Source organism: Ambystoma mexicanum, chromosome 1q, assembly GCF_040938575.1.
Source record: "Ambystoma mexicanum isolate Mex_15411 chromosome 1q, UKY_AmexF1_1, whole genome shotgun sequence".
Lineage (NCBI taxonomy): Eukaryota > Metazoa > Chordata > Amphibia > Caudata > Ambystomatidae > Ambystoma > Ambystoma mexicanum.
Window position 1 is genome coordinate 1537468774 of NC_090922.1, and position 129084 is coordinate 1537597857.

Consider the following 129084-nt stretch of genomic DNA (forward strand, 5'->3'; position numbering starts at 1 on the left):
ACTTTATACCCTATACAGGGTTTGAGACATCATTTTACGTAATCCTGATTATGCGTTTTATATTTCACTCTACTCCCATTGGAGTTTGAGATGTCTCCTACCTCCCTTGAGTCAGGGCTTCTAGGCGCTACCTCTTCTCTTTGCAATATTTCCTGTTGCTCAAAATTCATCACAATCCCGTCCCATTATTTGTTCATTTGTTCATTTCCTCCTCCAATCCGATCACTTTGCCTTCTGTCCGCGGAAACCGGGCAGGGATTTTGACCTGCCCACCATCTCGATTCTTCTTGCAAGTTTATTTCTATCGGCCAATCTCCACAGGGAACCCTGCGAGCTAATGGCAGAGAATGCCTGATCATCCGAAACAATGAAGACAAACTAGTTTGGATCTTTTTGAAGCTGCTGCACCGCTACCACGTGAGCGTATGGCCCTTTAGGAACGTGCATGCAATGGATGGGTTCACAAAATAACTGAACCAACTCAGGAAGATGGAAAAGTACTGTTTTATTGACAATTATCTAAAAAAGGGAGTTCCAGCGAATATCAACGGACCAACTCTCGATTTCTCTCAACAATTTTTTTCATAAAAAACAGATTATATACTAAAAATATGTCAGAGGTGGCATCATACTATGTGGCAAATAATGAAAAACCTAGGGGATCGGGATAGGTTTAAGGGGAACATCTAAGTATACATTGTATAGGAACTAGGATTGTGATTGGCTGCCGACTGTCAGGTGGAAATACATGCCTACCTCTAAAACATGTCATCTTCAAAACCATTAAGTACACGATTTCCGATTGGCTTGTCAAACTATAAGGTCCTTCATTATATTGACCACTACAATTGGCTGACACGCTTGTGCCATGTCTGCAACATTCGGTTCACTTAGAAGCACGTATGCCCAGACCCAGATACATGGAGGTGGGCCTGACTCTACCTCACCACTCAGTTAGCCCAACATCTCTCATTGCCCAAGCCTTCTGCCATGAAGATTGTCTTTGAACTTGGCCTTGCAAAGTATCCTTGTCTCTGGGAATATATGGGAGTGCGAGCTCTCAATATTGTTGTTCTAGGACTCCAAGTTCGACTCTATTTTCATCCTTGGTTCACGTGACAGGAGACCACGATTTGGTCCATTTTGCAGCTTTTAAATGTCTTAAATGAATTAAACGTGGCACTCTTGGTGTCTTTCTTTGCACCTTAAGAAGGGATGATTCATCCTTTGTACGCTCACTCCTTTCCAGAATAGGTAGACAACCTTGGCTGCTTCAATCTTGACTTCAGACCAGACAACCTCGCCATGCAGCTCCATGATTTCAGATTATTCTTGCTGCGACACAATTCTCCCTTTCCTCTTCATGGGTCCTGGCTTACTAAAATTCTTGATACCGATGGAGATTTGGAAGCTTATCGGCTTCACTGTTAAGCATTGTTAAGAGGCAGTCGGGGTCGCGGTGGTGACACCACGCTGTGAAGCGTTTCTTTGCGTTATTTCTTCAGTTCCGGGTGGTCCTAAGGGCCGCCCGGACACTCAGATAAGTACAACCGAGGTTTATGAGTTGTGCTCATGTATGTTTTTGTGCCAAACTGATCCGGATAAGGGCTGTAGTGTCTAGGTTTACTAGAGTCCTGGTTCCCCTCATTAGTCAGGGTTAAAGTTTGTTTTTGGTTTCAATGACTTATCACGGCCAAAACATCCAATCTATATGATTCTGGAACAATTTAAAAGGACTATATTATTGGGGCTACATTCTTCAGGGTTTTCAGCTTTCATGTGAACAGTATCTTGCTTTGCTTGCCCAAAGTGCCATGAGTATGTCATGTTCATGCAGGGTGACACCCTTGTTTGTTCCATTCTTGCTATGCTCTATGTTTGTCAGTGCAGTTATGTCTCGCTATGGTTTGTTTTGCTTTCATGACACACTGTCATATATGAAAAGGTTACATTAAGAGCAACTAGGTTACAGGTGCAGACAGATTTGGAATCTATCAGGTCAGGAGGCAGGTTTGAAGGCAGGGGAGTTGCTAGGTCTGGAAAAGACCCGGGGCTAAGCTGATGTCGGAACTGTTGGGACTGGGGGCTAGCTAGCCTTTTGGCTGTAGCTCCCGAGATTCTATCCGGGGCTACAACCAAAAGATCAGGGGCTACAGCCCCCTTAGCCCCCCCCTAGCAACGCCCCAGTTTGAAGGTCTATGCATATGTATGTTTTGTTCCCATTTACCCCCATTCCTATCCAACTATGTTCACCCTAATGCTTTTTCCGGTGATCTTTATCTCCCCCTTCCTATCTAGAATATTTTAATCAACGATTTCAGTTTTGTAGTGGTTGGTCCGAAAGTAGTGACAAGCATCATTAGTTGTTCATTTTCCATGTTTTGTGTTCTCGGTGTGAACAAAGACTCTCGTGGAGTATATTGGGCTCTCTTTTTGTGTTTCTGACCAGTTTCCTAGAGTACCCTCTGCTTTGTAATTTGGTTAGAAGCTTTTTGGCATGTGTTTTATATTGGTCTAGCTCTGTTCAATTCTTTCTTAGCCGCAGGAACTGTCCGTAGGGCAGGTTATCTGTTAGATTTCTTGGATGGTTGCTCCTGTAATGTAGGAGTGTGAAAACAAAGAGGTGATGGCTGGAAGGTTTAGAATGAATCTTAACCTCTGGCATTGCTCTGGGCAACCCTCCAGACCATCGTTCTTCGCCTGCCAAGCCATTACCGAAGGGAAAAGATCATATGCAAATCAAGCTTGGTCCCACCCCAAGAGGGGCAGTCCAGCCCGAACTGCTAGGTCACATCCCTTCTGCACAAGGCCACAAGCATCCCCAAACGTGTTTTGGCCTTGTTGGGCCTCATCAGTGAGAAGTAGCTATGGTCTCTAGGCCCGGCAGGCACAGGACCCACGTCTGGGCATACCCGTCCCACTTGGGGTGACAAAGCAAAAACAAAGAGGTGATGGCTGGAAGGTTTAGAATGAATCTTAACCACTGGCATTGCTCTGGGCAACCCTCCAGACCATCGTTCTTCGCCTGCCAAGCCATAACAGAAAGGGAAAAGACCATATGCAAATCAGGCTTGGTCCCACCCCAAGAGGGGCTGTCCAGCCCAAACTGCTAGGTCACATCCCTTCTGACGAGACCACAAGCATCCTCAAACATGTTTCGGCCTTGTTGGGCCTCATCAGTGAGCAGTAGCTTGGGTCTCTACTCCCAGTAGGCACGGGACCCACATCTGTGCATACCCGTCCCACTCAGGGTGACAAAGCAAAAACAAAGAGGTGATGGCTGGAAGGTTTATAATGAATCTTAACCACTGGCATTGCTCTGGGCAACCCTCCAGACCATTGTTCTTCGCCTGCCATGCCATTTCAGAAGGTAAAGGACCATATCCAAATCAGGCTTGGTCCCACCCCAAGGGGGCAGTCCAGCCGAACTGCTAGGTCACATCCCTTCTGCACGAGACTACAAGCATCCCCAAACATGTTTCAGCCTTTTTGGTCCTCATCAGTGAGGAGTAGCTTGGGTCTCTAGACCCAGCAGGCACGGGAACCACGTCTGGGCATCCCCGTCCCATTCGGGGTGACAAAGCAAAAACAAAGAGGTGATGGCTGGAAGCTTTAGAATTAATCTTAAAGTGTGTTCCTATCTGTTTCTTTTTTATACGGTGACCATGTTAGTTTGTTATCCCTTGTACCCATCAGAAGGTCTAAGAAGTTGATCTCTTGATTTCTCTTACTCAGTGAGAATTTTATTTTCAAGAGTTTGTTCGTTAATCTAGTCTAAAAAATTGGCCGAGGCGGCATCGTTATCTTGTCAGATGAAGATAATATCATATATATAGCGATTCCAATGGGAGATCTTGTCTCTGAAGGGATTGTTGGTATTCAAGATGTATTGCTGCTCATACTCAGACATAAAGATTACAGCTATGCTTGGGGCGAATGCTGCCCCCATTGTGGTGCTGCTGATTTGCAGGTAGAAAATTCATCAAAAGAAAATAAATTATTAGTTAGGGCCAAACAAAGAGCTCCACAATGAAGTTGATTGGGGCTCTTTTTTGCATCATATGATGGGTAAGATGATGGCGGATACACTCAATAGCTGAGTCCTGAGGGATGCTTGTGTATAAGCTTGTGATATCCATTGTGACCAATAGTTCTTCTGATCATCCCTTCTCTTTTTCTTTCTCTTTTTGTCCCCTGTTCCACAGCACCCCAGGAACAGTGTGCCTGCCAAGTGCTCCCTTAGTACGCAAGACTGAGGACGGTTCCGCTTCCTCACCTCAGGAAGTCATATTTAGAATAATACAGATCAGGTCAGTTCCCAGTTGGCGAGCCCCTGCTTAATAGGAAATATTCTGTTTCCATTTTTATCCAGCACACAGTCTTTTAATTTAGTAATAATATTTTCATGTGTTTATTTGAGCCTTTGGCCCCAGCAGAGAAGAGTTCTACTTTAATTGAGTTCCCCCCTTTGTATATGTTACCCTTTCTAGGGAGACCTGGTCTAGCCCCATGATGAAGGCCTTTTGACCAACTCGCCGAAACGTCACGGGACAGAACACCTTTTGTGTTGGAACAGCCTCCTGTCACAATCAATTACAGTTGATCTCCATCTAGACATAGACCGTTGACTAGGTCACCCCCTCTGCCTGCCTATCCCGATCATTTGATTTTCTCTATGCCACAAAAAGAAAAAAGAAAAAATACACTGACACAAAAAATGTTTTTTTAGTTTATATGTTTCTGTGTTCAGTACTATAGCGCCTTCTAGTCTATTGATTGAATGCATAGGAAAATAAGGTACACTGAAAATGTCTACAGTGTTTAATTATCCATTGTATTTATGTACATTAGTGCATTTGTTTGTTTCACCATGATATGTATTTTACAACCGCCTACATTAGCTAAAATAATAAAAAACTATGTGAACTTGATAATTGTTTTTGCTCTTCTATCCCCTAATTGGTTTAAAGCATGAAAAAATAGATACTCTTTACAGAAAATATATGTAAAGGGAGAAAAATAGCATGTGGCAGGACGCCACCCTTTTGTTTTCAAAGTATATTGGATGCAGGCCATGTGTCGCTCTTAGATGGAATCTAGGGGGTAGACAATGTGTTGCACTGAGATGTATTTTGGGGGCAGGCAATGTGTCACTCTTAGATGGATTTTGGGGGGTAGACAATGGGCTTCATTACAAGGAAGGCGCTAGCCATGGCACTATTAGTGCCATGGCTACCCCCTTACTGCCGTCGGAGGCCGGGTTCCCGGAATAGGGACTTACCGGCCTACTCCGACCTTTGCGGGACCGGAAAGTCCCCATTCCGGGTACCATTCCCCATTCCCATTTGAGCCCCCATAGGGCTCAATGGGAATGGGGAAGGAGCAAATAACGCTACCGCAATTTGCGGTACCGTTATTTGCACTGAAGTCCCTCAGCGGGTCCTGTCCTTAACATGTGGTCTGAGCACACGTTAAGGACAGGACCCGCTGAGGGACCTAGTAGTAGGGCGGTGGGGATTACCGGCACCGGTGCCCTTACCGGTGCCGGTAATCTCCTACCGCCTTCTGTGTAATGAGGCCCAATGTGTTGCACATTGATGTATTTTGGGAGCAGGCAATGTGTCGTTCTTTGATGGAATATGGGGGGTAGACAATGTGTTGCACTTAGATGTATTTTGGCGGCAGGCAATTTGCCGCTATTAGTTGGAATATTGGGGGTAGGCAATGTGTTGCACTTAGATTTATTTTGGGGGCAGGCAATGTGTCGCTTTAGAGGATCTGTTGGATAGACAATGTGTTGCGCTTAGATGTATATGGGGGACAGTCCATGTGTCGCTCTTAGATGCACCTTGGGGGGTAGACAATGTGTTGCACTTAGATGTATTTTGGCGGCAGGCAATGTGCCGCTATTAGTTGGAATATTGGGGGTAGGCAATGTGTTGCACTTAGATTTATTTTGGGGGCAGGCAATGTGTCGCTTTAGAGGATCTGTTGGATAGACAATGTGTTGCACTTGGATGTATATTGGGGGCAGGCAATGTGTCAGTCTTAGATGGATTTCTGGGGGTAGACAAAGTGTTGCACTTAGATATATTTTGGGGCAGGCAATGTGTCCCTCTTAGACAGATTTTGTGAGTAGACAATGGGCCTCATTACGGGTCGGGCGGTCCGGAATTAACAGTGGCGGTAAAGCCGCCGCCACTGTTAATTCCGGACCGCCCGATCCTGACCCCTGCAGGCGGAAGGTGATCTGGCGGGTTGAACACCTCCCGCCTGCAGGCAGACATGGAACACCAGCACCATCACAAGATGGTGGCGGTGTTTCCACTTCCCCATTCCCATTGAGTCCTATGGGACTCAATGGGAATGGGGATTAACACTATTCCGCCTCCGTGACTCCCGGGACACCGGGGCTCTAATGCCCTGGTAATTCCGGGAGTCACGGAGGCGGAATGGTAATATGAGTCTGGCGGTAAACAGGCAGTTTTACCGCCACGGTTACCGCCGGACTCGTAATGAGGCCCAATGTGTTGCACTTAGATGGATCTAGTGGATAGACAATGTGTTATGCTTAGATGTATATTGGGGGCAGGCAATGTGTTGGTCTTAGATGGATTCTTGGGGGTAGACAATGTGTTGCACTTAGATGTAAATTTTGGCCAGACAATGCATTGCACTTAGATATATTTTGGGGGCAGGCAATATGCCGCTCTTGGATGGATCTTGTGGATAGACAATGTGTTGCACTTAGATATATTTTTGGGGCAGGCCATGTGCTTCTCTTAGCTGGATCTTGTGGGTAGACAATGTGTTGCACTTAGATGTATATTTGGGGTAGTGAAGGTGTTGCACATAAAGGTATTTGAATCTAGGTGTATTTTTCAATGGGCGGCATATTCTGAATCTAGATATGCTTTCACCTAGCTTACATCAAGGGACAACTTCACAACACATAGGCTTTGAATCAAAACAACAAGCCAAATGCCTGCGGCTGTGCTCTGAAGTACCATTAGATCATGCCTGCCACATGCCAAACTATTTTTGAGAACCGTTAATGTGTTGCATTTAGATGTTTGCTGGGGGCGGCAATTGTGGAGAATTTAGATGAATGCGATGAGAAGAATTTTGGTGGTCGGACATGTGTTGCACTTGGAAGGATTTTGGGGATGGGAAATGTGGTGTGCTTGGGGGAGGTTTGAGGGTGGGCAGTCTGTCATGCTTGTAGGAATTTCGTTGGGGGGTCGGAAGTGTTTTGCACTTGCAGGATTTACAGGGTGGTCAATGTGTTGCACCTGGAGGCTTCTGGGGGGTGGTCAGGTAGTTGCACCTGGAGGATCCCGTGGGGGCAGTGCATTGTTGCGCTTGGAGGCAGGAGGGTAGCCCATGTATGGAAGTCACACAAATGTTGATGCAACTGCCCACTAACCCTACTAAAAATTCAATATTCTGCATACCCACTCTTACCTCAACGGCAGCAAAAACTAACACCACCACAAACGGCACACACTACACAACACCCAACAATAAACCAAACGCGCAGCACCCCATACACACTCATACCTCATCACCACATGACGTCTACCACCTGAAAATGGACTAATGCTCAATGACCGGTTTCTACGAAGCTGCAAACAGCACATCAAAGATCTCATGCTTTTCTCCCTCTCAATGTCTCTAACAAACCACCTCAACCTTCCTTCCATTGCAGATCCGCCAGGGCACCAAGAGACCAGGCAAGTGGCAGCAGTGCACGGTACAAGACCATACCAAGACCAAGAGACCAGACAAGTGTCAGCAGTGCACGGTACAAGACCAGACCAAGACCAAGAGACCACGCAAGTGGCAGCAGTGCGCAGTACAAGACCATACCAAGACCAAGAGACCACGCAAGTGGCAGCAGTGCGCTGTACAAGACCAGACCAAGACCAAGAGACCGGGCAAGTGGCAGCAGTGTGTGGTACAAGACCAGACAAAGACCAAGAGACCAGGCAAGTGGTGGCAGTGCGCGGTACAAGACCAGACCAAGACCAGAAGACCAGGCAAGTGGCAGCAGTGCGCGTTACAAGACCAGACCAAGAACAAGTGACTGGGCAAGTGGCAGCAGTGCATGGTACAAGACCAGACCAAGACAAAGAGACCAGGCAAGTGGCAGCAGTGCGCAGTACAAGACCAGACCAAGAGACCGGGCAAGTGGCAGCAGTGCGCGTTACAAGACCAGACCAAGACCAAGTGACCGGGCAAGTGGCAGCAGTGCGCGGTACAAGACCAGTTCACATAACTTAACATGTGATAAACCGAGTATGGCAATAAGCAAAATCAATACGCTCAGAAACTGGATTTTTGGCAAGAGGAACTATGATTGTATGTTCCCTTGTAACTTCCATTGCTTTATTTACCTGAGTCTCTCCTCCTCCCCCACTGTCAGGGCTTGTTTGCTTTGCAGGATTCTAGGAGGCCTGTGTGTTCCCAGGTTTATTGAATGTTCTAATTAGTGGCAGCTGATGCTTTATAGTGGTGTAGAGGCCCTGTCACGGCCTCCTGCCAATAAAGCTCTTTGACACGTCACACCTGCCTCTACAGACCTCTTGCTTCAACATTCAATTCGCTTTTAATCCATTTCCATTAACTTTCCCCTTTCCACCATAAAAAGAGACCATTTCTGTAAACCCTTATCGGTATTCCTTGACCCGCTGTGAAACCCTTCCATTGGGTCCCTCTGCAACTGTTTACAATGAAGGGGTGTGGGAGGGGCAGCAGGAGGAGGAGCACGAGGCAGAGGGAGGGGTGATGCAGGTGTGGAGCCATGAAGAGAGGGATGCTGGGGAGGCAGGAAAACACAAAGATGGGGGATAAGAAGCAGCCGGAGGTGGACAATGAGCCAGATGGCGGGCAAGAGGGTGGCATGGATATGAGCAGGGGGTGGCATGGATATGGGCAGGGTGGTGGCATGGATATGGGCAGGAGGGTGGCATGGATATGGGCTGGGTGTGGCATGGATATGGGCAGGAGGGTGGCATGGATATTGGCAGGGGTGGCATGGATATGGGCAGGAGGGTGGCATGATATGGGGCCGCAGGTGGCATGGATGTGGGCCAGGAGAGTGGTATAAATATGGGGCAGGAGGAAGGAATGGGTATGGGCAGGAGGGTTGCATGGATATGCAGCAGATGTGTGGCATGGATATGGGCAGGAGGGTGGCATGTTTATGGGGCAGGAGGGTGGCATTGTTATGAGCAGGAAGGTGGTATGATTATGGGGCAGGAGGGTGGCATGGATATGGGACAGGAGGGTGGCATGTTTATGGGGCAGGAGGGTGGAATGGATATGGAGCAGGAGCCAGGGTGGCATGGATATGGGTAGGAGGGTGGCATGTTTGTGGGGCAGGAGGGTAGTATGGATATGGGGCACGAGGGTGGCATGGATATGGGCAGGAGGGTGGAATGGATATGGGGCAGAAGGGTGGCATGGATATGGGACAGGAGGGTGGCATGTTTATGGGGCAGGAGAGTGGAATGGATATGGAGCAGGAGCCAGGGTGGCATGGATATGGGCAGGAGGGAGGCATGTTTGTGGGGCAGGAGGGTAGTATGGATATGGGGCACGAGGGTGGCATGGATATGGACAGGAGGGTGGAATGAATATGGGCAGGAAGGGTTCCATGTAATAATGTTGCCACAAACATATCGCCATACAAAAATATAGCCGAAAAATTGTTATTTTTATTTTTTTTAAACTTCTTTTTTTTTTGCCCCTATCGCCACATATATGGTCACCCAAATAATATCGCCACAACATTTTCGCAGCAATATTAGTTACGGCGACCATATATGTGGCAATATTAATACCTGATACCGCAGGAAGGTGGCATGGATATGGTGCCGGAGGGTGGAAAGGGTATGGGCAGGAGGGTGGCATGGACATGGGCAGGAGGGTGGCTTGGATAATGGCCAGGAGGGTGGAATCGATGTGGGCCTGGAGGGTGGGATGGATTTGGACAGGAGGGTGGAGTGGATATGGAAAGAAGACTGGCATGGATATGGGTTAAAAGGGTGGCATGGATATGGGACAGGAAGCTGGCATGGATATGGGGCAGGAGTGTGGCATGGATATGGGGCATGAGGGTGGAATGGAAATAACAGGAGGTGGCATGGATATGAGCATAAATATGGTATGTATATGGGGCAGGAGGGTGGCATGATATGGGGCAGGAGGGTGGCATGGATATGGGCCAGGAGGGTGGTATGGATTTGGGGCAGGAGGATGGAATGGATATGGGCAGGATGGTGGAATGGATATGGGCAGGAGGGTGGCATGATATGGGGCAGGAGGGTGGCATGGACATGCAGCAGGAGGGTGGAATGGATATGGGGCAGGAGGGTGGCATGGACATGGGTAGGAGGGTGGCATGAATATGGCCAGGAGGGTGGTATGGATTTGGGGCAGGAGGATGGAATGGATATGGGCAGTAGGGTGGCATGGACATGCAGCAGGAGGGTGGTATGGATGTGGGGCAGGAGGGTGGCATGGATATGAGCAGGAGAGTTGCATGGGCATGGGTAGGAGGGTGGCATGTTTATGGGGAAGGAGGGTGGCATGGATATGGCCAGGAGGGTGGCATGTTTATGGGGCAGGAGGGTGGCATGTTTATGGGGCAGGAGGGTGGCATGGATATGGGGTAGAAGGGTGGATGGATATGGGCAGGAGGGTGGCATGGATATGGACATGAGGGTGGCATGTTTATGGAGCAGGAGGGTGGCATGTTTATGGGGCAGGAGGGTGGTATGGATATGGGGCAGGAGGGTGGCATGTTTATGGAGCAGGAGGGTGGCATGTTTATGGGGCAGGAGAGTGGTATGGGTATGGGCAGGAGGGTGGAATGGATATGGGGCAGAAGGGTGGCATGGATATGGGACAGGAGGGTGGCATGTTTATGGGGCAGGAGAGTGGAATGGATATGGAGCAGGAGCCAGGGTGGCATGGATATGGGCAGGAGGGAGGCATGTTTGTGGGGCAGGAGGGTAGTATGGATATGGGGCACGAGGGTGGCATGGATATGGACAGGAGGGTGGAATGAATATGGGCAGGAAGGGTTCCATGTAATAATGTTGCCACAAACATATCGCCATACAAAAATATAGCCGAAAAATTGTTATTTTTATTTTTTTTAAACTTCTTTTTTTTTTGCCCCTATCGCCACATATATGGTCACCCAAATAATATCGCCACAACATTTTCGCAGCAATATTAGTTACGGCGTCCATATATGTGGCAATATTAATACCTGATACCGCAGGAAGGTGGCATGGATATGGTGCCGGAGGGTGGAAAGGGTATGGGCAGGAGGGTGGCATGGACATGGGCAGGAGGGTGGCTTGGATAATGGCCAGGAGGGTGGAATCGATGTGGGCCTGGAGGGTGGGATGGATTTGGACAGGAGGGTGGAGTGGATATGGAAAGAAGACTGGCATGGATATGGGTTAAAAGGGTGGCATGGATATGGGACAGGAAGCTGGCATGGATATGGGGCAGGAGTGTGGCATGGATATGGGGCATGAGGGTGGAATGGAAATAACAGGAGGTGGCATGGATATGAGCATAAATGTGGTATGTATATGGGGCAGGAGGGTGGCATGATATGGGGCAGGAGGGTGGCATGGATATGGGCCAGGAGGGTGGTATGGATTTGGGGCAGGAGGATGGAATGGATATGGGCAGGATGGTGGAATGGATATGGGCAGGAGGGTGGCATGATATGGGGCAGGAGGGTGGCATGGACATGCAGCAGGAGGGTGGAATGGATATGGGGCAGGAGGGTGGCATGGACATGGGTAGGAGGGTGGCATGAATATGGCCAGGAGGGTGGTATGGATTTGGGGCAGGAGGATGGAATGGATATGGGCAGTAGGGTGGCATGGACATGCAGCAGGAGGGTGGTATGGATGTGGGGCAGGAGGGTGGCATGGATATGAGCAGGAGAGTTGCATGGGCATGGGTAGGAGGGTGGCATGTTTATGGGGAAGGAGGGTGGCATGGATATGGCCAGGAGGGTGGCATGTTTATGGGGCAGGAGGGTGGCATGTTTATGGGGCAGGAGGGTGGCATGGATATGGGGTAGAAGGGTGGATGGATATGGGCAGGAGGGTGGCATGGATATGGACATGAGGGTGGCATGTTTATGGAGCAGGAGGGTGGCATGTTTATGGGGCAGGAGGGTGGTATGGATATGGGGCAGGAGGGTGGCATGTTTATGGAGCAGGAGGGTGGCATGTTTATGGGGCAGGAGAGTGGTATGGGTATGGGCAGGAGGGTGGCATGTTTATGGGTCAGGGGGTGGCATGGATATGGCCAGGAGGGTGGCATGTTTATGGGGCAGGAGGGTGGCATGTTTATGGGGCAGGAGGGTGGCATGGATATGGGGCAGGAGGGTGGCATGGATATGGGGCAGGAGGGTGGAATGGATATGGGCAGGAGTGTGGCATGGTTATGGAGCAGGACGGTGGAATGGATATGGGCAGGAGGGTGGCATGGGTAATGGCCAGGAAGGTGGAATCGATATGGGCCTGGAGGGTAGGATGGATATGGGCAGGAGGGATGAGGCCCAAGGATTTTTGGTGTTTTCCCTTTGTCCCATCCAGCTCAATTTTGGGAACTTTGGCCTGTGTGCTGGGGAGGATTATTATTTTGTTTCTTCCTGGCTGATTGGACACTAGTGGAGGGGCAATCACTACAGCAAGCTCGAGGGTGGAGTGTTGGCTACTATCGGTATGCTCAATTTTTTCGGTGCATTCTTCCTGGAGGAGGGCCATCATGAGTTACAGGCCTATCTTCCACGTGGGGTGCTTGTGCGCTCACCACCATGGGTGACCAGGAAGATGATGCAGGAGCCCAGGTGCCGGCAGGACCAGCGGCCCCAGTGGGTGCGCGTGCACCAAGACAGCAAGGGCCCTTACACCAATGCCTGAGTTTGATATGTCTGGGTGCTCGTCGAGCCTTGGACCAAGGTGGAGGCTCTGGATAGAGTGTCTGGACATATACTTCTGGGCCACGGGTGAGACAGATGAGGAAAGCAAAGTGGCCGCGCTTCTATATGCGGCAGGACCAGCAGTGCACAAAATCTTTCAATCATTGCAGCCAGTGGATGCATCAAACGCAGCAGCCAAGATTGTGTTGTGCTAGCACTTCATGCCCTTAGCCAACGCAGACTACGCGCATTTCATCATGTGTAGCACCAGACAGAAAGATGACGAGTCTTTGGACACGTTCTATGGCCGCCTGCACCGGATGTCGATGATGTGTGCCTGGGAAAATCTGCAGACCATGGTCAGGGACCAGCTCATTCAGGGCTGTTCGTCTGGCAAGCTGAGAAGGCAAGTGCTGCGGGAATCGGGACTCGCGCTGCCCCGCATACTAGAGCAGGGCTGGTCCCATGACGTGTCCGAAGTGAGGGCATTGTAGATGGATGCAGCAATTCGGCCAGGGAAGACGTAGGAGGTGTGTGCCGTGGGCCGAGGGACAGAGGAGGTAGGTCTCTGGAGTCATGCCTCAAGTGTAGTTACTGCCTCCTGCACCTGGCAGAATACCCTGCTCAGGGGACACGAGTGGACACTGTGGGACGCTCGATCACGATGCCCGGAAGTGCAGGGCACCGTTACCAGTAGTGGTGCAGAGGCGGCCGGTAAGGGCAGGATTCTTTAGGCAACAGCGCCCGCCCAACGTTTCCCAATTATATCAATGGGAAGATGGCCTGACTCATGAAGAGGAGGAAGAGGATGTGGTGGAAAATATCTTCTTCATATCCAGCATCAGTGCGCTGAGCGCCACCACCAGAAGGAACCCACAGTGTCTTGAACAGGTCAATGAGTCAACGGTAGGTACCTGTGCTGATGGAAAGAGGAAAAGGATCCACAGTAGGAATCTTCCCGTCCCCTGCACACTTTCCGAATCCACCAAAAAGGCGGTTAATTTTTCATGAAGAGCAATCACAAATTACATTATGGTTTAACAAGGTATTAATTTCATATAACAATTCAATAAGAAGTCTGTGTACCCAGTTTGTCTAAAACAAGGGTGTTTTAATCATAAAACAATATAACGATAAGCAAAACACATCCCAAGAGTCCAATATCAACAGAATACACAAATGTGTAACAGATAGCATTCTGTTTTCTCTCTTCCCCTTTATGAATGCCATCCATCAACAGTCCGTTTAGGCTTCTGATGAAGAGGGAGCACCAGGAAATGCGTCAAGCTATTCCGATTGAGATTAATGTGTCTGAATTTCTTAATTTCTGTTTCTAGATTCTCGAGTATTTTCTTAGCATCTTGTATGTTTTTATTTTCTAGGAACTCCTTTTCGAGGGTAGCAAGAAAGTTCATGTTGGAGTATCTAAAGGCCGGCATCATTCTGGAAGGGCTCCATGTCAGGAATATACCCAGTATTTTCATGGATAATCCGAAATTCCACAAAAATGTTAGCAGCGTCAGGAATCGCTGCTCCCGCGATTGGATTATATTAATAATTGAGACTGCTGAGGAAGAAACAAAAAAACAAGGTGAAGAACTAGCTACCCTTGAAAAGGAGGTCCTAGAAAATAAAAACATACAAGACGCTAAGAGAACACTTGAGAATCTAGAAACAGAAATTAAGAAATTCAGACGAATTAAACACGATAGGAAGATATCTAATGTAAAAAAAGATATTGCAGGCTACAAAGAAGATAAAACATATCCCTACCTAAAAGAAGGGTTCTTCACCAATCCGATGGCAAATTTAAACCAAAACTACAGACGCAATAGGACAGTTACCTTCTCCAATTCGTCTGGATCATCTAGTGGATCCGACCCCTCATTGAGCGGCCCGTCTGGAACACCACAGCGAGCCCGGGGTCATTCCCACAACAAGGGTTTTTTTACAGAGGAGGCCCAAGGGGACGACCACGTCAACGCGCATCCCAACAACAAGGGGTCAGAACCAGGCAATGGTACTCGAACCAATAAACTCGGATACCCTACCGATATTCAACCTATCCGTACATGTCCTAAGCTCTGTTGCGATAGATATCCTTTCTAAAGGACTGTCCTACATTCCCGTCGCCAAAGGTGACCCCTTCAATATAGAGCTAGAACTACACCATTTCTTTCGAAATATAACGCTGACACACTTCTTTGAGATATACCTGCAAAGTCAAAACCAAGCCAATTAAGGAGGTACTATGTGTGACCAGGGAGAGATAAACATTACAGGATTGAAGATAAAATCGAATTCCAGCTCTCCAGCACATGCATGTCCCCCCGAAATCATCACTTTCGAGAACATAGTGATGAAACAAGTGCTCACGAGCATGAAAAAGAAGAACTATCAGACCGATAACCTGAGTAGAGAGGAAAGGGCCTGCCTGAAAAACCTAAGCATGATGGATGTCGTGACCATCAAACCAGAAGACAATGGCAGTGGGATTGTCGTGATGGACACGTCAAAATATGACACAGAATGCCTCAGACTCTTGAGCAACATTAAATCATACAAGAAGTTGGATCGCGACATACCGAAAGACTACAAGAGGAGATTAAAAGCCTCAAGGCCCATGCCCTGCAAGAAGAATGGGTATGTCCAGATGAAGCACGTTTCCTTAACAAACAGCACCCCAAAAAGGCAGCATTTTATACACTACCCAAAGTGCACAAGAGCCTCGAAAATCCACCGGGCAGACCCATTGTGTCCGCAATAGATTCCTTATTGGAACCACTGTCTATCTACAGTGATTTCTTTCTTAAACTGTTTGTTCTAGAAATGCCATCCTATATTAAAGACACAACGGATATGATCAAGATCCTACAGGGGCTAAATGTAGAGGAGGGAGACATGCTAGTAACTATGGATGTTGAGTCTTTGTATACGTCAATTCCCCAAGTGGAATGTCTGGAAGCCCTAGCAGAAGTGCTGGACACGCGCAACAGACCCCACAAACCACCAACAGGGTTCATATTGGAATGCTCCAGGATTGCCATGATGGAGAATGTTTTCCTTTTGAAAAACCAAATCTACAAACAACAAAAAGGCGTGAGCATAGGGGCGACTTTCGCCCCCCATGTAGCCAACTTGTGTATTGCAAACTTTGTATCCAAGCACATAGCTGAAATCCTACTTAACCATGCACACGGACAGCTAAAAATGTGGCGACGTTACATCGACAACGTGTTTATCATTTGAAGGGGAGACAATACATCCTTGCTTACTTTTCACAAGTGGCTCAATACCTGCAACACCAATATTAAATTCAACATCGAATGGAGCCGAGACTAGATCAGCTTCCTTGACCTAATGATCAAGAAAAACAGCTGTAACGTAGCCACCTCCCTATATCGCAAAACCACAGACAAAAATACCCTATTACACTACTCAAGTTTTCATCCCGAGGGCCTGAAATACAACTTAATGTACGGACAATTCCTGTGGATCTGACGGAATTGTACGGCCAGAGAAGACTACAACATACATGCTACTCAATTGAAAGAATGATTATGCAAACGTGGCTATCCAAAACAACTGATAAAGAATAACCAGAAGAGGGCTGCAAACACCAATAGGGAAATAAGTCTACAAAAGAAAGAAAAAAAGCCCAAAGAGAGACTGGTGTGTGTTACCACATATAATCCAGTCAGTAACGAGATTTAAAAAATCATCAACCGCATTTGGAGTCTTGTGAAAACCCGGGCTCCCTGTCCAACAACCCATGTTTGCATTCAAACGTAATAGCAACCTAAGACAACAACTGGTACACACATATCGGGAAAAACCCAAGGAACAAACCACCCTGAACCAATGGGGGCTTGGATAATGGCCAGGAGGGTGGAATCGATGTGGGCCTGGAGGGTGGGATGGATTTGGACAGGAGGGTGGAGTGGATATGGAAAGAAGACTGGCATGGATATGGGTTAAAAGGGTGGCATGGATATGGGACAGGAAGCTGGCATGGATATGGGGCAGGAGTGTGGCATGGATATGGGGCATGAGGGTGGAATGGAAATAACAGGAGGTGGCATGGATATGAGCATAAATATGGTATGTATATGGGGCAGGAGGGTGGCATGATATGGGGCAGGAGGGTGGCATGGATATGGGCCAGGAGGGTGGTATGGATTTGGGGCAGGAGGATGGAATGGATATGGGCAGGATGGTGGAATGGATATGGGCAGGAGGGTGGCATGATATGGGGCAGGAGGGTGGCATGGACATGCAGCAGGAGGGTGGAATGGATATGGGGCAGGAGGGTGGCATGGACATGGGTAGGAGGGTGGCATGAATATGGCCAGGAGGGTGGTATGGATTTGGGGCAGGAGGATGGAATGGATATGGGCAGTAGGGTGGCATGGACATGCAGCAGGAGGGTGGTATGGATGTGGGGCAGGAGGGTGGCATGGATATGAGCAGGAGAGTTGCATGGGCATGGGTAGGAGGGTGGCATGTTTATGGGGAAGGAGGGTGGCATGGATATGGCCAGGAGGGTGGCATGTTTATGGGGCAGGAGGGTGGCATGTTTATGGGGCAGGAGGGTGGCATGGATATGGGGTAGAAGGGTGGATGGATATGGGCAGGAGGGTGGCATGGATATGGACATGAGGGTGGCATGTTTATGGAGCAGGAGGGTGGCATGTTTATAGGGCAGGAGGGTGGTATGGATATGGGGCAGGAGGGTGGCATGTTTATGGAGCAGGAGGGTGGCATGTTTATGGGGCAGGAGAGTGGTATGGGTATGGGCAGGAGGGTGGAATGGATATGGGGCAGAAGGGTGGCATGGATATGGGACAGGAGGGTGGCATGTTTATGGGGCAGGAGAGTGGAATGGATATGGAGCAGGAGCCAGGGTGGCATGGATATGGGCAGGAGGGAGGCATGTTTGTGGGGCAGGAGGGTAGTATGGATATGGGGCACGAGGGTGGCATGGATATGGACAGGAGGGTGGAATGAATATGGGCAGGAAGGGTTCCATGTAATAATGTTGCCACAAACATATCGCCATACAAAAATATAGCCGAAAAATTGTTATTTTTATTTTTTTTAAACTTCTTTTTTTTTTGCCCCTATCGCCACATATATGGTCACCCAAATAATATCGCCACAACATTTTCGCAGCAATATTAGTTACGGCGTCCATATATGTGGCAATATTAATACCTGATACCGCAGGAAGGTGGCATGGATATGGTGCCGGAGGGTGGAAAGGGTATGGGCAGGAGGGTGGCATGGACATGGGCAGGAGGGTGGCTTGGATAATGGCCAGGAGGGTGGAATCGATGTGGGCCTGGAGGGTGGGATGGATTTGGACAGGAGGGTGGAGTGGATATGGAAAGAAGACTGGCATGGATATGGGTTAAAAGGGTGGCATGGATATGGGACAGGAAGCTGGCATGGATATGGGGCAGGAGTGTGGCATGGATATGGGGCATGAGGGTGGAATGGAAATAACAGGAGGTGGCATGGATATGAGCATAAATGTGGTATGTATATGGGGCAGGAGGGTGGCATGATATGGGGCAGGAGGGTGGCATGGATATGGGCCAGGAGGGTGGTATGGATTTGGGGCAGGAGGATGGAATGGATATGGGCAGGATGGTGGAATGGATATGGGCAGGAGGGTGGCATGATATGGGGCAGGAGGGTGGCATGGACATGCAGCAGGAGGGTGGAATGGATATGGGGCAGGAGGGTGGCATGGACATGGGTAGGAGGGTGGCATGAATATGGCCAGGAGGGTGGTATGGATTTGGGGCAGGAGGATGGAATGGATATGGGCAGTAGGGTGGCATGGACATGCAGCAGGAGGGTGGTATGGATGTGGGGCAGGAGGGTGGCATGGATATGAGCAGGAGAGTTGCATGGGCATGGGTAGGAGGGTGGCATGTTTATGGGGAAGGAGGGTGGCATGGATATGGCCAGGAGGGTGGCATGTTTATGGGGCAGGAGGGTGGCATGTTTATGGGGCAGGAGGGTGGCATGGATATGGGGTAGAAGGGTGGATGGATATGGGCAGGAGGGTGGCATGGATATGGACATGAGGGTGGCATGTTTATGGAGCAGGAGGGTGGCATGTTTATGGGGCAGGAGGGTGGTATGGATATGGGGCAGGAGGGTGGCATGTTTATGGAGCAGGAGGGTGGCATGTTTATGGGGCAGGAGAGTGGTATGGGTATGGGCAGGAGGGTGGCATGTTTATGGGTCAGGGGGTGGCATGGATATGGCCAGGAGGGTGGCATGTTTATGGGGCAGGAGGGTGGCATGTTTATGGGGCAGGAGGGTGGCATGGATATGGGGCAGGAGGGTGGCATGGATATGGGGCAGGAGGGTGGAATGGATATGGGCAGGAGTGTGGCATGGTTATGGAGCAGGACGGTGGAATGGATATGGGCAGGAGGGTGGCATGGGTAATGGCCAGGAAGGTGGAATCGATATGGGCCTGGAGGGTAGGATGGATATGGGCAGGAGGGATGAGGCCCAAGGATTTTTGGTGTTTTCCCTTTGTCCCATCCAGCTCAATTTTGGGAACTTTGGCCTGTGTGCTGGGGAGGATTATTATTTTGTTTCTTCCTGGCTGATTGGACACTAGTGGAGGGGCAATCACTACAGCAAGCTCGAGGGTGGAGTGTTGGCTACTATCGGTATGCTCAATTTTTTCGGTGCATTCTTCCTGGAGGAGGGCCATCATGAGTTACAGGCCTATCTTCCACGTGGGGTGCTTGTGCGCTCACCACCATGGGTGACCAGGAAGATGATGCAGGAGCCCAGGTGCCGGCAGGACCAGCGGCCCCAGTGGGTGCGCGTGCACCAAGACAGCAAGGGCCCTTACACCAATGCCTGAGTTTGATATGTCTGGGTGCTCGTCGAGCCTTGGACCAAGGTGGAGGCTCTGGATAGAGTGTCTGGACATATACTTCTGGGCCACGGGTGAGACAGATGAGGAAAGCAAAGTGGCCGCGCTTCTATATGCGGCAGGACCAGCAGTGCACAAAATCTTTCAATCATTGCAGCCAGTGGATGCATCAAACGCAGCAGCCAAGATTGTGTTGTGCTAGCACTTCATGCCCTTAGCCAACGCAGACTACGCGCATTTCATCATGTGTAGCACCAGACAGAAAGATGACGAGTCTTTGGACACGTTCTATGGCCGCCTGCACCGGATGTCGATGATGTGTGCCTGGGAAAATCTGCAGACCATGGTCAGGGACCAGCTCATTCAGGGCTGTTCGTCTGGCAAGCTGAGAAGGCAAGTGCTGCGGGAATCGGGACTCGCGCTGCCCCGCATACTAGAGCAGGGCTGGTCCCATGACGTGTCCGAAGTGAGGGCATTGTAGATGGATGCAGCAATTCGGCCAGGGAAGACGTAGGAGGTGTGTGCCGTGGGCCGAGGGACAGAGGAGGTAGGTCTCTGGAGTCATGCCTCAAGTGTAGTTACTGCCTCCTGCACCTGGCAGAATACCCTGCTCAGGGGACACGAGTGGACACTGTGGGACGCTCGATCACGATGCCCGGAAGTGCAGGGCACCGTTACCAGTAGTGGTGCAGAGGCGGCCGGTAAGGGCAGGATTCTTTAGGCAACAGCGCCCGCCCAACGTTTCCCAATTATATCAATGGGAAGATGGCCTGACTCATGAAGAGGAGGAAGAGGATGTGGTGGAAAATATCTTCTTCATATCCAGCATCAGTGCGCTGAGCGCCACCACCAGAAGGAACCCACAGTGTCTTGAACAGGTCAATGAGTCAACGGTAGGTACCTGTGCTGATGGAAAGAGGAAAAGGATCCACAGTAGGAATCTTCCCGTCCCCTGCACACTTTCCGAATCCACCAAAAAGGCGGTTAATTTTTCATGAAGAGCAATCACAAATTACATTATGGTTTAACAAGGTATTAATTTCATATAACAATTCAATAAGAAGTCTGTGTACCCAGTTTGTCTAAAACAAGGGTGTTTTAATCATAAAACAATATAACGATAAGCAAAACACATCCCAAGAGTCCAATATCAACAGAATACACAAATGTGTAACAGATAGCATTCTGTTTTCTCTCTTCCCCTTTATGAATGCCATCCATCAACAGTCCGTTTAGGCTTCTGATGAAGAGGGAGCACCAGGAAATGCGTCAAGCTATTCCGATTGAGATTAATGTGTCTGAATTTCTTAATTTCTGTTTCTAGATTCTCGAGTATTTTCTTAGCATCTTGTATGTTTTTATTTTCTAGGAACTCCTTTTCGAGGGTAGCAAGAAAGTTCATGTTGGAGTATCTAAAGGCCGGCATCATTCTGGAAGGGCTCCATGTCAGGAATATACCCAGTATTTTCATGGATAATCCGAAATTCCACAAAAATGTTAGCAGCGTCAGGAATCGCTGCTCCCGCGATTGGATTATATTAATAATTGAGACTGCTGAGGAAGAAACAAAAAAACAAGGTGAAGAACTAGCTACCCTTGAAAAGGAGGTCCTAGAAAATAAAAACATACAAGACGCTAAGAGAACACTTGAGAATCTAGAAACAGAAATTAAGAAATTCAGACGAATTAAACACGATAGGAAGATATCTAATGTAAAAAAAGATATTGCAGGCTACAAAGAAGATAAAACATATCCCTACCTAAAAGAAGGGTTCTTCACCAATCCGATGGCAAATTTAAACCAAAACTACAGACGCAATAGGACAGTTACCTTCTCCAATTCGTCTGGATCATCTAGTGGATCCGACCCCTCATTGAGCGGCCCGTCTGGAACACCACAGCGAGCCCGGGGTCATTCCCACAACAAGGGTTTTTTTACAGAGGAGGCCCAAGGGGACGACCACGTCAACGCGCATCCCAACAACAAGGGGTCAGAACCAGGCAATGGTACTCGAACCAATAAACTCGGATACCCTACCGATATTCAACCTATCCGTACATGTCCTAAGCTCTGTTGCGATAGATATCCTTTCTAAAGGACTGTCCTACATTCCCGTCGCCAAAGGTGACCCCTTCAATATAGAGCTAGAACTACACCATTTCTTTCGAAATATAACGCTGACACACTTCTTTGAGATATACCTGCAAAGTCAAAACCAAGCCAATTAAGGAGGTACTATGTGTGACCAGGGAGAGATAAACATTACAGGATTGAAGATAAAATCGAATTCCAGCTCTCCAGCACATGCATGTCCCCCCGAAATCATCACTTTCGAGAACATAGTGATGAAACAAGTGCTCACGAGCATGAAAAAGAAGAACTATCAGACCGATAACCTGAGTAGAGAGGAAAGGGCCTGCCTGAAAAACCTAAGCATGATGGATGTCGTGACCATCAAACCAGAAGACAATGGCAGTGGGATTGTCGTGATGGACACGTCAAAATATGACACAGAATGCCTCAGACTCTTGAGCAACATTAAATCATACAAGAAGTTGGATCGCGACATACCGAAAGACTACAAGAGGAGATTAAAAGCCTCAAGGCCCATGCCCTGCAAGAAGAATGGGTATGTCCAGATGAAGCACGTTTCCTTAACAAACAGCACCCCAAAAAGGCAGCATTTTATACACTACCCAAAGTGCACAAGAGCCTCGAAAATCCACCGGGCAGACCCATTGTGTCCGCAATAGATTCCTTATTGGAACCACTGTCTATCTACAGTGATTTCTTTCTTAAACTGTTTGTTCTAGAAATGCCATCCTATATTAAAGACACAACGGATATGATCAAGATCCTACAGGGGCTAAATGTAGAGGAGGGAGACATGCTAGTAACTATGGATGTTGAGTCTTTGTATACGTCAATTCCCCAAGTGGAATGTCTGGAAGCCCTAGCAGAAGTGCTGGACACGCGCAACAGACCCCACAAACCACCAACAGGGTTCATATTGGAATGCTCCAGGATTGCCATGATGGAGAATGTTTTCCTTTTGAAAAACCAAATCTACAAACAACAAAAAGGCGTGAGCATAGGGGCGACTTTCGCCCCCCATGTAGCCAACTTGTGTATTGCAAACTTTGTATCCAAGCACATAGCTGAAATCCTACTTAACCATGCACACGGACAGCTAAAAATGTGGCGACGTTACATCGACAACGTGTTTATCATTTGAAGGGGAGACAATACATCCTTGCTTACTTTTCACAAGTGGCTCAATACCTGCAACACCAATATTAAATTCAACATCGAATGGAGCCGAGACTAGATCAGCTTCCTTGACCTAATGATCAAGAAAAACAGCTGTAACGTAGCCACCTCCCTATATCGCAAAACCACAGACAAAAATACCCTATTACACTACTCAAGTTTTCATCCCGAGGGCCTGAAATACAACTTAATGTACGGACAATTCCTGTGGATCTGACGGAATTGTACGGCCAGAGAAGACTACAACATACATGCTACTCAATTGAAAGAATGATTATGCAAACGTGGCTATCCAAAACAACTGATAAAGAATAACCAGAAGAGGGCTGCAAACACCAATAGGGAAATAAGTCTACAAAAGAAAGAAAAAAAGCCCAAAGAGAGACTGGTGTGTGTTACCACATATAATCCAGTCAGTAACGAGATTTAAAAAATCATCAACCGCATTTGGAGTCTTGTGAAAACCCGGGCTCCCTGTCCAACAACCCATGTTTGCATTCAAACGTAATAGCAACCTAAGACAACAACTGGTACACACATATCGGGAAAAACCCAAGGAACAAACCACCCTGAACCAATGGGGGCTACCCCCCATCACTGGACATCACAAGTGTGGGAATTGCAGTGTATGTCCCCTCACAGAAACAAAATACACATTTCAATATGGGGCTAAGACATGGACATTGAAACCATACCAATTGTCGCACTGAGAATGCTGTTTACATCATCTCGTGTCCCTGTCACCCATTATACGTGGGAAAAACTACAAGGGAGGTCAAAGTGAGAATAGGTGAACACCGTTCATGTATAAGAAATCACACACCGGATAAACCTCTGGTTGATCACTTCAGCAAAAATAACCACAAAGACCCGACCTGAAATGGTTTGTACTTCAAACCATCAGATCGCAAACCAGAGGCGGTGAGAGGCACGCCGAGAGATAGAATACACGTCTTGTTTTATTCAGGTACAACTTCGAACTGCCGTGGGGCGATGCTCCCACGCAACGTCCCGCTTCACGTGGCCGGACCACGTGACTCGACTTGTGTCTCTTAAAGAGACAGTGTAACAACACCCCCGGACAAATGTCCTTACAACAACAACAACATTAACATTCTTCAACTAGGCGCATCGGTTTCTTCACGACCCGATGGGGTCGACCGTTGGCGGCTTCTCCTGGATCATCTTCCAGCTCTTGCACTCTCCTCCCTCCTGGGCGAGCCAAGAATCTCGGGGGTGACCACAGCGAGTCTCTCGGGTCCGTTGGTAATGGTTCCGGATCTGGGGGATCTCGCTCCTGCGGGCCCTGACCGGCGGTGAGTTTGAACTGCGAGCAGTTCCGAGTTATTTCTCGTTCTTCATTTTCAGCTGTTACCATGGTTCCTTTGGTGGCCGTCACGAGAAGCGGCTGTGGGGAGAACCTTGGGTCAGTCTTTCTGATCATCGTCTGTTGGACCAGTACTTCGTCTCCCACTTGGATCTCTTTCGGGCGAGCGCCTCTTTTTTCATCGGTTCGAATGCGGGCCCGTTCCTTCCGTTCCGCATCTCGCGTTAGAACTTCCAGATCTGCTTCCGGCTTGTTGTTGGGGTGTCTTATGATGCGAGTGCGAACTTGGTATTTTACCATCATCTCGGCCGGCGTCCTGTTTGTGGCCTCGTGCGGCGTGTTTCGATAGTCCCGAAGCATTCTGCACAGAGCCTGGTGAGGGTCAACATTTTCTAGCCTGGCTCTTTGTAGGGTCTTCTTGATCGACGACATGAATCTTTCGGCCATCCCGTTGGCTTGTGGCCACCTTGGTGTTATTTTCTGGTGTCTGAAGCCTAGATGCTTGGCGAAGGTTGCGAAGTCGTGACCACAGAACGGCGGGCCGTTATCCGACTTGATAACTTCTGGTATGCCCCACTCACTCACGACCTCGTCGAAGACGGCTGCTATGTGGGCGAAGGCTGTAGACGGTGACTTTTTCACTATTGGGAAGCGAGAGTGCTCATCAATGAACAGTAGTAGGTATTCGCCAGACTCGAGGGGCCCATAGAAATCTATTGCCACTCTTTCCCATGGGTGATCGGGGATCTGCAGTGACTGTAGTGGTGCGGGGGCTTCGGCCCTGGCTGTGCATTGACATGCCATGCAGTTTCGTACCCATCGATCTACTAGAGCGTCAAGAAATGGGAACCATACATGGCACCGCAGTTGCCGTTTGGTATTGTCTGCCCCGCGATGGCCTTCATGGGCTGTCTTTATGATGTCCGATCGTAGGGCCGCTGGGATTATTATTCTGCACCCTCGAAGGAGTATGGACTTGTCCTTGACGGCTAGTTCGGTATGAACTTTTGCCAACCTTTCCAGTTCATCTCGATTCGCTTCCGGGTGTTCCGTTAGGAGTTTCCTGTATGATTTCCATCTGTTGTGTTCTGTGAGTTTGATAGCCAGTGCTATGGATGGGTCAGCAGCTGACGCCTCGGCGACTGTCTCGAGTGAAATTGCCGGGGGAAGAGCGTTTGTGGTGACATAGCTGATGTATTCTACATCTCCCTTTCGCTGTGTGGCTTTTCCTGTGGGGTGTCTCGACAAGTAGTCTGCTGGGTTGTGTTCCCCCCCCGGACGATGAATGATGTGATAGTCATATTCTTGCAGGCGGATACCCCACCGTTCAATACGTGGCGGCATCTTCGTTCGAGGGTTGCCGAACAGTGATAGGAGGGCTTGATGGTCCGTTATTAGAGTAAACTTTTTCCCTATGACAAAGTTGTGGAAATGTTCGCATGCCCAGACTGCTGCCAGGCTTTCCTTTTCTGCCTGCGAATATGCGGACTCGGGTTTCGAGAGGGCTCTGCTGGCGTAGGCCACCACATGTCTCGGGTAGGTGTCTGTCCCGTTTGTTTGAGCGAGGATGGCACCCAGCCCGACTGGACTTGCATCGACCACGATTTCCGTGTGCCAGGTGGGGTCGAAGTAGGCAAGTTTCCTGGCTTCTGCTAGGTGTTGCTTGATGGAGTCGAACGCATCTTGGCAATCGGCCGTCCAGGCGAAGAGCATCTCTTTTTGAAGGAGTTTCCTGAGTGGTTCCGTGATTGTGGCATAATGGGGTATGTATCTCGCGCAGTAACCTGCCATCCCCAGAAATGATCGCACGTCCGCCATTTGCCTTGGTTCCTGTAGGCCGAAGATCGTCGCCACTTTGTCGGGATCCGGTGTCATTCCATCTGCGGAGAATATGTGGCCAAAGAACTTCAGCTTGGTTTTGCTAAATCGACATTTTTCGACGTTGAGTGTGAGTCCAGCGTCTTGAATGGCTCTGCAGGTGGCGCGGAGAGCTACATCGTGTTCCTCCTTCGACTTGCCAAATACTAGGATGTCGTCGCTGTAGTTAAGTGCTCCTTTGATTGGGCGAATGATTTGCCTGATGGTTTCGTGGAAGATCTCTGCGGCAGATGAAATGCCAAAGTTGAGGCGCTTGTACCGGAATAAGCCGTCGTGCGTGGCGAATGTTGTTATGCCTCTGGATTCTGGATGAAGTACCAGTTGGTGGTAACCCTGGTTAAGGTCCAGTTTCGAGAAAAGGGTGGACTTGTTTATCTGGACGATCATGTCCTCGATGCGGGGGCCGGGGTGTCGCTCACGCTGGATTGCGGTGTTGGCGACGCGCATGTCGACGCAGAGTCTGAGCTGTCCCCCTTCTTTTGGCACTATGACTAGTGGGGAGACCCACGGGGTCGGGCCCACTGCTGGTTCAATAATGTCATTTTCTAGGAGCTGTTGGAGCTCAGCTGACACGGCGGCTTGGAGGTGGAACCCGACTCTCCTCGGGTGTTGGGGAACTGGGCGGACTGCGGGATCAATGTGCAGTTTAATTGAGGGTCCTTTCAATTTTCCTAGGCCTTTGCATATGAGGGGGAATTCCTTCACAATGGCGTCTTTTGATATCACGTCCATCTCTCTGGTTTCCGCTTGGATGTTTGACACGCTTTCTGTCGTTACTTGAGTTGGTTCTGATGAGTGGATCATGTCCCCATCTTGGACGTGTATGTCTATGAGTCCCAGGGAGGAGGCCGTCCTGTAGCTGAGGAGGCACCTTCCTTTAGTTGGGCTGCGAATTACGTGTATGCTTGTCATCGTGGCATGGTTGCCGTGAATGAGGTGGCGGGTGAAGAAGACAATTGATTGTAGCGGAGTGTCGGCGCCCCATTGATATATCTTGGACTCAGATGGTACTAAGGTAGGTTTCTTGGGAATCTGGTGAAACTCCTTTTCTCCCATTATGTTGACCGTTGCTCCTGAGTCGATCAGGAAGCAGAATTGGTGGCCTCCTATTTCCATTGGTATCTTGGGTGCCTCGCGTGCTTGTCCTTCGTCCATGATGAGGTTGACATATTCATCTTGTCGATAGTGATCAAACTGATACTCTTCCACTTCGGGGTGCTGTAGGTGTTGGTCCACCTCATAGTGAGATACGGGCGCTGGGGGCCCGTCGTATTCATCTCTAATGCGGGATATTTGTTCATACTGTCCGTCGCCTTGGGGTTCTTCCGAGGGGTAGACGTCTTCAACTACCCTGACATACCTTCTTGGGCTTTGTTGGAACGGACGCGACGAATAGCCTTGGCTTTGTGGATTCCTGTAAGGTATTTTGAACAGTGGGGCGACCGGTGGTCTTTGGGTTGGGAACGGTTTGCCCTCCCTGCAGACTGATTGGAAGTGTCCCTCTCTCCCGCAGTTGCCGCATTTCTGGGACAATGCGGGGCATGTCCCTGCATGGGGATACGGCATTCCACAACGGTAGCACTGGCGTTGCATTCTCGGAACAGTTGAGTAGGTGAGGTCGGGTCCTCTCTCTGTTGTCCTGGCATTATTGGCCTGCATGGCCGCGATCACCTCGTTGTTATCATGCTTGGAGGGGGCGGTGCCAGTTATTTGCGTCACTTGCTTTTCGACTCTCTCGAGGATCCTTGCCATGTGGCTGACTTCATCAATCGTGACGGGGGCTTTTAAGAGTTGCTTCTTTAGCGTTTGGGATACGCACCCTTCAATCACTCGCAATCTAATGGCCTCATCTAGGGAGAATGCGTGGAACTGGCAGTTCGCACCTTTTATCCGTAGGCGGGTGATGAACTCGTCGACCGTTTCATCTGCCCTCTGTTTGCACTGATTGAAAATGTATCTTTCATAGTCCCTGTTGGGTTCGATCACCAGTCTTTTGTTCAGTGCTGCAATGAGGGCTGGGAAGTCTGCTTGCTCTGCCTGCGGGATGGTTTTCAGAAGTATTTTAATGTCATTCCCTGCGAGGTTCAGAAACATGCTGCGTAGTCTCGGGGATTTCTCTTCGCCCGCGGCGTCAATGAAGGTGTTGAAATCTTCCAGCCACTCGACCCACCTTGGGCCTTTGTCCGCCTGTGGCATCATGGAGAAGGGGGGTGGCATGCGCCATGCTGTGGTTGCTGTGTTCCCCGCTGGGGCGGGGGGACCCGGGGCCTGCTGATCTTGGGGAGCGCTCATAGTAGCAGTGAGCAGTGCCGTTCACTTGTGTGTGTCTGTCCCTGAGGGGGACTGTTGCCCTGGTGGCAGGTGCTGAGGGCTGGCGGGCAGCGCAGGGTGACACCCACCTTTCACCGGGGTCCTGGCGGCGGTCTCCTGAGTCTGTATGGCTTGGCTGGGCCTGGGATCAGGTTAGACGCTGGAGCCCCCGTGGAGCTGGGCCTGGGGTCAGGCTTGTCTCTGTGGCGCACGTGGAGAGTTCGTTTTGAATTTACAACACAAAAATTTTTTTTTTTTTTTTTTTTTTTTTTTTTTGTGTGGACCGCACTTGCGCCCTTCCTGTGTGTCGTGGGCACCTCGGGGTGGGTTGCTGGTGGGCCGGGATCGGCGTCTCGTGAGATCCGGAGTGGAGGAGGAGGCGAGCGCTCGCAGGCTGGGCCTGTCGGCACCCGACGCGCACTGCGGAGCTCGGATGGCGCCGTGGGCGGCGAGGAGGAGGAGGAGGAGGAGGAGGACTCGGCGGCCCTGGAAAACGCCTCGTCGCCAGTTGTTAGGCCCAGCGGGGCCTCTGTTAATAAAGAGAGGCACGCCGAGAGATAGAATACACGTCTTGTTTTATTCAGGTACAACTTCGAACTGCCGTGGGGCGATGCTCCCACGCAACGTCCCGCTTCACGTGGCCGGACCACGTGACTCGACTTGTGTCTCTTAAAGAGACAGTGTAACACGGACCTTCACCGTCTAGAACAACAGTGGATTTATTCCCTGGATACAGTACTTCATGAATTAAATATCTTAGTGAAATGGAACGCACTAAATACCAAATAATTATACTGCTGTCCGGAATCTCCCAGACAGCTGCCTGGCATAAATATGGAACTATGTTCTGGAGACTACATCTCCAGCATGCCCGGCTCTCCTGTCACATTCTGTTACTCCGGTAGTTGTCCGTAGTGACCTCATACGTTCTGGCTACTTGCCCAGATCCGCTTTACTGAGATCCTTCAATAAACTATGGTTCCCAGACACCCGTGCTCCGACGTGACTCGCTACATGGAACCAATCTGGTTGCTAGACGGGGAAGCTGTGTTTACTTACTTCACCCTGACAACGGCACGCATACAGGACTAATTCCAGCCCACAGACGCGGATCCCAGACGCGGATCACAGCCGCATCCATGCTGCAGTCAAGACTCATTTGATGAGGTAAGTTTCTCAACTAGATTTAGATGACCATATTACTTAGTGTGCTAGCTTCACACACGGGCTGGGTATGCCCAGCGAATTTGTTGCGTTAGGACCCCAAGTGATATTGTCCTCCTCTGCTTTCACAGCTACTCAGCCACGCAGCGCCTCAACACAGAGACTCACACCTGCCAAGCAGTCACCACCAAACAGATGCTATAAGTGAGCCATGGACCCTACGGTTCCTAACTGTCAATTTTCTTGTGTGAGTAGGCCAGGTAGAATGACAGCCACGCCTTGTATTCTGTCTCTTCCTATGCAGGCGCTCACTTTAGCTGCTAAGCGGTTGCTGCCGCCACTTAATGACCTGGCGCCTGAGACGATTAATGCCCAGCCGGATACATGGTCCAACACGAAGGACATGAACCAGAGGAGCGTGTACCATAATATGGAGTTACTCCTTCTTTCTGATTAAGAATATATAAGCACAGGGCCATTAACTTTGTCCTTGGCGCCTGTTGTTTCTCTCCATTCTGCAGGTTAGGATTCAAATTGATGCACATTCCTACCACTGGCAGAACACGTATTAGGATTTTTTCCACATTACAGAGCCACCGGCCCCTGGCAACCCAGAGGAGGTGAGTCGGCTTCATGCAACCGATGAATACGACTGTAATATATATACCAATAACAGGTTTAAATTAAGTGAAGATGACTATACTGTTTGATGAGACTAATTGAGTCCATTTAATTTTTCCTAGAACTGAGGCTCGCCCGATTCACCCCCCTTTTTGTTTGTGAAGAGGCAACGTGCACTTGACGTTTGCACTCCGTCCTGAGGCAGGTTAATTAAAATAACTGGGCATGGGGACCCTACCCTTGTTTGAAAACTCAACCGAAACATGTGTCCACAATAGTTTTTCAACCCCTGGAGATGCACAGAGGGTCACATCGTTTAGTATTAGAGTGTTAAAGTGACATTACTTGATTAAATTTGAGATGGTAACATTATTTTACCCAACTGTTAGAACGTATGCGAGGATGAGATTGTATGTGTGAGTTATGTTTGAATAGAACCTGGAGGGATGTTTTTTCTTTTGTACTGAGCCTAGCTCATTAATTTCTGTGAGATTGTTCTCCGTATTTTTAAAATAAATATGATGTTTTACTACGAGTGGATCAACAGTATTATGTCATCTTTGATCTAGTTGGTCTAAATCCTCAGACCACAAGCCTCTACTGCCAATAATGGCCAGCTCTTCTTCAAAGCCCCCAGCCCGGATTGAAAGGTGGATGCTGGTACTACTGGAGTATGGGGTCTCTCTGGTGTATCGGCTGGGAAATAACAACGCAGTGGAGTATCTGTCAAGGCACCCAAGAGGCAGAGTTGGAAGAACGTGAAGACATCAGTAGTGAGGAGGCCGACAAGCATGTACAGCTAGTTGTGGAATCGGCAACCCCGAACTCAGTGCCCAGCCAGGAGCTCGAAAGGGCGGCAGCAGAAGATGAGTGCTTCTTGATACTAAAGGCCGCCCTTCAGAAGGGGTCGTGGATATCGGTGGTGGGCATCCGGGCACGAAGGACCCAAGAGGCATGGGTGATATTGCAACAGTTGTGGAGGGTTAAGCAGGAGCTGACATTTGTTGAGTCAGGGCTCTCACTCTGGGGAGACTGCATAGTGGTGCCGATGCGTAACGTCCTACAGGTCATTGAACTGGCGCACCAGGGTCATCAAGGGACGGCGAAAACAAAAGCAAGGTTACGTCAGAAAGAGTGGTTCCCTGATCTTGAGAAACAAGTGGAAGAGCTTGTGTCGGCCTGTGTGTGGTGTCAGGGGGCTGCCCCGGCACAGAGAGAGCCCCTCATTGTAGCGATGCCCCAAGGAACAAGACCTTGGGAGAATGTGCATGCAGACTTTGGGTCCACCAGCAGAGACACACACTTCAGGTGGTGGTGGACGAGTGGTCACGGTATACCGAGGTCGAATTCATTGAGTTGGTGTCATTTGATAAGGTGGCCGTTGCCCTGGAATAGATCTTTGCCACTCATGGGCTACCTGAGACTCTGTGCTCCGATAATGGACCGCCATTCCAAGGTGACAACTTCACCCAGTTGAAGGAAGAGTATGGCATACAACACTGAAAAATGACACCAATCTGGCCCGAGAGGTTCATGAGGTCCCTCAACAAGGTGTTCTGCATCGCTCATGCCCAGGGCCACTGCCTACAATGGGCGCTGTACTAGTTTCTGAGGGAGTATAGGGCCACCACTCATGCGTCGACTGGAGCGGCACCAGCGGAAGCAATGTTTCAATGGTGTCCGAGAGGGTTAATAGCTGAAGTGAGGGAGCGAGAACGAGCCATGATTGACAATGCTCAGGTGGAGTGAGAAAGGAGACTGAGGACAAAAGGAGAGAACGTGCGAAGAGGACCCCGACCCCATCAGCTTATCCCCGGTGATGAAGTGCTAGTGAAGAACCGGCATCCAAAAGGCAAGCTCTCACTGACTTTTGAGCCTGGTCCCATGGATGTGGTAGAGGTGCGTGGCTCTATGATGACTGCGTCAGATGGGACTGCGACTATTATCCGAAATGCCAGTTTCTTTAAGAAGATCAGAGGGATTAGGTCGGAAGCAACCCAGCGAAGAGACTGTGTTGAGGTACCGGCCTGTGGCGGTGGCCTGGCCTATCCTCCGAGTCCCCTGGGTTGAGGGGACGCAGGTGAGGAGGGCCCAATCTGAGAGGTGGGCAGGCGGTATGCCCAGAGAGCAGGGAGGGGGAAGCCTGCCCATCTCAGTGACTATGGGCCTCATTCCGAGTATGGCGGTAAGGGATACCGGTCACCGTTAACGAGACCGGTGCCGGTAATCCCTTACGGCCACATTCCGAGTTCCCCTTTGCGCCCTCGTCCTTAACCCCTGCGCAGGCGTTAGGAACGAGGGCGCAAAGGGGCTTTTAAGCCAATAACGGTGACCGTAAAGTACGGTCACCGTTATTTGCAATTTCCCCATTCCCAGTGAGCCCTATGGGGGCTCATTTGGGAATGGGGAAGAGCCCTGGGGAATGGGAAATTACCGCCCTGGTCAACTCGGAATAGGGCGGTAATTTCCCATTCCACCAGGGCGGTGCCGGTACGGGTCCGGCGCCGACCAAGGCGCTAATAGCGCCATTGGTTAGCCATAGCTCTCAACTCACACGCTTTTGGCGGGTGTCACCCGCCTTGTAAAGGGCTGACTCACCCGCCAAACCTCCTGCACGCCCATTCATTCCAATGGGCGTCTCACCCTCCAAAAACAAAATCGGGTGATTTCACCCGCCTTTGCAACACAAATGGTTGAGAGCTATGGGTTAGCGCCAGACTCAGAATGAGGCCCTATGTGTTGGACCCTTGAACTGGTGTGCCCTGTTGACGGGCTGAGTGTGAACGTGTGGGCCTGGGAGGAAAGTCAATAAAGGGGTGTTTGTTAAGTTTGCAGTGGAATGTTGAAAGTTACATATGTGTGCCTTGCTTTTGTATTTTGTTTGTTATGAAAACAGAGGAGTGTGGTGCCTGCCTCTTTAATGGCACACACGCGGCGGAGTGACACAACTCCGCTCCGTGTACAAGTAATAAACAGGGTGTGCCACGGATCGCCAGTGCGACCATGGAGCCCGGAACAGGGAACACTGTGTCGTGTGTGTTCCATATGCTGGGGGACTCAAGGGGCCGGGGGGGGGGCGCACCGGCAACCATCTACAGGCAGTGCCTAGGGATGGGGTGAGCCTTTTGGAGAGATCCCGTATACTGGCTCTGGGGCCTGCATCACCGAGTGGGTGGCATCCCCAGCTTGTACAGTGCTTCCTACGCATCCATTGGCTCAGCTTCCAGCCTCTCATCGGTGACGTCATCATGTGCCCTTGCTGCTGTACACAAGGCCAGGGCCTGGAACCAGCCATGTTTACAGATGTCAGTGCTTCTGGGTGCACGGGCTGTGACGTCATATATATACTCATAGACAAAGGGTGATCACCTCGCATGGCAAGTGATTACTGCTTCGGTGTTTCTGAAGCTTTTGCCCAGTGGCTGGTGCCAGTCTTGCCAGCCACACCCCTCAGTATGCAATGTTATTTATCTATGCACACCTCTCGCAAGAAATACAGTAAAATACACAGGGCTCCACTCATATTTGCTTCTGTCAAATGCCATGGCATTGCCAGAAAGCCTCCTGCTGGCACACACCGATGCCTGCTGCACTTGGCTGGTGACCACACTGTATAAAGTCGAGTCATGCCACACACAGCGCCTTCTACTTGTGTGGCACCGCTGCATGAACGGGATGAAGGCTGCCTGTGGCGCTATACTGGCCGCTGCTCTGCTGGTTGGGATGGGTGAGCATTCCAAGGGATTAGGCGTGAAGGCTCTGTTCACCCATGGAATATTCCGCGAGTGAGACTTAAAGGGCGAGGAGGGCATGGAAGAAGAGCCGGGGCGAATAAGCGCAGGAGACTCCCCCGAGCTTTCCTTATGCAGAGTTGTGTATATATTTCCTTTACCACCGGGTGTATGGAGCTTTTTCCAATGACCACTCTTCTAAATGGACACTGAAGAGAGCAGCCATCTTGAACGCCGTGGTGATAGCTGTGTCAAACCATTTTAGATAAGTTTGTGCTTACACAGACGACTGCTGTTCCCGGAGAATAGGGTGAGAGCAGAACGTCCCAGCATGCCTTGCTTGCAGAAGCGTTCACGCTTGCGACCTCTGGCCTGCCATTCACACAGTGGAGGGCACAAGAGCTGTGCACCCTGCCGGGCACAGCGGCCACAGTAGGCAGTGCCAGCACGGAAGCAGGAACAGAGCCGGTGCTCCCGTGAGTCAGATAGGACTCTACGGGAATGGGGATTTACAATTTTCCGACTTCCCAGACCGCCGGGGTTGTAATCCCCCATGTTACCTGGAAGTCAGGCGTCTGTAAATCAGTACGGGTCCGGTGATAACCTGTCGGTAGCCCCGGCATGATTACCGCCAGACCCGTAACGAGGCCCATTTAAATGTTTACAGAGGCTCCCCTGCTATCCCTGTCCTCCCCTCCCCCACACCCACGCAGGTTAATCCTTCCAGGAGAGACTGGATGTGTGCTCTCTTCAGCCTATACCGACCTATCATGTCTGTGATATGTGGTCATCAGAGGCAAACTCTCTCCGGACCAGGAGCATGGTGGCTGGGCTGTTGAGTACGCTGACCCCTTGTGTTGTATAATTCATGGCTTAAAGACAGATATGCTTTATGTGGACAGTAGCATGTGCCTACAGCCTAGATGAAGATAAAAGCTGGCTTAACATTTCTCAAGCTTTATCTAGCAGCTGGAATGGTTAAGCAGTGAGTTCCTTGAGTCTCTCAGCATTGAGTGAACCGCTTACACAATGTTAGCTGACTGTTTATTGAGCTAATTTACACTTCTCATGTCATTTGCATGCTTGAGTGCAGCTTAGTGAATGCTAAATTAAGGCTTTTAGGCTGATGTGTGCTTAGTGAATGTTACTTCAATGTCCAGTCCTTTTGTTTTCTAGCTGCTCATGGAAACAGCTGTAGAATTAGCCTTGATAATCATCCTGGTTTCATTCCTGCTATTCCCATGGCAAGGCAACCCGAGTAGGTCTTTTAATAATAATTTATTTTCTTTATAGCTCAAAGAGCTTTAACAAAAAACAAAAGGTTTTCAATAGCATACAATCATTCATTACATATATATGTACAGAGCCAAGCACAACATATCTGTGAATTTCCGATACAGTAAAAAAGGTGAAATGAAGGGATAGAACTTTGTGATTTCATGGTCATTCAATTGCTTCATGTTGATCCGTGTTTGTATATATTGCAAGTAGCCTCGCGGAGCACAGGCTCAGTGCCACTTTACTGCTCTGCAGGGCGTGCAAGCTTCCCAGTTGCCAGAACTCCCCCCAAATATTGGAAAGTCCAACGTGCAGAGACCCAACTTCAGAATTCAGACAAAAGGTCCAAAATGAGTCGCTCTCGATGTTATGGAGGCCCATCACATAAGGCCCAAACACCTTCATGTGCAAAGGACCATGTTCCAGACACGCAGTGAGGACATGGCGGGCAGAGTCAAGTTTTGCTTTCAAGCCGCATAATCCACAGGACCTACCTTCTTTGGGAATACCGAGCTCCGGGCCAGTGACCGCAAGAATGGGAAATGTATTTACTCGTAAGAGCAGAAGAACTCTCCGTAGCTCAGGGGAAGGGCACATCTTCCAATAAGGCTGTGGTATCTGTGCTAAATTCTCCACCACGGTGCAAATCTCTGTAGCTCAGGGGAAGGGCAAAGCTTCGAATAAGGCCGTGGTATTCGTGCTAAATTCTCCACCACGGTGCAAATCTCTGTAGCTCAGGGGAAGGGCACAGCTTCGAATAAGGCCGTGGTATCCGTGCTAAATTCTCCACCACGGTGCAAATCTCCGTAGCTCAGGGGAAGGGCACAGCTTTGAATAAGGCTGTGGTATCTGTGCTAAATTCTCCACCACGGTGCAAATCTCTGTAGCTCAGGGGAAGGGCAAAGCTTCGAATAAGGCTGTGGTATCCGTGCTAAATTCTCCACCACGGTGCAAATCTCCGTAGCTCAGGGGAAGGGCACAGCTTTGAATAAGGCCGTGGTATCTGTGCTAAATTCTCCACCACGGTGCAAATCTCCGTAGCTCAGGGGAAGGACACAGCTTTGAATAAGGCCGTGGTATCCGTGCTAAATTCTCCACCACGGTGCAAATCTCTGTAGCTCAGGGGAAGGGCACAGCTTCGAATAAGGCCGTGGTATCCGTGCTAAATTCTCCACCACGGTGCAAATCTCCGTAGCTCAGGGGAAGGGCACAGCTTTGAATAAGGCTGTGGTATCTGTGCTAAATTCTCCACCACGGTGCAAATCTCTGTAGCTCAGGGGAAGGGCAAAGCTTCGAATAAGGCTGTGGTATCCGTGCTAAATTCTCCACCACGGTGCAAATCTCCGTAGCTCAGGGGAAGGGCACAGCTTTGAATAAGGCCGTGGTATCTGTGCTAAATTCTCCACCACGGTGCAAATCTCCGTAGCTCAGGGGAAGGACACAGCTTTGAATAAGGCCGTGGTATCCGTGCTAAATTCTCCACCACGGTGCAAATCTCTGTAGCTCAGGGGAAGGGCACAGCTTCGAATAAGGCCGTGGTATCCGTGCTAAATTCTCCACCACGGTGCAAATCTCCGTAGCTCAGGGGAAGGGCACAGCTTTGAATAAGGCTGTGGTATCTGTGCTAAATTCTCCACCACGGTGCAAATCTCTGTAGCTCAGGGGAAGGGCAAAGCTTCGAATAAGGCTGTGGTATCCGTGCTAAATTCTCCACCACGGTGCAAATCTCCGTAGCTCAGGGGAAGGGCACAGCTTTGAATAAGGCCGTGGTATCTGTGCTAAATTCTCCACCACGGTGCAAATCTCTGTAGCTCAGGGGAAGGGCAAAGCTTCGAATAAGGCTGTGGTATCCGTGCTAAATTCTCCACCACGGTGCAAATCTCCGTAGCTCAGGGGAAGGGCAAAGCTTCGAATAAGGCTGTGGTATCCGTGCTAAATTCTCCACCACGGTGCAAATCTCCGTAGCTCAGGGGAAGGACACAGCTTTGAATAAGGCCGTGGTATCTGTGCTAAATTCTCCACCACGGTGCAAATCTCCGTAGCTCAGGGGAAGGACACAGCTTTGAATAAGGCCGTGGTATCTGTGCTAAATTCTCCACCACGGTGCAAATCTCTGTAGCTCAGGGGAAGGGCACAGCTTCGAATAAGGCCGTGGTATCTGTGCTAAATTCTCGACCACGGTGCAAATCTCTGTAGCTCAGGGGAAGGGCACAGCTTTGAATAAGGCCGTGGTATCTGTGCTAAATTCTCCACCACGGTGCAAATCTCCGTAGCTCAGGGGAAGGGCACAGCTTTGAATAAGGCCGTGGTATCTGTGCTAAATTCTCCACCACGGTGCAAATCTCTGTAGCTCAGGGGAAGGGCACAGCTTCGAATAAGGCCGTGGTATCTGTGCTAAATTCTCGACCACGGTGCAAATCTCTGTAGCTCAGGGGAAGGGCACAGCTTTGAATAAGGCCGTGGTATCTGTGCTAAATTCTCCACCACGGTGCAAATCTCCGTAGCTCAGGGGAAGGACACAGCTTTGAATAAGGCCGTGGTATCTGTGCTAAATTCTCCACCACGGTGGAAATCTCTGTAGCTCAGGGGAAGGGCACAGCTTCGAATAAGGCTGTGGTATCCGTGCTAAATTCTCCACCACGGTGCAAATCTCCGTAGCTCAGGGGAAGGGCACAGCTTTGAATAAGGCCGTGGTATCTGTGCTAAATTCTCCACCACGGTGCAAATCTCTGTAGCTCAGGGGAAGGGCACAGCTTTGAATAAGGCCGTGGTATCCGTGCTAAATTCTCCACCACGGTGCAAATCTCCGTAGCTCAGGGGAAGGGCACAGCTTTGAATAAGGCCGTGGTATCTGTGCTAAATTCTCCACCACGGTGCAAATCTCTGTAGCTCAGGGGAAGGGCACAGCTTTGAATAAGGCCGTGGTATCCGTGCTAAATTCTCCACCACGGTGCAAATCTCCGTAGCTCAGGGGAAGGGCACAGCTTTGAATAAGGCTGTGGTATCTGTGCTAAATTCTCCACCACGGTGGAATATCTTTTCAAGGATGACAGATGATTATATTTGGCGCACCAATCCCATTGCTCCAGTTTTAATGTCATCCCCTTTCAGAGCCTGTGAAAATGATCCTCCCAATTTGGTCTCCACTCTATCAGCTCAAAGGTCTTATTGGCCAGAGACTCGAGTGTGGAACCTACTCCCAGTCTATGTGAATTCGCAGCAGCTCAAGCAGAGGGTAAGTTGGAGATTTCCTTGTTATGGGCATAATACACACCTCCTTCTCAGGGTCATAGACTTAATGAACTAAGGCTCAGTTCGAGCCGAATGATTTTCATCGGGCACTTGGTCCTGGCTGCAACATTCTTCGCCAGAACTTGCCCTCAATTGCCCTGAGCCAGGAGAGGTCCTCCATGCACAGTGTATCAATCCCTCACAGCCCTGTGGCACAGAAACTCGGTTTATCCCAGGTTAGTACCCCCCACCGGCTAAATCCGGATTATGCGCTAACACATCTATGTATTTTACTCATTAGTGCTAGAGCTTTCCGTTTTCTGCCTGCAATGAAGGCCTGGTGGGCACCCTGAGCGGTCATCTCCAGGCCAAGATATTTGAAGCAAGTGACGTGTTCAATATTTTTACCGTTGATGACCATGCTAGGCGTTGATGACCATGCTAGGCGTTGATGACCATGCTAGGCATTGATGACCATGCAAGGTGTTGAGGACCATGCTATGTGTTGATGACAATGCTAGGCGTTGAGGACCATGCTAGGCGTTGATGACAATGCTAGGCGTTGATGACCATGCTAGGCGTTGATGACCATGCGAGGTGTTGAGGACCATGCTAGGTGTTGAGGACTATGCTAGGTGTTGAGGACCATGCTAGGCGTTGATGACCATGCTAGGCATTGATGACCATGCGAGGTGTTGAGGACCATGCGAGGTGTTGAGGACCATGCTAGGCGTTGATGACCATGCGAGGTGTTGAGGACCATGCTAGGCGTTGATGACCATGCTAGGCGTTGAGGACCATGCTAGGCATTGATGACCATGCTAGGCGTTGATGACCATGCTAGGCGTTGATGATCATGTTAGGCGTTGATGACCATGCTAGGCGCTGATGATCATGTTAGGCGTTGATGACCAGGCTAGGCGTTGATGACCATGCTAGGCGTTGATGACCATGCTAGGCGTTGAAGATCATGCGAGGTGTTGAGGACCATGCTAGGCGTTGATGACCATGCTAGGCGTTGATGACCATGCGAGGTGTTGAGGACCATGCGAGGTGTTGAGGACCATGCTAGGCGTTGATGACCATGCTAGGCATTGATGACCATGCGAGGTGTTGAGGACCATGCGAGGTGTTGAGGACCATGCTAGGCGTTGATGACCATGCGAGGTGTTGAGGACCATGCTAGGCGTTGATGACCATGCTAGGCGTTGAGGACCATGCTAGGCGTTGATGACCATGCTAGGCGTTGATGACCATGCTAGGCGTTGATGATCATGTTAGGCGTTGATGACCATGCTAGGCGCTGATGATCATGTTAGGCGTGGATGACCAGGCTAGGCGTTGATGACCAGGCTAGGCGTTGATGACCATGCTAGGCGTTGAAGATCATGCGAGGTGTTGAGGACCATGCTAGGCGTTGATGACCATGCTAGGCGTTGATGACCATGCTAGGCGTTGATGACCATGCGAGGTGTTGAGGACCATGCGAGGTGTTGAGGACCATGCTAGGCGTTGATGACCATGCGAGGTGTTGAGGACCATGCTAGGCGTTGATGACCATGCTAGGCGTTGATGACCATGTGAGGTGTTGAGGACCATGCTAGGCGTTGATGACCATGCTAGGCGTTGATGATCATGTAAGGCGTTGATGACCATGCTAGGCGTTGATGACCATGCGAGGTGTTGAGGACCATGCGAGGTGTTGAGGACCATGCTAGGCATTGATGATCATGTTAGGCGTTGATGACCATGCTAGGCGTTGATGACCATGCTAGGCGTTGATGACCATGCGAGGTGTTGAGGACCATGCTAGGCGTTGATGACCATTCTAGGCGTTGATGATCATGTTAGGCGTTGATGACCATGCTAGGCGTTGATGACCATGCGAGGTGTTGAGGACCATGCTAGGCGTTGATGACCATGCGAGGCGTTGAGGACCATGCGAGGTGTTGATGACCATGCTAGGCGTTGATGACCATGCGAGGTGTTGAGGACCATGCTAGGCGTTGATGACCATGCTAGGCGTTGAGGATCATGCTAGGCGTTGATGACCATGCTAGGCGTTGATGACCATGCGAGGTGTTGAGGACCATGCTAGGCGTTGATGACCATGCTAGGCATTGATGACCATGCAAGGCGTTGAGGACCATGCTAGGCGTTGATGACCATGCTAGGCGTTGAGGACCATGCTAGGCGTTGATGAGCATGCTAGGCATTGATGACCATCCTAGGCGTTGAGGACCATGCTAGGCGTTGATGACCATGCTAGGCATTGATGACCATGCTAGGCGTTGATGATCATGTTAGGCATTGATGACCATGCTAGGCGTTGATGACCATGCGAGGTGTTGAGGACCGTGCTAGGCGTTGATGACCGTGCGAGGTGTTGAGGACCATGCTAGGCGTTGATGACCATGCTAGGCGTTGAGGACCATGCTAGGCGTTGATGACCATGCTAGGCGTTGATGATCATGTTAGGCGTTGATGACCATGCTAGGCGTTGATGATCATGTTAGGCGTTGATGACCATGCTAGGCGTTGATGACCATGCGAGGTGTTGAGGACCATGCTAGGCGTTGATGACCATGCTAGGCATTGATGACCATGCTAGGCGTTGAGGACCATGCTAGGCATTGATGACCATGCTAGGCGTTGATGATCATGTTAGGCGTTGATGACCATGCTAGGTGTTGATGACCATGCGAGGTGTTGAGGACCATGCTAGGCGTTGATGACCATGCGAGGTGTTGAGGACCATGCTAGGCGTTGATGACCATGCTAAGTGTTGAGGACCATGCGAGGTGTTGAGGACCATGCGAGGCGTTGATGACCATGCTAGGCGTTGATGACCATGCAAGGTGTTGAGGACCATGCGAGGCGTTGAGGACCAAGAGAGGCGTTGATGACCATGCTAGGCGTTGAGGACCATGCTAGGCGTTGATGACCATGCTAGGCATTGATGACCATGCAAGGCGTTGAGGACCATGCTAGGCGTTGATGACCATGCTAGGCGTTGAGGACCATGCTAGGTGTTGATGACCATGCTAGGCATTGATGACCATGCTAGGCATTGAGGATCATGCTAGGCGTTGATGACCATGCTAGGCATTGATGACCATGCTAGGCGTTGATGATCATGTTAGGCGTTGATGACCATGCTAGGCGTTGATGACCATGCGAGGTGTTGAGGACCATGCTAGGCGTTGATGACTATGCGAGGTGTTGAGGACCATGCTAGGCGTTGATGATCATGTTAGGCGTTGATGACCATGCTAGGCGTTGATGATCATGTTAGGCGTTGATGACCATGCTAGGCGTTGATGACCAGGCTAGGCGTTGATGATCATGTTAGGCGTTGATGACCATGCTAGGCGTTGATGATCATGTTAGGCGTTGATGACCATGCTAGGCGTTGATGACCAGGCTAGGCGTTGATGACCATGCTAGGCGTTGATGACCATGCGAGGTGTTGAGGACCATGCTAGGCGTTGATGACCATGCTAGGCGTTGATGACCATGCGAGGTGTTGAGCACCATGCTAGGCGTTGATGACCATGCGAGGTGTTGAGGACCATGCGAGGTGTTGAGGACCATGATAGGCGTTGATGACCATGCGAGGTGTTGAGGACCATGCTAGGCGTTGATGACCATGCTAGGCGTTGATGACCACGCGAGGTGTTGAGGAACATGCTAGGCGTTGATGACCATGCTAGGCGTTGATGACCATGCTAGGCGTTGATGATCATGTAAGGCGTTGCTGACCATGCTAGGCGTTGCTGACCATGCGAGGTGTTTAGGACCATGCGAGGCGTTGAGGACCATGCTAGGCATTGATGATCATGTTAGGCGTTGATGACCATGCTAGGCGTTGAGGACCATGCTAGGCGTTGATGACCATGCGAGGTGTTGAGGACCATGCTAGGCGTTGATGACCATGCTAGGCGTTGATGATCATGTTAGGCGTTGATGACCATGCTAGGCGTTGATGACCATGCGAGGTGTTGAGGACCATGCTAGGCGTTGATGACCATGCGAGGCGTTGAGGACCATGCGAGGTGTTGAGGACCATGCTAGGCGTTGATGGCCATGCGAGGTGTTGAGGACCATGCTAGGCGTTGATGACCATGCTAGGCATTGAGGACCATGCTAGGCGTTGATGACCATGCTAGGCGTTGATGACCATGCGAGGTGTTGAGGACCATGCTAGGCGTTGATGACCATGCTAGGCATTGATGACCATGCAAGGCGTTGAGGACCATGCTAGGCGTTGATGACCATGCTAGGCGTTGAGGACCATGCTAGGCGTTGATGACCATGCAAGGTGTTGAGGACCATGCTAGGCGTTGATGACCATGCTAGGCGTTGAGGACCATGCTAGGCGTTGATGACCATGCTAAGCGTTGATGATCATGTTAGGCGTTGATGACCATGCTAGGCGTTGATGATCATGTTAGGCGTTGATGACCATGCTAGGTGTTGATGACCATGCGAGGCGTTGCGGACCATGCTAGGCGTTGATGACCATGCGAGGTGTTGAGGACCATGCTAGGCGTTGATGACCATGCTAGGCGTTGAGGACCATGCTAGGCGTTGATGACCATGCTAGGCGTTGATGATCATGTTAGGCGTTGATGACCATGCTAGGTGTTGATGACCATGCGAGGTGTTGAGGACCATGCTAGGCGTTGATGACCATGCTAGGCGTTGAGGACCATGCTAGGCGTTGATGACCATGCTAGGCGTTGATGATCATGTTAGGCGTTGATGACCATGCTAGGCGTTGATGACCATGCGAGGTGTTGAGGACCATGCTAGGCGTTGATGACCATGCGAGGTGTTGAGGACCATGCTAGGCGTTGATGACCATGCTAGGTGTTGAGGACCATGCGAGGTGTTAAGGACCATGCGAGGCGTTGATGACCATGCTAGGCGTTGAGGACCATGCAAGGCGTTGAGGACCATGCGAGGCGTTGATGACCATGCTAGGCGTTGATGACAATGGTAGGCGTTGAGGACCATGCTAGGCGTTGATGACCATGCTAGGTGTTGAGGACCATGCGAGGCGTTGAGGACCATGCGAGGCGTTGATGACCATGCTAGGCGTTGATGACCATGCGAGGTGTTGAGGACCATGCGAGGCGTTGATGACCATGCTAGGCGTTGATGACCATGCTAGGCGTTGAGGACCATGCTAGGCATTGATGACCATGCTAGGCGTTGAGGACCATGCTAGGCGTTGATGACCATGCTAGGCGTTGAGGACCATGCTAGGCGTTGATGACCATGCTAGGCGTTGAGGACCATGCTAGGCGTTGATGACCATGCAAGGTGTTGAGGACCATGCGAGGTGTTGAGGACCATGCGAGGCGTTGATGACCATGCTAGGCGTTGATGACCATGCGAGGTGTTGAGGACCATGCGAGGCGTTGATGACCATGCTAGGCGTTGATGACCATGCTAGGCGTTGAGGACCATGCTAGGCGTTGATGACCATGCGAGGTGTTGAGGACCATGCTAGGCGTTGATAACCATGCGAGGCGTTGAGGACCATGCTAGGCGTTGATGACCATGCAAGGTGTTGAGGACCATGCGAGGTGTTGAGGACCATGCGAGGCGTTGAGGACCATGCGAGGCGTTGAGGATCTTTTATGTTCAAAATGCATTATTTTGATCTTCATGTAATTCAAGATAAGTGCACGGTCCTCTGTGTAATTTTGCAAAGCCGTCAGCGATCTCTTAAGGCCGGAGGAAGTGCAATCACACAGCCTCTGCATAAGATAGGAAATGTATTTTTTCGCCTCTGATTTTAGGGGAGGCGTTTATTGACATTTCCCAGGAAAGCGGGCAGACCAGCAATGTAAATATTTAAAAAACAGGGGTGCCAGTACGCAAATCTGCTTCCCTGCGCACCTGGTTCATATTAGGAGAAAGACAGATCCCCTACTATCCAATCTGATCTGCACAGAGGCGTTCTCGTGCAGACCACGGGTGGCTAGCAGTAGGTCCTGCGGGCAGCCATAAGGTTCCATTTTACTCCATAGCCTGGTTCTATTGACAGCATCAAACGTGGCCGGGAAATCTATCATGGCCACGAATAGATTGGGGTGTCCTTTCACTTTGTCCCCCCTCGTCAGGGAGTCCAGCAACCACAAGCACCGAGCAGTGTCGGAACCTGACCTGAACCCCAGCAGGTCTTTTATGTTCTGAAACCACTTTTTTTGTGCCCAAATATTTTTTTAGCTTATTCAGAGAACACTGTGCAGAAATTTGATAGCCAGTAAAAGATTCTCAAGAACAGCCCAGAAAATAAATCTGAATACCATCCCTCAACCAAGAGAAAGTGTTTGGCAAGGTGGCCTCTTCAGCATGGGAAGGAAAAGAAAGTAAAATAGATAACTGAACAAAGAACAAGATAGATAAATAGATAAATAAATGGCATGGTATTTTTGAGTGGAACAGTGAGCAGGGGTCAAGTGGGTCCACGCGCCTCATGTGCGTCTCATGAAAAGCTTGTATTTCAAGGCCTATATCATAGGAGTGCAGACTGAGATCCCCCATATCTCAGGGGACACGTCTAGGTCTCCTTTGCTCTTATAGAGGCCTCTCTCAAAGGCTGAGAGGCTCACTACGTCATCACGTCAGCCGTCAGTGCACAGAGAGTCAGCTGACTTCCCGGCACTGCTAGCATGCACCCCCTGAGTAGCCAGGCCTTGCTTGCGTCATGTTGTCATCATCGAGGTGAATAGGGAAGCTTCCATTGGCCCATCCATTGCCAACACCATGTTCAATAGTTCCTACACCCCCTTCCAGACTGGTTGCTCTTGATGCAGAACCAATCATACGCCGTAGGGTTCCTTTGACTCTTTGAGATTCCCAGCGTACGTGCATTCCTGTGTAATAAAGAAGGCACACAGCCCATATTCTCGCTCAGGATTCCTCTGAATAGTCAGTATTCTGTGTATGTGCCATCTTGAAGATCCTGCTGCGGGCAGAGCTTATTATAAAGGATCCATCTTTCATCTTCAGAGGGGTTTTTGACATGGCAAATGCCACCCAAATACCAATAAGGACTAAAAATGTTTTACCCCCGTAGGTTGAATCTGAGATTCTGCCACAAACGATGCCTCAGATGAGACATCGGGGTCTGCACCTAATGTATGTGATACAGAACACCAGCTCTCCCGTAGAAATATCCTGAGAGAGGATTTTCTCTCCCGTAGAAATTCGGTGTCAGGAATTGCACTCTGTCAAGAGTGGCACAGGGTACCCAAGTAGGTTTTGGGTGGCTGTGCTGAGGTAAGGTAGCAGATAAGCACACACAGCAGGAAGTTCAACAAGAAAGAAGAGTAGGAAACAGTAGCTGTGAGCCAAAAGGGGCAAAAGATACAAAGGTACAAACAAACTGGATTCCCTCTTGGGGTGTATGCTGAAATGGGAAAGAGTGTTCCACGAACCTTAGGCAACTCCAGCCTTCTGCCCAGATTGCTATAACAGAGGTCCACGCTGTATGCTCATGGCTGGGAACAACAGCACTGGGTGTCTGTAACACTGAAAACGCGACAAAGGAAGGGGCAGAGGTTGCCTGCCGTAAAATAACAGGCAAGCTCTGTACAAAGGGATTACATAAGACTCATGAGAAGACAAGGACAGAAATATCCAGTGAAAAGGAAGTCAATGAGCAATCTAGCAGAAGGAAATGAAGGAAAGGCAGTTAGACTGAAATAGATAACCTAAAGTGGAGTACAGAGGACTCAAGGAAGAGAACAAGGGAGCAGCAGTCAGGAAAACAGAAGGGCTGCAAAGTAGGAAGCAGGTCTGCAGTCAAGAGTGGCACTAGGTGCAGGCAAACTGTATTGGACTGCGGAGGATTGTAGTAGGCTGAAAGGCAGGGAGTCCAGAAGAACAGGTCAGAGAGAGATTAGTAGTAGGCGACAGACAGAGGGCCCAAAAGAATAAGGCCGCTAGGTAGGGAGCCCAGAGGAGCAGGGCTGTAGGCAGCGAAGAGGTGCAGGCTGCAAGGTAGGGAGCCCAGGGAACAAGGGCTTGGAGACAGCAGAAGGTTGCAAGCTGCACGATAGGGAGCCCAGAGGACAAGGGCTGTAGACAGCTGGAGTGAGGCAGGCTGCAGGGCAGAGAGCCCAGAGGACAAGGACGGCAAGCAGCCGGAGTGAGGCAGGCTGCAGGGCAGGGAGCCCAGAGGACAAGGATTGTAGGCAGCCGGAGTGAAGCAGGCCGCAGAGCAGGGAGCCCAGAGGACAAGGACGGTAGGCAGGCGGAGTGAGGCAGGCTGCAGGGCAGGGAGCCCAGAGGACAAGGATTGTAGGCAGCCGGAGTGAGGCAGGCTGCAAGGCGGGCTGCAGAGGACTAGGACTGTAGGCAGCCGGAGTGAGGTAGGCTGCAGGGCAGGGAGCCCAGAGGACAAGGACTGCAGGCAGCCGGAGTGAGGCAGGCTGCAGGGCAAGGAGCCCAGAGGAGCAGGGCAGCAAGGAGTGAGCCCAGAGGAGCAGGGCCGCTGACTGTAGAGGGCTGCAGAGGACTGTAATAGGCTGCAAGGCAGGAAGCCCAGAGGACAAGGGCTGTAGGTAGAAGGCAGCGGAGCGTGATCGGCTGCAAGGCAGGGAGCCCGGAAAGGGCACTGGAACAAAACAGGATAATGCAGCAACAGGAACAGCATACAAAGTAAAGGGTCAAGGCAAACAGGAGCGGGGAGAACTCAAGATGCAAGACACTGTGCTCCTCCAGGCAGCTGCTTATATACAGCCCTGCCCTGTTCTGAGGCAGGCTAATTGACAGCACCTGTAGCAGCACACCTGAAGACAATCTGCCTCCTCCCTCTCTGGTCCTGAGCAGGTGGAAGCAGCACTGGCCGCTAGGGCTTCTGGGGATTGTGGTCCCAATAACAATGAATGAGAATAGCCAGGAATTGAGGACTGCAGCCAGGTGCATTATGGTAAATGTAGTTAATTGAATAAAATAAGAAAGAACCAAAATTGAGCAAATGGAAATAAAAGACCAAGGCGTGAAAAGGAGTTGTTCAAGGAGTATTAGGAGGATAAATGAGTACCAAGTAGTCCATGATGGTTGCCAATGCGTGCGCCAACGGCGCGGGCATGACATTCGGTGAGAGGGTTTTTCTTTAGGGTATTGCTAGTTATCCTTCTACTTCTCATTTTATTCCCACTATCGCAGGTCCCATTCCAGTGCTCTCCCATTCTACGTTCTTTATAACTTCTTCTTCGTCCCCCCACCAGTCCCTCTGCTTTGATTACTGCTCGCCCCTTTACCCATTGCCTGTTCAGGTCGTCACATGCTCGTCCTTACACAGATCTCTGCGACCCTCCCACCTTCTCTTCTACACTTCCACATTCCTCAATTGCACTTTGGAATGTACACGTTTATATAATAAAACCCATTTCACTTTAAACCTCTTTTTTTGTCTTAACCTTCAATTGTTATGTTTAACGAAACTTGCATTTCACCAACCAACATGGCTACTCCTGCTGCCCTCTCTTCTTCTTCTCCCACTCTCCTTGCCTCACTGGAAAGGTCGAGGTAGTGCCGGGGTCTTCTTCAACACTGTTGCTGGATGACTGTTACTTCAGCAGCTGTTTGACCACCTTTTACCTTATCTGAATTGCATTTTATTACGTTTTCTAAACCTTACCTCATTGTTTAAAGGCCACCTGTCTGTCTTCCTACTTTCTGTGATGATCTGGAGACCTGACGGTCATTTCTACTTCCGTCGACGTCGCTGTTCTTTCAACTCAGCAATTTCAATTGTCAGATTAATACCATTTATTGTTCTTCCCCCTTCCTAGCCCTATTAGATTATTTCCATGTTTCCAAAATTGCTACGCCTTCTTCTCACCTAGCTGACTCCTTTCTCGATCTCATTTTCACTTCTCTTGATTCTTCTCTACTTGTTGTGGCTGTGATATTCTCTCCACCTTTACTGCTTCCTTTGCCTCACCATCAGCTCTCTAGATAATGAAACACTAGTCTCTGTTTTCTTATCCTCCATCAACAAGGATCTAGACTTTCTCTACACTTCTAGAACTTTCTTTCTGTCACACATTCCTCCTCAACCCTAGCTCACACCAGCTGTTCAGTCCCTTCCTTCTTTGTAATTTCGAGCTGAATGATGCAAGATAGTTTGGAGCAAGACCATGAAGGGCCTTGAATACAATATAGAGAACATTGAATTTCAGTTGAGGCATTAAGGACAAGGAAGTGATCAGACATCCAGGGTTCAATAGCAGAGAAGCTGGCTAAACGTTTCACGTAAATGGCAGATGTAATGGATGAAATTGAAGAGTTAGGTGTGGTCAGCACAGTGATGAGACAGTCAGAGGGAAGAGATACTATTAGCCAGTGGAGAGGTATAGAGACAGAAGAGAAATGGATAGACCCCTGTGAGACCCCTGTGAGACCCTGGTGGGACACCATGCGAAAGAGGAAGAGGATCAGAGCAATTGCCAGCCTAAGAGACCGGATAAGTACGATTAGATAAGTAAGATTGAAACCAGGATAATACCAAACCAAAAAATCCAAAAGAAGAGAGAGACTGGAGAACTAGTAAGTGGCCTACTGTGTAAAAAGCAGCGAAAAGATCCAGAAGTATAAAAATATAAGAGTGTTTAGAGTAGCGAGCAGAAAACCACAGACAGAAAGAAGAGCTGTTTCAGTGTACAGAGGTTGGAACCCAGAGTGAAAACGAGGTACGAGAGAGGGGAGGGTGACGAAAGAGGAAACCTAGGAATAGACAACACATTCCAGTAATTTAGAAAGATAAGGAAGAAGAGAAATGGGACGGAAATTAGAGGGAAGAGATAGATTCAGAGAGGGTTTCTTCAAGATGGGAAGGATAATAGCATGTATAAATAGAAGAGAGTAAGTAGAGGTAAAGAGGGATATATTAAAGAACTAGTAAGAGAGGAATTAAGAGGGGGTAGATCTTAGGAATAAGAGATGAGCAATGAGGTATCAGAGTTAGAAATAGGTGAAAAATAAGAAATAGTCATAGTGGAAGAAGGCAGAGAAGCAGAGTGAAAGGAATGAAAGGAAGCAAGAGATATAGCCGCTCGAAGAGGGTCAACTTTAGAAGTAAAGAAATTAGCAAGGTCAGAAGCAGTAAGCCTCGATTGAAGAGAGTAGTCAGGAGATGGAGGAGTCAAGAGACGAGAAAGGAATTGAAAAAGATGTCGCGGATGAAGTGATTTAGAATGCAAAAGGTCAGAATAATAGGAGCGTTTAGAAGAAAGATGTGCGTTATCATAGAGGTTATGGTAGGATCCAAGCATATCACTTGGTTTATGGACTTAGCCTGTATATTAGGGAAAAGATGTAAAGCCATGACTTGAAAATCAAGTAAAGGCCCAAGGTATGAAGTATGGCTTAAAGAAATGTAGCGCTCAAGCACAGCAGAGACAACGGCCTAGGGGCGTGCCATAGATTTATTTATTTATTTGTTTATTTGTATAGCGCCGACTGCTCGCAAGCATCGGGTGCATAAGTAGAGACAAGAACAGACAAAAAATTATGAACAAGTGACTGGACAAGTCAGAATGTAGTAGTATTAGGCAAGTGGTGGTCGAGGAATCTTATCTGGAATTATTTAAATAGCATGGTTTTAAGTTCTTTTAGATGTACACGGGGGGGGCGGGACTCCTTTTTGCGGCATGGAAGGCACTGTTTGACACTGCTCTGTACCCATCAGACGATAGGCCGCCGTGAGCACCTACAGTGGAGAGCGAAGAATTGTGTTAAATGAACTATACAATTTGCCACCTGTAAAGTACACTATACACCCCCTCTTCTTATGCAAACTGAGACCCTGACATTGACCCCCTACTTGAAATGTGCAACAGTATGGACAGCGGACTGTGGAACTATGCACTAAACAGATGAACTTGGTTGGCTTCTGGTTGGTCTTTCTTTGTCCCCTTTCCTATATTGGTTACCCTTCTCCCTCCCTCCCTGGTTCTCATTTTTGTTGTTTCCTTTGCCAAACTTGTTGACCTGTTGTACCAAATTGTACGATTGAAAATGTCAATAAAAATATAAAAAATAAAATAAAATAGAGGGTATGGTGGGAGGAAAATGATACACCATCAGCAATAGAAAAGTACTTATGCCATCGACGCTCAAAGCGACGAAGCACTCTTCGCATAGAGCAAAGTTGAAGATTGATCCAAGGCTGAGAAGGCGTACGAGAAGGAGAGAATATAGAAAGAGGACATCAAGTATCAAGAGATGTTGAAAGAGAAGTGAAAAATGCTGAAGCAGCTTCGTCCATTGAAAGCACAAGAGAAGCAGGATGAGTTGGGAGAATAGAAATGCGAGAAGATACAAAAATAGGGGTGTTCAAGCACAGAGATCACAGCAAAAAAAAGAGGAGGTGACAACAGAGGGAGAAGAACAGGTGGCAGAGACAGGGAAGAAAATTCAGAATAAAAACAATTGATGGTCTGAAAAATAGACAGGACAGACGGAAACAGCAGGGGTGGACTAAGAAGAAGTGAAAATATGAGATGGAGGAGTGGGGAGAGGTGAAGGGCAATAAGAGTAAAGCATAACTAGGAATGGGATCGAAGGATGAGTAGAAGAAGGATGAAGATTAAAACTGCCCAATAGTACAAAGGAATTTGAGCATCAGCATCAATGAAGTAAACATAGGTAAACAGTGAGAACTAGAAAGAAACATAGAGGATGGGCGATATAGAATACCAGTGCCTCCACCGCGGCCTGAAAGAAGAGGTCTATGCGTGAAGTCCGCATCGGATGTAAACAGAGATGCAGGGGAGGGAAGCCAAGTCTCAGAAATACACATAAAGAGTAGAGTGAGCTTATTAGAGATAGATCGAGCATTCAAAAGAGCAACATTAGCACAGGGTAGGTGAGAATTAAGCGGTGGGTAAATGAGGTTAGAAAGATTGCGTGAGGCTGGGAGATGTAGATACCTACGACAAAACCAATGAGTGGGTATTGGACTCAGCACAGTAAAATGAATGCAATTAGCACAACTATCAGGAGAACCATGTAATGATGGAAGCAGCACTGAGATGGAATATAACAGAGCACCACCAGCCAATAACCAAGCCGAGGCGTGCTGCAAATGAAGAAGCCAACCGTGATGGACTAATAGAACATAGACCAGTAGAGTATTTGAGAGATATAGAGCGTTCAACAGCGACAGAAGCAGACGGCTGTGCCTGTACGTATCCAGACTTCGCCTGGGCTTCGGCCAGGGAATTATGTTTTGACATGTCTGTGGCCGGTGTTGTGCCAGAGATGTGCTATGCCTGGTTCCAAGTGTGGGTGTGTGTGGTAAGGAAGAGATGTGTTGTGCCTGGTTCCAAATGTGGGTTTGTGTGTGTGGTAAAGAAGGGAGATGTGGTGCACCTGGTTCCATATGTGGGGTTGTGTATGTGGTAAAGAAGTGAGATGTGTTGTGCCTGGTTCCAGATGTGGATGTGTGTGTGTGGTAAAGAAGGGAGATGTGTTGTGCCTGGTTCCAAATGTGGGTTTGTGTGTGTGGTAAAGAAGGGAGATGTGGTGTGCCTGGTTCCAAATGTGGGGTTGTGTATGTGGTAAAGAAGTGAGATGTGTTGTGCCTGGTTCCAGATGTGGATGTGTGTGTGTGGTAAAGAAGGGATATGTGTTGTGCCTGGTTCCAGATGTGGATGTGTGTGTGTGGTAAAGAAGGGAGATGTGGTGCGCCTGGTTCCAAATGTGGGGTTGTGTATGTGGTAAAGAAGTGAGATGTGTTGTGCCTGGTTCCAGATGTGGATGTGTGTGTGTGGTAAAGAAGGGAGATGTGTTGTGCATGGTTCCAGATGTGGATGTGTGTGTGTGGTAAAGAAGGGAGATGTGTTGTGCCTGGTTCCAGATGTGGATGTGTGTGTGTGGTAAAGAAGGGAGATGTGTTGTGCCTGGTTCCAAATGTGGATGTGTGTGTGTGGTAAAGAAGGGAGATGTGTTGTGCCTGGTTCCAGATGTGGATGTGTGTGTGTGTGGTAAAGAAGTGAGATGTGTTGTGCCTGGTTCCAGATGTGGATGTGTGTGTGTGTGTGGTAAAGAAGTGAGATGTGTTGTGCCTGGTTCCAGATGTGGATGTGTGTGTGTGGTAAAGAAGGGAGATGTGTTGTGCCTGGTTCCAGATGTGGATGTGTGTGTGTGGTAAAGAAGGGAGATGTGGTGCGCCTGGTTCCAAATGTGGGGCTGTGTATGTGGTAAAGAAGTGAGATGTGTTGTGCCTGGTTCCAGATGTGGATGTGTGTGTGTGGTAAAGAAGGGAGATGTGTTGTACCTGGTTCCAGATGTGGATGTGTGTGTGTGGTAAAGAAGGAAGATGTGTTGTGCCTGGTTCCAGATGTGGATGTGTGTGTGTGGTAAAGAAGGGAGATGTGTTGTGCCTGGTTCCAAATGTGGATGTGCATGTTTGGTAGAGAAGGAAAATTTGTTTTGCCTGGTTCCAGATGTGGATGTGTGTGTGTGGTAAAGAAGGGAGATGTGTTGTGCCTGGTTCCAGATGTGGATGTGTGTGTGTGTGGTAAAGAAGGGAGATGTGTTGTGCCTGGTTCCAGATGTGGATGTGTGTGTGTGGTAAAGAAGGGAGATGTGGTGTGCCTGGTTCCAGATGTGGATGTGTGTGCGTGGTAAAGAAGGGAGATGTGGTGCGCCTGGTTCCAAATGTGGGGTTGTGTATGTGGTAAAGAAGTGAGATGTGTTGTGCCTGGTTCCAGATGTGGATGTGTGTGTGTGGTAAAGAAGGGAGATGTGTTGTGCCTGGTTCCAGATGTGGATGTGTGTGTGTGGTAAAGAAGGGAGATGTGTTGTGCCTGGTTCCAGATGTGGATGTGTGTGTGTGGTAAAGAAGGGAGATGCGTTGTGCCTGGTTCCAGATGTGGATGTGTGTGTATGGTAAAGAAGGGAGATGTGTTGTGCCTGGTTCCAGATGTGGATGTGTGTGTGTGCTAAAGAAGGGAGATGTGTTTTGCCTGGTTCCAGATGTGGATGTGTGTGTGTGTGTGGTAAAGAAGTGAGATGTGTTGTGCCTGGTTCCAGATGTGGATGTGTGTGTGGTAAAGAAGGGAGATGTGTTGTGCCTGGTTCCAGATGTGGATGTGTGTGTGTGGTAAAGAAGGGAGATGTGGTGCGCCTGGTTCCAAATGTGGGGTTGTGTATGTGGTAAAGAAGTGAGATGTGTTGTGCCTGGTTCAAGATGTGGATGTGTGTGTGTGGTAAAGAAGGGAGATGTGTTGTGCCTGGTTCCAGATGTTGATGTGTGTGTGTGTGTGTGGTAAAGAAGGAAGATGTGTTGTGCCTGGTTCCAGATGTGGATGTGTGTGTGTGGTAAAGAAGGGAGATGTGTTGTGCCTGGTTCCAAATGTGGATGTGCATGTTTGGTAGAGAAGGAAAATGTGTTTTGCCTGGTTCCAGATGTGGATGTGTGTGTGTGGTAAAGAAGGGAGATGTGTTGTGCCTGGTTCCAGATGTGGATGTGTGTGTGTGGTAAAGAAGGGAGATGGGTTGTGCCTGGTTCCAGATGTGGATGTGTGTGTGTGGTAAAGAAGGGAGATGTGGTGCGCCTGGTTCCAAATGTGGGGTTGTGTATGTGGTAAAGAAGTGAGATGTGTTGTGCCTGGTTCCAGATGTGGATGTGTGTGTGTGGTAAAGAAGGGAGATGTGTTGTGCATGGTTCCAGATGTGGATGTGTGTGTGTGGTAAAGAAGGGAGATGTGTTGTGCCTGGTTCCAGATGTGGATGTGTGTGTGTGGTAAAGAAGGGAGATGTGTTGTGCCTGGTTCCAAATGTGGATGTGTGTGTGTGGTAAAGAAGGGAGATGTGTTGTGCCTGGTTCCAGATGTGGATGTGTGTGTGTGTGGTAAAGAAGTGAGATGTGTTGTGCCTGGTTCCAGATGTGGATGTGTGTGTGTGTGTGGTAAAGAAGTGAGATGTGTTGTGCCTGGTTCCAGATGTGGATGTGTGTGTGTGGTAAAGAAGGGAGATGTGTTGTGCCTGGTTCCAGATGTGGATGTGTGTGTGTGGTAAAGAAGGGAGATGTGGTGCGCCTGGTTCCAAATGTGGGGCTGTGTATGTGGTAAAGAAGTGAGATGTGTTGTGCCTGGTTCCAGATGTGGATGTGTGTGTGTGGTAAAGAAGGGAGATGTGTTGTACCTGGTTCCAGATGTGGATGTGTGTGTGTGGTAAAGAAGGAAGATGTGTTGTGCCTGGTTCCAGATGTGGATGTGTGTGTGTGGTAAAGAAGGGAGATGTGTTGTGCCTGGTTCCAAATGTGGATGTGCATGTTTGGTAGAGAAGGAAAATTTGTTTTGCCTGGTTCCAGATGTGGATGTGTGTGTGTGGTAAAGAAGGGAGATGTGTTGTGCCTGGTTCCAGATGTGGATGTGTGTGTGTGTGGTAAAGAAGGGAGATGTGTTGTGCCTGGTTCCAGATGTGGATGTGTGTGTGTGGTAAAGAAGGGAGATGTGGTGTGCCTGGTTCCAGATGTGGATGTGTGTGCGTGGTAAAGAAGGGAGATGTGGTGCGCCTGGTTCCAAATGTGGGGTTGTGTATGTGGTAAAGAAGTGAGATGTGTTGTGCCTGGTTCCAGATGTGGATGTGTGTGTGTGGTAAAGAAGGGAGATGTGTTGTGCCTGGTTCCAGATGTGGATGTGTGTGTGTGGTAAAGAAGGGAGATGTGTTGTGCCTGGTTCCAGATGTGGATGTGTGTGTGTGGTAAAGAAGGGAGATGCGTTGTGCCTGGTTCCAGATGTGGATGTGTGTGTATGGTAAAGAAGGGAGATGTGTTGTGCCTGGTTCCAGATGTGGATGTGTGTGTGTGCTAAAGAAGGGAGATGTGTTTTGCCTGGTTCCAGATGTGGATGTGTGTGTGTGTGTGGTAAAGAAGTGAGATGTGTTGTGCCTGGTTCCAGATGTGGATGTGTGTGTGGTAAAGAAGGGAGATGTGTTGTGCCTGGTTCCAGATGTGGATGTGTGTGTGTGGTAAAGAAGGGAGATGTGGTGCGCCTGGTTCCAAATGTGGGGTTGTGTATGTGGTAAAGAAGTGAGATGTGTTGTGCCTGGTTCAAGATGTGGATGTGTGTGTGTGGTAAAGAAGGGAGATGTGTTGTGCCTGGTTCCAGATGTTGATGTGTGTGTGTGTGTGTGGTAAAGAAGGAAGATGTGTTGTGCCTGGTTCCAGATGTGGATGTGTGTGTGTGGTAAAGAAGGGAGATGTGTTGTGCCTGGTTCCAAATGTGGATGTGCATGTTTGGTAGAGAAGGAAAATGTGTTTTGCCTGGTTCCAGATGTGGATGTGTGTGTGTGGTAAAGAAGGGAGATGTGTTGTGCCTGGTTCCAGATGTGGATGTGTGTGTGTGGTAAAGAAGGGAGATGGGTTGTGCCTGGTTCCAGATGTGGATGTGTGTGTGTGGTAAAGAAGGGAGATGTGTTGTGCCTGGTTCCAGATGTGGATGTGTGTGTGTGTGGTAAAGAAGGGAGATGTGTTGTGCCTGGTTCCAGATGTGGATGTGTGTGTGTGGTAAAGAAGGGAGATGTGTTGTGCCTGGTTCCAGATGTGGATGTGTGTGTGTGTGGTAAAGAAGGGAGATGTGGTGCGCCTGGTTCCAAATGTGGGGTTGTGTATGTGGTAAAGAAGTGAGATGTGTTGTGCCTGGTTCCAGATGTGGATGTGTGTGTGTGGTAAAGAAGGGAGATGTGTTGTGCCTGGTTCCAGATGTGGATGTGTGTGTGTGGTAAAGAAGGGAGATGTGTTGTGCCTGGTTCCAGATGTGGATGTGTGTGTATGGTAAAGAAGGGAGATGTGTTGTGCCTGGTTCCAGATGTGGATATGTGTGTGTGGTAAAGAAGGGAGATGTGGTGCCCCTGGTTCCAAATGTGGGGTTGTGTATGTGGTAAAGAAGTGAGATGTGTTGTGCCTGGTTCCAGATGTGGATGTGTGTGTGTGGTAAAGAAGGGAGATGTGTTGTGCCTGGTTCCAAATGTGGGGTTGTGTATGTGGTAAAGAAGTGAGATGTGTTGTGCCTGGTTCCACATGTGGGTGTTTCTGGTAAAGAAGGGAGATGTGTTGTATCTGTTCCTGAATTGGAAAGTGTATGATCTCAGCAGTGGAATGGAGTAGAGGGTGGAATATGTTTGGAATGATGCAGTCTAGGTGGTGGGCATCAGTGGGCTGGGCTCTTTTTTCATGGACCTTAGATGATTGACATGCTTGACCCACTACTTTCTATAAAACATTAAACAAATATAGTAGTACCCACCCGGCGTTGCCCATGGCTGTAGCTGACATGCACATGGGGGTCTGTTAGAGCCTTGTGTATTTTATAGTGTGTCCTTACATCCTATTTTTGAAAAATTGAAAAATCGGCAATCTCTCAAAATCGCCTACGCTGATAGCACAGGGCCGGACTCTGCTCCACTCCTGTTTAGGGCGAATGGGTGGGGTTGGTCAAATTTCACTATCGCCAGTATACCGCAGACTGGTTTGCCGACCTTGTGTCCTAACTTCCTATTTTTGAATAACTTGCACAATCAGCAATCCCCGAAATTGCCTATACTGATAACACAGGGCTGGACCTCGCCCGATGTAGGGCGTATGGGTGGGGTTGGTCATATTTCACTATCGTCAGTAAACCCCAGACTGTTATGATGACCTTGTGTCAAAATTTCAGCCCACCAACTGTTGTAGGGCTGGAGCCAACAATTTCAAAATCGTCAATCTTCCGAAATTGCCTATATTGATAGCACAGAGCCAGACCCCGCACTGTATAGGGTGAATAGGTGGGGTTGGTCAAATTTCACTATCGCCAATACACTGGGCCTCATTACGACCCAGGCGGTAAGTTACCGCCTGGGTCGTACCCTTACCACCATGGTGTAAACTATGTTTACACCATGGTGGATGGCGGATTTACTGCCCCATTCCAAGGTGAGTGGGGCGGTAAATCCCCATTTCCCATTTTACCCTTCCCCATTCCCATTTTTGCCCCATAGGGCATAATGGGAATGGGGAAAGGCGCTAATTACGCCACCGTAAATTACGGTGGCGTAATTAGCACCAAGGTCCCTTTGCGGCATGGGTTTTAACGCCTGCAAAAAGCAGGCGTTAAAATCACCATCCCGCAAAGGGACCTTGGAATCAGGCGTTAAGGGTCGGCGCCGTTTACGGCGCCGTAAACCCCATAACGCCTGGGTCCTAATGAGGGCCACTGACTGGTATGCCAACCTTGGGCCACAATGTCAGCCCACCAACTGTTATGGGGCTGGAGCCAACCCCGAACATCCAAACCTTCACAAATATATATATAGAAGACTTTCTTATTTTCCAGGTGTGGCGGGAATACAAAAATGTATGTTATAAAATTTTGAGGTCAGAACTGCCATGAAGATATGTGGTCTGTCTTGAGAATGAAACAAGCTCCTTATTCCTGCTTTGGTTTCCTCATGTTCTGATTATTGCTTGACCTTTCTGATTGGTCTTGGCGACTCCCCAGTACCACCTTCCTTCAAGCACATCTGTTGTTGCTTCATTTCTCTCTCTTCTGTAGCTCACATAGAATCTGTGTATTCTTTCCAGTTGCCGTTGTATTGTTTAGTAGTGCCTCCATGGTCTCACCCCTTCTTATCTGTCATCTTTGACCTCTACTTGCTCTCCTTCATGTTACCTTTGACCGGCCTCTCACTGTCCTCTGAACCCTTGTTTCATGTGTGTTGCCTCTCTGCCCCTAACGCATGAGATATTCTGCTGTCACTTCCCAGCACCCTATCTAATCCTTACTTGAAGAATACTGGCTGGCCTTGTATGTTTCTTCTGACTTTGCTGTTTTAATATATGGTTATTGTCACCATTTATTCATTATGACTGTACTCTCCATTTCTCCCTGTTCCTATCTCCTCCCCTCCTCCCCTTACTTTCTACTATGCACTTACTCTATCAGAATTGTCCCTGGACCTAGTATGATAGCAACCTTGGCTGCCTCCTCCATCCTCCCCTTACTTGTGTCCCCCCCTCCCGCACTATCTGAAATGTCATCAGGCCTAGTACGATAGTAGCTTGTTTTGTTCCTCCCCTCCCTTTCTGTACTCCTCTCCCTCACCTTTTGTTTTCTCCGGGTCTACCAGAAATGTTGTCAGGCCTAGTACGGTAGTCGCCTGTCTGTTTCCATTTCCTTTCCACTACCCCCCCCCTTCCTTATCTATGTTTTAGCTCTTAGCTCAGGCCAGTACGATAGTTAATTTCACATCCTTGCTGTTCATGGCCTGTAAGAATATCATTGTATTTTCCCTTGTTCCCTCCCTTGCCTTGTAGCGCTTTGAAACACATTGTGTATAGGCGCTATATAAATAAACTATCATATCATATCATGTATTTGTTGTTATTGTGCAGCTCTTAGTGAAAGCACTTTATGAATTGAATAAAGTCCTAATGCAAGAAAGTAAGACTGCGAGTGCTGAGCCCAATCTACCTAGGAATGAATGGTGTGATGAATATTAGTACCCGGCGAGGGACAATAAACTTGTAACAAGCGAGGGCATTGGTGCCGGGGTACTAATAGCAATACTACACCAGTGGGGGCATAACCTGGCCTGGTAATGCCCCCCTGCCCATGTAATATTGCTGAAATAGCAGTATGGGCTCCCCAGAAATGGAGGAAGGAAGTTCTGAAGGCATGTGTCTCATTCTGTCTTGTTTCCCCCACAGCGCACTCTTTAGAGTGCTATTCGTGTGGCAGGGCGACTGATTTATTGTGCTCATCCACCGTCACGTGCAAACCTACGGAACGGCAATGCCAGAACATAATAAGAGGTGTTTTTGGTAAGAGCAAGTTTCTATTGATGTTGTCTGTGTGTTCCCCATGACCACAGAGTTGCTGTTTTCTACCTGAACCTACAGATCTCTGATGGTAAATCTGCTCTGGACGCTTCTTGATAAACGTATCCAGTAAAGGGCAGAATGAATGTGGCAAATGTAGTGTAGATAGAGTACTACATCTCTTACCTATCACAGTCTCTCCCTCCTACTCCCCAAACCCTATCTTCACTGCACTTTGATCACTCTTCCACTTCTCTACTACTCTCCAAACTCTATCTTCACTGCACTTTGATCACTCTTCCACTTCTCTCCTACTCCCCAAGCCCTATCTTCACTGCACTTTGATCACTCTTCCACTTCTCTACTACTCTCCAAACTCTATCTTCACTGCACTTTGATCACTCTTCCACTTCTCTCCTACTCCCCAAACCATATCTTCACTGCACTTTGATCACTCTTCCACTTCTCTACTACTCTCCAAACTCTATCTTCACTGCACTTTGATCACTCTTCCACTTCTCTCCTACTCCCCAAACCCTATCTTCACTGCACTTTGATCACTTTTCCACTTCTCTACTACTCTCCAAACTCTATCTTCACTGCACTTTGATCACTCTTCCACTTCTCTACTACTCTCCAAACTCTATCTTCACTGCACTTTGATCACTCTTCCACTTCTCTCCTACTCTCCAAACTCTATCTTCACTGCACTTTGATCACTCTTCCACTTCTCTCCTACTCCCCAAACCCTATCTTCACTGCACTTTGATCACTCTTCCACTTCTCTCCTACTCCCAAAACCCTATCTTCACTGCACTTTGATCACTCTTCCACTTCTCTCCTACTCCCCAAACCCTATCTTCACTGCACTTTGATCACTCTTCCACTTCTCTCCTACTCCCCAAACCCTATCTTCACTGCACTTTGATCACTCTTCTACTTCTCTCCTACTCCCCAAACCCTATCTTCACTGCACTTTGATCACTCTTCCACTTCTCTCCTACTCTCCAAACTCTATCTTCACTGCACTTTGATCACTCTTCCACTTCTCTCCTACTCTCCAAACTCTATCTTCACTGCACTTTGATCACTCTTCCACTTCTCTCCTACTCAACAAACTCTATCTTCACTGCACTTTGATCACTCTTCCACTTCTCTCCTACTCCCCAAACCCTATCTTCACTGCACTTTGATCACTCTTCCACTTCTCTCCTACTCCCAAAACCCTATCTTCACTGCACTTTGATCACTCTTCCACTTCTCTCCTACTCCCCAAACCCTATCTTCACTGCACTTTGATCACTCTTCCACTTCTCTCCTACTCCCCAAACCCTATCTTCACTGCACTTTGATCACTCTTCTACTTCTCTCCTACTCTCCAAACTCTATCTTCACTGCACTTTTATCACTCTTCCACTTCTCTCCTACTCTCCAAACTCTATCTTCACTGCACTTTGATCACTCTTCCACTTCTCTCCTACTCTCCAAACTCTATCTTCACTGCACTTTGATCACTCTTCCACTTCTCTCCTACTCCCCAAACCCTATCTTCACTGCACTTTGATCACTCTTCCACTTCTCTCCTACTCCCCAAACCCTATCTTCACTGCACTTTGATCACTCTTCTACTTCTCTCCTACTCCCCAAACCCTATCTTCACTGCACTTTGATCACTCTTCCACTTCTCGCCTACTACCCAAACCCTATCTTCACTGCACTTTGATCACTCTTCCACTTCTCTCCTACTCCATAGCTCTCAACCATTTGTGTTGGAAAGGCGGGTGAAATCACCCGATTTTGTTCTTGGCGGGTGAGACGCCCATTGGAATGAATGGGCATGCAGGAGGCTTGGCGGGTGAGTCAGCTCTTTACAAGGCACTTTGATCCCTCTTCCACTTCTCTCCTACTCCCCAAACCCTACCTTCACTGCACTTTGATCACTCTTCCACTTCTCTCCTACTCCCCAAAACCTATCTTCACTGCACTTCGATCACTCTTCTACTTCTCTTCTACTCCCCAAACCCTACCTTCACTGCACTTCGATCACTCTTCCACTTCTCTTCTACTCCCCAAACCCTACCTTCACTGCACTTCGATCACTCTTCCACTTCTCTCCTACTCCCAAAAGTCTATCTTCACTGTGCTTTGATCACTCTTCCACTTCTCTTCTACTTCCCAAACTCTATCTTCACTCCACTTTGATCACTCTTCCACTTCTCTTCTAGTTCCCCACTGAGCTCCTGCCATTCCTCCCCTCTGCTTACCCTCCCATGACCCCATTGACCCGTTTGCACCATATACTATTACAGAGCTACACCCATCACCTCCTCGTACCTTTCCCACCTCTGCGCGTTAGCCTTATACTTACGGCTCTCCCTGCAAATGTACTCTGTCGTTCAGTTTCTACTTCTCATCTACAAATCTGTTCATGGTCTTGCCCCTCTCAAACTCGGTATGAGCATCTCTCGCAACTCTCACTCTTGGACTCTGTGACCTTCATCCCTCCACAACATCTCTGCACCGGCTCTTCTTCTCCTTCTCACTGCTCCACTCTCTGCACTGAAATGGTCCCCACTAGCCGGTCAAGTGGCACAGCGAGTAGGGCGCTAGAGGTTGCTAACGCAGGTTCGAATCCCGGCCCACACCGTGGGTAATAATGAGCACCGCTCAGATACCTGAGGGTTTGTAGCGATATATAAATGCCAAATTTTTATTGTTATTATTATTATTACTACAGTAAAGCTAGCCTAGTATTTAAGACCACTCTTAGCCAGTGAAGGGGCACTCCCCATCGCCTCTTACCCACTCACCACCACCCACTGACTGACTGAACTGTCCTCATAATGTCACATTCAGTTGAAAAATAATGGAAGGGTTTGCGAGCCCACCATAATTTGTCTGGTGTATTCTAAACATAAACACAAATTGCCTAATTAGGAATAAGGTGGTTTGGGGATAAATGGTGGCAATCCAGTGGTAACCGCATTAGTGCTGCATTACCGCACCCCCGTACTACGACTTTGGTCAAAAAAGTTGAGGAGTTTCCACCAGCAAAATGCTGGAGATAAAGCCCCCACCTTACAGCCCACCTACGCAGTAATTCTGCCAAAATCGCCATGGAGACCTATAGGGATTTACACAGCAGACCACCATTTGTAATCCTGCGGTAAATCTCCTGGACCATGTGTCAGTAATGGTAGATCCTCCACCTTACATCCCACAAACGCCAAAATCAGCGAATAACGGGCTGCAGTAATTCTATAGGGATTTACACCGCCGACCACCACTTGAAATTCCGCGGTAAATCTCCAGGACCAAGTGGTGGTAATGGTAAATCCATCTGGTGGTATTTCAGTGGATTTACCACTCAAATTCTGCCAAAACTTTAATCAGGCCCAAAATCCCAACCCAAACCAGGATATGGAAAGGCCCCAGACGCTCAACACTGAGCCATTCCTCGTGCATTGAACATAAATCAGACAATTCCACAATTAATATTTCCAGTATAAAGCTAAACCTCATATACAAACAGATTTCATATATTTTTGACCCAAACGAGGGTGTCAGACTTTACTGCACCGATGATCCCCAGTTTTATGAGTCCTACAGAGCTCTCTACCTTGGGTTGAAGAGTGCTACGTATTAAACAGTACAGCCCTGTAAGGCTTGGATCTGAGCTTATGTTCATACCCACAATGCACAGCACTACTTCAATTTCTACAATCTCCCTCCTCCCAATCCAGACTGCTACTACCCTGCCTCCACATCCTTCGTACTACCACCTTTAATCTACCACTCCTCCAACCTCGACATCACTACTAATCCATCCCACCTTTCCCTCCGTCACCCTACTTGCACTCCCTCAGTCACCCTTAACTCGCTCCCTAACCTCCTAGTACCACATTCATTCACACACCTAACACATACACTCATAACATATTGTCACTTTCTTTCACCAGCCAGTACCTCACCTTCTCTTTCAAAAGCCTCCACAATCCTTTCCACTGTCTTTCCTACTGGTGCAATAGCCTGTCGCCTCCTCATCTGTCCTCACCCAAACAACCCACACCTTTCTGTTTCTCTTACAGCATTCCCTCCTGCCTCCATTGGTTCTCCCATTCTGATTCCCCGGGCCGATCTTTCCCTGGCTTAACCACCAGGGAGGTGTGACAGACACCAAACACATACAAGGTGATCTAAGCCCTGCCCCTTTCTTTTGTATGGGTATCCCGCAGATCATCAAGGGCAGCCTACCACGGTGAAAGTTTGAGCTTGTGAGCAGGTTTAAGTCATTCATATTGCAGTCTTTGTTAAAGAGTCGCTTCTCTGCTCACTTCCTGGAAAGCAGCTGCTTTACTTACGTGGCTGAAGTCTGTGTCAAAATGCTGTCCCACAGCGCTTTTGAAAGTGAGCGCACTTGCTGTAAAGATTGGATGGCAATTGCCTTGGTCAGAATGTATGTGCCATGCAGCCGTTCCATTGTTCCGTGCTACCGATTGGGGTGTGCCGGTACTTGGTACTCCTAGAGAAGCTGTTGTGGGCTGTCTTCCCATCGGCCCATCACTTGGGTTGCTGGTGTCGATAGATCCTTAGAATAAACAGAGAGGAACTGGCTAGCATTTGGTAATAGAGGCTTGGGATAATTAGGAGTAGTACCATTTTCAAGCACACAGGCACATAGAGGGGGGGTGGGGAGGGACTGAAGCCCTCCCCACTGCTACGTTCCTTCTCTGGCCTAGGACTGGTTCTGTCTTCTAACATGATATGGCTCCCACTTCAGGCTGAGCGGGGTCCTCTGCCCTTCTTGACAGGTCAGGCTACTCCTGAGTATATAGTTATCGCCTAATATATAGGCTCAGTATTTCCTCGCCATCCCTCATTGAGACAGGAATGCTCAAAGGCCAGTTATGGAGGCACCTGTTTGCAATATTCATTTCTCTGAAAAGTCAGGCATAATAAGGACAGGGCTTTTAAATTTCTTCTGGATTGGGTTATTACAAATCAGGGGATTTTGCTGAGTTTCCTTCCGTTTCTTGGTTAGCGGGGGGCGCAATAGTGGAGAAATTCTGAACAAAGCTACACCAATATCCCACCAACCCAAGGAAAGACCTCATGTCCCTTTTGTCCCTTGGTGGTGGCCATATTGCACTGCCTCGGCCTTGCTCTTGTGTGGTAGAAGAACTCTTGGAATCCAAGATAATTGACAGATGTTTGAGCCAGATGGCATTTGCCAAGGTTGCCCATGAGACCGGCTTTCCTAAAGCAAATAACGACTTCATGCAGAGGAGATATGTGATCTTGCCATGGCTCACTGTGTATTGCGATGATATTGAGATAGGCACCAGGGAATCCTCAGCATTCCTCCAAAACTCGATCTGTGAAATGCTGAAATATCCCTCTGTAATCCAAAAGGCAGGACCGTGAATTGAACGAGTCCCTGTGGTGAAGAGAAAACCATTTTACTCTTTGTCTTCAAGTCCAAGGGCATTTGCGATAGCCTTTTGTTAGATTCAAGGTGGGAAACAGATTCGCTCCAATTCGTTGATGTGCATAGAATTCAGATTTCTTGTTTAGTTATCTAAAGTCAAGACAGAATCGCAGCTTTCATGTGGTTATGGCACCAGTGCTATGGGTGCAAAACAATTAATATGCGATCTTTCAATGACCCACACGTCTAATATTTTTACCAACTCCTCCTGTGAAATGTATTTGTCTTGCTTCTGGGATCCATTAGAGCTTTAATCATATTGATCATTGGCACTTCGAACATGGCTTGCGGCCCCGGGTTCCTCCCGGGGCTACGCCTGTCTGAGGGTTGCAAAAAAAAAAGAAATGTATCTTCCCGGGGGTGTTTTGATTGTATGAAAAAATGCTCGTACTTTCTCAGGTTTATCCGAAAAGAGGTCAGGTTAGGTTAGATATTTGTGATTCTGCAGGAATAGCCCCAGAAGGATTGTCAACTTGTGTACCACCACAGGAAGCGGGGTTCCACTGGTTTTGTTCTCATATATGGGTAGTAGTAGAGGGTCGCTATTTCCCTTCCAGGCTTTAAGTTTGTTAATTTTGTTAAGTTGGGATGGCTTCCTCCGGTCAGCCTGCTGCACCTTATATGTTAGCTGAGAAGCCACTTCAGTGATGATGTACTAGCCATGCCATCTGACCAGCAGCTTATTCTGGGTGGTGGTGAGGAAGCCCATCACCTTGTCCCCCACACTGAAACTTCTCAATTTGGTTTTCTGATTATAAGATTTTTCTTGTCTGGCTTCGGAGGACTAGAGATGCATTTTCGCCAATCCTCCATGGTCTTTTGTGTTCTGTATCAATGGGTGGTCACTTATATACCTAGTCCCTGGGTCCTCCCACTCACATAATGTTAAACACCTCTCGGGGATTCCACCAATATGCCAACTCGAAAGGTTAAAAAACCTGTGGATGCTTGTGGACGTCTGAGGGGTCTTCGGGATGGTGAAGGCGGCCCTGGTATCAAATCATGCCAATTCTTTACTTCTATGTCGATTAACTTACTTAAGGTCTGGTTTCATTTTTCTACCAGCCGTTGGTCAGGGGATGGTATACTGAGGTGCGTAAGGTCTTGATGTTCAGGCTCTCTTTAATGTCTCCCATTAATTTAGACTAAAAAACAGACTTGATTTGTCAAGATCGGCAGAGCAAAGCCTAGTCGGGTGAAAAAGGGATCAACACCTCCAGGATTGCTTCTGTGATGTTGCTTCACAATGGGGGTAAACAGTGACATAGTCCATGATGACTAGAATGTACTTGTTTCCTGTACAAGTTTGCTGTTTGCTGTTTGCATTGGTTGCCTCAATAGCCATAACAGTACGGCGCAACGTGACTTCAATGATAGGCATTGAAAACGTCTTCTGGCATACGGCACAGAAGCACACAGGCTAATAACGTGGGCATAGACCCCTGCCCAGCTACAATACTGCTTTATTAAAAGGTTTGGGATCAGAAGCTGATAGGAATTTATCCTGTGACATTGTGGATGAACGTTCACCCTGTAGAGGAGTTCCCTCGGCTCTATTAAGTGTCGGGAATTTAGGGTTTTACTCTTTTCCGGGCATGTTCTAACAGTGGATCTATTTGTTGAGCTCCTGCAAATTTCAGTGATGCTAGGCATGGATGATCTTTTGCGTTGGGTGGCAGCTACTGCTCTCTCTTTGTATCATGTAGATCCTCACCCTCTTCTATCTTAGGACCTAGGATCTTCTCATATACTAGCTGAGCAGCCAGTTGGCCTGGCTTTATCACACAGGCATTATCTCCTAGATTGAAGAGTATGACTTTAACTTCTCCTTGATAGTCTCAGCCTATGACTCCTGCTCCCACATCTTGATTTGTGTGCTAGACCGGGGGAAGCCTGGGGGGAAGAGGCATACTAAGAAGGGATTTTAAAAGTGTTGGATCCTGTGTCCGGACCCAGGTGATTGTCCCGAGACACCGGGTGCAAGCGAGGAACAATGGGAAGGTTGAAGAGGGAAAGAGGCAGTCAAACTCGAAGGCCCGGTATAACCGCCCATGCGGGCAGAAGGATGGAACAGGAACATGTAGCAGAGTCCTGAGGATGTATTGGGGATTTTAGAATAGAGTGCATAGATGGCAATGCTTGTAAGAGAGTTGGTACCAGTGTGTGAGAGTGGAGAGTGTGTAGTGAGAGTGAGGAGAGGAGAGGAGAGAATAGGTAAGAGTGAGAGTAGAGTGGGTCTGGAAGGTGTGACCATGCGAGAGAGACAAAGTGAGTGAAACAGAGACTGGAAGTCATGGTGTCAGAGAGAGGAGAAGGGTGTAGAGTGCTGGGTTGTAAAAAAGGAGGACGTTGTAAAAGGAGGGAGAGGTGGAGAAAGGAGGAGAGTGAGAAACATTGGAGGGACAGAAAAGTAAGGTGAAGAGAGACGAGGAGACAGTAGGGAGATGAAACAGGAAGATAGGCAAGTGAGAGACAGAGAGACAGGAAGAGAAGAGAGTAGCAAGGGAGACAGAGTAAGGACAGATAGGCCACCTACCCTAGATCAGTGGTGGGGGCTGTTGCCCCCTGATACTGTCAAGACACCACCACTGCCCTTTAGTCAAGCCTGCCTCCTTGATAAATGCAATAGCCAAGCAAACGCTTGGAGCAGAAGAAAATTAGTGGGGCAGGTTGAGTAAACACCAACAAAGTTAAGGTGAGTTTAAAGACTTGAACATACATGCTTCCACATGAAATGTGAAAGCATAATTAGCCATTGCAGCCAAGTCACACACAGCACAGCGCCCCCCAGTAGTCATTAGTGGAAGTTCATCTCAAGTTCAGAGCTAAATGGGCAATGTATTGCGGTTATGCAAATTAGCTCAAATATCAAGTCTTTACATCAGGAAAATTCTAACCCACCATAACTTTGATGATGTTTGCTCAACATGCCCCAATGCTCCAACCACAAGGGATGAGTCTATGCTATACTGATGGTCCCCAACAAGGGTGAAATATGTTTATGGTGGTTTGAATCCTTGAGAGCTGTCTGTTTTAGCACTGCTCATGTTCCTGGATCAAAGGCATTAGAATTGAGCTAATTTGTATACTCACAATGCATTTCCCGTTTGGTTCTGAATTGGAGGTGAACTTCCAATAACAGTGCTGTGCTGTGCGTGCTCAAGGTCTTTGTAACGGGGCTGGAGGGAGGGAGAAGGTGCACCAAGTTAAGATGTTTATCCCTTCCTACACCTACTTAATTTGAATGATTTTGTTGCGATTAACCGGATAACGTTAATTCTCTCTTAACTAAAGATTTTTCACTGAATTCCAAAGGGTTTCGTCATACTATAGTTTCTTCAGGCCCACTGGCTGTGGCCACTGTACATGTTGCTCCACTTATTATTAAAGGGGGAATGGCACTGGCCCCGGCCTACCAGCTGCGTCCGATACCCGTCAGAGTTATTAACCAGATCCCACAGCCATGGCCAACGGCCTTCACGCTGCCCTTTGTCCACAGTGCAACAATTAGCCTTTATGTTCCTCCGGGCCCAATAGCCACCGTTCATGAACATGTTGTGCCAAGTATTTATAAAGTCACATGACCTGGCCTATACTCCCTTCCCTATTTAATAAGCCCCCCTTTATTCTCACAGTAATGGTTAATTGATTCTATTCCCGCCGCAATCATTTCCGGTATCCATTCACGCGCAACGCAGTGTATGCCAGTTCTCATGGTAACAGGAAAACGTTTGATAATATAAAATACTTCTCCACCCCCACTGCCATTAACCACGTGTCCCCTCCTCTTTCCTACTCCTCTTGTGTAAATACTCCTTTCGCTTGCCGGATCCTGTGTATCATTTTTCCGTTCGCATCTGGAAAGGTGATTGGGGGATTCCCTCAGTAATCCAACAGGATTCCCCTGGTAAATTGATAACTGGCTGCTGAGCTCTGGACCCCCCTTCCAGTACACCTTAAGACTACCCAGTCCTTCACCAACTTCAAGAAAAAAGCCATTACCTGGCTAACAACGATGTAGCTATTACGTTAACCATGACATCCGGATTCACAAACCTATCAGGCATGTATTACCGTCATCTTGCCTTATCGCATGTCTAACTGTAAATTGTTCTTTTTTGCCTCTTATGTATGTACTCCACTGACTGTAATCTTTACTTGCCGATTTGTACCACGGCAACTGTTATTATTTAACTGTACTATTGAAGATACTTTCATGAGCCCAGATACCTCAGGGTTTGTTGTGCTTTAGAAATAAAATAAACAAACAAACAAACGTTCTGGTACAAACAGGATCCCCCTCCCCCAGCCCACCACGAAAGCTCCCACTGCTTATGTGGTCCTCTTTCCCTCTCCCCACTACTATCCTATTTTGAAGCTACCCATTTGCCACTCCGAACATCATCTTCAACGCTTTTCTATTTCGGCTGCCCCCGGAGATTACAGCATAAATTGCTCACATTGATCACACAAATAGCAGAATTTCATTTCTGAAAAGTCGCACTGCTGCATTGCTGCAGTGGAGATATATACAAAAAATTGGGAGCAGCGGCAGTCCCTTCTACATTCAATATTTTAAGAGCTACCAGACGGATTCACGCCAAAACGATGAAAAGACATATCTGTGATCGTCCAGTGGTTTTGGCACTACGGGTGTGATCGTCCAGCGGTTTTGGCACTACGGGTGTGATCGTCCAGCGGTTTTGGCACTACGGGTATGATCGTCCAGTGGTTTTGGCACCACGGGTGTGATCGTCCAGCGGTTTTGGCACTACGGGTATGATCGTCCAGTGGTTTTGGCACCACGGGTGTGATCGTCCAGTGGTTTTGGCACTATGGTTGTTCAACCGAAGCACTTTTCTCTCTATTGGAAAATATATGGGAGACAGCTGAAAACAGCATTTTCTTTTTGTTTTCTTTTTATTTTCTTAATTTCTTAACTTTTAAACCGTTTTAAAAAATTCTCACCAAATTATCCCACCTCCTCACTTAGGCCAAGAAAAGTGGCTGCCCAATTCATAAAGGGCCGTAATATGTTTTAAATGTTCTTCCCAGTTGGAACTGTATACCACGATATCATCCAAGTATGCCCTGCAAAGTCTGGGCAGGGGTGTAGGACCTGGTCCATTAATCGTTGGACGGTGACCAGGGTTCCATGAAGTACAGTTGTATTCGTGATCTGCCAAAAGAGTGACATTTCCCACCTCCAAAAGGTCAACATTTTAGGAAACAAGAAAAGGAAAGGCACCTATTCTTTACCCACGTCAAACGATCACTTTCTTAAGGAATCAATGAATACATGATATGAAGTCAAAATTATTAAACAAAGCAAACAAAGTGCATTGGCACTCAATACTACATTTCAGAAAACCGCAGTCAACTTTTCTTCCGATCTTCTGACCATTGTCAAAAGTCAGACATTTGGGACTACAAAGAACACCCAGAGCAGACTTGTCAAGAGCAAATTCTTTGTTGGGAATTGGGCAGGGTGACAAACACCAATGACAGGATTCCCGTAGCCCAATCTCTCTCCTTCTCTCTTCTTCTCTCTCCTTCTCAGTCTCCTCCTCACTCTCCACCCTTCGGAGGAGTGTATGGACCTCTGTCGTCCCAGCTCTTGTGGTTCAGTCCAGTTCCAAAGTTCATATGTGGATTTTATCCCCTATAACAAATCCTGAGGGCCCACACAGCCCTACATCCAGTCTTTCGCTCACGTGACCTAAGTGTGGGCTTTCCGGGTTTCTGTACCCCAAGGCTTCTGCTAACCAGGAGGATGTTGTGGACATTTAATTCCTCAGCAGGGACATGGGGATTGGCCAAGAGAGAGGTAGTGTTATCGGTCTCCACCTACATTCATCTCCCTCTGATCAACTCTCCAAACTGTCACTAGGCTGCCTGACCCCCACTTGAACTTATTCCTACCGTCCAGACCTGCCCAGGGCCTGATCTACCCTCCAGAACCTCCTGCTTCTGGCTGACTGATGTCCTTCCTGCCCACCGTCTATTGGATCAATAGCTTGACAAAGGCCTGTCCTCCTTCTTCCTCTACCTCTCATCAAAATATGGCAATTCTTCCTCACGCTCCTCTTCCTCACTCAATCACTCCTCGTCTAAAGAAGTCCCTTCTTCACTCCATCTCTTCACATCTGAAGAAAGGCCGTCCTCCCACTCGTCTCCATCGTGCCCTCCTTCTCCTTTCTCTTTACTTTCTCATTAATGCTGCATTGGCTTTTCTCCTCTACATTATATTTTGATATAACTATTCCCTTTTAATGTATTATTGACGCCTCCTCAAGCACTTTTACCTTCTCTCCTGCCACCCCTGCTCCTTCTTATGCTACAGACCCTTTCTAATCCACTACAGGGTTTTCTTCCTCCCACCTGACTTGTGATGTTACACCTTACTTCAATTCCACTCCGGTTTTTACTTCCTCACTCACTGACGATGTTCTTGTCACCTCCTTCCACTCTCCTCTGGGTTTTTTTTCCACCCTCCTTTCCTCTGCTTGTGTCACCCCCATTTACAAGCGATTCCATTGATGATGTATTGATCATGGGATGAAATAAACAGAATTGTTCTCAAAACGTTCTACCAAATTTGAAGTTGTCTGGTCCTAAGAAGTCAAATTGGTCAAAAGATGAAGCCATTGGTTCTCAGACCTGGGCCTGGGATCCCTCTAGTAACATAGGGTGGTCATTGTTGTAGTGATTGGGCAGGGTTTGAAAGAGGTTGCTCCTTGGACCGACTCCTTGTTGCTGTTTAAAGGACACAGTTTGCACATTCCTTCCAGGAGAGACAGCGTTGTCAGGACACCTTTCTTGCCCTCCTTGTTGTTCAGTGGGGATGTCTTTGGATGGTCCTCTAAAGTAATCGGTCCATATTTGGCCATTCTTAATAGCTGTATCAAGTTTCGTCTTTGTTTTAAGCTTTCCCAGAGTTCCCAGAATGAGTGCCCATGGATTGCATTGTCTATCTGCGCCAGTTTGCTTTTCATACATTCAATGTTGTGTACCTTTTTGTTGCTTGAAATTCCCTGAATGTGCAGACACACTTTGAGTAAAGCTCGGGGTCACTGAGTCCTGGTGTATTAGGTGAGACAGGTTTATAATGTTGTGTTTTAGTTTTTAATAATCCTCTGCAAACCATCTGTCCAGTCGGCCATTGTGTTTCGTGGGTGTTTGTGTGGCTTATGTGAGTCTGTTGCTACCATGCTGTCCAGCCGGTCATTGTGTTTCATGTGCTTTGGGAGTTTGTGTGGCTTATGTGAGTCTGTTGCTACCATGCTGTCCAGCTGGTCATTGTGTTTCGCGTGCTTTGGGAGATTGTGTAGCTTATGTGAGCCTGTTGCTACCATGCTGTCCAGTCGGTCATTGTGTTTCGCGTGCTTTGGGAGATTGTGTGGCTTATGTGAGTCTGTTTCTGCCATGCTGTCCAGTCGGTCATTGTGTTTCGCGTGCTTTGGGAGATTGTGTGGCTGATGTGAGTCTGTTTCTGCCATGCTGTCCAGTCGGCCATTGTGTTTCGCGTGCTTTGGGAGATTGTGTAGCTTATGTGAGTCTGTTTCTGCCATGCTGGCAAGCCGGTCATTGTGTTTCATGTGCTTTGGGAGATTATGTGGCTTATGTGAGTCTGTTGCTGCCATGCTGAGTGTTGTATGTATTTCCCTGGCAGCATAGCTTGTACAGGCTTTTGATTGGTTGCAGGCATTTTTGAGAAAGGTGCTGTTACTGTGTTGTGTTACGGGGCCATACCATTGCAGGGCTCGTGTCTCCTTAAGAGACTGCAACCCTGCCATGTGGGAGACATCACGTGAGGAAGTACGTCAGAATGGGGGAAGGGAGTTTGGGGTCAGTTCATGCATGTATACGAATAAAGAAAGACGTATATTCTCCATCGGTGTGTCTGTCCTCCTTTCAAGGGCCCAGTCCGGGCCTAACATCTGGCGACGAGTTGACCTACCAGACCACCGAGCCCTCCTCCTTTGCGGGCAGCGATCCCACTCCAATCCATGCCGCGGGCACCTTCCAGCCCGGCGCACGTGCCTGATCCCAGGCCCGACTCCTCCTGAACGCGCCGACTGCGCATCCGCGCCGCGGGCAGTTCCGCGCCCGGCGTCCAGCCTGATCCCAGGCCTGCCTCCTCCTCGCTGCGCAGACAGCTCATCCGTGCCGCGGGCATTTCCGAGCCCGGCGCCGAGCCTGATCCCAGGCCTGTCTTTCTCCTCACCGAGCAGACAGCGCATCCGCGCTGCGGACAGGTCCGCCTCCTCCACCCGTGTGGTCCCAGCGACGTTACCCGATCCCAAGCCCGCATTCCTGGGAAAGAGAATTATATGAAGAGTTGAAGAGCGCCTGACGCAGCAACTCCACCACCAGGCTCCAGACTACAGAGAACCCACGTGCCAGGCGCTGACCGCCCAGGAGTGTTCTTTTGGGGCGCCCTACGCCGATCACACGACGACCCATCAGCAGGTGCAACGGAAGCCTGGAAGTCATCAAAGGTGGGTCAGACAACACTGCCACCACACATACCCAGACACACGCGGACCGCTGTGTAAGCCCTCAGCATGAGCTCACCTCAGGCCCAACAACCACCAAATGCCCCTGCCCCTGCAAGAAACACAGCAACTACAGCATGGCACATGCCTCCCCCATTTTCAATGATGCCACAAGCAGACAAGGGTCCAAGATGGATTGATTGGCTAGAGGACTTTAACACCTTCATTGATGCTGCAGGGGAAGACAAGTCCCCTCGGCTACGAAGCATGTTCCTAAATCTGGCGGGCAATGACATCAAAGTCCTTACCAAGAGCATTCCCCCCGCAGAACAAGCTGACTTTCCAACACTAATAGCGGCCATAAACAGAAGATTAGTCATTGAACCCAACAGAGACTATGAAAGGTACATATTCAACCTATGTACACAGAGAGTCGATGAAACCATTGATGAGTTCATAACCCGCCTACGAATAAAAGGGGCCAACTGTCAATTTGAAGCCTTCTCACTCGACGAAGCCATACGGTTGAGGATTATTGAAGGCTGTTTGTCTCAAACCTTAAGGAAACAACTCCTCAAAAAACCTATCACCATAGAGGAAGTGAGCCAGATGGCCAGGATTCTAGAGAGAGTCGAAAAGCAAGTGTCCCAAATCTCGAACACAGCCTCGACGAGACAAGAGAGAGCTGAAACCGTCGCAGCGGTACAGGCCAGCCACGCAAGACAAGGGGACAAGGGCGTCAACCCCAACTATTCCACGATGCTGAGGACACAACGCCAATGCTACCGCTGTGGAATGTCTTTCCCTCACGCAGGGACCTGCCCCGCCATATCACAGAGATGCGGCAACTGCGGCAGAGAGGGACACTTCCAATCAGTCTGCAGAGAAGGCAGACCATTCCCGACACAAAAGTTCCCAATCGCCCCCCAATTCAAAACGCCTGTCAGGAACCCCCTAACCCAGGCCTATCAACCACGCCCGTACGCCCAGAATCCACGGAGGTACATCAGAGTAGTCGAAGAGGTATACCCCATGGATGACAGTCAAGAGCCCGAGGGTGAAGAGCAAGTGTCCCACATCAGAGACGAATATGACGGGCCCCCGGAACAATTTTCACAATATGAGGGAGGCTCACAAGGGGGCCAACAGGAATTCGACCAATACAATCAGTATCCACACGACGAATATGTGAATCTCATCATGGATGAAGGCGAAGCACGTGAAGCACCCAAGATACCCGTTGACATAGCAGGGCAACAATTCTGTTTCCTTGTAGACTCGGGAGCCACCGTTAACATAATGGGTGAGAAGGAATTCAATCAGATCACCAACCGGCCGCCCCTGACACCCTCAAACTCCAAGATCTACCAATGGGATGCCACAACTCCTCTACAATCGATTGGATTTTTCAGCCGTCGGCTCATCCATGATAACCAATCCACCACGACGGACATGCACGTCATTTGCAGCCCTACCAAAGACAGATGCCTGCTCAGTTACAGGACAGCGTCGTGCCTGGGACTCATCGACATACATGTCTGTGAAGGGGACAAAATCCGTTCGACAGACCCAACACTGGAGACGAGAGAGAAAGTGCTTTTCCTCTCATCGGCGCCCACCAAAACTGGAACGATGTCGCGCGATGACATCCTGAAAGAGTTCCCTCTCATCTGCAAAGGCCTGGGTTGACTGAAAGGACCACCTGTGAAACTTCACATAGATCCCACCGTCCGACCTGTACCACAGCACCCGAGAAGAGTCGGGTTCCACCTTCAGGCCGCAGTGTCAGCAGAACTCAATCAACTCCTAACTGATGGAATAATTGAACCAGCCACGGGTCCGACCCCATGGGTATCCCTGTTGGTAATAGTACCAAAAGAAGGCGGACGTCTCAGACTCTGCGTTGACATGCGCATAGCCAATAGCCAATACAGCAATCCAGCGCGAAAGGCATCCTGGGCCACGAATCGAAGAGATGATAGTTCAATTGAATAAATCCACCCTCTTCTCAAAACTGGACTTGAACCAGGGTTACCACCAGATGGTACTCCACCCAGAATCCAGAGGGATCACCACGTTTGCCACACACGACGGGTTGTTTAGGTACAAACGCCTAAACTTTGGCATCTCGTCAGCTGCAGAAATTTTTCATGAAGCCATTAGGCAAATCATACGTCCGATCAAAGGCACACTGGATTACAGTGATGACATACTGGTATTCGGGCGCACCCGTGAAGAACATGACGCCGCTCTTCGCGCCACATGCAAAGCCATCCAGGACGCAGGCCTCACGTTAAATGTGGATAAATGCAGATTCAGCAAAAGCAAGCTAAAATTTTTCGGCCACATCTTCTCGGCCGACGGGATGACACCAGATCCCGACAAAGTGGCCACTATCTTCAATCTGCAAGCCCCGAGACAGATTGCCGACGTCCGTTCTTTCCTAGGCATGGCTGGGTATTGCGCCCGATACATCCCCCACTATGCCACCATCACAGAACCTTTTCGGAAATTGCTCCAGAACGACATGCTCTTCGCCTGGACCGCCGAATGCCAAGAGGCGTTTGACTCCATTAAACAGTCCCTAGCAGAAGCGCAGAAACTGGCCTACTTCGACCCAGAATGGCACACTGAAATCGTGGTCGATGCGAGTCCGGTGGGACTAGGTGCTATACTCGCCCAGACCAACGGCGCTGACGCTCACCAGGGGTGAGTTTCTTATTTCTATCTTCTTTTCCTGAAAATGGTTGGGTGGGGGCGGGGGGTAGGTGTAATATTTCTTTGGGAGGGGTTCTAGTTTGGTGTCGCCGTTTTCTGGGTAGTGATGCCCTTTGCTAATCAAGCCATGTATTGCAGGAGGGGCACAGTCAGTGGCAGCGTGAATTGATCCGAAGGGATCGGCTTTCTCCTCCCTTCAGGGTGTGCAGGTCCCTGCTCTTGCACATGCGTGGTGTCTCATGGCTATTCCTGCGTGCTCATAGGCGATCCTGGTAGCGTGAATGGCCTGGGAACATGTGTGTGTCTCCTTGGTGTCAGATAAAGTCCAGATCTGACATTTTGTGCATTTATGTTCCTATGCAATGGGATTTCTCACCGCCTTAACGCCTTAAAGACATAAACATTTCAGAAGGAACCAAAAGCAGACGTCACAAGACGCGCCTGAAAAAGAGGCGCTGCACGAACTGGCGAGAGGAAGGGGGTGATAGGAGAGGGTTGGGAAGGATATAGCCAAGCTGGCTTGTCAAGGAGGAGGGGGGCCCTTTAAGAAGTGCTTTGGGGATACCTGGGTCTCTTACATTTCCAACCCTGCGTGCCCCAACGGTAACACGACATCTTTTTTCTATCGATGTGATGTGTTTTCGCAGTAAAACCGTAGTAATTTTGCGGTCATTTGGCAGTAAATGTACACAGGAACTAAGGAGGTTCTGAAAGAGGTGTGTGCTAAACATGCAGGTGACCCTCAACATTAGTACAGCCTCCACAGGTGGTGAGATTGAATAGTGCATTGGTTTGGGGGGTCAGCTGTAGGACTGACCCACTGGCAAAGGCCATTTAGCTTATTTCGTGCAACAGGACAGAGGGCACAGCCGTAGGCCATGGCCCATGCCGCTTTTGGCTTTTATAATAATGGCTGCAAAAAAGGACTGTGCTCATGTCCAAATGCCATGGCTTCTAGTCATGGTTGAAGGCTATAGCCAGGATATCCTGTCACTATGAAGAGGCATGTGGGTCACAGGTGTGTGCCAGAGCCACCGGCCTCGGTCAAAGGCCATGGCCAGGAGATCTGGTTACTCACTAGGTAGCAGGATGTGGGTCACGGCTGTGGGCCAGAGCCACTGGCCTCGGTCGAAGGCCATGGCCAGGAGATCTGGTTACTCACTAGGCAGAAGGATGTGGGTCACAGCTGTGGGTCAGAGCCACTGACCTCGGACAAAGGCCATGGCAAGGAGATCTGGTTACTCACTAGGTAGCAGGATGTGGGTCACGGCTGTGGGCCAGAGCCACTGGCCTCGGTCGAAGGCCATGGCCAGGAGATCTGGTTACTCACTAGGCAGAAGGATGTGGGTCACAGCTGTGGGTCAGAGCCACCGGCCTCGGACAAAGGCCATGGCAAGGAGATCTGGTTACTCACTAGGCAGAGGGATGTGGGTCACAGCTATGAGTCAGAGCCACCGGCCTCGAACAAAGGCCATGGCCAGGAGATCTGGTTACTCACTGGTCAGAGGGATGTGGGTCACAGCTGTAAGTCAGAGTCACTGGAATAGTTTGAAGGCCATGACCAGGATATCTGGTTACTCGCTAGGCAGAGGGATGTGGGCCAGCCAGAGCCACCAGCCTCGGTCAAAGGCCATGGCCAGGAGATCTGGTTACTCACTAGGCAGAAGGATGTGGGTCACAGCTGTGTGCCAGAGCCACCGGCCTCGGTCGAAGGCCATGGCCAGGAGATCTGGTTACTAATTAGGCAGCGGGATGTGGGTCACAGCTGTGTGGCAGAGCCACCGGCCTCGGTCGAAGGCCATGGCCAGGAGATCTGGTTACTCACTAGGCAGCGGGATATGGGTCACAGCTGTGTGCCAGAGCCACCGGCCTCGGTCGAAGGCCATGGCCAGGAGATCTGGTTACTCACTAGGCAGAGGGATGTGGGTCACAGCTGTGTGCCAGAGCCACCGGCCTCGGTCGAAGGCCATGGCCAGGAGATCTGGTTACTCACTAGGCAGCAGGATGTGGGTCACAGCTGTGTGCCAGAGCCACCGGCCTCGGTCGAAGGCCATGGCCAGGAGATCTGGTTACTCACTAGGCAGCGGGATATGGGTCACAGCTGGGGGACAGAGCCACCGGCCTCGGACATAGGCCATGACCAGGAGCTCTGGTTACTCACTAGGCAGAGGCATATGGGCCACAGCTGTGGGACAGAGCCACCAGCCTCGGACAAAGGCCATGGCCAGGAGATCTGGTTACTCACTAGGCAGAAGGATGTGGGTCACGGCTGTGGGCCAGAGCCACCGGCCTCGGTCGAAGGCCATGGCCAGGAGATCTGGTTACTCACTAGGCAGAAGGATGTGGGTCACAGCTGTGAGTCAGAGTCACCGGCATAGTTTGAAGGTCATGGCCAAGAGATCTGGTTACTCACTAGGTAGCAAGATGTGGGTCACAGCTGCGGGCCAGAGCCATCGGCCTCGGACAAAGGCCATGGCCAGGAGATCCGGTTACTGACTAGGCAGAAGGATGTGGGTCACAGCTGTGGGCTGGAGCCACTCTATCTCTCTCTTTTTCTCTCTCACTCTCTCCCTCTCTCTCTTTGTCACTCTCTCCCTCTCTCTCTCGCTCTCCCTCTCTCTTTCCCCCTTCCTCTCTCTCTCTCTCTTTCTCACTCACCCTCTCCCTCATCCTCTCTCTCACTTCCCCCCTCTCCCTCTCTCCTTTTCTCTCTCTCTCGCTCTCTCTCTATCTCTTACCACCTCTCTCTCCCTCCCTCCCTCTCTCTCTCTCTCTCTCTCTCTCTCTTTCCCCTTCCCTCTCCCTCATCCTCTCTCTGTCTCACTGTTTCTCTCTCTCTCACTCCCTCTTTCTCTCTCCCTCTCTCGCTCTCCCTCTCTCTGTCTCTCTCTCTCACTTCCCCCCTCTCCCTCTCTCCTTCTCCCTCTCTCTACCTCTTCCCCCCTCTCCCTCCCTCTCTCTCTTGCTCTCTCTCTCTCTCTCTCTCTCTCTCTCTCTCTCTCTCTTTCTTTCTCTCTCTCTCCCTCTCTCCGGCTCTCTCTTTCACCCTCTCCCTCTCCCTCATCCTCTCTCTCTGTCTCTCTGGTTCTCTCTCTCTCACTCCCTCAAGGGACATACAGATGTATTCATGTGTGGATGAAGAGCCACAGGCCATGATTAAGGACACCTGTATGATATTATATGATATGATATGGCATTTATAACGCGCCTATGCACAAGTGCTTCAAGGCGCAAGGATGCAAGGGAGGTTAACAGAGGGAGGACAGACAACGATCCTACTAGGCCAGGTGTCATTCGGATCGCGCAAGTGCGTGGGAAGGGGGCAGGGACAATGCAGTACAAGATGATAACAAAGTAAGTATCGACCAGCATGTGGCAAGCGCAGTACAAGATGATAACAATAAGTGAGTAGCAGCCAACAAGTGGACAGCTTGGACTAAAACACCATAAAGACATGTTGCTGACGTTGTTAGAGGCACCGCGACATAGCAGCATCAGATATGAAGCACACGTGCCAGTCGCACTTTGGAACACAAACACACACTCAAATACATGAAGAACACGAGTGCACAGTTCTATAGATAGAGAACAGATACATATGCATACTGTCATTGCTTTTATTATTTTGTCATTAGCCAAGTGAAGTGCAGCTACGCAGAAACTGCAAGGCGCAAGAGACCCTGGGAAAAAGCTTGCAGATGCTTCAATGTGAATGACTCTTGGAACTGCAGGAGCACCTACAAGGACCTGACAGAGCCAAGTGTGACTAACATATAGAGAATATAGTCATGTGGACATACAGGAATATATATGGGCCCTGATCAAACCACATATAGCTAACTCATAGAGAATGTAGTATAACGTGGACAATGAAGAAACCACATAATAAGGTTAGGAAAATTACAGCAGGTCTCAGGCCTCTGAGCAAGGGACGAGCCAAGCAAACTCAGGCTGGGCAGAGTACAAGATGTGTGATACAGGACTCACAGCTAAAGTCAAGAGATATAGATGGCATTCCAATCCCCAGACGACAAAAGAACCAGCTGCAGGCAAATTACATGAATCATCATAAGTCGGTATTAGGGAGAATTCTCTTCTATGGCTAATTTCCCTTAGCTATAGAGTCCCCCAGCAGCTTTGCTGGATTTGAGGGGTTTATTTTTTTCTCCTGCTAAGAGTGAGACCCTTTTTTCCCACTCTTAGGCAGATTGCTAGTGTGTGTTTTAGGCTATCTCTTGTGCTTATGGTCTATGGGGTTTTTCTCACCCTCATAGGAATCATCTTTTTCATGTGTGGTATACAGCACCCTCCGCGCCGTACCACAGGGGTGTCGTAGCAACCCCAAAACATAGACTCCATACCCTGGGACTGACTACTGTCTCCCAGGGCAGGTAAAGTCCCCATTGACTTTACTAGTCTAATCTTATGAACAAAACTAGTACTACCCAAATTACTATGGAGGTACTGGGAAGGGTTAATAGTTTTTCCCTAGTGTTCATTTTCTAGAGGGAACCGTACAGTCCCTCTGATTCTGACTGGTGTCAGTGGTTATTACCGAAAATATTTGACCGCAAATATTTTCCTATGGGATTTTCCCATTGTTCGAGGGTACCACTTTTACTGACAGCCTCTAACATACTGCCGGTTTATTTTAATATTAACTTTACTCCGGTAGGTTTTTATTGCCAGAACTTTGATTTCATTTCTTTCTCGTGTCTTTCCCTATAGTCCTAACCCAGGTCGGGGATCCTTTGTTCGTCCTTTTGGTGGGCTTCTGCACAGAAGCCCTCCTCTCGGAGCCACTGAGTCTGGGGTAGACAGAATGTGTGGGAGGGGGAATAGGCACCCTGGACAGGGTTGCCTACGCAACCCAAGTTGCACTCTGCCCTGATAGGCTGGGGGGTTCTCCCGCCAGGAGACCAACCCCACTGTGTGAGTGACAGCTAGGCTGTATGAATGGGGGTCTTGCTGCATAAAAGCAGGGTCCTGAGGACTGGAGGACAAGACGTCGCCACTGGAACTAAGAAGCCGAAGAAGAGAGAACGACTGAACCATCGGTGAAGCCCTGCAGCAGATCCTCACCACTTTTCTCCAACGACTCGAGAAGATCTTCACCTGCAAGAGTCTTCTTCCTTGAGCTGGTGGGGCCAACCAGTTCGCCAATCGCCTTCCAGGACCTGCCTTGGTCGAATCGCCAGTGCCAAGCACTAGGAGACAGGATAGCCAGGCACCCATGCACCCGGACCGCGATTTAAAGGAGCCTACCTTTTATTTCGTTTGGCAGCACAGAGGCTGGTTTCATCCCTGGGCAGTGCAGTAACTCGAACCTTCCTCCACGACGAGAGCCTCTCTTCCTCTGCTGGATCTCCTGAACTACAGGAACTGCCAGGAACTACTGCTACCACAGGAGCCTCTTCTACTTTTTAAGGTACATTGTTCCGCCAGGCCTTCCTTTTCGGTGGGTACTGCTAAAGGTGTTTTAAATCCTTCACTTACCTTTTGGGTTGGCCGCCCCTATCATCTAACATTGTCTTTCACCTTCTGCAACCACTTTTTTGAATCGTTTAACAAATACTTGACTGCAGCTACAAGAACATTTTGCTCCTGGGCACTTTGCCCTGTACCACTGACTCTGGCGCAGGCCTATTGACTCTGGCTAAATCTGTTACAATTGCCTTCTCTAGATTTCTTCTCACCTAGAAATGTGTTGGTGCACCTAACTCTTATAAGCACCTTTTCCTTCCCTCTTTTTAAACTTGTGAAGTGCCATTTTGCTCGGTTTTCACCTCAGTATTACACATGCTAAAGTACTGCCTTGACTAACTTGTTCACAATCTTCTTGGGAAGTGTTGCTGGTGTGTTTAAGAGAATATTCCTGTATAACTTGGCCTTCCCCTCCCTTTTGAGAAATTGATAGAGTGCCATTTCTGTTTGGTTTTCACTGTGCCGTTTTGCTCAGTTTTCACTCTTGCTCAAACTTGTCTACAATTTAAATAGGGAGTTGTATATACTTTTCTTGACTGATTTAATTGCTCTTATAATAGTAATATGTGTGTGAACATCAGAGTGTGTAAAATAAAAATATATATTCTTTTTGATACAAAGCTTTGGTCAGTGTTTCCTTGTTCCATAAGTATTGTAGTCCTAATGTGTAAACCCTGAATACTGCTTATCTCCCTCTTGAGATAAGTCTGACTGCTTAGCCACAGCTATCAACTAAATCTTTTTGGTACAGACTGATACCAAAGGGGGTTTATTGCTCTTACTTGTAGTCTTAATCTTCTGTAGTGCTTCCTAACGGAACTGCAAAGGATTCTGCCTAACAGAGCTGCAGAGCTCGATCTTGCGGTGTCCAAACACGTGATCCAGCCAGGGGAGACAATGGACATTCTCCTGTGTGAGAAAGAGAGCTGATTCCTCCAGAAAACAAGCACGAACGGCGACTAATGTTGCCACGTCCAAGGCACATTCTCATGAGCAAAAGTTGGTACACACAAGTTACAATACAGACACATAGCTATTCCCATCACCTTGAAGAGGCGCACGGGGTGCTGTGAACGAGTTCTAGTACCAGGTCTGGGGGAAACAGCACTGACCAATCACAGTTTAGTATCCAGGGGTGGATGGTAGGGGAACACGGACCAATGATGCGACCATTACTCTGCAACAATGTAGAAGATAAACGTCATGGGGGTGGGACAGGCCAATCACCTGACATGGGAGAACCAGTTGAATAACATGTGTAGGTGATTGTATATGTTACCATGCTCCTGACTGCCAATGAAATGCCGCGATAGGTTTCTAGAGAGAGGCCCAAGTAATTACAGAGAAAATACACATTTTTTAGACAAAAGTGGCCTGCGCGCCATTTACTGTGTGACATACTGGAAAGTTCTTGTATCGATCACTGTTGGTTTTGGCTGTAATAAACCGCTGTTTGAACTTGCCGTTGACTGAGTCCTCCTTGAATCCTGACAAAGGGTGGTGGGCCCTCCAAGTCTGCGAACTTCCCGTATTACTCTGGCATACCTGGGAGTTTCCCCCCCAACAAGTTCTCACTCTCTCTCCCTCTCTCTCTCGCTCACTCTCTCATAGATACATTGTACCCTATCTGACACAGGATCTGGGAATTGGTTGGTACTCTGAGGCACGGTGTCAGTCTGGGGCTGTCAATCATTATCATGAGGCTGGGAATAAAGATATGGATCACACTCTTCTCCTGCAGAGTAAATATATTAGTTGTACCTGAATGTCCTTTCACAGTAGCCATTTTTTTGTTCTAAACAGTATTTGGTGCTTCGTATGAAAGGAGGTTCCGAGCATCGCCGCTTTCAGTGGATTGAGCGGCTTTTTGGAATAACTCCCAGAATGTCGTGGTGCCCGGCCTCTGCGGGCAAATGCGATCTCAAATAGCTACTCTCTGTTTTCTAAGCTTGAGGGCGACCCTTGAGAGTCATTATGTACATCTTCTTGGCTCTTGGCCCTCTCTCAGCTCTTGCTTTCCCTTTTACGTTGGATTACATTACGGCATTTGTATAGCGCACTGTGGACCCTCGGGCATAAAGGTACGGACAGTTGGACTTTCGTTTTATAGAAATGTATGAGGAAATGTAATGGTTGAGACAAAGTGTTTTACTTTTTGTAAGTTTTGAAATAAACAAATGAATTAATAACAAATAGCTATCTAACAGTAGAGGTTTTGTCAGAACCCCTAACTTCAATTCGTATTGGGTAAAGGGATATACATGCTTTGCCCAATAAGAATGAATTAAAATGCATCTTTTTGGGAATTAAATTCATGATATACTTAGGAAGAGCAGTAGAACGCACTGTAAGACTATGGGCAGCACCCAAATGCTGGATGCTTATTCCAGATCAGTAAAGGGTTTGAAGCCTTTCACAAAACCTGTTGGAATCTCTGGGCCAATGGCATCTTTCCCCAATCTTCATTAACTCTGCCACTGGTTTGTTTTGCAGACAGAAGACCTGGACCTGGAGACAGATACGCTATCAAGAAATGTAGGTATAGTATTGACCCTATTGCAATGTGCTCTGTAACCCGGTGATGTTCCCTCCTTCCTAGTCCTCTCCTGGTTTACTCCAGATCATCCTTCTCCTCCACCCTCCAGAGGCGCTCGCCCTCTGCATGGGTCCAGTTTGCAAGGTGAAAGTGGGGTGTTGGATTGGAAACATAGGCTGGTGAGAGCCACGAGCTGGGGGGGGGTGGGGCGGAGTGTCTACACTGAACGTGCATTTGCCGTTGTCCAGCTGTCCACATCTGGGAGCATTCGTGTTTGCTATCAGGGTCCTTAGTGTCACCATACCCTCAGGAAGCCCCTATACCAGCTAAGGAGGACGCCCCCATGTCCAACACCCATATCCTGGGCGCCAAGTCACTTTCACATGTTGGACCACCCTTAGAGTATGGAGGTAAAAGGCCTGTGTTTAACACTGGAAATGACTGAGTCTGTATCTATTGAAAAGGAGCTTTTCTCTTTTCTTTCAAGGGCCTGTTTACTACACCAGCAAGTGTTCCTCCTCCTGCACCCCCAGCGCCAGCACTACTTTGATTGTTTCTTGCTGCTCCAGTCACCGCTGCAACAAACTTGTGCGGAGAACCCCACCGGCAGAATAGAGGGTTTCCTCTAAAGGTAGGTGCTGGCGTGGGACCTTCTCAGCTTTAGGGAATAGAATGTGTAAGGATACATTTCCATAGGGGATAAGGCCCTGTTTCTAGCTAATGTGAACCTGTGAGGAAGTCAGAGGGCGGGACCGACAGAGTTTGCTCACAAGAAAGTCTAAGATGAATTCTAACTAGTTGGATCTAGAAATTGAGCGAAGGATCTCACATCAGCAGTATGCAACAGGGCTGCTTGTGATGCAACTACACTAATTAATACCCAGAGGCTTCTAAGCGCAGACCCAGGGATCGAACCTGTGTAGCTCTGTGTCGTTTTCCTTCCAAGGCGAGCACGCTCCCCCTGGGCTATCTTCCTGAGACCTCCCAAGTGATCAAAGCAGCACAAGTTAATACAACATTGAATTAAATTGCCCAATGTTGTTATGTCATATTGCGCTTTCTTACATGCGCCTTGAAACACTAGTGTATAGGCTTGTCATAAATGTCATATCATATCGTATCATATCATGCCTTATTCTTCCTCGGTTTATTTGCATTTATTTGTAGGAACTCGTAGTATTAATAACTGCATAGGGCAGAGATTTCTGCTGCTTTCCACTACAATCACAAAGCAATGAACCGTGAGAACACGTCTGTTTCCCTGTGGCCTGATTAATCAGAGGGTTTCAGTATCAACTCACACCATCAAACTTTTTATTTACTGGATATTTCCTTCAAGAATGTAGCTCTAGCAGAGAGAGTGCCTGGATTACAAGTTACAATGAGTGTCTGAGTGATACAAGGGAAAGCGATTAGAGAAAAAAAGCATACACTGTCCTTGCGGCTGTGTGTGGAGATGAGATGTGGCCCTTTCAGGCAAGGGAGGCTGGGTGGTCAGGTGCGGGGGATGTAGGTAATAGACCTAAATAATGAGAACACCCCATCAGGGAATGAGAGCAAGAGATAAGTTGCAAGGATAACAAACTTTATATAAAGTAAAGTATGCAAGCAAAGAACTCTGCTGCCCGGGGGTGCTCTGCCAAACAATACACGGGCAGCACATTTTAACGCATATTGTCGTCATTCAAGCGGTCATACTATACAGTACAAAATAATAGTGCAGATTGGTGGGCCCGTACGGCACAGCCTGCTCTATAGGGGATGCCAGGCTGCGGTTGCCGTTGCCTCCCAGTCGATCTTGAGGCACATGGGTCAGCTGGGCTCATCTCCGCGGTGAAGGTCAGGTCAAAATGTAAACATTCTAAATGTCTAAGCTAAACAACAGGAACTGATAATATGAGAATAATGGCAACCATAAAATCCTTGCATGAATGGGGACACGTTGGAGAAACATGGGTTAATATATTGGCATGTGAGAAGAATTATAGACACCACAAGCACACCCTCAGTCACATATGTATTAGGAATGATAGATATGGAGAAGAAACTAGATGTAACTGAAGATGTACTTTAAGGTGCAGGGCAGAAGGATGCAACCTTGACACCTAGGTTGAGTGATATGGAGACAATACAAATAAGTTCCCTAGTTCACTATCTTTTGTCTGGAAAACCAGACCAATAATTAGTAATGTTCAAAACATGCCTTAAATGTAATTATCTATATTTTCAGAAACAGAATATTCTTGAAAGAAAATTTCTCAATCAAACAATTTTAGGCCACAAGAAACCATCTTCTTTTTATTCATGATGTCGAAGTCAGGAGGGGCCCAACACGTTTCGAGTGTAGCACACTCTTCATCAGGGGCAATAAGTGATTTCTAGAGAGAAATTACAATTGTACTTACATTAATAATATGACATTGTTTTTTTAAACAATTTTGACAATATATGCTCAATACATTAGTACCATAAATCTGTCTTTACATCATCTTTCTATTCGTAGTGATCGCTGTATTCATCTCTAAACATGTGCAGGGGACGTGAGTTCCCGACTAGGGAACTTATTAATATATTGGCATTCCAACCTGAGCATTTTGGACCTTCATTGACACCGGGGTCCTGCTCCCAGATGTCTCCTTCTGGGGGTTTGATCTATTCTTTATCTTCCCTGATGCCTCATAGCACTAAAGATGTTTTGATTGGGAGAGAATATATAACCATGCAGGATTAAGCCTTTCTGGAATGGTCAATGTAGGGGGGTAAGATGGGTATCGACATGAAAGAGAGTGGAGGGTCAGGGACTGGTGGGCTCTGGCGGCCTGGCAGGTTGGGGGTGTAAAGGGCATGGACAGTTTTGTGGAGATAGATGGGCAATGGTGCAGTGTCCTGCTTCGGTCTCCAGCTCGGTGGAAAGCACATTCTGGGGAAGTGATGCTAAGCAATTGCAACAATAAATGATTGGACGTCCGTGAGTACAAGGCTTTCACAGAGCTGGCAGAGAAGGGCGGTGGTAGTGTCTGTGGCTCTCTGTGCAAGGCGCTGAGGATGGGAGAGCTGGGTCCTGCGGTGGGATAATTTATGGGCCTAGTAAAAATATGGCGTCTGTGTCAATCCAAAAAGGTGTTTGTTTTATCGGGCCTGTAACCAACACTATTTGGAAAAATCTCAATTTATATCATAAGGGGAAGTACCATGGCCATGTGGGTGTCACCCCCCTTGGCTTACACGTCATCTATTTACTGCAGAGAGGGCTAGCATGGTGCTATTGGATCATCTCCTTCCCAACATTCCCTCCTTTCATTACTCCTACAGTAACGAATACCATCCCCCGGTATTTCTCCGTTCCTTAGCCCTTTTTTACTGCTTCGTCCCTTGCAGTGGTACCTTTAATGGGCATCAATGTTGATCTAAAATGTTTGTATTCATCTGGGATTTGAGCAAGGAGTTCAGATGATTCTTGAGACAGGTAGTTAGATGCACGCTTTTTGCGAGACAGGTGGTCACGCTGTTCTTCCTTAGGAAATATTAGAAAGATGGGGGTTTAGTTTCTGTCTGTTGAGGTGCCCTGGTTGCTCTTGAGGCACCGCTCCCCCTTTTACACGCTCTTCTGGTATAACCAGCAGTGCGGAGTGCAATGTTGCAAGTGTACAAAAAGCCCATCAATGATGGCGGGAGGGAGCTGCAAGTATGCCTGTTTACCGCATAACTAGTAGTAGTCCATTAAGGCAGCAGTGCCTTTTGGAAGAACAGGAGTGATGAGGGTTCTGTTCCAGCGTGCTTTGGAACCCATAGACACCGTGGCTTCTCCATAGAAACAAAATTCGTAATGTTCTTCCTGTCAAACCTTGATTGGTTTTGCGAGGGCTGTGACCCATGTCAGTTTTGTGATATGCTCTGTCATTACACGCAAATGCCTCTCTCTGACAGTCCCACGCTACTTATCAGACAAATTCTCCAGACATAGCTCGTCCAGACCGACCAGAACCCCATATCTGCACCAACTAAACTTTCCAAAGTTCAATCTGAAAATGGCAGGGGGAGCTAGCTTCCCTGTGCTAGCAGCGAAATGCTGGAACGCACTTCCCATGATAATCAGAGCCGACGTATCATTCTGGTCGTTCAGAGCCAAGGTGAAAGTGTGGCTTACAACTCAGCAATAATCTAATAGCTGCCCGCAGTGGCTGACCAATCTGTAACCCGTTCCAGTCTGTAACCTTTGTCGCGGACCACCTTGTAACCTGGTCCTTCGCGCTATTCTTTGTATTGTCCTCTGCTGTACTTCGCATGTGCAACCTTCTGTAACCCATGTTGTTCTACAAGTCTAATGTGCCCAGTTACCCCAGGGTTTGGCTGCGCTATACAAATAAACAAACTGAACTAAACTAAACTTATTTGTGCACACATTTGGTCCATCCATAACCGTCTTCCATCTGACAAGTCACGCAGTGCCTCTGCTTTGCACATATAGGTCGTCTCTAACCGCTTGTTTTCCGTGAAGCTTGTGCCCTCTATTACCAGGAATGGTTCTTTAAGGCAGTTCAGACCTTGTGATCCTTCTTTGCAGAGTTTTATGTCTGATGGGAAGAGTTTCAATTTTACTGTGCGTGCCTGGAAGGAGCTTTTAATTCTGCATAGTGTGAGGTGGACAAGACATTGGGCTACTAAGGGAGCTTCTTGGGGCACCAAAACCGTAGGCGTACCAGAGGCATGAGGTATCAAGGAACACACGTAGCAACTGCTGTTTGTTGCTCTTTTTCTGGTTGCACTCATATCCGAGTACCAACTGTTAGATTGTCCAAGGTGTCAAAGATCTCAACCGTGTGTAGTCCCAACCCATGGTAAGCATCATATCTTTGTTGGAGTGCGTGACTATTCCTCCTTTTGTTATGTAAGGGAGATTGCTGTTACCCAGTAAACATTTTACACATTCTATCAGTGGTTCATAGTGACCCTTGGACGTTTGCGTGTTGCTGACTGTACATTGGGAAGATACCAACATTTTCATTCATATTAATATCTGCAGTGTCTTCTCTGTGCACCACAGGGGGCGAAGAGGAAACAGATTTTGTATTCAAGACGGGGGTATAGAACGTATTATAGATTTCACAAAGCAATGAGGTAGATTCTATAATAGGTTGTGAGGTAGCTTGTGACACTGTTAACATTGTAGGTGGGGCAGCATAACATTTAAGACCTTGAAAGGGCTTTCTGTCATTGTCTAAAAAAATTCAATTTGTGAGATTAGTTTGGTAATACTCTCACATACAGTGGTAACATTCAGGGATCTATTGCTGCCACCTTTCCATTCCGCCCCATGCCCCCTTCTTTTACATGGGAACCCCAGATAAAAGATGCTGGCCAGTATGATCCCAAAACCAATATAGTTATTGTAAAAACGATAGCAACAAAATGTATGCCACATTCGTAGCTATATGCACATGTAGCGCTTATTCTATTCCTAATGCTATCTGACTGTGTATTAGTTGTTGGCGTTGACTGCGGGTGGGTGTTAATCGAGTTATAGATGGGACGAGTAGGAGATAAAGTTGAGCTTTTGTGAGATAGAGACAAAGATAGTGAGAAAGAAAACAAGAGAGAGAGAGAGAGAGAGAGAGCACCACATTACACATGTATACCATCTTTGTTGTTTCTTATGTCCCTCACCACTCTTATTATTTACATTTGAACCTGTGTTTCTTTACGTCCAGTATCCCTTTATGGTACCCAATGTTTGTTTGATTGGTACCCAGTGTTTCAGGTGCTACGCTGTCATGTGCTTTTATGACATCTGAGAGGTGAATCCAGTACCATAGCCTCTTCACTTTTACAGCCAGGGGGGTATAGTAGATCACTTTGTATGGTGCATGGAATCTCGGGGAGTTCCATTTACTCACAAAGCTCCATGCATAAACCAATTCGCCCAGCATTAAGGGTTGTGCAGGGCAGTCTACAGCTGCAGTCATTGTGTCTGTTTCGCTTTCTCTTGTAAATGGTGGTGCAATTTGTTTTGCAATGCATCTTACTGCTGGGTCAGACATTCTTTACATTCGTCCCCTAAAACAGTTGCGGTCCTATGTGCATCAGACATTCTCCTCACTGTTGACAAAGGTGTTTGCATGCATCTACCAGTCACTATTTTGTGGGGGGGACAGGTGGTGGTCCTTGCTGGGTTGCGTGTGCGGCGGAAAAGGGGCCAAAGGCAGGCAGTATACCCAGTTCTTTTTTAGGGAGTGGCACAGTTCGGATAACCTACTTTTAAGGAGGCCGTTGAGTTTCTGGACCACCCAATTTGCCTGCAAGTGGTAAATCGAGCACATTTTGTGTTTTATTCCCAATTGTGAGGTCACCTCTCGGAACAAATCATTTACAAAATGTGTTCCATTGTCAAGGTGAATGACATCACATATTCCCCACCAGTGGAATACCGCTCTAATGAGGACTTTGGCAGCATACTTTGCATCTGGTTGGGCACAGGGCCCTGCTTCCACCCATCGTGTAAAGGGACACACCACCACAATTAATATCTGGCTCCATTGCATCATTCACCCATGTCTGCATAGTCAACGTGCAGCTCACGTAAGGGTCCTACAGGGCGGGGTAATGTCCCCCTGACTGTTCTGAGAGTCATCCCCTTATTGAATACACAGCAAGTTGTACATTCTATCACCGTTGTCATGATCACTAGCAAGTTGCAGGCACACACCATAGGTCAGGTCTGGACCATGAGGGTGGCTGGCTGGCGTGGGCTGCAGCGTGCTCATCCTGCCCACCAAAGAACTACTTCTGCCCCACTAAAATGGCCCCCAGAAGTGGATGTTAAATGGGAAGCAAGATGGCCTCTGGAAGATCTGTGTTGTAAAGATCCCTGGTGCTCTAGCGGTGCTGGGTGCAGCTCAGTGCTATATAAGCCACGCCCGAGCCACACCCAGCACTTATTAGTGTTTCCTTCGGCTGCAAGATATAGGCAGCGTAATGCTTTCCTACCTGCTTAGTGGGTCACGTGTGACCACCAGCTGATTAGGACCCTGCCATCCTCTGTGAATTCACCGCCGTCACAGTAGCTCCTTCCTGGGTGTTTTCACAGACCCACTTCCAGCGCTGTACCTCTGGTCCTGAAAGATAGGAAGAAAGAAAGATCACAGCAGGTTAGCAGTTACCGCTTGAGCTCCACTCCGACAAATCACTTGAATACCTACCTTCGGTTTCCACCTGACATCCTGGACTTCCTTTCTGTGCTATCACGTCTCCTCGGTCCTCTGCGAGCGAGCATACCGCATTACTGTGAACCCCGCAAGACAGAAGAAAAGACATTGAATTAGAACGCAACTTGCACACATTTGGAACAATTGTTTATAAAGTGCACAGCATCTAAACCACGTGCTTGACAGCCGAAACGCTGACGAAACAGGAAATCCTGCAAAGCTGGCTTGCAAGATGCAGAGAAAGACATTGAAAGATGCGCAGGAGAATAGTAGACAACAAAGACAATTGTGCTTACCACAAGGCATCACGTGTGCCACAGCTGGCCTGCGCACAACCCAGTGAATAAGCTGGAGAAGCAGAGCCTTACTGATTAAGCCTTCAGCACAGACGTTATTAAGGTGAGCAGGGATATGCCATGCCATCCAGCACACTATAGGGGAGGCAACACAGGAGGTGGTGGGAAGCAGTACTTGTACAGTGGCTTACCCCTTTCATTTGTCCTTAGGTTAACTCATCACCCAGAGGGCTCCATTCCAACCCCTGAAGCCTACCAAATCATTCCTGACCATACTGACTGCTGGGCAGCTCAGCATCTCAGTGGGGGGAGAGTTTTAGCACAGCACCAGTCCAAGTACTACACGTCGACAGTTCTGACCAGGCACTCCTGCAGGGCACCAGTGGTAAGCGTTACAGCATGCTAAGCCCACATGCATTGCCCTGCCCGAGTGTCATGGCGTCAGAGGTCGACCGGTTAGTGGCGTTGTTAGGCGATTTATGAGCAGAGGTACACGCCACCCGTTCCAAAACTAAGGCTATGAGAAAGGAGTTAGAGGTAAATAGAGAGAGAACTGAAGAATATGCAAAGCGCTTAACCAGAACCCAAGCAGGTCAAACTCCTCTACCAGGTTCACTCAAAGGAACAGCTGCAGCACCACCCCAGATAAAGGGTGACCACCCCTGTCACTGTCCCCTTAGTTCTGCCAGAACGGTTCCTAGGGGATCCACAAAAATATGGCATCTTCATGAATCAATGTCGGCTTAATGTTTTGTGTCGGCCTGGGGCATTGCATACAGATCAAAAAAGGTTGCCTTTGTTCTTTCATATCTGGGGGACACGGAGCTTGCTGGTCAGTACCGCTGGTCAATAGGGATGATCCTATCCTGTATAACTTTGCCGGCTTCCAAGAAGAATTGGATACGTTGTTTGCCTGTAGAACACAGGGTCAAGCCTTAGATGGGGAATTACTTGCCCTTCAACAAGGGTCTTAAAATCAGTTAGTGTACATAAACACATTTAAACAAACTGGCCCGAAGAAAAGAGAATCACCCTGTTCTATCGGGGTCTCCATAACGAATTGAAGGATGTCCTGGCACAGGTTGTAAATCCACCTGAACATTGTGCCGATTATATAGATTTAGTGGTATAGCTGGATCATCAGTTACAGGAGAGGCGATCTGATCGTACGTCCCTTTTATGGCCGACCTTGCGAGGTGGCCTCCCGGGCTACATAGAGCCAGCCGGAAACCCATGCAATTGGTGCAGTACGAGGACCCCTAACCAAAGAAGAGAGGCAGAGACACAGATGACAACAGCTTTGCTTATACTGTGGCAAAGCAGGGAACGTCCTAAAGGATTGCCTGAGCAAGACACCCTGGAAGATGTTGGGGGCACTAGACCCAAGTCCACCAGAACTGCAGGAGTCGTCAGAAAACTTTGGGGCTCGACAAGAGTAGAGATGGGCTTGTCGGGAAAGGAAACAACACTAATGGTCTCACATCTCGCAACTTCGGTAATCCTACTATGCCCAGAACAGCCTCAACGAATGCATGCCCTAGAGGCATATATAGACTTTGGAGCAGTAGGAAACTACATGGATATCACTGTGGCCCGGTGGGTAGGTGTTCATATTCAAAGAGGGAGAAGATCGACAACATTGTCGCCGTCGATGTAACGCAGCTCTCTTCGGGGCCCGTGAACCAATGTACTGGGGAGGTTGTGCTATTGTGTCACGATGGCCATAGGGAACATATAGTCTTTGACCTAATAAATGCACCCCAGTTCCGCTCATATTGGGTATGCCCTGGTTGGAGTGCCACAATCCGGTCATAGACTGGCAAGCCCACACGTTGACCTTTCCCACCGGATGTAAACAGGCCTGCTATCCGTCCGCACCCATCATCACGAAAGTACAGGTAAGTGAGGCACGAAGTAAGGATCACAAGGTGGTGATTGGGATTATGGGAGAAAAAATATATACGTATTAGAATCAAGCAGAGTGGCTGTCAAGACTTTGAGATATTCACAAAGGGCGAACAAGACAGTGAGCTGTCTGGCCATCTGTCGGGAAAGGAAGAAGGCGATGGATATGGCAGGGGAAATGTGCACAAAATACACAGTAAACAACCTAGAATCTAACAACGTGTATTCAATACCCAAGACTCGTGTATACCACTATATGAAAAAGGAATGTAGGGTAAGCACTTAGAACCTCCTTATGACTGAAAGGAAAGTCGGCAAACTCCTTACCCACTATGCTATTACAGATACTGAGAGCGCTAAGCCCACGTAGAGGGCAAGCAGGGACAGAATCTGTGAGCTGACACTCTAGACAGTACTGAATAAAGAATTTGGAAACAGTACTCACGAGGACCGGAATGACCACATGAATGCCAGTACTCACGAAGACCGGAAAAACCACTTGGATGTCCGTATTCATGAGGACCGGAAAGACCACTCAAAAGTCAGTACTAAACCCACAACCCTGTAAATCAAACAAGAACCCAGAAGGCAGTAAAGGCAAAGAGTGAGGATAACTAAATACCTAAACCCAAGTCAAGAGGCAAGAAGGAATAGTACAGTGTGGAAAACAAAAGATAATCACACAGGAGCTAGTTACAACAGCTTCCCACACCTAATAATAAAATAGGAAATAAATGCAAAAGTGTAAAGGAAAACATGGCATGGATCCCAATAGAAGGTAAGGATCAGGAGCAGTGAAAACGATATCAAAAGGGAATCCTTCCCACCCATCCAAGGTGAAAAGGCAGGAAACTAAACCTGTAAAGGAAAGATTAATGCATCAAGTCTTTCAGTAGCAAAGGACAATTTCTAGGAAACAGTGAACACAGGCAATTGGGCTGCAGCAAAAGGAAAGCTCAGAGAAAGGCTGCCTGCAGACAGAGAAAGGGAGAAAGGGATTTCCAGAAGGCAGAAATCAATTAAGCATACAAATACGAATTCCAGGACAAGGAACAAGAAACACTAACTAGAAACTGGGCACATAAACTAGGAACCAGGAACAAGGGACCAGTCACGACAGGAACGCTGCAACAATGACCAGCGCTGGACTGAAGCAAACTGAGGCTTTTTAAAGCTGCTTAACAAGCACACCTCTCAGGTGTGCCGCCTGCTGCACCTGCAGCCACAGGTGTTGCCTATCCTCCACCCAACCTTGTCCTGCAAGGGAGGAGGTGAAGCAGTGAGCCAGGCATTCTGGGAAGCATAGTCCATCTGGAAAGCATAGTCATTAGATTAAAGTAGCATGCTGGCTGCCAAAAACCTGGAATGGATCCGGAAGGGAAGTAACTTGGAAAATAGGGTTTTAGTGCTCCTAATTCATCACAGTACTGTAGAGTAAGGTTCGGAGGAAATGTCCAGTAGGGAATAAACCCCAAACTATGCCCCCAAGTGGCGGGAACGGGAGCGAAGGGAGCGAGCCGTGACAGTATACCCCCTCCCACGGCCGACTCCAGGTGACCGCTACCCGCACAAAACATCTTCCTTCCACGACAGGAGCGCTTTGTCTTTGGAGGTAGCACTGAGGAAAACGATGACCCGCGGGCAAAAGTAGAAGGACTGGAATGCATAGAATCAGGCCGCAGTTTATAAGAGTCATAGGCAGGAATTCGGTGAGGAAGAGACTCATGGGTCGAAGAAAGGCATGAAGGACTTGCAGGACCCGAAGCAGAGGTGGAAGGTCCAGGAAGCTTAGTCACTGGAAGAGGATATGCATACATCTTTGAGGAAAGAGGCAGGCTGGTGCTACATGCCTTAAACAACGGTAGAAGTTCTGTTAGCCTCACTGCCGAGAGTGGACACACAGGAGGTGAGGAAACAGCAGGTTTCAGGAAATGTTTATGTTCAGAAGAGGAAGGTGGCGGCTGAGGTAGAGGTTCGGATACTCTGTCATCCATCTGGGTAAAGGTTTGTGGTTGAAAGTGACAAAGATTCGCCTGCATATGTTCCATGCCTTGGAGGTCTGGAGATCCCATGGGTTGTACGAGGCTGGCACTCCCGTTGACAGTCATGTAGCCAGTCAAGTAGCCACCTTGTTGCACGTGGGATACAACCGCAGGAACGTTTGGCATACTGATAGGAGTGTTAGACACAGTACTCGGAACATCAGGCATACTAGCAGCGGGAGCAAAAACAGGCACATCTTGAACTGCAGCAGACATTCCCCTCCTTTGGCTACTAGCACCCAACTGGCGCTGCAGCTGGAGGGCCGTGCCCGTCCCTTCCCTCAGGCTCATGTGGGATCCGGCAACAAAAGGGTTGTCAAGCGGTTGATCCAAACCGGACTCCAAACGCGGACCGTCCAGCCCGCTATCCTGGTCGGCTACTCGTTCGGTGACTGGGCCGTGGCGGATGGCATCCATTTCTCTCTCGTAATACTCCAGGCAAGTCCAGCGGCCTCGCATGTAAGGCCCTCCCGAGTCATGATCCGGCTTGATGTTTCTGAAGAGAGAGCTGGCAGAAGTCTCAGGCTCAGATGTTGCATATTCGGGAGGCGCTGATGCTACAGTCAAGTAGTTGGGAGAATTGTTTTGTGTACAAGGCAGACATTCTGGTAATCCCCCTGAAGCATAAGAAGGGCAAGATGGACGTTCATCAGTAAATGGTTGGGATTCAGGAGGAATCTCTGGAGCAGAAGAATATGCAGCAGGATCTGACAGTGTAGACAGGTACACCTCCGATATTGGCAGCGAGGCTGAGCAGGATACAGGTCTCTCATGAACTGAAGCCAAACTAGCAGTAGGCTCTGGGACCGAAGACATGCACTTAGAATGTATTACCGGAGGCTCCATGGCTGAAGGATAATCTGCTGGATGAGTCACTGTAGCCGAAGACAGACATGCCAGAGGAAATTCTGAGGCTGAGGGCATGCAAGCCGGAGCCATCTTGTTAGCTGAAGACAAACTTGTCAAGGTCTTTGGCTCTGACTGCGTACATGGTGAAGGCTCTTGGGTGACTGGCAGACATAGCAATTTTTTATTGATCGAAGATACGTGTGCCAACGATGACTGCAGAGCTGTGGACAGGATTATTGAAGAGTCAATGGTAGTAGGAGGACAGTCTGAAGTCCCAGAAGTCGACAGACACACTTGTGGTTCAGGAATGGAAAGCCCCTTTAAGGCAGTTGACCCCTTGGCACCAGTAACCAAAGTCTGAGCTGTACCCCTGCCGTCCCTCTCCTTAGTGGATGACACAGAGTCTCTTCCTTTGTAGAAGTCAAAATCAACCAGAGGAATCACCATAGTAAAGTCTCTGTTAATCAGGATTTCGTCAATTGACCATTCCTCTGTCTTAGCTTCTGAAAGTGGCTGATTAACAATCAACAGTTCAGGGATCGCCTGCCGGGTTTTTGGTTCAGTAATCTGTGGAATGAGTCCATCAAAACATGAATTCTGCACTGTCTTTGACTGCTCGTAGTGACCGAAATTGGCAGAAGGAAGAGCGAACACAGAGGTAGCATCGTTTTCCACATCAGCTTGAATGTCTACTTCAGTCTCAGCAGCTAGATCAAGGGCAGACCCTAAGCCTACAGTTGTGACTGATTCTGTGTATGCCACCATTGTGGATTGTGTTTGGAAATCAGAAGCATGTATGTGTTCAAGCTCAGAGTTATGACAAACTGCTACACAGGAAGCCTCAGGCAAAGGAGTGGCTTGTGAATCTTCAGCTAACAGCAATTCCTGACAAACGGTAGGACAGTTGTCAGAACCTGTGCCCTGAATAAGCGCTGTGCTTGAAAAAAGACTTTCACTCCCAATAGATCTTACATATTGACAAGTATCATGATTTACAAAAGTCTCCGCACTCAGGGACTGAACAGTATTCACTTCATCAACGGATAAAGTTGGAGGTGTATTCAAAAAAGACTGTAACATCTTATTCTCCTCTTTTAAGGAAATGTATTCTTGTTTTAACTCCTCAAATTCTGCTTTTAGCATGTCCCGCATTAACTGTACATCCCTATCTGTAGGCACAGGGGAAGGCATGGTGGCATCAGGGCTGGATTGTAACGCTCACCTGATTCCCGTAGAGGCGCCGGTCTTGACTGGGCGTATACCGTATCTTCAAAGGTGATGTGTAACACACGGCTGGCTCTTTGGGCTGGACCTCTGTGCACTGTATGTCTGACTCGAAGGGTAAGATGTCTGCAGAGAGAAAATATGGGATTAAGGAACTGGGTTATTGAATGTCTCTCTCTTCTTCCCTTTCTCTTCTCCTGTAGAACCCCAAAGGTTAACGCTCTCACCTTAGGTAAGTGAACGCTGTGCTCTCCATCTGCCTCGGGGCAGGGTGCTGTAACCAGTTTCTTCACTGGATAAGGGGAGCAGGCCTCTTGACTTCAGAGGACTGCTGTCCGTCGTTTACTGCACGAACGGTAAGTTTCGAGTAATTCTAATGTCTTTAAAGTCTTTAGTAATGAGGTCTCTTGTTTTGCAGGGTTCCGGCGATGGCGGATGACGGGCTGAAGTGAGTTGAAGATGGAGCCCGTGTGATGAATAGAAGCGCCTGGAAGCACGTAAGTAAGCGCTTGTTGCCTGCTTCACGATGCGCTCTAACTGTCTTTTTATTTTGCAGGTACAAGTTCGGAGCGGCTGCAGGGTGCCGGAATACCCACTGGGTTAGATGTGGAAAGGAGTAATGGCACGTGAGTATTAAAGTTCCCCAATGTCTTTAAACGCACCTTGTTTTGTCTTTCAGATGCGGGATGCAGCGCCGAAGGCCTCCGGAGCGTGCGAAGAGTTGGTAAGCTTTTGTCTTTCAGATGCCGGAATGCAGTGTGAAGACCTCCGGAGCGCACGAAGAGTAGGTAAGCCTTTGTCTTTCAGATGCCGGAATGCAGCGCGAGGCATTGGTGACAGCCGATGGACCAGGTAAGTGAAGAGCTGTCACTGAAGACCGTAATGCTAACCTGTTCTTTCTTGTCTTTATAGGTGTTGCTGAAGACTGGATTCAGGATGGTAAGCCTTTTTCCTTAGGCCCAGGATCAGATGCAGAAGACACGATGAGCGTTCTGCTGCAGAGGATGCAGAATAACGCAAAGCAAGATTCATCCATTGGGTGTGGTTTAAATAGCCTCCTGTAGTGCTTTGGTAACTCCTTCTACAGCCACGCCTAGGTAAGAAAAGAGTTCCTGCTTTCCAGAAGAGTTCCAGTGTTCTGAATCTAGGGAGTGGCTCCTGCCCCACCCAACAGGAAAAGTAGTTCCAAACAGAAGAGGATCAGAGCCTCAACTGGCAGGCAAGTAAGCAGCATGGTCTGCTGCAGGTAAGTCCACCCAAGCATTATGAGCCCGGCGCTTCCAGCGCTGGGACTGGGCATATTTATGAGCCTGGTGCCATTGGCGCCAGGACTGGGTCCAAAAGGTCCCAATTGGGACTGGTTGGCACTCGGAACCTGGGTTATGGATCAGCTTCCAAGGGAGTTGGGAAAACCCTGACCTTTTGGAAGCAGAGATCATGACAGTACCCCCCCTCAAGGCCCATCCCAAACCGGGCTTCTCCGGGGGTTTTGGCTTGTCAGGAAATGTTCGGTGAAATCTTTTGATTAGGCGAGGAGCGTGGACATATTCAGCAGGTTCCCAGGATCTCTCTTGGGGGCCGTAGCCTTTCCAGTCTAATAGGTAAAATAGTTTAGATTTGGAGATCTTGGAGTCCAGAATGCTTTTGACTTCAAACTCGAGTTCTCCATCAACTAGGATAGGTTTTGGAGATTTAGTTAGTCGGGTTTGAGGTTGCACAGGTTTTAATAGGGAGACGTGGAAGACCGGATGTATCTTCATGTGCGGGGGCAAGTCCAACTTGACCGCTACTGGGTTTACTATGGTAGTGATGGAATAGGGACCAAGGTATCTTGGGTTGAATGTGCGTGGCCCTTTTAGAGGTAGATATTTGGTGGATAACCAGACTTGATCCCCTACTTGATATTGAGGGGCTTCCTTCCGATGTTGATCTGCTCCTTTCTTGTATTGTTCTTTAGCCCTTTGAAGGTGAGAAACAGCTTCCTTAAAGGCTTGGGTGATTGTAGAATGCAGGTAGTCTACTGCTGGTGTTTCAAGATCTTGGAGTGGATCCAACTCCGAGGTTCGAGGGTGACTGCCGTACAAAAGAAAAAACGGGGTTTTCCCAGTTCCCGAATGGACAGAGTTATTGTAGGCATATTCGGCTATCCAAAGGATGTCTTTCCAAGTTTTTTCAGTTTGTTGCAGCATGCAGCGTAAATACTGTTCCAGAGTTTGATTGGTCCTCTCGGTTTGTCCGTCGGTCTGAGGGTGGTGACTGGTCGATAGTCTCACATCAATTTGAGCCGACCGACAGCAACTTCGCCAAAAATGAGAAATAAATTGACTACCTCGATCCGAAATTAGAACCGAAGGAAAACCGTGCAGTCGGACGATGTTTTCGAGAAATTCTCGGGCCAGAGTTGCTGCTGTTGGCAAGCCTTTGAGCGGAATGAAATGCGCCATCTTGGAGAATAAGTCCACGATTACTAGAATCGTATTGTATCCGGAGCATGGAGGTAGATCGGTGATGAAGTCCATAGAAAGCGTATGCCAAGGGCGAGGTGGGATGTCAATAGGGCGTAAGAGGCCTGCTGGTCTTACCTTTTGACTCTTGTTTTGGGCGCATACTCCACAGGACATTATAAAGTCTCTGATATCTTTTTTCCAAGACGGCCACCAGAAGTAGCGCTTGATTTTTTCTGAGGTCTTGGCCATACCGGGATGTCCTTCCATTAAAGAATCGTGATAACAAGAGATTACTTTTTTCTGTAAATCTGTGCTGGGTAGGTATAATCGTTCTTGGAAATACAATAAGTTGTCCTTTACTGCAAAGTCCTTTCCCTGCAGATGCCAATTCTGTATGTCTGCTGGAGTTACACGTTGCCTGGCTTTATCCTTAACTTCCTCTATGGATTGTGTGGCGATTACAGCCAGAATTCTTTGTTCGGGAATGATTGGTACAGGTTTAGGGTTGATCAAGTGTTCTTCCACTCCCATCCGAGAAAGGGCATCAGCTTTACCATTTTTTGTACCAGGTCGATAGGTAATTATGAAGTCAAACTCGGCAAAGAATAATGCCCAACGGAGTTGTCTAGAGGATTGGGCTTTTGCGGTTTTCAAATATTGCAGGTTTCGGTGATCCGTAATCACGGTAACGGTGTGTCGGGCCCCCAGCAGATAATGCCGCCAAGCCTTAAAGGCAGACTTGATAGCCAGAAGTTCCTTGTCAGTAATCGTGTAATTGATTTCAGGAGGCGAGAATTTGCGGGACCAAAATGCCACGGGATGCAACTGATTGGTTACCGGGTCCTTTTGTGATAGAACTGCCCCCATGGCAAGGCTTGAAGCATCAGTTTCCACGATGTAGGGGAGTTCGGGGAGAGGGTGTTTTAAGATTGGTGCAGAGATAAATTTAGTCTTCAAATCCTGGAAAGCTTGTTCCGCCTCGGTAGACCATTCAAAACGTTTGTTTTTCTTTAACAAGGCAGTGATGGGCTGGACTATTCGGGAGAATTCGGGGATAAACCTGCGGTAAAAGTTAGCGAAGCCTAACATGCTTTGCACACCTTTTACGGAGGATGGTGATGGCCATTTGAGAACTGCATCGACCTTCTTTGAATCCATACGCACTCCGCCAGGTGATAATATGAATCCCAAGAATTCAACTTCAGTCACGTTGAAAACACATTTTTCCAACTTAGCGAAAAGTTTGTGTTGACGCAATCTTTCGAGGACCATTTTCACGTGTTTCCGATGAAGAATAAACGAGGATGTCGTCAATGTAAACAACAACACACACATCTATGAGCTCTCTGAGGACATCGTTCATAAAATATTGAAAGGCGGCCGGGGCATTGCAAAGTCCGAAGGGCATGACCTGATATTCAAATAGCCCATACTTGGTGCGGAAGGCCGTCTTCCATTCATCGCCCTCTTTTACTCGTACCAAGTGGTAAGCTCCTCTAAGATCCAGCTTTGTATATATGCATGCTTTTCTGACTTGGTCCAGGAGTTCAGGGATCAAAGGTAACGGATATCTATTCTTAACGGTGATCTGGTTCAGGGAGCGATAATCTATACAAGTTCTAAGGTCTCCTTCCTTTTTTGGAACGAAGAACAAAGCTGAAGAAGCAGGGGACTTGGAAGGACGAATAAACCCATTTGCCAGGTATTGATCCAGGTATTGTCGAAGGTGAAGGTTCTCAGGCTCGGTGAGGGCATAAATTCTACTACAAGGAGGAGTAGATCCAGGTATCAGGTCTATCTGGCAGTCATAAGACCTATGAGGAGGTAGGGAGTTAGCCTGATCCTTCCGGAAAACATCTTGGTATTCTAGGTATTCGGGAGGTAACTGGGGAGTCTCTGAAGAAATTGCTGCCAGTGCAACACCAGGTGGAGGGTGACAAGTAGAGACACATTCTGGAAACTGGACCGTTCTTGCTCGCCAATCGATCAGAGGATTGTGTTTCTCTAACCAAGGTATTCCTAGAATAATCTGAAACTGAGGGGCCTTGATCACATCGAACACGATCTTCTCATGATGTCCATCTTGACTTACTAACGTCACCTCTTGAGTGGTATGCGTTACTGGCCCGGAGGCTATCTCCGTACCATCCACCGTAGTAATGACGTCCTTTACAGCCTTGGGACAAAGAGTTAGATTCATCCTCAAAACCATTTCATGATCCACATAATTGCCGATGGCACCGCTGTCGACGTAAGCTTCAATTGCATGTAATCGATCCGGATTATCAGGGCTAATGAGGACCATAGGTATCACGAAATGCGAGGTCACGGAACTGGTTTTCACGCTCGGCAAGAGGACCTCTATTCTTGTCGGGCGAGGTCGTTTCCCTGCTCAGAGTTTGTAACTTTGGCAACTGCAGCTCCTACTGCCTTCTTGGCAGGTTTCACCGGACAGTCTCGAAGAAAGTGCCCTGAGTTTCCGCAATAGAGGCATAATTGCAACTGTTTTCTCCTTTCCCGCTCCTTTTGTGTTAGAGGACCTTTCAAACCCCCTATTTGCATGGGTTCCCCGGAGTCTACTCCTTTGGAAGGAGTTGGCGGTTTGGAAAATACTCGAGCATCAAACTTGGAACGATCGGCCTTCCTGTTCTGCAGTCTGTGATCTATTTGAACGACTAAGTCTATATAGTCTGAACAATCTTGTGGGGGATTCACTACTTGGGCTAACACATCTTTGAGCTCTCCACGTAGACCTCTATAAAACAGCGTAATCCTTTTGTCCTCAGGCCATTGTGTTTCCACTATCAGTCTGTTGAAAGACGCAATATAAGCCAAAAGGTCTTGATTACCTTGTCGCAATGAAAGAAGCTCATTGTCCAAGGCCTGCCCCTGTGAATGTCTTGCGAACAGTTTTTCCATACTGAGCTGAAAAGCTTGAAAATCATGGAGGACCGGATCATCTTGATTTACTAGAGGGATCGACCAGTCTGCCGCATTGCCACTAAGGTACGAAAGCACGAAAGCTACTTTAGCTTGATCAGTTGGAAAGGCTGCTGGCCGGCATAAGAAATGCAACCGGCACTGATTGATAAATACTGCAAACCTCTTTGGGTCACCAGAAAATCGTTCGGGCGGAGCCAGAGGTACATTCCCAGGTAGGTTGATCTGCACTGGATTCATAGAGGATGTAGAAGGAAGATTTCCCCCAGATGCGGGTAACGGGGTCTGTCCGGCTTGTGACTGTAGCAATTGTCTAGCGAGATCATCTGTTCGCTCCTTGGAAATAATCAGTTCCCTTCTTAGAGCGTTTGTTTCCTGACGGGCTGCATGCACTTCTGCCCTTAGTTCCCCAAGTAACTGGGCTAGCTGGTCGGTATCCGAGGTTTCCATAGCGCCTGGACGTGAGTTTTGTGGTAGGCTTTGCGTTCTGTAACGCTCACCTGATTCCCGTAGAGGCGCCGGTCTTGACTGGGCGTATACCGTATCTTCAAAGGTGATGTGTAACACACGGCTGGCTCTTTGGGCTGGACCTCTGTGCACTGTATGTCTGACTCGAAGGGTAAGATGTCTGCAGATAGAAAATATGGGATTAAGGAACTGGGTTATTGAATGTCTCTCTCTTCTTCCCTTTCTCTTCTCCTGTAGAACCCCAAAGGTTAACGCTCTCACCTTAGGTAAGTGAACGCTGTGCTCTCCATCTGCCTCGGGGCAGGGTGCTGTAACAAGTTTCTTCACTGGATAAGGGGAGCAGGCCTCTTGACTTGAGAGGACTGCTGTCCGTCGTTTACTGCACGAACGGTAAGTTTCGAGTAATTCTAATGTCTTTAAAGTCTTTAGTAATGAGGTCTCTTGTTTTGCAGGGTTCCGGCGATGGCGGATGACGGGCTGAAGTGAGTTGAAGATGGAGCCCGTGTGATGAATAGAAGCGCCTGGAAGCACGTAAGTAAGCGCTTGTTGCCTGCTTCACGATGCGCTCTAACTGTCTTTTTATTTTGCAGGTACAAGTTCGGAGCGGCTGCAGGGTGCCGGAATACCCACTGGGTTAGATGTGGAAAGGAGTAATGGCACGTGAGTATTAAAGTTCCCCAATGTCTTTAAACGCACCTTGTTTTGTCTTTCAGATGCGGGATGCAGCGCCGAAGGCCTCCGGAGCGCACGAAGAGTAGGTAAGCCTTTGTCTTTCAGATGCCGGAATGCAGCGCGAGGCGTTGGTGACAGCCGATGGACCAGGTAAGTGAAGAGTTGTCACTGAAGACCGTAATGCTAACCTGTTCTTTCTTGTCTTTATAGGTGTTGCTGAAGACTGGATTCAGGATGGTAAGCCTTTTTCCTTAGGCCCAGGATCAGATGCAGAAGACACGATGAGCGTTCTGCTGCAGAGGATGCAGAATAACGCAAAGCAAGATTCATCCATCGGGTGTGGTTTAAATAGCCTCCTGTAGTGCTTTGGTATCTCCTTCCACAGCCACGCCTAGGTAAGAAAAGAGTTCCTGCTTTCCAGAAGAGCTCCAGTGTTCTGAATCTAGGGAGTGGCTCCTGCCCCACCCAACAGGAAAAGTAGTTCCAAACAGAAGAGGATCAGAGCCTCAACTGGCAGGCAAGTAAGCAGCATGGTCTGCTGCAGGAAAGTCCACCCAAGCATTATGAGCCCGGCGCTTCCAGCGCTGGGACTGGGCATATTTATGAGCCTGGTGCCATTGGCGCCAGGACTGGGTCCAAAAGGTCCCAATTGGGACTGGTTGGCACTCGGAACCTGGGTTATGGATCAGCTTCCAAGGGAGTTGGGAAAACCCTGACCTTTTGGAAGCAGATATCATGACATGGATCCTGCCCTAGCCATCTGGAAGTGCACTGATTGTATATTGTCATCTACTGCTTGCAGGTCTTGTGATCTATACTCTCTCTTACCGACGTGGTCTGTGTTTCTTTTAAGCAGACTATTGGCATCAGACCCCTTGGCATTAGAGACCACAGTAAGAACCTGTGCAGAGGAGTAAGCTGTAGACTGAGGGCAGAAAACAGAAGATATGCAAGGAACCCCTCCATTCTTCATGCTTGAATCATGAAACTGTTCAATCTGAGGTAAAGCACAGCCGGAGTCATGGGGTTCAATAACAGAGGTACTTTTGTGTATAAATTCTAGCAGTGTGTTGTTTTCCACTGCTAAGGCTTGTGCGGACATAGACTCTGGATCAGAATTAAAGACAGAGCTAGGATCAGGCAATGTAGGATGGGCCACCCAGTGGGAAAAATACTTTGCACGTAAATACCCATTCGTGTCAAGGAGTTCATTTAAGTCAGGAGCAGAGATTTGATTTTCACGGGTAATTGTAAGGGAAGCTTTCTGTATAAACTTGTTAGAGGCCTTGCTGCCTTTCCTTTGTAATCTGGCCATGTTCAAACGGGAACAACGGCTGGTCATTCTGTCGGCAAAGGAAGAAGGCGATGGATATGGCAGGGGAAATGTGCACAAAATACACAGTAAACAACCTAGAATCTAACAACGTGTATTCAATACCCAAGACTCGTGTATACCACTATATGAAAAAGGAATGTAGGGTAAGCACTTAGAACCTCCTTATGACTGAAAGGAAAGTCGGCCAACTCCTTACCCACTATGCTATTACAGATACTGACAGCGCTAAACCCACGTAGAGGGCAAGCAGGGACAGAATCTCGTGAGCTGACACTCTAGACAGTACTGAATAAAGAATTTGGAAACAGTACTCACGAGGACCGGAATGACCACATGAATGCCAGTACTCACGAAGACCGGAAAGACCACTTGGATGTCCGTATTCACGAGGACCGGAAAGACCACTCAAAAGTCAGTACTAAACCCACAACCCTGTAAATCAAACAAGAACCCAGAAGGCAGTAAAGGCAAAGAGTGAGGATAACTAAATACCTAAACCCAAGTCAAGAGGCAAGAAGGAATAGTACAGTGTGGAAAACAAAAGATAATCACACAGGAGCTAGTTACAACAGCTTCCCACACCTAATAATAAAATAGGAAATAAATGCAAAAGTGTAAAGGAAAACATGGCATGGATCCCAATAGAAGGTAAGGATCAGGAGCAGTGAAAACGATATCAAAAGGGAATCCTTCCCACCCATCCAAGGTGAAAAGGCAGGAAACTAAACCTGTAAAGGAAAGATTAATGCATCAAGTCTTTCAGTAGCAAAGGACAATTTCTAGGAAACAGTGAACACAGGCAATTGGGCTGCAGCAAAAGGAAAGCTCAGAGAAAGGCCGCCTGCAGACAGAGAAAGGGAGAAAGGGATTTCCAGAAGGCAGAAATCAATTAAGCATACAAATACAAATTCCAGGACAAGGAACAAGAAACACTAACTAGAAACTGGGCACAAAAACTAGGAACCAGGAACAAGGGACCAGTCACGACAGGAACGCTGCAACAATGACCAGCGCTGGACTGAAGCAAACTGAGGCTTTTTAAAACTGCTTAACAAGCACACCTCTCAGGTGTGCCGCCTGCTGCACCTGCAGCCACAGGTGTTGCCTATCCTCCACCCAACCTTGTCCTGCAAGGGAGGAGGTGAAGCAGTGAGCCAGGCATTCTGGGAAGCATAGTCAATCTGGAAAGCATAGTCATTAGATTAAAGTAGCATGCTGGCTGCCAAAAACCTGGAATGGATCCGGAAGGGAAGTAACTTGGAAAATAGGGTTTTAGTGCTCCTAATTCATCACAGTACTGTAGAGTAAGGTTCGGAGGAAATGTCCAGTAGGGAATAAACCCCAAACTATGCCCCCAAGTGGCGGGAACGGGAGCGAAGGGAGCGAGCCGTGACACCCTCAGGAAGAACACCCTGGCCCTAGCGGGCGTGCCTGTCCCTAGATGGCCGATGGTGCAACGCCTATCTGAGAGGGATAGGTCAAGAGACTGTCCCTGACTCTATAGAATGTGTGCAGATTGCTAACTTTGGATCACACTGAACGCTAGACATCGGCCTAAACACAACCACCTAAAAAAGGTTTGTCTCTACGAGAGTGTGATTAGATCTCGTCGAGAGAACAGGCTGAATCAACTAACATGTGGTGGCTAATGCCATGGGGATTTCCGCAGAATGTTTATTCACCCTAATGGCTCCTATTATCTACATGTCGGTGATTGTCAAGAAAACCAATGATAAACAACAAAAATGCTTAAAACACAGAGCCCAAAGCTATGGGAAGAGCTAAAAAATGGCTCACTACATGTGAGTCTGATTCTTTTTCACTGTAACCCCTGGCTGTATCGGGAGTATCTGATAAGTTGTGGTAAGACCACAATTGGTATGGTCGACCAGTTTCGATGGTGCACTGTCAATCAGACCATCTTCATCACGACGAAATTTCTTCCAACATAAATCTATTAGAACTTCCAGCTGGCCTCTGAATCGGGCAGCATCGGCAGGCTGCTTGTTATCCTGGAGACCGAATGCTTTGGTATGATCTGAGGAGTAGCAGAGAAAACAATGCCTTTAGAGGTCCCAGGAGGTTATCTGTGCAAGCCGGCACTCGGGAAGGACTGACAAACAGCTGCTACTTGATTGTCCATAGACAGTGATGCATACAAGACTACACCCAAGTTTTTTACCTTCTCCACAGGAACTGGGAGAGAACTGAGAGAGGGAGGCCAGAAAGAAGACACCCAAAGTGAAGGATCAGGAGGACAGCCCACCACCAAAACCTCAATCTTGTCTCCGTTCAATTTAAGCCAATTGTAGTTCATCCACGGCCGACAGGCACCTCTATAAGCAGGATGACACATCAGCCTGATCAAGATCTGAATGGATCAGGATCTGGGTGTGGTCGGCATAGGAAAAGCACCTGATGCCGAAGGAGCAGATGAGACACACAAGTGCCCAGATGTAAATATTAAACATAATCGGAGACAAGGAACAACCATGAGGCACCACACAGCTGAGATGACAAGAGGCAGAAAGAAAAGGAGGCATGTCAAGGGTCTTGGTGCAGTCCACCAGGAACAAAGTGAACCAGGCCAGCACTTGACCAGATATACCCATCTGGGCCAGATGGGACAACAGAATGGGGTGGTCGACAGTGTCAAATGCCGCTGACAGATCTAATAGAATCAGGGCGCCCAGCCCACCTGAGTCCACCAGCCTGGTCATATCGCCCTGGACGGAAACCAAAACACTCTCTGTACCCCTACCAGACCTGAAAGCAGACTGAGTGGGTTCCAGAAGGTGAGAGGACTCTAAAAAGATAGAGAGTAAAGGTGACAACATGGACTCAAGAAGCTTTATAAGAAAGGGAAGAAGAGAAATGGGGCAAAAATTATATAGAACAGAGGGGTCCAGAGAGGGCTTTTTCATGAGAGGGATAACCCTTGCAGCAATAATTCTACAGGCATAACCACTTTCCCCATTGTCTCCTGTCACCACAGTAAATTAGTCGGCGACAGTGTGCACCCTCGCTTTGCCCATAACTCTTGCTCTATAGGTGGGGCTCTCTTCTGTAACTCTATGATTTGGGCAATGGGTAGTGAATATTATCCCTCTGATTTGGATTATCCTTGTTTGTTTATCATTATGCACTCTGTGGCCATTGGTGTGGGTAGATATTTCCTTTGGCAGCTGTGTCCGCTGCTGCATTTCCTAAAGAGATTTCATCATTATTATGCGTGTTGACATTTCACTAGGGCCACTAAAGAGGGTTCCTGCGAGTGCCTCAATCAGTTTGTTCAATAACTCTGCATGTTGTTCTGGGGACCCATCGGCTCTCGGCTCTCCTGAACCCCTTCTTCTCCATCTAGATAGTCCAGCATGTATCGTTGTGGTTACCTATCCCGAATCCGAATATATGGTTACTGCACACCCCTTTGCTGCATGGAGTGCTTCAATCAATGCCACTAGCTCTGCAGCTTGGGTGGAGTAGTGCATGGGCAACCGTTTCTTCACCAGGACCTCATATTCCGCATCTTCCAACCTCACTGCTGCGGCTCTGACATGTTTTTCACCTGTTTCCTGGCAAATGGACGCTGATCCATCTATGAAGAACACTTCTCCTTCCTGCAATGCATTTTCTGGAATATCTTCTCTTTCTCCCTCATACGTGGCACAATCATGTTCCTGCATATCTTTCACTATGCATGGTTCTGTAAGGAACATGGCTGGGTTCGCTGTTTTTCAGTGCACCACATGACTATTGGGGCTGGATAGAATTATTTCATACTCTGACGCCCTTTGTGTGGTGAGGGTAGATTTTGACCTTTCAAGAATGGCAAACAGGGAGTGCTCCAAGTACAGGGTGATTGAGCACCCCATGACAATGGTTGAGCTTTTTTCAATGGTGAAGGTGGCAGCTGCAAGAGCCTGTTCGCAAGTGAAGTGCCCTTGCATTACTGAGTTGAGTGTGCCCCAATAGTAAACCAGTGATTTGTGGTCCATAGAGGTTTTCTGTGTCAATACAGTTGTCATTAGTGTTCCATTGGAGTGGGAGAATAAGTAGAATTCTCATTCATAATGTGGCGTTGCTAGGACTGGGGCTGTGCTGATCAATTCCTTTCAAATGCTGTCTGCATTTCTGCCATTTTATGTGTGTCTATTCTTTCTGTGCGTCTTTTAGACCTTGCAAAACTTGCAAAAGGGGCCTCGTATGCGGTGCTTAGTCTAGTATCCAGGCCCTAACCTACAGTCATTGCAAATCCAAAGGAACTTCTGAATATCCTTAACTGTGTTGGGTCTGGCTGAGTTGCGCACTGTTGCCGCCCTGTCGGGTATTATTCCTTTACCATCTTTTGAAAATCAATTGGCCCAAGTACAGTACCTCAGTCAGACAATGCTGCAGTTTTTTCTTATCCACCGTGTAACCCTTTTGGGTGAGTAGCTGGAGGAGAGCAATGCAGTCTCTTTGGCAACTGTCTTCACTTTCACTGCAAACTAGGAGGTCGTCTACGTACTGAATGATGGTGCTCTTGAATATTGCTGAGGTCTTTGTGCAATATTCTGTTAAATATGCTGGGGCTCTCGCAGTATCCTTGAAGCAACACGTTTTTTTTATAAAATTTTCTCCCATCCATTGTAAATGCTGTGAGGTATCGGGAGTCTGGATGAAGGAGCACTGTGAAAAATGCGTTTTTCAAATCCACTACACTGACTTGAGTGGCCTGTTTTGGGATGCTGTCACTATATTAGAGGAAACCCGGCAGATGCTACACAAAACACCATTAGTAGGGTCTACTCTGTCTGGATCCGGGGAGGGTAAGACATAATTATGAACAAGGCAGAGCGTAAGCTGCAGGTTGTACTTGTTAGAATGACTTAATTAGGCAAACTACCATAAAAAACAAAGTTTAATACATTTTTAACCATTATTAAAAACATATTAAATCATATAACATTCACAAAGATCAAAACACCAAAGTGTAAAGTATAAAAACACAATACATAGGAATTTGTTAATGATCAATTAATGATTTGTTTTACAAAAAACAGTGTGTACATCCAGGTAAACTCTTGTGGTGTACACTTCTCACATGACTTAATTAGGCAAACTACCATAAAAAACAAAGTTTAATACATTTTTAACCATTATTAAAAACGTATTAAATCATATAACATTCACAAAGATCAAAACACCAAAGTGTAAAGTATAAAAACACAATACATAGGAATTTGTTAATGATCAATTAATGATTTGTTTTACAAAAAACAGTGTGTACATCCAGGTAAACTCTTGTGGTGTATACTTCTCACATGACTTAATTAGGCAAACTACCATAAAAAACAAAGTTTAATACATTTTTAACCATTATTAAAAACGTATTAAATCATATAACATTCACAAAGATCAAAACACCAAAGTGTAAAGTATAAAAACACAATACATAGGAATTTGTTAATGATCAATTAATGATTTGTTTTACAAAAAACAGTGTGTACATCCAGGTAAACTCTTGTGGTGTATACTTCTCACATGACTTAATTAGGCAAACTACCATAAAAAACAAAGTTTAATACATTTTTAACCATTATTAAAAACGTATTAAATCATATAACATTCACAAAGATCAAAACACCAAAGTGTAAAGTATAAAAACACAATACATAGGAATTTGTTAATGATCAATTAATGATTTGTTTTACAAAAAACAGTGTGTACATCCAGGTAAACTCTTGTGGTGTACACTTCTCACATGACTTAATTAGGCAAACTACCATAAAAAACAAAGTTTAATACATTTTTAACCATTATTAAAAACGTATTAAATCATATAACATTCACAAAGATCAAAACACCAAAGTGTAAAGTATAAAAACACAATACATAGGAATTTGTTAATGATCAATTAATGATTTGTTTTACAAAAAACAGTGTGTACATCCAGGTAAACTCTTGTGGTGTACACTTCTCACATTATTAACATGTAGAACAGATTTTCTGTCTCAGTTTTAATCGAGAGAGTTGTGTCTTGACATGTTTCAGTTCTAAATAAATAAATAAAAAACATTATTTTATTTATTTAGATTTGTAGAGCACACTGCAGCCCATTCAACAGGAGAGTGAATTACTAACGAGAATCCTATTTACAAAAAAACAGCTCAGTGAGAGTTGGAGTGGTACAACCTATAGGGTTAAAAGAAAGGACAAAGGGTGAGCTCTATATCGCTAAATTTCTTTGTATCAGTTCCAACAAATGAACTAGAGAACGTTAAAGGAATGTATTACCTTAATGTGGGCTTGTGGGGGCTCACAACTTCATTAGTATAGTTGGTAGGGGTTAATTATTGGACCATTAATTGCAAAAGCTGCAAGAAAAGCACAAACATTAGCACTTCAAAAACTGCAAAAGCAGTGCTAACACATGTCTATCACGTAGTGGCAGTAATCAAAGAGGGAGCAGGTACATAAAATGAACGCAAGATTTGGAACAAGACGGAACTCCTTTTGGACAATATCGTTAAGTGGACAGATGTCCTGTATCATACCCCACGAACCGCCTGTCGCTTCTTTGATGGGGTACAAGGCAGAATAGCATTGTGCATTTGAAGGGGGAATTATCCCTTGCTGAAGTAGTGCATACAGTGTTTCTTGAATCCCTTCCTCTGCCTCTCTGGACAGTGGGTACTGCTTGACCCTGAGTAGTATTGTTCCTGGTTTTAGGGTAATCTTTATAGGGGTCACTTCTCTCAATAGCCCTACATCATGGGGGTTTGTGGTCCACAGGTGAGAGGGTACATATTGCATATCAGTGTCATAGTAGGAATGTGGTGCACTGACAACAGACATGATGGGGCTTGCTACTTTTCTGTACTGTACCATCACTTCACAAGGGATACTTATTTCCAACATTATTTCTCCGGCATTGTTGTCATCAGTGAACAGTTCCTCATCTGTTAATTTGCGCAATGGTATGTTTGGATCAATGCACAGTACTGTGTGCCATTCACATCCATGCATGTCCATCCCTATTGCCACTATTCTCTTTGCCTATACTTGTACTCCTTCTAGATCGATTGACAATATTGTGCCAGCAACCATCTCAGGGGCAGCTACAGGGCAGAGCACAAAATCAGAGGGCACTCTCATTCTTTCCGTGTGAGTTCAGGTACTGCCCTAGCCAAAACTCTGATCCCGTACACGAACATGTTTTGATTTACAGGTACCCCAGTCACCTCGAGTTTGTTGGCCATGGTGTGTATCAATAGCATTGTTCTGAGGGGAAACATGCCTGGTGTAGAGCAAACAATCCCTCGGTCTCTAAATGATATCGTCAGGTTTAACTTGCTGAGCAAATCTCGTCCTAGTAAATTGACAGGGGAACTTTCATAGTAGAGTAGGGTTGCCCACACTGTTTTTCCCCCTATCTTGACATCCAAATCTTCTGTTAAAGGAACTGTGACTACATCCCCAGAGAACCCTTGCGTTTCGAGATTTTTGCCAGATAACGAAATATCACCTTCACATATACATGATTTCTCGGCCCCGATTCCACCATAAAGATGAACTGCTTCTTTCCAATCTCTGCCCCCACCAGTGGTTTCTGTTCTAGATTTAAGGTAGTGGATAGGACTGGACACGCAAGCGCTCTCTGTGGGGTGGTCTAATTGGGGAGTGTATCTGTCCTGGGGCAAGAGAAAATATACTCACTGAGAACGCACGCCCTTTGGTAGGGTGCTGGTTCACCGTTTGGAGTGGTGGCGAAAAGGTTGTTGTGATGGTGGGCCATTTGATTGGAGTGGTTTTGCTGTGATTGCATGTTATTTGGGGGGTGACGAGGCATATTATAGCCAGGTGGTGGACAGTGTGGCTGTGCATCTTGTAAGGGTTTCTCGTATGTTTCTGTCAGCAATGATCGCCGCTCTCTGTCATGATTATGGGGCAGTCTGTTGGGGATTTCATTCAAAACATTAAGTAGCATGTGCCCATAACAGTTGTTAATCTGGATAGGAGCACATGGGGTAACGGTGATGTGGTTCTGAAACAGCTGAAAGTCATGATGCCCAGGTGTTAAACTCTGGAGACATGGCTTATGAATCGAAGGTTTTGCAGGAGGGTGCGTCTATGAAGACTGCAAATTACTCTGTCCCATAGGGTCCTTGGGAAAAACAGGGGTCCAGAATGCCAGGATGTCAGCACCCTGTGATCTGGTGGGTATATTTTAAAGAGATCATTTTTATTTTGTAGGGGGTAAGAACTAGTCATAGTTAAAACTATGTATCTCTGGTTTGTTTTCAGCCTCAAAACGATGAAGTGGACGGTGGTGAAGAGAGTAAAGATGTACCAGAGACTTTCCTGATTTATTGCGTTTGATGCTCATACCAAATTAAAAACCTGGGGTTTTAGGATAATAGCCTAAGTAAGGAATGTGTTTCGCTAATGGAGACTGATAGCATTAAAGATGAAGCGGTCACAGCGGCTGTGACATGGATTGATAGCCTGGCTATTCAGGGTTTTACGGACATAGTGGTAAAAACATGTTGAAAACAACACTTTCAGAGATGGTGCTCAGGACATAATATGACAACCCCCGACAGGATGCTCACGAATGTCTGGAAATATCTTACACAGATAATTTGCTATGTAAAATATGTCCCATATGGAGCTCTAAACGCCTTGTAGAAATGATGCGTCTAATACAATCACTAACACAGCTACGGGTTAGGAACGGGGCGGAACAATGCATGTCTAAAACACTGTGGGCTATACAATCGACAAATAAACCCCTTTTGAAAATGAAGCAGTTTAGACAGGGTGCCTGATGTGTGTTAGAAGCATCGTCGAGAAAACAGTTTGCAAGTGGAGGGATAAAGTATATCAAAGACAGTATGGCAGAGCAATGCGCATGTGGCACCGTAAACTAACCTACGAGGATTGATACTGTAGATAATTGATATGCATTTTTGCTTATTTACAGGAGATAAAAAATGGACACGTATTGGAATGCAGACAATTTAATGTGAAACCTGGCTGTGTACAACAATTACTGTTGGATTTACTTGAAGAGGATCTGGGGACTATGACATCAAGGATGTGTTGTTATCTGGAAATACCAGTACTGCTACACAGACGTGAATGTAGCAATGTTTTATGTATCTCAATCATATTCCAACAACAACCACCCGCTAATAGACACCTGCTGGCAAAAGCACTGAAGAGGGATGTTTTTGCAATTTTAGACCTTGGTGGGTCAATCATTTAAGCAGACGGTGTATGAAATACAACATCATTTTCTAGCTGTTAAACGACGATGGTTGATTGATAGGGAAGTTTATTCATTTCTCTCAGCCGTCTCGCTCTAGTGCATGTTTGCTTATCGATACAGTGAAAGGAAATGTATCCATGAAGTAATTACGCATACTGCAGAATCTGTGGCCCAATTGATCATTCTGCAGCATCTGATAAATTCAAACTATCCAATTTGAATCAAAATTGTTCTTTTAAATGCTAATAAAAATCTATTGTTTATACAAACCTATTCATGTCTCAGAAAGAAAAGAAGGCTGTGCCACAAATAGTTCAATGAAGAAAGGAAAAAAGACATATTTAACACATAAAATAAAAATAAAAACATTATTCCAGAAGTAAATAAATATAAAAGGAAAAATAAACAAATTCAGTCAAACAACCAACTCTGAGACAGGCTGCAAGGAGGGAGGCGACTCAAGCGGGGCATAGGTGATTCTGAAGTATATGCTGTAAGTGCACTGTGGAATAGTGAGGGGTGGGTATAGATAAACAACAAATACTTAATAGCCATAGGGGTGCTTGAAGCGGCCCAGTGCCAGCGTCCTTTTAGCAAACCCGACACTGAGTGTTTTTTGTAGAGTAGCAGTACTAATTTCCCATTCTTTTTTATCACACACTGTAGACGGCTGTGTAACAACGATAGGCCGCAGGGTATCACACAAGTCTTCCTGAACAAAGGACTGTACCATATCTTTCAAACTGTCAATATTTATCTTAGCTGTGTTGTTAGCATTCCGTGCTATACCCTTCACTTTCATACTGACAGTCCATAGATATGTGGATGGGCCTATGTTTTAGGGCCTGTGGATACAAACTCCACAAGGTACTCATAAGAGTTTAACTCTGAAGTTAGATCCGCTAGATAATCTCTGGTGGGTGGGTTGACATCCCCGGGGTGGCTGACAAAGAGAACGCTATCAGTGTAGTGATACAGAACCTGGTCTTGCAACTGTTCCATCACAGCACACAGTTTCAAGCCTTCGAGACCGGTTGTGAATGCGGCTATAAATATGTTGGTATTGTTCAAGGCTGTGCACTATTCCAAGGCGTATCATCAACATAAACACCAACATAAACAAGCCATGTCATCATCTAGGAACACACAACTGCTCACGTCATAAGAATTATCGAATAGCTAAGCATGAAGCACATCAGGTTCCTTGACGATGGTTGTGTTTGGTAGATTAACTCTCTGTGCAAAGTTGCCCCACAATGAGTTTAGGCATAGCTTTGCCAAAAACCAGCCAGCAGGGTTGTCCTCGATGTGTTCCATATGCAAGCGTATGCCCTAAAGTTTATAATGATCATCTATGTAGGCCTGTTTAGCGGCATCGTCCACACGCCACGAGGCTTCTTGTTTCTGTTGTAGGATCATCTAAATGTCTTGCAGAAGAGCTTGAGGGCGATTTCTTTAAAATTACATATCTCATGTAAACACCCCAGGCGTTAGCCGTGTTTCAAAGCAAAACAAGGGGGGGTCTGGGAATCACTCTACCAGCATGAACACAGCCCAATGACCTGTTCTTGGGTGAATAATCCCTGGGAGAGTCTTAACCAAGTCCTGTTTCAAAGCAGCTTGTCATTCAATCGTACACCAAGTACCTGTCAGCTGCCGTTCTTCATCGCTGTGCTTATACCCGCCTGTACGACAGAGCAGAAACATCAGCTTGTCTTCGCATCTATAGTGCAACACGGGTAAGTAAAGGGCTCGGGTGGGCAGACCTCATACCTGATCAAACCAAAATACTGGCCTAAATCCCCAAAATTGTCACAGATGATATCTGGGTGCCCCACAAGGTAAGGTTTTCATTGTTTACAAAGGGGTATAGACTGGTAAAATTTAAGTAGTGTATTTGTTCACCCTCTGAGACGTGGTGGTGTAACTTCAAAGCATCCGTATGATAACTGTTTAGCACATCTCTGGGTTGCAGGGGACAAGCAGTTTATTCTCTTTAAGAAAACAACCCACATCTGGATTTTTCTTCACCATAGCGCACCACTCGTGCTCCCAGATACTGATGACACAAACACACAGACTAACTAGGAAAATCTGTTTCAACAGGGTGCGTCTATACACCTGCTCATAAGTAGTACCCGTCAAAGTATTGAAAGCACTGGCTGGATAAAAATTGGGATAGCCATGATAAAAACAGCTGTTGGACTCATGGGCTGTTTCCACCCCCTGAACCAGTGCATAACCATCCAGCCAGTACTTGCTGTAACATTTCTCACTACCGCCCATTAGGGCATGTTGTATGGCGATGTTCTCTGTGTCCTTGACATACAAGAGCCATTGAATAGACGCTGTGAAATAACGTTTCTGTCGCCTGTGGTACCAGTCTTGGGGCAGCAGCATGATTGTTTCAGGCTTTAGATACAGTTGTCTGTAGATCTGCATACAACAACTAGCCAGCAGTATACCTTAAAAATGGTCCACGTATGGCACATATATGCCAACCTGTATATGTGTTTAACGGCGGGTCATCCAAATGAACCCTTCCCAGAACAATTTACAGCCTGTCTTAAAAGGTAGTTATCTTCCTGACAGTAGGCCCTTAACTCCCGTTGAAAGTCAAACACGCCATGTTCATTAGCTTTGTACCACACCATGAACTGGTCGTTCTCACTTGATATCATGTACTGTACGCTGTATTGATCCGGGGCTTGGATCAGAAGATACATTGTTCTGGTTAGCCGCTGTGTTGAAAAGATGTGAAAAAAAAAACCTTTCACCTGGGGAAGCTGAAAGCTTTTGGGAGCCTGCTGAGTTTCATTGGGTAAAAATGATCAAGTAGTCAATAAATCCTAGCTACTACAAAGATCGCCATAAGCTTAGCACCCTGTGTGATAAGTTTCACCTTAATTCTCTCCTGCACCAGTTATCGAAGTATGAAATAGCCATCATAGCATTCGGCATTATGAGCTAAAAAGGTGTAGCCCGTGAATTTGCTTGTTACAAACGTGCCAACAAAATGACAAACACACGAGTCATCCTCAAAAGCCTAACAACTGCCGCCAGTGAGATGGCGAGCATAGATATAGTTGAGCTGGTGGGTCACATTCTCTTGGCGAGCCTCCATGTCATACTCAATGTAATCCTCGGTTTTATTTTGCGATCTACCACCTACAAATAACACAGGTGTTCATCCGTGTTTTCAATGGACGCTTTACACACCCAATAGATTATCCCATCACGCTTATGGCTTGCAGGGAGAAATGTTCTGCCCGTGGAGAAGTCAAGAGGTGTCTCACTTACAACAAAAATCAAATGAAATTTGCTTAAAGGCATGGTCTAGTAAACTTTTTTATTGTCCCTACGGGTCGGCCATGTTTTTTAAGCCTAAGTGGCTCGATTTTAGAAAACTTTCCTATGGACCTTACCCGAGTTTTCGTCCATTAAACGCACGCGAAAACAAGCACCAGGGCGCCGCCATTTTCTGATAATCCTATCACTTGCTGCATCGTCCTGGCTGACCTGCTTTTGCGGCACTAAATCAATTCCCCCGCCCCTGAGCCTGACATTATCCAAACATTCATATTCCCCGCCTCTCTCCGTGACGTTACTGTGTTGCGTAGGCAAACGCGCCCAGTCGTCTTCTACGCGACTCCACACAGAACCCGGAAACCAACACAGACCATCTCACAACACAGCGCGCCACAATTCGGAATATGAAACTGTACTTTAAAATCAAACAGCAACACGGTACATTTGGTAAAGTACATTTATTTTACATTAAATGTTTAGAGAATATTCACCAATTGCCATATGAACTCCGAAAGCCATTTATTTACTTTTATCTGTATCCGCCATGGTACACAGGGTGTTGCTTTTCGTTAAAAGAAGCACTTTGGAAGCACGGTGAACCGCAAGGCTGTTCCATCAACTAGGCACTAGTCCATCGTAAAGGTTGATATGTTGCTTCTAGCCACTAGTACAGCGTAAGGGCATGTGGGCCCTTGGCGATCGTCCCATAAAATTGTCAGTGTGCTCCAGTTGTTCACACGAAGCTGCAGGTGTCTACTGTAAAAGCCATCTGCTGGTGTCTCAAACCGATGGCAGTAGCAGAAGGGGAGCAAATACCTGTTATGAAAACAAAAAAATTATAACTAGTCTCGCCAGCCGATCTTCATTAATATTACTTATTTTATTTATTACAGCCGATCAGAAACTATTTGCTTGCAAGGATAGTTCAACGGAGTATGTTCGGCTCTAAAATCAATGCGAAAAGTAACAAAATAAATCGAGGCCAACACACAATGATAAACGACAGTTAGTCTACATGAGTGAGGAATGATATGATATATGATATGGCATTTGTAACGCGCCTATACTCAAGTGTTTCAAGGCGCGACGAGGCAGGTGGGGAACAAGGGCAGACAGACAACGATCCTACTAGGCCAGGTGTATTTCTGATCGCACATGGGGAAGGGGGGAGGGGTGGTAAAAGTCATGTACATGGTTAGTTGAATACAAATTAAATAATAGGGCCAGCTGGTGGCAAGTGCAAGGTAAATGCCGGGAGAAGGGGCTGAAGGATACAGAGACAGTCCGGTAGTGCAGGTAGGCAGTGCAGGGAAAAGTGGCTGGGCCAAGGACCGAGATCGGTGAGGCCAGTGGACCTGCATGCCCATGTGCCCACTACGAACACGTTTTACTTGCTTTTCCTAGCTCTTCATTCATTCATTTATTCATGCATCCATTCATTAAATCTTCATTCCGGTATAAAAGCGTGTAAAGATGTACTTACATTATATTTGAAATTTCCATTGTGTCTCTTCGTAATGCAGTCTGTAAAATGGACCGTGCTCTTGACAACGATTTTTCGTATATTGAACTAAAATGAAACTCGGTCTAGTTTCTGAATTTTCTGCCTTATCGTCTCTTACGTTATTGCGCACCCCCTTCAAATGTAGTTCTTTCGGCATGGTCCCTGTCTCAAGGTCAAAAAACAATAGACCCTTATACTTCCAGTGCGACTTGTGGGCCTCATCTGGACGCTGTCCTTCGCATTCTTTATTTGCAACATCACGTAGTATAGGCATTTGTGAGAACTTGAAGTTTAGAATCCGTCTAAGTAGTGCGCCTCAATGTGCAAATGCGAACTGGCTTCTCTCCCAAATGCCACGGCCCGCTTGGCTGGCACGTTCTAAGTGCCCCAATTTTGTCCCCGTTGTCTGCGAGCTTTGCAGCCCAAATTGAGACATTTAATTTTTGGCGGAAGGTCAGGGAAAGTATAAAGTACCACAGGAGTTGAGTTAAAAGTGAGATTTATTGTTTGTTTGTTTGTTTTATTATTTGCAATACGCAAGCCTCCCCTCCATTAACAGTGCGCAGCATTTACATTTACATGAGATGAGACATGAGAAAAATATATACATACACATATATGAGGTGAATAGAGAGAATTCAAAGATGACACCCAGCTTGTTCGCCACCCATGATGGTGAAGGTAGGGGTTAGGGTTAGAGGTACACTGTACAATAACATTTATTTACAAAAAGACAATCGTATTGCAATTATTTAAACCGGGATTTGTACTTCACAATCAGCTGTGCTTCGGGTGGGCATGGCACAGTCGCAATGGTCGGTGGCAATGGATCACTGCTCTGCACAGAAACATCCAGAATTCCATATCTGTGCTTCTCTAGCACAGCAACAATAAGGCCTTTCACAAAGTCGAACTGCATTTCATCATAGACTGGTTTGATCACCGATTGCTTACTTCATTTTGAAAACACCTTAGTGTAGCGAGGCATCCTTACTTTACCCCTAGTCCTAGATTGTTCACGTCCGACATTGCTGTTATGGGCCAAGACCGCTAGTAGAGTGCGATGTTTCATGCCCCGAAAGCTAAAATGCAAGCACTTTGGCCTGTACTTTAGGCACATATTGTGGAACACCTCCAAATCTCCTGTGTGACAGAATTCTGTCAGTCCTCTCAAATCTCTTGATGGAGTTTTGTCGAAAACAATCTTCTCAATGGCTTTGTGTGTCGGTGAAGATGGAATCAACCACTTCTTCTTCCGTGCCTCCTCTGGGGACAAAGGGCCATGTTCACATTGGTGGAAATGTTCATTTGCTGTCCAGCGGTGAACGTTGGTACAGTGGTGCATCAGTGACCGCCATTTTTCAAGTAGTATTTCCACTGACACTTCACAAGTTTTTGAGCTCCACCAAAGATGGTTGGTGATAGAATGGGACCACTGCAAAATACTTTCAAAACCTTTTTTTTTCCCTGCAGCCGAGAATTTCTTATTGATTGATTTAGCAAGATGCCACACGTCAAATTGATGTTTAATATGTGGGAACTGCTCTCTCATTGTCTTGGCAATTGAAATGTGTCTATCCGTGGCTATGAGGTCGATGTGCATTCCCCTTGATTGTGGATATTCCACTGATTTGATAAATCCTAGTTTCTCCATGGCCACTGATGATGTACATTGTGTTACCCGCACGACCACCGAACTCACAATTTTCCTACTATCCATGTCCTGAAAGTGGTAGGTGCAGTACTTGGCAGAAAATCCAGGGCTGTCGCACTGTCCATCGCTGGCTAGCCTGAATCGTTTGCCTTCGAATGTACTTGCTAGAGAAAATTGTTCAATTTTCCAAGCATCACTAATGGCCGGAAACAGATAATCAAGTTGGTATATGTAGTACAGCGCTTTAGAAATGAAATGGAGTCCCACAAACTGAAAGAAAGCCTCTAACTTTCTAAAACTGGAGCCACTAAAAAGTGATGCAGCTGCACACAGTAGATTACCTGCTGGCAGTTTACCCAGCATCGGTTGTGCAGACCATGAGAACCTATGATGTAATCTACAGGCGGCATTTATTTTGACGTTACTGCCTTTTATTTGACGAGTCACATTAATCAATGGCTTCCCACATACTTTCCCTCTAATGGAATGCACACATTTCAGCATACTTATAATTTCCATCAAACAACTGTCGAATACAATGTATTTGATCTCTTTCATTAGACTGTCATCCTGCGTCAATGTTGTTTCGGCCTGTGACGTTGTGGAGATTTCAACACATTGGAAAGTAATATCGCTGATATCAAGTTCTGATGCGTCTATGGATGCTGCGGCTGGTTCATTATCTGTCATTTCGACATCTATTATACATTGATGGGAGAACACATAAATGTCAACAGGTTTTTTGTTGGCAAATATTTGGCGGGTGTAGATTGTGTGAATTGATCTGCAACTACTTCAGGGCTATCTTCAATACATTCAATAACATCTTCTTGTGGTGGTGCGGTCGCACTGTAGCTATGGTCCAATGCAACTTTGCTGTAGTCTCCAAACACAGTTAATTCATGTTCTGGCCATTGGACATGAGCATCTCGAGCCTGAACACGCCTCGCCTCAATTAATAGTTCCTCCATAGTGTACACGGTCTGGCAAGCCACATCTCTCATTCGCTTCACTGTCTGTGTATGTATAGTTCTGACACCCACGGGTAACTGGAGGAGAGATTGGAAAATGGATGTTCAGTTTAAACACAAGATAAAGTGTAGTACAATTGACTGGAAAAAAACATAAAATAGATCCCCAGCACAAACATTTTTTTAAAGTTATGAACTGTTTGTAACTAACATTTTTTTGTTTTTTTTTCTTTGCAACTTTTTTGACTCGACCTTCAACGTCTGCACGCTGTAGCTCCGATTCGTTTATGCATGTCCTCCCTTCCTCTTGCGCTGCAACGACTATAATTTCTGTATCCGCATAGACAGCACGGAATGAGGCTCCATCTTCTCCCTGAAACATAGTACTTTCATTACTATGTATCAAAATATTGTTAGCATAAAACACACGTGAGGACGAACACACGGGTACATCTCAATAGCCAAACACGGTTTAAACATTGTGTGCAACAATCGAACGACAAGTATTCGACCAGTGATGATCTATATCGATGGTGCTGTCAGTATCCATACCTCTGGCTCTGCATGGACTGCTATGAATGGTTGTATTAGAGAGGAGGCATCCTCATCTCCCTGAAACACAGTACTTGCATTATTATGCTTTTCAATATTGGAAACACAACACACACTTGGGGTCGACGGCACAGGTACATATAAAGAGATAACCACAAATGATGCATTGTCTAAAAGAATCAAGGAAAATCCAAATATGATCACATTTCATCGACTTATTTCAACGATTCCTTTACATCTGCATCATCTAAATGAGATGTAGTGATTGTGGTGGAAGCTCCGTCGTCTCCCTGAAACACAGCACTTGCATTAGTATGGTTTTCAATATTGGAAACATAACACACACTTGGGGTCGAACGCACAGGTACATATAAAGAGATAACCACAAATGATGTATTGTCCAAAAGAATCAAGGAAAATCTAAATATGATCACATATCATCGACTTATTTCTCCGATTTATTTACATCTGCATCATCTAAATAAGATGTTGTGATTTTAGTGGAAGCTTCGTCGTCTCCCTGAAACACAGCACTTGCGTTAATAGGGAAGAAAGTATAGTAAATGGAATCACGTTATATGATCACGCATGATGGAGCTGTCATTATCCATACCTCGTGCTGCTGAAGAATATCTATGGATGTTGCAAATGTAGTGCGCAAGTGCGAAAGCTGTTGCGCCGATTCGTATACGCATGGTCCCGCTTCCACTTCCCCTGGAATTACTTGAATATCAGGCTCTGCATCAAGTGCAGGGGTTGACGCTCCATCAACTGCCTGAAACATAGTACTTGCATTAGTGAGGATTACAATAGTGAAAACATAACACACACCTGGGGTCGACAGCACAGGTACATATGAACGGCTAACCACGAATGAAACATTGTGTAGAACAATCAAACAACACGAATTCCAGCTCTGATGATGACGCTCGATGGAGCTGTCAGTATCCAGACCTCCTGCTGGTGAAGAACATCTAGAAATGTTGTAGATGTGGCGGACGCTTCAGCATCTCCCTGAAAGACAGTACTAGCATTAGTATGGATAACACTAATTATAACTGAAAACAAACACCAGTGGACGATAACTAAGGTGTATATCAATTGGAAAGCACTAACCAAACATTCGGTAAAATAATTACACGATAAAATAAAACTATTACTTGACATGCATAAAACAAGTCTGTAGCGGATTAGCCAAGTAAGATTACCTGATACGCGCTAGAAGTGGTTGATAACTGCGACCACGTCAAGGATGTAGAATGTTCTTGCTTCAGATTTAAGGGATAGTCAAGAAGTTGTAAAGGTAAATTAATGATTGATAATGAAATGCCAATATTAAAAATAGCCATGTAAGGCGACAGAATACTTGAAAAATGCTCAATACAGCACAGTTCCCTGTTCCCATATATATACATTGCGTTTGTGGGTTATGAAATAGAAAAAGAATATATTGATAAATGTCATTGTTCAAAAAACTATACACTCATATCAATATCGAAATTATTACAAGGGATAGAACACCTACAATATCAATTCATCCTTTTGGATACCTACACACTACCGCAAGGCCTAAAGCTAAATCCGGACACTTGACTCACCAGTGGCGGAATGTGGACGAATAGAGTGGGAATAGCGTTTGCGAGCAATTTCCGTGTCGTTCGCCGTTTATTCTTCTTTGTTACCCAAGCTGTTGTGTACATGTCCAAGGAAAAGTGACGGCTGCAGATGCGGTATCGATCACCCCTCTTGTCCTCTAAGACTTGTTGGACTCTACTTTCCAGCTCATCCAGTGGATATCCGCAATGGCTGACCCATTCTCTTATTCGATCAACAGTTTTCGGGAATACATGCATTTTAGTGCCTTCAGATTTCGCATGGGTCTTCGAAGGGCAACCGCTAATCGAACTGGCAGGCATTGTTGATAAATCTGAAAAGTAAATATCGACATTATTATACAATCTTCAAGAATAAAGATTTGATACAAAAGTAAATGAATCATACAATGATCAATGCAAGGTTTGTTTTAGTCGCATGAACTGTACCAGTTCATTATGTGCGGCTTAGTATTTGCATAAGTTGTAGAAATGTATAAATGATGTGACTAAAATCTGAACATGTGACTTATCCCTTGGATGTTCTGTATTGCACTAGGAGGAAACATGCTTACATTATAGACTGGACCCCCGAAGAATGCAATTCGATGACAATAGACACAGAAGAAAAAAAATAGATCTATTGATAGCATAGCAATGGAAACCCAAGTCAATAGCAATGAGACCAATGAACATAGCACTATTGTGTACTCTACTCGCAAATAGATAGAAATTTAAAAATCTGCGAAATATGACTACGATACATGGCCTTACCTTGACCAACAAACAGTCGGATTCAGCAAGCAGAGCAGTATGTTGCAGGAGAATAGGTGGGTGGCCACAGGTAGCACACTGATGGGTTTGCTCTAACCGGTCACAGAAGTTCACGGATAGCACGACGACAAGCAGATTAGCGTAGATCTCAGTGGTTGCCAGGTAACACGTTCAGGAGTTGACTTGCAAAGCACAAAGATGTTCTCATGAGACATATCAAGTGGTTTATAAAGTATTAGAAACAGGGGTGTGTTTGTGAATGAATGACGTATGTATGTCGTGGTCTTAGGGGGGCAGCCTGCTTCAAGGGGAGGCCTGGCTGGAGACACGTGGTCTGAGGAGGCCATGTGACCGATAGCCCCTTGGCGTTTGATACCTTTTGAAGTGTGCATGTAGTTTGGCACCTTGGCCTTTCGCGCCCCAGACAGCGCGCATCCACTGGCGCGAACCGCCTTTGATAGAGGGTGGGTGGGATGGATGGGCCTGGAGCATGCAGATAAGGCACAGGAAGACTGCTGAATGGAGACACACTTATGTGGATTGCAGCGGGGCGGCCTGCTTCAAGGGGAGGCTTGGCTGGAGACACAGGGTCTGAGGAGGCCATGTGACCGATGGCCCCTTGGCGTGGGATACCTTTTGAAGTGTACATGTACTTTGGCACCTTGGCCTTTGCGCCCCTGACAGCCCCCCATGCCAGCGCTCATCCACTGGCGCGAACCGCCTTTGATAGAGGGGGGTGGGATGGATGGGCCTGGGGTGTGAAGATAAGGCACAGGAAGACTGCTGAATGGAGACACACTTATGTGGATTGCAGGGGGGCGGCCTGCTTCAAGGGGAGGCCTGGCTAGAGACACGGGGTCTGAGGAGGCCATGTGAGCAATGGCCCCTTGCCATGGGATACCTTTTGAAGTGTACATGCTGTTTGGCACCTTGGCCTCACGCGCCCCTCACAGCGCGCATCCCCGGGTGCGAACCGCCTTTGATAGAGGGGGTGGGATGAATGGGCCTGGAGAGTGCAGATAAGGCACAGGAAGACTGCTGAATGGAGACACACGTATGTGGAATGCAGGGGGGCGGCCTGCTTCAAGGGGAGGTTTGGCTGGAGACACGGGGTCTGAGGAGGCCATGTGACCGATGGCCCCTTGGCGTGGGATACCTTTTGAAGTGTACATGTACTTTGGCACCTTGGCCTTTCGCGCCCCTGACAGCCCCCCATGCCAGCGCTCATCCACTGGCGCGAACCGCCTTTATATCAATATATAGTATAACGCCTTTATATCAATGATAGTATATCGTTGCTTATCAATAACAAATGCCACATACCAGAGATTCTTGTGAGCACAGACCCACACTTCAACTGGTGTATTATAGTGGTCAAGACCCTAAGGCCTGTATAATCCAATGGTAGTTATTAGTATAGATATGTGTGACTTTTATAGAGACATAACCTACTGAAAGACTTTGAACAAGTCTTATTTAGTGCATGCATTATCGAGAATATGTTATGTTAGCTTAGATAGATAGTGACCACCCTGCTTCACAGCGACCAGACCTTCACCCATTCGGAGCACAGATGTCTGACGTCCATCCTTGAATGGAGACACACTTGATTCATTTAAAAAATCGAAACAACCGTTGTTAAATTATATGTGGTGTTTTATTTTGTATCTTATTTTCATGACACAAAAATACAAGACTTTAAAGATTATACAGGTCAGGTTGCAGCACAGCGAGAGAAAATCCCCTGTACTGACCGCTGTCACTCGGGAACGTTTTTCTAATGGCAGGAACGACACAGGCGGGTATCACTCTTCGAACGCGGCGTCCAAGCCTCCTGTGGAGCCACCATGTAAAGGAGCGATAGGCCACCAGCCTGTACCACCTGTGAAAAGGAATGAAACAAACTGATTTTAAATGACCAAGATAAGTTTAATAAACGTTTGTTGTCAATGACAATTCTTGTAACTAATGGCATTCTGCACGGACAAATGCTATCTAGACAATGCACACTATTTATTGAACGACTTACATGTGTTACAATGATATATAGATGTAATTTTGGATATAGTAGAAGAACATGAAATAGGAGTGGCATGACAAGCAGAGTATACTTACTCGTTACTCGGATTACGAGGACGAACAGTTGCGCGAAGTTCGTGCATGAGCACCATCATTATCCTCAACACGGCCCATGTGAGGCAGGCTGCCCTGAAGTCTGGCAGCTCAGTGATGCATTGCGGTTGTGGCTCGCCTTCCGAAATGTAGGCCAGGCATCCCGAGTTTTCTCGGCAGCAGCAGTTCTCCTCCTCGGTCGGCATTAGCTCGCACCGATAGCATGTGCACCAGGTGGAGACGCCGTCCATGGGACTAGGCCCAGGCTCTTCATCTGTTGATTCGTCCTGCCAACTGCCGTCCGAATCCCCATCGTGTTCGCGTGCTTCCCTTTCCAGTAGTTCCTCCTCGGTATACTCGGGCTCGTACATGTAGGGCATTATAGTAGCCATTGTGAGTTAAACAAACTAAAATAATTTATAGCGGTGGTAATGGTATCTATTCACACGGGCTACAAGCAACAAAGGTAGCTGACCAGAGCACTGAAACGAGTCACAGAATACTCAAAGTAACACAGATAGAGGAATAGAATCGAAAATCTGCTGCTGTGTGTTGTGAAACGGTCTGTTTATACTTATTGAGGAAAGAGGCGTCCTGCCATTTCCATGGCGACACGTCATTAGCTGAGGCGCAGCGATTGTTTACACGAGACGTGCTTTGGCGTTGGGAAATGGGCGGTACGAGTCTGCTGATGACAAGCTCAGGGGCGGGGGATTTGATTTAGTGCCGCAAAAGCAAGGTCAGCCAGGGCGATGCGGCAAGTGATTGGATTATCACAAAATGGCGGCTCCCTGGTGCTTGTTTTCGCGTGCATTTAATGGACAAAAACTTGGGTAAGGTCCATAGGAAAGTTTTCTAAAATCGAGCCACTTAGGCTTAAAAAAACATGGCTGACCCGTAGGGACAATAAACATTTTTACTAGACCATGCCTATAATGTGCATGTCTAGACACGCCCACGTCTGCGCAAAGGTGTGACATTGCGGTAATGTTAAAGGCTGATACATAAGCATTTGACACTCCTCTCTTAAACACATGGAACAGTAATACTGGCAATTGTGTCTATGGTTGTTGTTGGAAATGGGGTGACAAAGTTTACAGAGGTTTTTAGCCCCAAGAGCATTTTTAGATGGGTTATACCATAAAAATGGTTGTCATGGTGTAAACCGTTGGCGAAGGAGAGTATTTTGTTGGGCCTATCGAAATATTCCTAAAAGAGAGCCAACTGACCAAACCCTACAGGGGTGTCCATCGGGATGCCCAGCTCTTTGTGGCTTTGCAAAGCTTTTTTAATGTATATCAGCATCTGTCAGGCACCAGGGTTCAATTAATCCTATAAGACTAGACGCCAGGCGGAGATTTAAAGGGATGGTCTAGTAAAACATTTTTTTAAAAAAAATAGATAGGCAAGATAAAAAAAAATACTAGCATTCTCCGTTTTAAAACTTCCTATGTAAAATTTTGAGCTATTCAAACTTAGAAAAAAAATGCAGCTAGTGCTTATTTTTTAAAAAAAAATAAATAGCACTTACCGAGATTCAGCTGCAGCTTTCCTGCTCTGGTCTCCGGTCCCCGTCCTCCGCCTACAGCACTAATGAAGGGAAAGCCACCCAGCGGTAGCCTTTGTTTACTACAGCTGGCTGGCTTTTCCTTCATTAGTGCCGCAAAAGCCAGCACAGGAGGGCATCCATTTCACAAAATGGATGCGCCCATGTTCTTGCTTTTGCGAATTTTGAGCTTG

General features: G+C 47.5%; 1 protein-coding gene across 1 annotated transcript; it reads left to right on the forward strand.

Annotated features, from left to right (window-relative positions):
- Positions 1 to 34087: 34087 nt before the first annotated feature.
- On the forward strand, positions 34088 to 115149 carry LOC138522794 (weak neurotoxin 10-like). The gene is made up of 5 exons (XM_069635405.1): positions 34088 to 34166; positions 59405 to 59518; positions 84197 to 84238; positions 84727 to 84870; positions 114589 to 115149. Exons 1-4 carry the CDS (start codon positions 34106 to 34108, stop codon positions 84852 to 84854), a joined length of 345 nt encoding a protein of 114 aa, XP_069491506.1. The 5' UTR covers positions 34088 to 34105; the 3' UTR covers positions 84855 to 84870; positions 114589 to 115149.
- Positions 115150 to 129084: the final 13935 nt, after the last annotated feature.

What these genes read in the sequence shown, in the direction of transcription:
- LOC138522794 (XM_069635405.1), top strand. Translation starts at nt 34,106, where the DNA reads ATGAACGGGATGAAGGCTGCCTGTGGCGCTATACTGGCCGCTGCTCTG. An exon ending in TGCTCTGCTGGTTGGGATGG is followed by an intron (nt 34,167 to 59,404) that starts GTGAGCATTCCA and finishes TTTCCCCCACAG; the next exon opens with CGCACTCTTTAGAGTGCTAT. An exon ending in CATAATAAGAGGTGTTTTTG is followed by an intron (nt 59,519 to 84,196) that starts GTAAGAGCAAGT and finishes TTTGTTTTGCAG; the next exon opens with ACAGAAGACCTGGACCTGGA.